Here is a 144,179-nt window from a genome sequence, read left to right on the forward strand (position 1 = left end):
TCTCTTGACATATTTTTGCTCTCCGATTCACTTAATTTTTGCTGAATATTAAGTTGTGACTTGTCCTTGTTTTCTTGCCACTCCTCTATCTTTTGAAGAAATTGTCCCGCATGCATTTCAGATGTAAAAAATTTGTCTCTCAGTTCTTTATTCTCCTTTTCTAGGCATTCTATAATTTCCTCTGCATCATGAACTCGAATCTCCAGTTCTTCTATTAACTCATCCATTGCTGCCTTTTCTAGAGTGGTTTCCTTCTGGTCCCTTTTAGCTTCACAGCATGCTTGCTCCAAAGCCATTACATCAAGCTTCATACTCTCTATTTCACATTGGGAATCTAGGGTTAAAGAAGAAATAGATTCCTCCAATTTCTCTATGCATAAAACTGATTTTTGCAGCTCTAATTCTTTGCTCTTCAAATCCTGTATCAATAAGAAGCACTCTGTGTCAGACCTCTTCATTTCCCCCTGTAACTGACCAACCTTCACCTGTAAATTATCCATGTCTGCTAATTTCAACTCAAGGTCATGTACATGCTCCCCCAAGCTGTAAACTTCTGCATTCCTTGCATTTAGTTGATCCTGCAGGTAATCTGTGAAACATGTGATGATCAAGTTAATATGCATAAATTATTGAGTAAAAATTCTGATTCAATCTGTTCAACATCCCTATTTGCCTATTACAGGATATAAAGAAGATGGACAACAAATTTTAGGATAGCCTGCTATAAAACTATATTTCCATAGTAATGAATGTCATATGAATGACTTCAGACAAAATGATCTCAATGGTGAAAACACATCTATCCCATTAATGAATCAAATACTAGGTAGCTTCAACTGTGAACTTTGTCATAATATTCTATACAAATGACCTCTAAGATTAAAAAAGTAATTCGTAGGGAATTCCTAATAAGCAAAATTAGTGCATCAATTTTGACATCTTGCTGATAAAAATAAAATGAATTAGAAGCTATGTAACTACTGTGTTAGAACAAAAGCAAGAACAGTACCTATCTCTTGAGTGCAGTTCAATAACTCTTTTTCCAATTTCTGAATGTGCTTTCTGTCTTCAGCACGAGCTTTTGATAATGATTTCACATGTAGTTCCAACATCTGCATCAAAAAAAGTCTCACAATTAGATGATTCTATTAATATTTCATTCTTTTTGTAATGCCAATTCTTTTTTCTCTCTCATAAAATAACTACAATATCTTCATATAAAGGAAAGTAGCGGGAGGATCAAGCTGCAACTTCCTTTTTTTTTTCTTTTATATTTAATTATTTTGACCTTCAACCAACTAGAAATGAACACAGACTTCTATAAAAACACCTCAATGTAAATATGTGGAAACCAGAAAGTTTTCGTCTTCCTTTTTTCTTCTTTAAGGCGAAAATGAATTTTTTTATTAAAGATTGTAAAAAAAAATTAAATACGAGACCTACCTTTTACTATAAAAAAAATGATAACTTAGAACTCAGCATTGTTCTACTAGCAACTCAGCTATCTTTGGTGTTGGACATGATCTACCAATTACTACATATTAACAACCGGCATTGAAAAGGCAATCACTGACTAATTGCAAACTGAACCACCAATCTTGCTGTGGTTCCCAATCAAGCCAGTGATCCACAATCTGGATCATGACAACACCAGCTTTTCATGTTATGGTCATTTAGAACTTCTAAACTAGTCTAAAATCTTTATCCAACTGGAAAGACCAACAGTTAAATTTTAGCGATTTCTTAAGTTATATAAAATATTTCTACAATTTGAGAGGCCCATATATGATTATTTCACGAGTTCCTAAACTATCCTTTATATATAGAGTTGCCACAGTACACAAATATCACAATCTAGTGTCGAAGGATGGGTCATGGATGATGTTAGTAAACTAAGACATTTTAAATTAATTGTGAATACATTAAATGTTTTGGATATTGATGTGGATTTGGTGTCTAACAGAGGTGAAAGGCAAAAAAGAATCCATGTAGTCGACCCTAACTAGTTTGGGATTAAGGCGAGCCTAGTTGTTGTTGTTATTATTGTTGTCTGAATGCATTAAATGATGTCTTCTTAAAAGAAAAGTGGAGTTCCCAAAGATAGACAAAAGATTTGGGCCAGAGGGCTCATAAGCTATGTGATTCTAAAAGAACATTTCCATTAAGGAAGCAGTGTAGTATTAACTTCTCCTATCAAGAAGAAAGAAATTTATTGAGCAGCCTTTTTCTCAAAGGAAAATAATAAATAATTCACTAAGAATTAACAAAAGATTAAATTGAGAGGAAAACAGGAAACTGCAATAGCATAAGAGAAAAGAAAAAGTAATGTTCTACCCTTGCTCAATTCATCTGAATTATGGTTTAGCCTTTAGGAATCCATGTGAATGGCAACTAATTTCTTACATCTCAAATTGTTTAGTTGAAAGGAATACCAATCTCAAATGAAAATATTACCTGGATTAGTTCAAAGCTATGTGATTGAGATTTACTCAACAAGTATTTTTCTTTCTGTAGCTGCAGACAGAAAATAAATAAATGATCAAATAGTTAACTGAAATGAAACTTTAGAAAGAACCAAAGAGACCCTTTGATCCATGAAAATATAATAATCACTTAATAACAAATTGTTCATTTAAGCATTTTTGAAAAAATAAAATCTAATTACTGATAAACTCATTAACAAGATTTGACCAGTAACTCTAAACCAGGCTTCTTTATTAGAAAACAATATGTTGCTCAGGCTGTACTAGTAATTATGTAAGGTTGTTCACATCTAAGTTAATAAATACAACAACTGCCAGGTACTCAAAATGCATGCTGAAATTAATTTTCAATCAAAAGTTTGGTATATAAGACTGTAGAGGACTCATGACACTGAGCTGGACATTTTTAATCAAATACAGAATGATGCCTTTATTTTCTAGCAGAAAGTAAAAGGACATAAAACATACCTCTCTGCATCTTGTCCCAATCTGCAAAAGTTCCTCTACGTCAAAAGTGCTGTCACTGGAGCTACTTGACATTAAGAGAGAAAGCCTCACAACAGAAACTAAAAAGATGTCTATATTGCTAAGTAAAGGATATGGACCTATCAAAGAAAATGAAGGAAGTTTAGAATGTAAAATGCGGTACCAAAGTGACAAACAATTATTACAATATTGGAAGGCTGGACACAAAACCAGAAAAAATAAAAATTGAAAAGAAGATGAAATTGTTCATATCTATCATTTCCTCAAGAATTGAAATAACCCCTTTCCATTTCTCTTTCTACATAACATTGGAAAGTAGCACAAATTATGACTATGATTTGACTGCATTAAAGGCTAATATGGGCAATGTTCTCCAACACAAATATCCATTAAAGAAAAGGTAATGCATATAATATGACTATTCCTCTTGCTCAGTTGGTTCTAATATGTGAAAAATTATCAAACATACAACTCAAATAACCTCATCAGTCTCAGTAGAACTATTGAATTAGAAACAATAAACAAAAAAAGAAAGGGAAGATTTTATTCATTACATCAAACAGAGAGAACCGGTAACTGAACAGGTGTAAATAATTGGACAAGACCCAAATTTCCCAAATTAACAAAAAAGACAAATTTGATAGGATATGGAGCAAAAAGCAATGAAATTGGAGGGAGAAAAAAGAAGGGGAGGGGGGAAGGCAAATAGGCAACTTTATGAAACAGTACAACTGTATCAAAACGATTCTACATTTAAAACAATTCAAGCTAAGGATCTTCTATTTCCACAGGAAAATCAGTTAATTTTATTCGAGCATACTGTCCAATAACCCAAGCAAAAAGATACCCACGTAACCATAAGCTTCTATACAAAAGTAAAGAGATTTATTACCGGAAAACGAAGTAACAGAATCTGAAAGGTTTAAGTCGAGAGATTTGGGAACTGGAGAATAAGATATGCGAGCTGTGAGTTAGGTAGGCTGTGCCGCAGTGGCTAGTTCATTGAAGCATTGGAGTAGTCAAGCTGAAGAGATTAATCCAACGTTTCTTTATGTCCATTTCGAGGCCACCTCTGTTCTGCAATTTGAACGCAAGAGAGATGTTAGCTGGCAACGGATTCGGACATGGCCCAAAGTGTAATGGGCTTTCTTAGACTAATCTAATCTTGGCCCAGCTCAAACATAACCTGGACCTGTACTCTTATATTATATCATTTGGACTTTGGACTAATAAAAAGGATATTTGTATTACAAGAATTACTCTACCATAGAATGAAGCAACGTATTACTTCCTATCTCTATTTCTGGAGGCGAGTGTTGGAGTTGTTTCCCTCGGCAACATGTAAATGTGCTTGTGGCATGCGTTCTTCATCCTAGCTTGTAAGATTTTTTTAAATTGGGAGAGTGAAAATTCGAACTTGACTATGTTAGATGAGTGATATAGTTTTAATCACTACACTAAACTACGCTAAACATCAAGGATAGGATTGGTATGGTGTTGTACACCACTTGCCATTTTATCTCCTCAAGCCCATCATGTGGCTTAGGGCTAAAACAACCAATCCAATAAATTAGAAGTTAAAGCACTATTAACTCTGAAAATTATAGTACAGCAACCAAGAATAAAGTAATTAATTATCCAAAATATTTGGCTGTCGCCCTCTCATTCAACTGAAACCCTAAGTAAACTAAACCACTCAAGTGGATTAGATAATTAGGTCAATGCTGGGTGGTTTGCAATCAACTTTAATACACCTACTTAATTGTTATCTGTCAGTTGTGAATTAAAAGTAATACCTAAAAAAAGAGTATAATAAAATGCTTGAAGGGGAATTAGCTTTCCCTTTGGTCCACCAAATTAAGTTATCTTTAGGGTTTGTTGGGGTGTGGTCTTGTGTATGAGAAAGTCAAACTCTTAATGTTCAGTTATGTCAATTCTTAATTATACATTTACATCACTTCCTCAACCTTAATTGGGGTAGGCATTTTTCTGGAAAATTTAAAAAAAAAAAATTCCAGACTTAGGCTATGAAAAAAAATAGATTTTTGCTCATTTATTTTACAGAAATATTTTTTACATTTTCTAGCATTTGAAGTATTTAAAATAATTAGTTAATAAAAAAAATTTTAATAATTAATGAAAAATTAAGTCATTTTAAAAAATAATTTTTTTTAAAGGAAGTTATTTTTAATTTTATTAATTTTGATAACCTTATTTTAAATGCTTATATATATATATAATAAATATATATTATTAATTTAATATTATAATTAAATAATAAAAAATATTTTTTCATATAAAAATTATTTTTTTAAAACAAATCAAACCTTCATCATTATATTATTGTTAAGAAAAAAAAAAACCAATGGACGGTGAGTGCAATAAGGGGGGCATGAATCTAATTCCAGTATTAAATCAGCCCATTGAGCTTTAAAGAAATTGAACCCACTTATTCAATGACCTAGTTGACTTTATATTAAAGTTGACTCAAATGAGGTGGCCAAGGCCTTTGCTTACATCTAAAAATCTCAAAAATAAAAAATTAAAAAAATAAAATAAAATAAACCCAAAATTTGATGAATTAGGGTTAGCATGTACAAGTGTCCAGTCCCAATTCCTTATTGAAATTCTTTCACGAGAATAAAAAAAAGAAAGCATCCATGTTCTTGATCAAATCCCAAGCTTGCTTAAGCATGTGAATCCATAAAGGCTGCCGACAGCAGGCAGTTATTTGTACTAGTTTAGACAACGAAGTACCAACTGCCAGCTTCTAGAGCACAGTAGGTGAAGTTAAACAGTAAGTTCACCAATATTCTATGCTCTAACAAAACTAATTATGCCATAGATTTTGAGTTTTTTGGCCAAATTTTGCACGTAAAGGCAAGCCGCCCATGAGAATTATACTTAAGATGTGCTCACCTTTTTTTGACCAACCTCAATTAAAGATTTAAAAAAAAAACTTTTTAAATAAAAATTAAAGGCTTTTTTAAATATTTTTATAAATAATTATTTAATATATTTAACACACTGAGGTAGTGTTGCAAAATATTTAATATTATTCATTTACTATAATAATTTTATTAATTTAGTATGATAATATTAATAAACTTTTATTTATAAATAATATTTGTTTTTTAAAATTTTTTATATTATATAATTATTAATATTTTTTTATATCACATTACTATTTAGTTAATAATTATACTGTATCAGTGTAAGCGCAGATAAGAGAGTAAAAAAAATATTAAAGTAGTTGAATACTGTTTTAAGTAGCATGTAATTACTTTTTTATTTTTAAATTTTTAATAATTTTTATTACTTTTTAATAGTTGGACGCTAATCATACTAACTTTTTCTTTCTCTCTTTTCTAATTCAGCACATTGCCCCTCTTTAATAAATAAGCAAAGTCATTCTATAGTGATTTTTTTTTTTTTAAATGATGCACCCTCTTGGAAGAAAGCCCAGCTTTTTCTTGGTGAGCTTAGTATCCTCAGCTTGAGCTGAAAAGTCATTAATCATGCTCTTGTTGCAGAACTTGCACACGTGTCTCAGTTCTTGGTCTTCTTGCATGGATTTGAATCACAAAAATTGAAGAAAGAAGAAAACATGATCGGGCAAGTAAATGAAAACTTCAAATCTGATCAAAGAACTCGAAACAATGCTTGAAATACACTCAAACTGCAGGCCAAAATGGTAGTGAAACAAAGGACCCCAGTGAAAAAGACAATATTGGACAAGAACCCGGCCATCTCAGATTTCACAGAATTCTGCAGCAAGAAAAAGATCTAGATGTAGAAAAAGAGGGCAGATAAAACATAAATTTTGCAGAGAAAAAAAAAAGATAAAATAGGAAGTGCTTGTGGGTCTATTGCCTTCTTTGTTAATAATGGCAATGAACAAAGTCAAAGAAGAAAGACTGAGAGAGAGAGACTCTTTTTTCTCTTCACACAAAGTTCACTATGATATTTAGGAGGAGAAATCCATGCATGGAAGCAAAGATAACAAGAGGTAAAAGAAAGAAAGAGAGAGAGAGAGAGAAGTGAGAGCAGCACGTGTACTCAATTCAAGAATCCTACGCCATCCTCAATCCAAGAGCTAATATTTATCTGATTTGATACTGTAGTCGAAAACATATTATTCATTTAAAAGATTTATATTCAAGTTTTCACTTCTTTAATTTATCTAATAAAAAAATACAAGTAAATTTCCATATATCATTCTTTTTTCAATTAATTAATGAGTTTTAAAATATACTTTTCATACTTAATTTGTGTATTTACATCTTAAATGCAAGCCATAATAATTAAATATTATATATTATATTTTCATGAAATAAATCTAATTACTATTTGGAATGACTTAATTTCTATGACATTAATTCTCTAAGTTATAATGTATATATGAAATTTTTTCAAAGAGAAAGATAGGCCATTAATATTAATAATTTGAAGATATTTAGTCGGATGTTTGTCTTGTAAATGCAATAGTTTAGGGGTTAAAATTTTAGATTCCTATATAATTTTTGGATGAATTTAGTTGTGTTACATATCATGATGGTATGTGATAAATTGGTGGAGAGTACTTTGACAGGGTATGCTTGAGTGAGTACTTCTCTTTGCTGATGCATAATGCATAGGATCTTACAACTTACAAGCTTTATAATTCAAGCTTTGTGCTGATGCAAGTGCAACTTTATCTGGCATATTTGTTTCCATCTTGTTGTTTCATTAAAGGCTCTCCATTCTAAGCCATTTGTTTAATTTATGCTGCTTAATATATCAAATAGCATCTTTAGATAAAGAAATCACTATAATTAATCAACTTCTTTGCCTCTAAGCCAAATTGGTCCTACTAAATCTTTTTTTTTTCAATAAGGGATTAAAGGGTGGATATTCAAACTTGACTCTATCAATATGTTTTTAATCACTGAATCAAATCAGACTAGCATTTAAAATTTTTATATTGATTCAATAATTATTATAACATACACTCTTGGATATACCTTTGTTTGAAAAATATAAGGCCATTAATTGAGTGGCCACTTCCTTTTACTGCAATATAGGCAATTTCTATGCCACCATATAAGAGATTATAGTTCAGAGAGATCAGAAATGTTTCTTGTATTTTCATTTCTTTTTATTTAAAAGAAAAAAAAAGGAAAAAATTTAAAGAAACAAGAGGAAGAATTAAGAACCAAGTTACACACATCTTCCTAGAGCTTGTAAAATGCAAGGAAGATTAAGATTAATTAACTAATTAATTATCCCCTATTCTTAGATATGAATTTTCCGTACCTTTCCACCACCCATGGTGAAAATGTTAGGCTTGGATGTTGAAATTTTAACTTTTTGTAAGAAGGAAAAATTATAGATTTGGACGGAGGCAGACTAAACTAGTAATAGATAAGTATTTTTTTTTTTTGTTATTCATGATCAATATAAAGAAATATATTATTTTGAGAAAAATAACTTACTTAAATTTGGTCTATTATAGATCTAAGACATAAATATTTATATTTAGAGTTTTAATTCGAGCGAATGTCTTATTAGGTTTTGAGTCACTTTTTAGATTATAAGGTTTTGAATTTAAATTTTCGGTATATTAAAAAATTATATAACCCACACTGAAATATAAAACAGAAATTAAAGAAAATGAAGAGATTAGCCAGCTAATATGAGTAATTTTATTATTAGAAGAAACAAAGGCAGAGGAGGCTTCAACTGAAAACCAAGCCAAAAAGCACTAACCAAAAGGAGCGGCAACCTAATGTTGAGAGTTGAGCAACAAAGTCAGCATTGCCAAACTGTAGAGAGTGAGAATGCCGGCCTTTGTGTGAAGAGATGAGCATGAAAGAGGGAGAGAGAGAAAGAAAGCAAAGCAATTAGCCGGCTGCTAGCTTTCCTAGCACTAACCGTAGAGTGAATGTCTTATTAGGGCAGCCATTAATTAATCATATCTTCTTTGCAAGAAATCCCTTGCTTTGTGGCCTTCTTGCCGGCACTCTCCTTCATTTTCTAGCTGTAAGTTTTTATTTTATGCACCAGTGAGAAGTTCTTTTCCACAAAAGTTATCATTATAAATAAAATTAAAGCATATTATCTGCTGCTTTTAATTTGTGGATTAAATATTTGTAACCAACATGCTCATGCACATTCATTATTATATGTAGTGTGAGTAGCATTATGTGAGAGCCAACCCAATTATTGATTAACAACTTCAAGTATATATATTATAAAGTAATAAATTAAGATTCTAGTGTCTGAGGCTTGAAAGATCACTGAAGGCAGGTCACTGAACAATGTAGTTTATTATGCTTGTATATGAGGATCATAAAATAATAAAATATTAGGTATTTTAAAGTTAATTTCAATAATAATAAAAGAAATTGAAAATAATAATTTAAAGTTAATTACAAACTTATAGGTACCAGTTGAACAAAACCCAATAAGTACTCTAGAAAGAAATTAAATATTACATATATTATTAATTGCAATTAATATCCAAAAGCTAAATGAAAACAGCATTTGTGCTACTAATTAATTAAATTAGGCACTCCTCTAATTGTTGACTTAAGACATGCCAGCCTGAATTGTTTTTTTGTTGAATAGATTTGTGTATATTAGGGCTAGCAATTAATATTTTTGGCAGCTTGGCAACATTGGCCCTGAAAACCCCTAGAGGGAAAAGGTTGGGTTGAGAAGAGATGTCCAACAACTAGAGTGTGATATGTTGTACCTTAAAGTTACACACAGACAAGCATCCATATATACATATATATTGTTATATTTATGTATTCATATAAAAGAGAGAGAGGTAGTAGTAGTGTAAGCTTAGCTAGCTTCTTTTTTGGCATATTATATATTACTACTGGTAATGCTTAATTGTCCAGAGAAACTTCACTTGAGAGTGAAGAGTGCTGTCCCTCCAAAAGTGATGTTCCAATGGACAACTAGACACCTTACGAGGATGATTAGGCCACTAATCCTAGCCTGCCATGCCCTGTAACATTTATATCAACACACTTGGATAAGATGCCTTGTATATATGCAATGGCTTTATGCTTGGTCAAGCTCTTCTCCTGAATTGGAACCACCCTGGGTTGGACAATTAGTTGGTTTTTCTAGACATTGATATGACCACTGATTCACCACTGCTTATTTGCTCCAATCTTCATGTCACCACCCAACCTTGGGATGTTTATATCGACTTCCAGTTCCAAGCTACCTTTACAAGTGTAAAGCTTTGAGAATTTCTTTCGCATCATTCCACAGACAACAAATTGAAAAATCTTCAAAAGTAGCTTAATTAGGTACATGATGCTATGCCCCTTGAGGTGAAAAATTAATTCAAATATATATCCATTAAAAGTGGACATGAATTTCATGCTTTTAGTTAAAAATGAAAATGGAGATGTTACAATTGAAATTCTTGAACAACATATGATAACAGTTCAGTAAAATATGAAGGTGTGTTGCATATTTTATGAAGCACTAGAATGACTTTTTACCAGTTGCCTGATATATGGTCATTTTTATACAAGTTTATTCATCTCCTCCAAGATATATAATTTAAGTATACTTGCTAGTTTATTATGTTGTCTCTCTCTCTCTCTCTCTCTACAGTATTATATATATATATATATATATAAACTAATCGTATAAATTAATCAAAGCCAAAGTTAAAAAAGATTGTGCCCTTTTAGAGCATGTAATGCGCCCATCAGCTTGGTTGAACAACTAGGGAGAGGGAGTAAAAAGATTAATTAAAATAAATAGATAAATAAATAAAATATTTATGTTGGCTGAAGATGTGAAAAATGTTTATCAACCAATTGAGTGAATTAATTCCTTCGTTAAAATTAAAAAAAAAAAAAATCTTGCTAATTGTATAAGCTGCCTTATTTTGCTTGATGGATCAATTGATGTAGCTGGGGTTTCACCAACATGTACACAAGTGATATAAAATGATTAAAGAGTTGCATCAGTTGTAAGCTAGCATATTTGGCTTTAATCACATCTTGCTTATATAGCAGTCTTGGCAGTTGGGGCATTCTTATTCAGCAGCTTTTTGTAGCCTCACAATAATGAAATGAAAATAATGAAATTTGATGAAGATCATTCATTAGCAGTTGCATAATTAATTACCATATTTTTAGTTTTGCATAATTTTTTACCTTCACAATAAATTTTATTATTTGATAGGTTTTAGGTGAGGATAAATTTTTTATAATAATTTTTATAATAAATTTTTTATTTTTACCTGCATAAAAATCAAAAAGGCAAAAAGTAGTATTATATCCTTCATCATTTCTAAAAAGTAGAAAAGTAAATATAAATAACAAACAATAAAAAGTGAATAAAATTTGTGCAGATTAGGCATGAGATATCTTGAATTCTTGATTTTAATGCATGGAATTTTTTTATATAAATAATTATTTATTTATTCGTGAAGCATCCACATATCCAACACTTTGTTTTATATATATATATGCTCTAATTATAAAGGTGCATGTGTTCCTTCATTCAAGTAATAATGTTGCATGTGTTGATGAGCAAGTTGCACCAGCAATGCTTAGGGAATACTTAAAATGGGTGATATGCAAATAAAAAAAAATAAAAAGAAAAAAATTATAATTATATATATTTTTGAGAAATTAAAATGCTAATTACTATGGAACCCATTTCTTACCTTTTTTTTTTTTTTTAATTTTCTTGGATGGTAGAAGTAGTTTGGAGTTAGCACACCAGCATTATCACTCTTTAACTTTGTTTATTTGTTGCTTTTAGCTAGGATAGCTAGCCATGAGTTGCACATTCCTTATCTAAAGTCAAGTGGGTGTTAGAATCAAAGATTGGTACATGCAAGACATGTATGGTTGCTTTCCACCCCACGTTGATCCCTCATAATAATGAATTTCTATGTCAATTAATGGAGAGGCCAATTTTCTACTAAACCCATATATATTTTTCTTAACCCGAATTATAAACTCCATTATCCTTCTAAATACATCCCAAAACTGGTAGAAGCTCAGTCAAGTTGATTTGTTAATTGACATTAAGTCTTTGCCCACTAACCTAATTTTCTAACAAAAATCACTATTCTGTCAAGTCAGTGCATTTCAAGCCCATTTTCTGTTGAAACCCCATAAAAGCATGATTTTTTTTTTTTTTTGCTAAATGCAACAGTGAACTTTGGGCTCATAGAAAACCCCTCATAATTGAAATTGACTTCCAAGATTGGAAAAAAAAATATCTTGTTTACCTACCTTTGAGTAGGGTTGCTAAAATTTAGGTGTGTAAAAATAAAATAATAAACGTTTCTTTTGAATTTTCAAAAAGAAGAAAAAGAGAATTTCATGAATTAACTCTTTTCTTTATATATATATATATATATATATATATATTTGGAGAGAAGTACTAGTGGGTTTATAAATATATAATCAATATTGTGAGCTACTTTAAGCTATGAAATTTTAATTTTTTTATTTGTCCTCCTTGAAGAAGATTCTTGCAAGCAAAATGAGATGCTATTAAGAATATGTAACACACAATACCTTGCATTAGCATAAAGGAGCCAGTTAGTCAGCCGCCACTCCTTTTGAGAATGAGACTATTAAAAATCTTTTTTAAAGTCAATTTGAGATTTCCTTCCTTCCATGTAGCTTCCACCATTATCAATGACCTTTGGTGGTTGATTTATGAACAATTTGACTCAATATTTCTAAGAAATTAAATGCTTTGGAAACAGAAAGTGTGCCAACAAAAGTGACCGTTAATATGGTAAGCAAAACTATAATCAGCCACTAGACTAGTATTTTGACAATTTGGTAAAGCCCAATTTTGATGAAAATTTAAATCATTCCTAGGCAAAGGAGTGTCCAACATGTTGGGCTTGCTTTAGTCTTGTTTAAAGAGAAGATTAGAAAGCTCTCTACTACTTTTTGGGTAATGCACTGGCTAGATGCTATAGGGATTGCACTATTTTATGTGCAAAACTTAACAAGTGCACTTAATTAAAAATAGTAAAAGCATCTCTCTTTCTCGTAAGTCATAAGCAAGCACAACTGCACAAGAACGCATTGGCTGTTTGCTAAGTATAGCAATAACTTATTGAATATGAGAGAGAGTAGTAAGATGGGTTGTCATGTTTTACGGTAGGTGACTAAACAACCACCTTTTGAGCTCATATGCTATCCTTGTGTGCATTATAAAAATGCATTTATCCTCTCATGACTTCACTCACCCATCCTAAATTTCAACACCTCACTCATTTCTCTTTGATGCCAAGAAAAATTATTAACCAGGAAACAAACAGCTTTTTAATTGAGCGAATACATTTCAAATGTGGTACAGTAAAATGACAATCAATTACAGTTTTGTAGTTTCCAGGCTCAAGAGATTAATGCGCCTGGATTTGTTTGAAACCATGAAAAAGGAAAACATAAAGGAAATGAAGTCATAAAAAAGAGTTTAACATTTGATTTTTGTGGGATTGGAATGTGAAGTAAGCCTAAGGAAAAAGCTACTAAGAGCAATTAGCTAATTTCTAAATCTTAAAAAAAAATGAATGAATCTTTACACTCTTGAACCTTTTTATTGAAAACCATGCTTGGCCTGGATTAGAGAATTCAGTTAGAGATCAAACCTACAAGGGATTCATGCTTGTGGCTGCTTCCAATCCACCATGGATTAAACCCCATAAGCCCGTTGCCTTCTTCTTCAACAGGAGCAGGAAGATTAAGATCAAGCAAGTCTCTAATGGGTGGAATTGGTTCTTGGATTGCATTAATCTGGTTCTTTTTAGTCTCAGTAACCCCCACTAGATGAGACCTCTTGTGACCACCCAATGCTTGTCCTGATGGGAACACCTTAAGACAAATAGGGCACTCATGTCCATTACTCTTCTTTGCCCCATAACTTGTCTCAGCCTTGTTGTCACAATCTATGGCCAAGTGATCAGTAGAAATCTCATTTTTGATGGATTTGATGAGCTTACTATCTGCTGTTAGATCAGGAGGTAGTTCAGTTTCAATGCTGTCAATTCTTGATGCAAAGCAACCTTTGGTCTTTTTGCGGCTAGCTCTATGGCCTCCTAGAGCTTGGTAAGAGTGGAATACCTTATTGCAGGTAGTACACTCAAATCTGCTGTTTCTATCAGAGTTCTTGCAAACTTCAGAATCTGAAGCATTGGTTGTTATCTTCTTCAAGTAATCTGACTTCAATTCAGGATCAAAAGTGTCGCTCAACTTTCTCTTGCTTGAACTATACTTAGGAACCATTCCAGCTTGATCCAAATTAGTTTCCCTGGTCAAATTCTTGCCCAATTTAACTCTAGAATTCTCAGGTCCACGCTCATCATCTAGCTCAGACTTCTTGGCTTTATCACTCTTACCAAACCCTTTTCTTGAATTCCCAGAAGCAAAGAATTCTGAATTTCTGTTTTCAACTTTGAAATCCTCATCATCCTCAAATTTGCCATTCTCCAACTTCTTACCAAGTGTTTTCACTTTCACAGTCTTAGTACCAATGCAAACAGAAGGCTTACCTTCAGTTTTAGAATTAACCAAACTAGTTTCAAGAAACACAGAATTGTTATCAGAGGACTCAGCAACAGAATTCAAGCCACCCCACCGACCAACATCCCTAGAAAGCATCATCAAGCACATGGCAACCTCTTCTTGTTCTTGCTCAATTTCAGAAACAGAGGAGGATGTATTATTAGCAAAAGACAGGGAAGAAGAATTTTCAGCACCCATGTACCTTATTCTCCTTTTTGATCTCTTTCTTCGATTAGGAGCAACAGTTTCGTTGTCAGATTGGCTGTCCATGAGCAGCTTCTGGTTATTAGCACTGGTCCAAGAATCTTGCTGCTCCTCCTGGCTATTATCGTTTGACACTTTTTCTTTCTCTAGTGTGTGACACTTCAGGTGACCGAACAAAGCTTTCCAAGATTGAAATACTTTGCCACACTCTTTGCAGGGTTTGTCAAGGAGTGAAGTATCTTCACTTGAATGATCTGCAAGTCTCCAAGTCTTCTTTGGATTTTCTCTGAGGCCATAACCAATAGTTTCGGTGCAAGTGGTATTGTTATTAGCTCCACTATCGTTGGGGAGAGATGGGAGCTTTTTCTTGGTGAGCTTAGTACCATCAGCTTGAGCTGAAATGTCATTAATCATGTGAGATCTCATGTGACCACCCAAGGATCTACCACATGAGAAGCTCTTGCTGCAGAACTTGCACACATGTCTCAATTCTTGGTCTTCTTCCATGGATTTGAATCACAGAAATTGAAGAAAGAAGAAAACAAGATCGGACAAATTACACTTAAACTGCGGGCCCAAATGGTAATGAAACAGAGGACCCCAGTGAAAAAGACAATAAGACGAGTACCCAGATCAGAAAAAACAAGGTGAAAGTTCAAATCCGGAGAATAAATTGTGTTGGATCATCTTTCTGAGCTGATTGGACAAGTACCCATATCTTAGATTTCACAGAATTCTGCAACAAGAAAAAGATCTAGATGTAAAAAGAGAGATAAAACATAAATTTTGAAGAGGAAAAAAAAAAGATAAAATTGGAAATGCTTGTGGGCCTATTGCTTTTGTTGTTGGAACAGAGAAAATACGACTAATATTTTAGCAAATATTTTATTGACAATTTAACAGCAAAACTTAAGACTAATCAAATAAGTTATGCAATGGACTAATTACCTAGTTGGGACATCCAGAAGATCAAAAGCAATCCATTTTTCCTAGAAACCATTGATTGCAAAAATTTGTGAAATTATAAGGAGCACCTCTCTCTCTCTCTTTCCCTCTCTCTCTCTCTCTATGTGCATAAAGCATCTTCTAGCAAAATCTTTCAGCTTAAAACAAAGGATGGGTTCCAGAATAAAGTATCGACTGACCAAGAAGAATGACCCTCCATGAAGAATATTGATGCATCAGACATAAATTGTGAAGTAAAATTTTGTATTGTAAATATATATTTGAATTCATGTTCATAGTATTAAAATAATTGGTTATTTTAAATTTAAAATATAAAAAAAATTCATATTTTATTAGAAAACAAATAAAAAAGTGTATAAAAAAATACTCTAACATGAATGAGTAAATAATCTAGAAGGCTTTTAGCAAATCAAAATGGCAATTCTTTTTAGAACAACTTTTGACGATATTTATAAAATGAGATTATATACTCTTTATAGAAAAAAAAAAAATTGGGGAAAGCTTTACCTATAAATTTCTGAACGGTTTGCTCTTCAATTTTGTTGCAGCTTGTAGGGATTCCTGAGCTATTTCTAGCACCTCCTCAACTGAAGATGCTTTCTGAAGCTTGGATTTATCAACACTAGGCTGGCTCCTCGCAAGTTTCGGAAGGAGTTGAAATTCCTCAGGACTTCCACTTTCAAGTAGAACTCCTTTCAGTTTGCCAGAATCTATCCTGAAAGTTGCAATCTTAGGATCTAAATTCCCAATCTCTATAGTCTCTCCAACATTGCCTTTGTTGTTAATGATAGCAATGAACGAAGCCAAAGAAGAAATACTAAGACAGAGAGAGAGAGAGACAGAGCAAGTGACTCCTTCTTTCTCTCTCCACAACTATAAGTTCACTATACTTAGGAGGAGAAATCTATGCATGAAAGCAAAGATAAAAAAAGGTAAAAGGAAAGAGAGAGACAGAGAGAGAGAGAGAGAGAGAAAGAGAAAAAAGTGAGAGCAGCACGTGTACTCAACTTGAGAATCCTACGCCATCTTCAATCCAAGGGCTAATATTTGTCCACTTGAGCATCCTCTACTGCTCAAGAACCTACTTACAACTGCCCCACCCCTCACTAAGTATTCCTTCCTTTGTCTTGCTATTAACGAATAGCCCTAATCTTCATCACACGCACACTCTCACCAAGCATCAAAAAATTATATAGCCCTACATCCAAATATAAAACAGAAATTAAAGAAAATGAGGAGATTACCTAGCTAATGCTGAGAGTTGAGCAACAATGTCAGCATTAGCATTGCCATACTGTAGAGAATGAGAATGCCGGCCTTTGTGTGATGAAAAGAGCATGAAAGAGAGAGAGAGAGAGAAAGCAAAGCAATTAGCCGGCTGCTGGCTTTCCTTGCACTAACCGTAGAGTGAATGTCTTATTAGGGTATGAATGTCTTATTAGGGCACCCATTAGTCATATCTTCTTTGCAAGAAATCCCTTCCTTTGTGCCCTTCTTGCCGGCACTCTCCTTCATTTTCTGGCTGTAAATTTTTATTTTATGCATCAGAGAGAAAATCATTTCCACTAAAATTATCATTATGAAGAAAATTAGAGCATATTATCTGCTGCTTTTGTGGATTAAATACCTGTAATCAACATGTGCATGCAAATTCATTATATGTGGTGTGTGTGTGTGTGTGGCATTGTGTGGGAGCCAACCCAATTATTGATTAACAACTTCAAGTATACATATATTATAAAGTGATACATTAAGATTCTATTTAACTTGTTTTGAGGTTTGAAAGATCATTGAAGGCAGATCACTGAATAACTTAGCTTATTTTGCGGGTATATGAGGAGCAGATATGAAATGGAATATTAGGCGTTTCAAAGTAAATTTTAATAATAAAAAAGGAAATTGAAAATAATAAATTTAAATTTAATTACAAATTTGTAGATAGTAGTTGAACAAAATCAAATAAGAATTCGAGAAAAAATAAATAAATATTATATTATTAATTGCAAGTAAAATCCAAAAGCTAAATGAAAATAGCATTTGTACTACTAGTTAATTAAATTAGGCACTCCTGTAATTGGTGACTTGAGACATGCCAGCCTGAACTGTTTTTTTGTTGAATAGATTTGTGTATATTAGGGCTAGCAATTAATATTTTTGGCAGGTTGGCAACATTGGCCCTGAAAACCCCTAGAGGGAAAAGATTGGGTTGAGAAGAGACGTCCAACAACCAGAGTGTGATACGTTGTACCTAAAAGTTATACACAGACAAGCATCCACATATACTATAATTTATATATGTAGGCATAGAAAAGAGAGAGAGAGAGAGAGAGAGAGAGAGAGAGAGGTATTAGTAGTAGTGTAAGCTTAGCTAGCTTCTTTATTGGCATATTATATATTACTACTGGCTAATGCTTAATTGTCCACAGAAACTTCACTTGAGAGTGAAGAGTGCTGTCCCTCCAAAAGAGGTGCTCCAATGGACAACTAGACGCCTTACGAGGAAAGATTAGGCCACTACTCCTAACCTGCGATGCCCTTTAACATTAATATCAACACACTTGGATAAGATGCCCTATATATGCTTTGGCTTTATGCTTGGTCAAGCTCTTCTCCTGAATTGGAACCACCATGGGTTGGACAATTAGTTAGTTTATCTAGACTTGACCGCTGATTCACCACTGCTCATTTGATCCAATCTTCCAAAAAAGTTTCCACATTCCTTCCTTTGTCACTACCCAAGGGATTTTTATATTGACTTCCATTTCCAAGCTACCTTTACAAATGTAATGCTTTGGGGAATTTCTTTTGCTTCATTCCACAGACAACAAATTGAAAAATCTTCAAAAGTAGCTTCATTAATTAGTTGATTAATTAGGTACATGATGCTTTACTCTTTAGGTGAAAAATTAATTCAAATATATATATATATATATATATATATATATATATATATATATATATATATATATATATATATATCTAAAAGTGGACATGAATTTCTTTCTTTTAATTAAAAATGAAAATGGAGATGTTAGAATTGAAATTCTTGAACAACATATGATAACAGTCCAGTAAAATATGGGGTGTTGCATATTTTGTGAAGCACTAGAATGACCTTTTACCATTTGCTTGATATATGCTCAATCTTATACATGTTTATTCAACAGGTTCTTAACAAAGATATATAATTTAAATATAATTATTAATACTGTAGAGAGAGAGAGAGAGAGAGAGAGAGAGAGAGAGAGAGAGAGAGAGAGAAAAGACATGATGACTTATGATGTAAATTAATCAAAAGCCAAAGGCAAAGGTTGTGCCCTTTTTAGAGCATATAAATGCGCCCATCAGCTTGGTTGAACAATTAGAGAGAGGGAGTAAAAATAATTAATTAAAATAAATTGATAAATAAAATATTTATGTTGGCTGAAGACCTGAAAAATGTATATCAACCAATTAAGTGAGTTAATTCCTTCATTAAGATTTTAAAATAAAAAATCTTGCTAATTGCATAACATGCTTTTATTTTGCTTGATGGATCAATTGATGTAGCTAGGGTTTCACCAACAGGTACACAAAGTAATATAAAATGACTAAAGAGTTGCATCAGTTATAAGCTAGCATATTTAACTTTAATTACATCTTGCTTATATAGCAGTTTTGGCAGTTGGGGCGTTCTTATTCAGCTGTTTTTTATAGCTTCACAATAATGAAATTTTGTGAAGATTATTCATTAGCAGTTGCATAATAAATTACCATATTGAATTTCATACATTTTTTTTTTAATATTTGTTTTAAAAATCCATGCTTTAAATCTAAAATTATTAAATCAAAATGATGTCATATTTTTAGTTTCGCATAAATTTTTTTTTTTTATCTTCACAATAAATTTCATTATTTAATATGTTTTAGCTTGTAGGTACTGCATAAAAATAAAGAAGACAAAAAGAATTATCTAAAAAGTAAATAAATATAAATAACAAACAATAAAGAGTGAAATAAAATTTATGCAGATTAGGCATGAGGCAATTTATATCAATGCTCTAATCATAAAGGTGCATGTGTTCCTTCATTCAAGTAATAATGTTGCATGTGTTGATGAGCAAGTTTGCACCAGCAATGCTTAGGGAATACTCAAAAAGGGTGGATATATGCAAATCATAAAATATAAAAAGGAAAAAGAAAAAAAAATTATAATTATATGTATTTTTTGAGACATTAAAATGTTAATTATTATGGGACCCATTTCTTACCTAGTCTTTTTGGATGGTAGAAGTAGTTTGGAGTTAGCACACCAGCACTATCACTCTTAACTTTGTTTATTTGTTGCTTTTAGGAGCCATGAGTTGCATATCATCCAAAGCCATGTGGGTGTTAGAATCAAAGATTGGTTCATGCAATGCATGTATTGTTGCTTTCTACTCCACTTTGAAACCTCATAATAATCAATTTTTATATCAATTAATGGAGAGGCCAATTTTCTACTAAACCCATATATATTTTTTTAATCCTGTATTATAAACTCCATTATCCTTCCAAATACTTACACAAAACTAGTAGAAATCCAGTCAAGTTGATTTGCTAATTGACATTAAGTCTTTGCCCACTAACCTAATTTTCTAACAAAAATCACTGCCTAGTCAAGTCAGTGTATTTCAGGCCCATTTTCTGTTGAAACCCCATAAGCATGAACTACACTTTCTTTTTTGCTAAATGTTAAAGTGGACTTTGGGCTCATAGAAAACCCCTGATACAATGAAATTGACTTCCAAGATTGAAAAAATATCTTGTTTACCTACCTTTGAATAGGTTTATTAAAATTTAGCTGTGTAAAAATAAAATAATAAACATTTCTTTGAAAATAAACATTTCTTTGAACTTTTGAAAAGAAGAAAAAGAGAATTTCATGAATTAAACTCTTAATTTCTTATACTAGAAGACAAATACTAGCGAGTCCATAAATATACAGTTAATATTGTGAGCTACTTTAAGCTATAAATTTTAATTTTTTTTTTTTAATTACAATTAAAAGTTTGTCCCCCTTGAAGATGGTCCTTGCAAGCGAAATGAGATGCTGTCTAGATTAAGAATATGTACCGCGATACCTTGCATTAGCATGAAGGAGCCAGTTAGTCAGCCACCACTCCTTTTGAGAATGAGCACAATATAACATACTTTGAGAGCAAAATTAACAAAAGAAAATAGGCTATTAAAAATATTTTATTGAATTCAATTTAAGATCTCCTTCCTTCCTAGTAGACTCCACCATTATCAATGATCTTTGGTGGTTGATTTATGAACAATTTGCCTTAACATTACTAGGAAATTAAATGCTTTGGAAACAGAAAGTATGTCAACAAAAGTGACTGTTAATATGGTAAGCAACACTATAATCAGCCACCAGACTAAGAGTATTTTGACAATTTGGTACAACACAACTTTGATGAAAATTGAAATCACTTCTTGGTAAAGAAGGGTCAAACATGTTGGGCTTGCTTTAGTCTTGGTTAAAGAGAAGATTAGAAAGCTTTCTGCTATGGAAAGAAAGAATGGCTATAGGCTTTCTGGATGATGCACTGGCTAGATGCTTTAGGGATTGCACTATTTTATGTCCACAACTTGCAAACAAGTGCACTCGATTAAAAATAGTAAAAGCATCTATCTTTCTTATTAAGTCATAAGCAAGCACAACTGCACAAGAACGCATTTGCTAAGAGTGTCTCAATTCCGAATGAGAATGATATCAAGCATGAGTTTTTATTGCTGCAAAGGACATATTCCACGCCACTGTTTCTTCCAGATCAGAAAAGTGTGTAATCCCACTTCAGTGGATATCAATCTTTTTGACTCTAATTTATTTAAAACTACTTTTTAACCAGCACTTTTTTAAGATATTGCTTTAAATCGTTGGTCACTATGAGAGTTTAAAAGAGTGGAAATCAGGGTTAGGATTGAATATTGACCAAAATATCCAGCATTTATAAAATATTCAGGTATATGTCCAAGGAAAAATAAATGAAGACTTAGACATAGGAACACCATGAAACTGCTTAAAAAGGAAAGCTTATTGAAAAATGCAGGAAAACTTCTGAATCAGATATTTATATATTTCAATTTTAATAAAATTTACAGGCTCAAACGTGTTTTAAGTAACATCAAAAAGCCAAAGTGTATCAGAAGGCCATCTTGAAAACAGTACGATCATCATCAGTTTTTTAGTTCAGAATCTAGTTTCAAGATTCATGAAATTTTGTCCTGCTCCCCAAATTCAAAAAAATCCACCTACAATTATGAATTATCTGTGCTCGTCAGAAAAATCATACCAGCAGTCCTCTAACTATAATCCCTCTTTAAGCAACAGAAACAACAACAGCAAATACTGGCTCATTTCAGACTGAATTATTACAGATCTTACTGTTAAGGTAGCTATGATGTAGGCTAAAGTGCAGCTTCTAATTTCTTTGAACACTAAATTAATTTAAGCCATCCAAGTTAGAGAACTATCGAATCAGGACATAATGATGATATGAAATGATTACCGAGTGTGAGGGCAACTTCATGCTGGAATTTCTTGATTACTTCACAAATGAGCATGCTGAAGGAAGAAGAAAAGAAAGTTTATGCAATTACTATTTCTCCATGAATGGAAAATATGACTAAAATTACATAATAGAACCCCATAATGCTACAAGCTGTTTATCTCTTAACAGAGGGATCCCTAAACTTTGACTACTGTAATAAGCACCTGCAAATTGCATACTCTCAATACCAACCAAAGAATACATTAAACCTAAGCGATTAAAATCAATCTTCCAAAACAGCACATTACTTCGTTAGCAATTGGACTCTTCTCGTGCTTCCTACAATAAAAACTTTTTCGTCAATGGCTTCAAGCCAAAGCTGTGAAGAACAAGTCCTTTTCAATCACCTTTAGTTGAAATGCAAGCACTAGCATCGACTTAAAATCAAGTTCATAAAATTTTCCACCTGGAGAATTCTTTGACTTTGTCTACAAACAGATGATCTACTTTGATAAAAAAAAAATCTTCAACATCATTGACGCTCCTATCTACTTACAACTATCAACCGAATGATGAAGAGCTAGCCTCAGAGAAATGTAGAGGTAAATAATCGGAAACAAAAACAACTTGCCTACAATAGCCAGGATAGCTTCAATCTTGGATCAGAATTACCCAAAATCAAAACCAAGAAACTATATTCTAAACCTCTCAAGTTTTGAACCGTTTAAACTCAAACGAAATTTCATAGTGATTAAAAAGCAAACTATCATGCCTATAACTCCCTAAATACTCAAGCCCCAAACTCGTCAGCCTCTTAATACATTCCTTACCTCGCAGTCTTAAACAGAACTTAATATTATGTGACACAAAAGATTCGGCCATCATAAGGTTTCAACTTACTCACCTTTCTAGTCCATCCCAGAAAAGCTTATCAAGCATGTGAAGAAACACAGCACTAGCATACATTAAATCATACCAACTCCTGAACCAAACTTGAAGAACTCCATATCTTCTCCTCGCACAATCAGCGGTTGCCTGCTTAGACAACCCTGAGAAGGAAGCTCATATCTTAATGCAGCCATTGGAGAGAGCTCATCCCTTTCAAGACGATGGTAGTGTTCAAGACTAAGGTACTGAATAAAATGCAATCCAATACGTAGGTTTTAATTTGTAATAGAATTCATATGCACAGAATAAAATAAAAATGCACAAGTTTTCAAGAAGAATCTCACATAAGCAGAACACAAACCATTAACTTCAATGAATTTTAGGTCCACAAGCCACTGATTCAATCACACAAAAATTGAGAGAAATGAGAAAGCTAATCCTTAAAAAAACAAAATTCTATGCACTTGTAGAAAACTGAACAGAAAGATTAGCTCAACTCAAACTATATGCGCATTCTTCTAAAGCTGAGGGAGATTGGCATGTGCGTTACTCTAAAACCACATCTTTTTTGACACCCGGACAAGACCTAATCAACCAAAACACAAGACACAGAGATATACATTTACACCGAAGACAGAGAAAGAGCTCTTACTGAATCAAATCTTCGAGTTGCTGAGCCCTAGTGCTAGGATTAATGCCCTTACGGAGAACGTTCTCTTGCATATGCAATCCATTCACACGGATCTGATCCTTAACCCATACGATATCCTCTTTCGTCGGCAATATTCTCTCCTCAGCTTTCTAAGGTAGAAGCAGCAGCAGGACAATCACAATGCCATGGAGAAGAAAGAAGAAAGAACAACATAATAGAGGCGACCGAGAACTGGAACTATTATCACTATTCCTTTTGTTTTGGTGATGAGGATGATTGGCATTATTTTCTGCTTCTCTAAGGCTGTGCCTCTGTTTTGCGGAAACGTCGTTTTCATCGCTCATTTTGCCCAATACGGAGTGTCGTCGTAAATTCGACTTACATAAAAGGGAAATTTATAATTTGCTCCCCGTATCTTATCTTCTATTACACTTTAGTCCATTAATTTGAAAAATTAATCATTCAATCCCTAAATTTTACACTATTTTATACTTTAATTCTTAAATTTCAAAAAATTAATTATTTAATCCTCAAATTTTACATTATATATATAATAATTTAATCTTTCTATTAATGAATAAATTTATTGTAAACATTAAAATTATAAAAACTAAATTATTCTACATACTAAAACTATAGAAAGATTAAATTTATTGTAAACATTAAAATTTTTAACTACATACTAAAACTAAAGGTACTTGATAATTAATTTCCCAAAACTCAAGAACTAAAGTATAATATAATTCAAAACTCATGAACTAAGTAATTAATTTTCCAAAAACCAAGAAAAACCCTAAGACCAAATTATAAAATCCCCTTCATAAAATAAATTTTTATACATTAATTAACACCAATCTCTATATACATAATTTCCATTTTTTTTTAATAAGGGATTGAGAGAGTGACACTCCAACATGGATCTATCAGGACTAAGCTCAGCCAGGTTACTTTCCATTTCCATAGGCACTAAGGGAAACAAAAAGTTTATATAATGCCAAAAAAATAGTTTTGAGCAGCTCCACCACTTAGAATACAAAAAGCAATCATATGCATATTCTTTAACTAGGGAATCACCACCATATGTGAACCTGCACATGGCAGCCCAGTAAAACCAGAAACATCTATCATTGACATTTACAATAAGAGAAGACCAGTTGAGATTATTATTATTTTTTTTTTTTATTTCAAATATGCCAAGAATTCAAAATGAATACTGATCTGAGGAAGAGCTATTCAGAATCTTCAGCTGCTGAGATCCAACCACCATTCCTTGCATTAAACGTAACCTCAACCAGTCCAACTCTGTAATGCGCTCTGTTCCACAGAAATCTAAGTTAATTTATATCTTCACTATATAAAAGCAACTACAGAATTATATACACCGGGAAGTCTGTTACAGGACAAGTAGATAAAGATGGCATCAAAACGGGACACACAAGCATGAAATTCCGAATGCACATATTAGATAACAAGACCAAGTGTGCATGCTTGTATCTGTCAACTTAACCTTTAATAGGTTGTTCCATATCAATAGAGCTGTAACGAGCTACACTGAACAGAGCTTGAGATGGCTAGCTCAAGCTCAGCTTGTTTAATAATTGAGCTGAGTTCAAACCTGAATTTGAACCAAACTAAAGCCGAGTATCATCTACCTCATATAAGACTCCCAAGCCTAAACAAGCTAAATCAAGCAAATTTTTTTAATAAACTTAAATTATAAATCAAATTATTCATAAATTTTTAAAGAATTAAAATACTTCTTTTAAAATCTTAATATACTCAGTAATATTTGCATGAAAAATTATTAAAAATTTAAATATCAGATTACAAAATAAGAACATATTATTTTTGTATATTTTTAGTTAATAATTTTACACATATTATAAATAAAAATATAACTCAACTCAACTCAACTAAGCCTTTATCCCAAAAATTTGGGGTCGGCTATATGGATTCGCTTTTTCCACTCTGAACGATTTTGAGTTAAATCCTCAGAAATGTGTAATGCTTCTAAGTCATGCTGTACTACTCTCCTCCAAGTCAATTTAGGTCTACCCCTTTTTTTCTTTCTATCCTCTAGCCTAATGTGCTCTACTTGTCTAACTGGAGCCTCCGTATGTCTACGCTTCACATGACCAAACCACCTCAATCTCCCTTCTCTCAACTTATCTTCAATTGGCACCACTCCTACCTTTTCTCTAATACTTTCATTACGGACTTTATCTAGTCTAGTATGGCCACTCATCCACCTTAACATTCTCATCTCTGCAACTCTTATCTTAGATGCATACGACTCTTTCAGTGCCCAACACTCACTACCATATAGCATAGCCGTATGGTCAGACGGTAAAATTTTCCTTTTAATTTATTGGGAATCTTACGATCACATAGAACTCCCGTGGCACGTCTCCACTTCAACCATCCGGCTTTAATCCTATGACTAACATCCTCCTCACATCCCCCATCTACTTGAAGGACTGAGCCTAGATATTTAAAGTGATTGCTTTGGGACAGTGCCACTCCATTCAAACTAACTCCTTCCCTATCACCAGTTTGGCCTTCACTGAACTTGCAATGCATGTATTCTGTCTTTGTTCTACTTAACTTAAAACCCTCTGACTCTAGAGTACTTCTCCAAAGTTCTAGCTTCCTATTGACTCCTTCTCGTGTCTCATCTATCAGAACAATATCATCCGCAAACATTATGCACCAAGGAATACTCTCTTGTATATGTTTCGTCAGTTCATCTAAAACTAATGTAAAAAGGTAAGGGCTTATGGCTGATCCTTAGTGTAATCCAATTGAAATCGGAAAATCTCTTGTGTCCCCTCCCACTGTGCGCACAATAGTAGTTGCTCCTTCATACATATCTTTCAATACTTGTATGTACCTAATAGATACCCTCTTTTGTTCTAACGCATTCCATAAGACCTCTCTTGGAACACTATCATAAGCCTTCTCCAAATCAATAAAAACCATGTGTAGATCTTTCTTCCCATCTCTATATTTCTCCATCAAGCTTCTAATGAGAAAGATCGCTTCCATAGTTGAACGACCAGGCATGAAACCAAATTGATTGAGAGAGATAGAAGTATCATGACGTAGTCGATGCTCCACAACTCTCTCCCACAACTTCATAGTATGGCTCATGAGTTTAATTCCCTATAGTTTGAGCAACTCAGTATGTCTCCTTATTTTTAAAAAGAGGTACTAAAATAGTCTTCCTCCCTTCATCAGGCATTTTCTTTGAGTTTAGAATCTTATTAAATAATTTAGTTAACCATGCCACTCCCATATCTCCTAAATACTTCCACACTTCAATTGGTATTTCATCGGGTCCACAGGCTTTACCTACTTTCATTCTCTTAAGTGCTTCCTTTACTTCTAAAGATCTAATCCTTCTAGTATAATTTACATTCTTTTCTATTGTTCTATAATCTATATTCACGCTATTTCCATTTTGACTATTATTAAAGAGATCATTAAAATAATTTCTCCATCTTTCTTTAATGTCCTCATCTTTCACCAACACTTTTCCTTCTTTATCCTTAATGCACCTAACTTGATTGAGATCTTGACATTTCCTTTCTCTACTCCTTGCTAATCTATAAATATCTTTATCCCCTTCTTTAGTTCCAAGTTTCTCATATAACTTTTCAAAGGCCTATGCTCTTGCTTGGCTAACTGCCTTTTTTGCCTCTTTCTTTGCTATCTTGTACTGTTCATATGTCTCATTATTATCACATTTAGGTAATTTCTTATACCATTCCCTTTTTCTCTTCACTGCCTTTTGTACTTCCTCATTCCACCACCATCTCTCTTTTGAGGGTGGTCCATGTCCTTTAGACTCCCCAAGTACTTTTCTAGCTACTTCTCTAATCTTTGATGTCATCTGTATCCACATATCATTGGCCTCCATATCTAGCTTCCATACTTCGAACTCAAGAAGCTCATTTTTGAACTTCACTTGCTTTACTCCTTTGAACTCCCACCACTTTGTTCGAGCTACACTATTTCTTCTGACCTTACTTGAATTGTTCCTAAACTTGACATCCAAGACCACCAACCTATGTTGACTTGTTAAAGCCTCTCCTGGAATGACCTTGCAATCCTTGCATAGAGCTCTATTTGTCTTCCTGGTTAAGAGGAAGTCGATTTGGCTTCTATGTTGCCCACTTTTGAAAGTCACTAAATGTGACTCTCTTTTTATAAAGTAGGTATTTGCTAGTATTAGGTCGTATGCCATAGCAAAATCCAGGATGCTTTTTCCCTCCTCATTTCGACTGCCAAAACCAAAACCTCCATGAACATTCTCATAACCTTGCCTATCACTTCCTACATGTCCATTCAAATCTCCACCAATGAAAACATTTTCTTCATTCGGTATGCTTTGCATTAAATCATCCATATCTTCCCAAAACCTTTGTTTACTCTCACTGTCTAGTCCTATTTGTAGGGCATAAGCACTAACTATATTTATTATTTCTCCGTCTAGTACTAGCTTTACTAGTATAATTCTATCTCCTACTCTTTTCACAGCTACTACTGCGTCTTTCAATGTCCTGTCTATGATTATACCCACTCCGTTATTGTTTCTCTCCTTTCCGGTAAACCACAATTTGTACCCTGAATTACCCACTTCCTTACTTTCTCTCCTACCCATTTAGTCTCCTGAATGCAAGCAATATTCAATAAAAATATATAGTTTAAATTTAAATTATTAATGAAGTGAGTCAGCTTGCAAGCTAAACGAGCTGAGCATTGATGAACTCAAGCTCAACTCATTAGTTTAGCGTGCTAAGACCAAGTTTGATTTTGAAGCTTGTATGATAAATGAACCAAGCTTGAACGAACTTTTACTGAGTCAGAGTTCTGAGTAGTTCACAAGTGACCCGGCTCATTTACAGATCCACATATCAAGCAATGTCTTTTAGTAAATTAGCCAAGCATATATTAATATATTTATACAACGTCGAGCAAACAATTAAGTGCATTAAAAACAACTGTAATTCAAGGACATGTAGTGGTACAGGATGGAGAACTGGAGAAGGGTCGACGCAACAAAAATGAATGCTAGAGGATCAATCATGAATAAAAGAACCACAGTAATTGCAAGAAAATTTTATGTTCTAAAAAAAGTAAGCTCAATGACTCTTCTGTACTCAAAACCTAAAGGTCACAGAATACTGTCATAGACACCAAGTCAAAATGCAATATTCAAGAACAATTAACTGTAAATCAGAGGTGTTTCAAGAGTTGAGTCGTGCCCTGCTGTGCAGTATCCTGTACTCAGTAACCATGTAAAACTTACTCTGGCAAGGAGTGCCAACACTATCATCATAGATCAACGCCCTCATCAAGCCCTTTGGAACTGATCATCACATTTGAGTCAATTTGTTTGTCAAACTTCCTCTTTCTTCTTGCTTCAAACTCTTGAAATCCTTGCATCTAAAAGCAATATATGGAGCATTTCCATTGAAGCAAAAGATGAAGAACACTTTTTTTCTTTTTGAAAAATTAATAGATATAGAGAATGCACTATATAACAGTAAATTACCTGCTGAAATTGATCCATAGAAATAGGGTTGTCATGCAGGGAAATATTCTGGAGAGCTTTGCAGTCTTTCAACAGATTTGAAGGAATCTATGAACCAAGGAATACAAAATGTCTATTAAGTCTTGTCCAACTAATAAAACCTACTATATATGTTTTGCCAACACAAACAACAATGAAAAGATATATAATTTGAAGGTGTCACAGTGTGGCCAAGACAAATAATCAAGTTTTTAAGTTTTATACATCATCCATCTATAGAAACTGATGCTTTTCACAGATCCTTTTAGATTGCTATTAGAAAATCAAGAAATAATGACCAGCAAAGTGAAATTGCACAGTAAGTAAGTTATTCACAAATAATCAAACACAGATTACCATGAATTTCAATTATTGAACAATATCATACATTGAAGGCTTGAACTGATTGGATACTAAGACTCTTAAACCAATCTTATAATTTGTATGAGGTTGAAGGAAAAACACAGAACAAGAGAAGCACCAGCTAATAATATTTAATGTTCAAATCATTGCATTCAACTAACCTAAACCCATTTGACAATTACTTCCTTGTCTGATAATTGATTTATGCCAATATCCACCAAGTAGGCATCAAATCTTGAGCCATTTCCTGAATGGTTTAGATAAGAGCCTTCTCAAGTTTCAACTAAGTACAAGAGATTTGACATTGATTTATGCCAATATCCACCAAGTAGGCATCAAATCTTGAGCCATTTCCTAAATGCCTTAGATAAGCCTTCTCAAGTTTCAACTAAGTACAAGAGGTTTGACATTGTTTCTCATCAACCCAGCCCCCAAAAAATAAAAAAGGATGTCTTTTGGACATAATCAAAATACAATAGAAAACATACTTTTTGTGTCAAACAACATCCAACATAGTAGTAAACTAGAAATCAAATTACTTGCACATTCCACTATATCTTTACATATAAGCCAGACAATAATTGAACTCAGTAATACCTGGTTCACATTATTGTTGTCCAAGGAAAGTGACTTCAAGTGAACAAGATTGCATACTGATCCAGGAAGGTCTTCAATTAAATTATCTGTAAAGTTGGTAAAGAACACAAAACTTTAGGAAGTAAGGACAGTATTACTCATATCTAGCACCAAAAACATAGAACTTACCAAAAAATACTGAGGAAAAAAAAGGGCAAAAAATTCATGTGCATGATGGAGCAGAATTAGAATATAATAATTCTTACAGCAAATGACCATACAATGACAACTCAATCAACAAAGCATTGAAAACTTGTTAGCATTGATCACTAAATCAGACAAACATTTCCATGGAATCTTGTGATCTTCTTTCTCTAGTATTACCAACCTCATGTATGCATAAGACTGAATCCATTCAATTCTGACACAGATTACTAATCCTTAAGAAATACTTCACTGGTGGCTTTGAATGGCCATGGAAAAAAGTGTGATAAAGGAAAGTCCCAAATTCCCCCTACCATAGAGTTAGATGACTAATGAAGCTTATCAAATTTATACATTAAATTTCACAATCCCCAGCCAACTGAACCATTAACAATTGGCATGACTCACATCTAGGGCCCCTTTCATGTTTGTGACAATTCTGTTGAAAGACATTAACATCATATTCATCAGCTTCCATTATTAACAAACCTTCAACTGATTAGGAGCTGATACCTGCCAGTAATCTTCAAATGGGAAAGGTCAAGAGTATGAACCATGGAAACAAAACAAGAATAGATAAAAAATAAAAAATAAAAAAAAAAAAAAACTCAAGGAAATTAAGGTTTATATGAGAAAAATAAATTTGGCTTTCATCATACACTGAATTACAAGATCCTTCTCATGCAAAAATATCAACAAAACTTCAAACATCCGAAAGTAGACATCTTGCGCAAAGGAAAAAGAAACCTAATACCAAACTAGAGGAAATCCAGTGCAAAAATAATTAGAATTGAATGATATATAATTGAACATACCATTTGCTTGTAATTCTTCCAGAGAGAAGCAACTCCCAATTGATTCTGGAAGAGTCTTTAACTTGTTATTTGAAACATTTAATAATGATAGCTACATCATCAAATAATCCACATTAGATCAAGGAATTTAATGAGATGTGCAAAATGCATCATATATACAATGAAAAATCCAAATGGTAAATATTAACATGCTTTGAAGTTAAATTCTAACAGCCCAAAATGCAAATTACCCATAGGTGGGCTTTCACTCCACATCAATTTCAGGGACTACTTCTATCACCCTATATCCTTATCTCTTTCAGCTGAGATTTCTTTTTTGCTATTTCATAGTATAAATTAGTTAATTTGTTCTTTAAAATTCCAGTATTTATCCATTAAAAAATTCCTTGAATTGGCATCACTTACATTGCGCAAGCTCCCAATTGTCTCAGGCAAGAATGTTAACATATTCCCTTGTATTGACAACCGCTCAAGCCTCACCAGCTGGCCCACTAGGCACAGATAACAAACATTTGTTAGGACTTAGTCAAACAGCCTTACGCAAGAAAAAAGGGTGGCATGAAATCCACAGATGAATCCATGAAGGAAAATCTGCAAACATGAAGGTAAGGGAAACAAATTAGAAAAAAAAAAAAATTATCTTACTTATTTAGAGAAGAATATTACATTCATCAGGCAAAGAAGTAATTTGATTCCCATCGAGCATCATGACTTTTAAAGATTGCAGCTTCCCCAAGTTCATTGGGAGTCGCTCAATAAGATTATCAGCCAAAATCTAGAAAGAACAAGCTATGTCAATGTTAATAAAGTTTTGCCTAACTTGCTTCAGTTAAAAGAAAAAACAACATTCAACTTCAATATACAATAAGATAACCTAAAATGCTAAAGTATCAGCATTTGGCACATAATCACACCACTACGAATATGGATGATGTTATTTCCAAAGCAATATGCAATAGTTGATGAACTTGCATGAATAAATTGATGACAATGTAATCTGGATGGATCAAATTGAATATACGACAAAAAAATTTTAGCACATTTACAGACTTCGATATGAACTTCTAAAAAAATGTGTAGACAAAATGAAAAGACTGCAAATTTGTAACTCTTACGAGGCGCTGCATGTTGACTAATTTGCTAATCTCCATAGGAATGTCAACTGCATTTACATTAAAATAGAAAGTCATCAACTACTGAAGAAAAGACGTCAATAATATTTAGGTTTTAAAGGGAAAATTTTACTGCAGTTGCATCACCACTACAAGACAAAGTCCAGAAAATTTCTTTTGGTTCTCTAATTCATTTTCTTGAACTAAGAAAGGAAAGAAAACATTACCTAATTTATTGTGAGTTAAATCAAGGGTGCGCACGCTTTTGTCTAAATCAAGAACCTCATCGGGAAAAGTCTGCTCATGAAAAGTAGACAATTAAACAAACAAAAAACTACATATGCAAGCCAGATTATGAGAAGCAGAAGCCACGCGAACAGCTGAACTTCTTCATATGGTATCAGTGCATGGCATCTAAACTATCAACACTGAAAACTTTTGCTGCAGTACCACTTACCAATTGGGCACGTGTGTTGTACTATTAAAATTACTCAAGCATGAATGACAAAAGAGGGATTGTTTGAAAGTGATGTGCCTTGCTTATACAAACATATCTCTGAATGGAAACTACTGCAAATGTGCGCATGTGCTATAACAAACGCAATATCATTTCTAACATATCAATCTATTCTAAGATTAAAATTCATAAATATCCAACTAAATACTCTAAACAAGAGAAGAAACCAGCAAAACAGAACTTTATATTTAAATTCCCTTTTAAGGCAGTTACATTATAGCCCTGAATCACCTACCAGGACGCATGCGTATCCTTGCACACACCTATACATGCTTTTACCTAGCAAAATTATGGACAGAGACACAAGCATACAAACAAATAGGATGAAACAATAATAACAATACATGATCAAAATTCAGAAAAACGAAAAAGAGCGTAAAAAGATCATAATCTGCAAAGTAACAAACAATCAAGCCCGGTCGAGGAAAACCCATGGTGTTTATGAAACCCAATAATGTAAATTAAGGAAGCTTTGAAAAGGGAAAATCGAGAGAGAGAAATGGAATCGCCTTCAATTTAGCGTCACGCAGAGCAACAATGCCCGTGGATCGCCAACGGGAGATCCTGCTGGCTTTGGAGTCGACGTTTTGGCTGGCACAGCAACCCATCTTCGTTAAACCTCTCTTGTGAACGAAATTTTGCCACAAAAACCAATAGAAGTAAAGAGAAACGAGAATCAAAAACTGGGGTCTTGGTTTTGTTGCCTCCAGTAATGAAAGAGAGGAGGTTTAAGGTGGGGGTCAAGGTGCTAGAGTCGTCACTGTTGTTATCAGAAAGGACACCTCGGCTCCCCCAACCAAAGGAGAAATTTGTTGGATTTTCCAACTCCAGTAGAATTTTCCTTGCGACTCTGCTTTCTTTAATTCCAATCAGCGCCGCGGAGACTTATTAGTGCCATGTTTGGCTCCTCTTACCCAAGAAAATTTAATTTCTCTAGACACCCTTAATTCCATGTAATTAACTCAAAATATTTTACTTTAAAATAGTGATAAATTTTTTTCTATTTTCCTTTCTTAATTTATCTTCATCTCCCCTTCATAATTAAGATTCAAACAAAGGGTTACAGTCATCTCCCCATAATCTTTTTTTTTTCGTTGGCAATGATAATTATTTATTATTTTTAATAAATTTATTTATTTTGAAAATTACTGTAATTGCAAATATTAAATCATAACAATTTAAGATATTATTTTTAATGCACTTTCTATATTCAATATTTTTTTCCCAAATAAGTATTATGTAATTTGTTTTTACATAAAGGAAAAACTGCATACTTTTTTTTTTTAATTAAAGTATACTTGATTTCCTTTTAGTGGTGCTATACAATATAATTAATTTAAATAAAATATTTCATGAGTAAATTGAATAAGAGGAAAGTTAGGATTTTAACCTAGGAGGATAAATGATTATAATTAAATAAAATTTCTTTAAAATATTTATCCGTATTTTGAATTTAAAATTTTATAAGAATTTAATTTAATAATTTTCTTTTATCAATTGTTATATTTAGAGTTTAAGAATTCAATTTTTTTAACTTATAAAAATTTATTTTTTAAAAAATAAAAATTAAGTAAAATTGTATAAAAATTTAATTAAATTCTTCTGATATGCCAACAAGGTATAGGTATTTAAATTGAATTAAAGATTGGTTTTAACATATTATTATTATTATTATTATTATTATTATTATTATTATTATTATTATTATTATTATTATTATTATTATTATTATTATTATACAGTAAGGATATCCTCCATACTAGATGCATAAACACTCAGTGGGTCTTACTTGAAATCCAATATGCAGGACCATAGCCATGAACTCACAAGTAAAATGAAGGATAAACAAAGCTAATAATCCAAGTATGATTCGATGAACAATGCCCAAACTAGAGTTTCTTTAAAGTTGAGATTCTGCTTTATTAATCATGGTAGCAAATAAACATTATAGATTTCCACTAAGATAATGACTATCTCTGTATATATTATTCAATGATTATGATATTTAAGTCATGATGACCAGTAAAATGAAAGAAACAAGAACAGAATAAAAGAATCAAAATGCAGCTCCCAGATTGCTCAGTTCTAGCTTCAAATCCCATGAGAAGAAACTCATGCCACAGCAGGCATGTCTTGTAGCCATGGATCCAGTGGTTTCCCAATGGAGTAAACAATGAAACCAATCTCCCTCAACTTGTCAACATTCACAACATTTCTTCCATCAAACACAAATGCAGGCTTCTGCATATTGTCAAAAATCCTCTGGTAATCAAGGGTTTTGAATTCGTCCCACTCGGTAAGAATGCAGATCCCATGAGCATCCTTGGTGGCCTCATAAGCATCCCATACCACACTCACTTGCTTCACAGCACTAGGGCTCATTGGTTGAAGGTGAACTGGATGATCCCAATCAAACTTGTTCAATGACAGATCCCTCTGGATCTGATCCTCAGTCACTTGTGGATCGTATATGCTCAAGCGTGCCTTATCACCTAGCAAGCCTTTGCACACATCAATTGCTGGTGTTTCCCTTGTGTCACCAGTATCTTTCTTGAATGCAAAACCAAGGATGGCAATTTTTTTACCTGAAACTGTATTGAACATTGAGGAGACTAACCTATTGACGAATCGGTTCTTCTGATAGTCATTAATCTTAATAACTTGTTTCCAATAGTTAGCAACTTCAGGTAGGCCATTGCACTCACAAATGTAGACCAAGTTGAGGATGTCCTTCTGAAAGCAAGATCCTCCAAAACCAACACTTGCTTGTAGGAACTTAGGACCAATTCTGGTGTCCTTGCCAACAGCGTGGGAAACTTGTGAAACATCTGCCCCAGTTGCTTCACAGAGAGCTGACATTGCATTCACAGAAGAAATCCTCTGTGCCAGAAAGGCATTTGCGGCTAGCTTTGAGAGCTCTGCTGACCAGAGATTGGTTGAAATGATTCTATCTTCAGGAACCCATTGAGCATATACATCTTTAAGAGCCTGAATGGCCTTTTGGCCTTCTGGGGTTTCCCTCCCTCCAATGAGAACCCTGTCAGGGTTAAAGAGGTCCTGAATTGCGGTCCCCTCTGCAAGAAATTCTGGGTTGGAAAGAATCTGGTATTTGATTCCTCTACTATTATGGGTCAGGATTTTTTCAATTGCCTCAGCAGTTTTCACAGGAACAGTAGATTTCTCAACAACAATCTTGTTGGATTTTGATACATCGGCAATCATTCGGGCCGCACTCTCCCAATAAGTCAAGTCAGCAGCTTTGCCTGCTCCAAGGCCCCGAGTTTTTGTCGGGGTGTTAACAGAAACAAAGATTATGTCTGCTTCAAAGACATGTTTTTCAATGTCTGTGCTGAAGAAAAGGTTGTTTCCTCTGCACTGCTTCACCACCTCGTCAAGGCCTGGCTCATAAATGGGAAGTTGATCACCATTCCATGCTGCAATTCTAGAAACTGAGATGTCAACAACAGCTACTTCAATTGAGGGGCACTTCAATGCAATAACTGCCATGGTAGGACCCCCAACATAACCAGCACCAATGCAACAGATCTTCACCATTTCTTCTGGTTATCTAAAATCTGAAACAAAGAAATTTATTTGCCATTTAAATGAGACTCAAAGACTAATTATGCAGATGATAATTTCAACAAACAGCTGTGAATCAAGAAAAGGAAGTCTTGCATTGGCCCAAAAAAGCCGCCAAATTCAATACAGAAAGAATATAACCACAAACGAAACTGAACATAAGCAGATGCAAATTGGGATATAGGAATAATAACTGCCAATAATCATCTGGGAAAAAAAATCATAATTTTGAAACTTGCAGATCAATAGGAACAGGTGAAATGGCTTTAAATGCGCATATAGCCATGTGGCAGGAACTCAAATATTGAACTAAAGATTCCAAAGAGGAAGAACTTTAATCATTGAAAACTAGAAGAACATTAAGCAAGAGCTCAATACAACAAGAAGCAAACTTAAGCCTCTGCAAACAGAGGCGAGGTGATGGTTAAATAAAAAGAACCAGAAAATACAAACAACATAGAAACCATAAACTAAATTACCTGATGTATATCTATATGTTCTTCACAAAACTTTAGAAGGATGGAAGGGTGAGGAGGAAGGGGCTGGCTTAACGTAGGAGACACCAAAACCTACTAGTCTATGCAATTAAAGAGATACAAAAGCTAGTCTTATGGGAAAGCAAGTGACCAAGATCTCCTTAAATACGCAAAAACCCATCTAAGATCCACTACCTCCTCCCAATGGCCATGTACCTTTCACATGCCTAAGCAAAGTCAGATTGCTGTACAGGGACGTTCAACGCGTTTCCAAAGTGCACCTTTCGGTAGCAAACAAGGGATTTTTTTTTTTTTTACTTTTTTCCCTAAAAAAGAACTTTTTTTTAAATAGTAATAATAATAATTCCCCTGTTGAGTATTAAAAAAAAAAAAGAAAAAAAAAAGAACTGAAACGAAAACCCAACTAAACTCCAGATTTTGAAAACCCAACACTGAATTATATGGAAAATTCATCAGTTTTGCATAGGAACAAAGTCATGAAAATGAATTTTGGACAAAACCCATGTCCCATAATCAAACAAGAGGCTATACAGCTAGTAAAATTCTTATACGGCACTTGTTGATATTGTATTATATTAACATATGGAGTATTCAAATATAGGGCAGGGAAATTTTCTTTTTTTTTTCTTGATAATACAAAATCTAAACTCTAAACTTGGTACCTTTCATGTGGTAAAGAGGGGACTAACTAAATTCCATAATAGTTTACTGCATGCAGCGAAAAGGGGAAGCTTAAGAGACCAGGAAGGAAGTGCTTGGTGGGTTGAGAGAGGTGCATTGGAGTGAGATCGAAGCGAATTATTAAAAGAGAGAGCTTTACCCGAAAGGAACTAGAAATGAAAGATTAACGTGCTGATACCTTATATAATGCCCAGAAATCAGCACCAAAAAGTTAATGGGCAGCCGCAGCCGTTAACTTGGTATTTATTAATAGATATTGCTCATAAAAAACACAAAGAAGACAGAGAGTTAACAGTGAGAACCAAATTTTGGAGGGAGGGTTCTTTCCTCAATCCTTGTGTGTTTGGGTTGGACTGTGTATGTATGTATCAATGAAATGGTGGTGATTAGTATTAATTAATTAGGATCAAAGTAGTAATTAACCTTCTTACTAAAAAAACCAAAGCTTTAATTATATTTAGTTTTCATCTAAATTAAAGAAAAAAAATTGGCCAGTCAAAAAACGTTGGCCTAGTGGATCCTCTACCATGGAAACCAACAGGCAACTAACCATGGTCATCTGGTGGAAAAAAGCCTAACACTCATCAAAATGTCCCCAAATCTTGTCCTGGAAAGTCAGTAATTAGCTATATGAGATTCACAGGATCAACATATTTATTATTTCAATTATATATATATATATATATATATATATTAATATTTGTAGACAAATGATATAATAAATATTTAATTTAAAAATTATTAAAATTATTTTGACATAAAAAAAAATTATAATAATACATCTTAACATTTAGCCAAGCTTAATCAAATGGATGAATGCATATAACTCACCTATAAAACCTTTATGGAATCCCCATTCTCTACTTAAGATTTTTCTTCGGGGTACTAATGGCATGGCCAAGTGGAAATGCTGACGACAAATTAAGCAAGAAGAGGGTCTAAATTTGAACACGAATAAGAATTTAGTTGGTTGTTGATAGTTGAAACAGAGGGGGAAAATCCCCTGTCTACACAACACCAACTCGAAACTCAATCAGCGGAGCAACTTTTGGTCAAATTTCACTCTTCTTAATGTCACTGTCCTTCACATCTACTCCAGAAATTTTCTAGTGAAAACAAACTTGGAACTTCTTGTTGTCCCATTTAAGTCATCTTCTGGTTTGACCCTTTTCCTTTACTCACCATTCTCTGTGGAAACATTTGGTTGAAAATCTAACCTCTTGATTTAGATGAAAATTGTACTTCTGGAAAAATCATGTGAGATCAGATGACATCAAAATTGTTCCTTTTTTGATATTGCTAATGGCGATCTAACAAATCCCATTTTACATGCTAGTATATATATAAAAGGCAAAGATTATCAGGATTTGAATATTCAAGGTCTTGCACTACAAGATCATTGATTGAATCCATTAATTCATATCTACATCAATCTCAGTTGATCCACTAAGTGTGTGTTATTATTATTAATATAGTTTTTAACTGATAAGGAATTAGGGTTTGGGGTGTTTTTTCTTGGTTCCAACTAAAACAACATGGATTCTATCAGGATTGTACTCCCAATTCCAAGTAAGGACATGCTAAAGAAGTAGAAAACAAAGCAAATTTCTTTGTTAAGGATGAAGGGAGTGCATGCCACTTGCTAATTGTTATGACTCTCCCACGAAAAACTTATATATCTGCGTATAAATATATACAATAAAGCTTAATTCTAAAATATATTCTTGTCATATTGCCATATGACTTTTTATATTAACATCACTTGGTATAATAGAAAAGTGGCATCAAAAGTTAAACAATAATATGTTTTCCTTTCTGAAAAAAAATCCCTTAAATCACTTAATGGTTATAACATATTATATAAAATTAAGTACTTTCAGATACAAACCCACTACCCACCTTTTCATTGTCCATTATAATTATAAAATAATGTACTTAATTCCTTATAATAAAAAAAATTATTACAATAATTATAATTTAATTGATACTAAAAAAATTAAGAGTTATATTTATAAATTAAACTATATAAATCAAATTTATCTTTTCGTTGTTCACTATAATTATAAAATCGTTTACTTAATTTTTTATAATAAATGTAATTTATGGTAAAAGTTACAATTTAATTAATATTAGAAAAACTAAAAATTATAATAATAAATTATATAAATCAATATCACACATCAAAAATTAAATTAGCCATCTCCTAATGCAAATAAAAGATAAAATGTCCAATCAATATTTCCTCTCAATCTTAATAAATGGTATTTTCATAATCAGAAAATTAAAAGTAGATGAAAAATAATTTGCGCAAATATCAATAAGAAATCTTTATCTTTTAAGAATTTATTTATATATTTTACCGATATCTTATTCTTTTTTTAAATTATATTTATTATTTGTATATATATATTTTTTTTATATTTTTACAATTTCTTTTATAAATATTTGTTTAGAATATTTTAAATAAATTAAATATATAAAAGAAAAATTATATATTTATATCTTTATTCAATTTAATAATATACGATAACAACTAGATGTTCGCAACACGTGGACAAAAACCTAAGTTGATTAATATACCCGTATTAAGTCAATTAAAGCCAAAAGAACCATTACCAAACACCAAGTCTCAAAGATGGGAGAGGCTTTGAAGCAAAGAAACTTGCCTCAATAGGTGGACATCCCACGAGGAGGAGAAGCCGAAGGCCCCCTCCTACCCATTTCCCCAAACCCAGTCTCAGGCTGAGCCCCTGGCATAATCACAGCACCACCAACCATCTAAACAAGGCCATGCAATGCTTGAATGCTCATCGCCTACTTCGATATTCTACAATCCCACTTGAAATCCCCCTTCTACAGCCATCATTGGGATAGCTTTTACAAAGAAGATGCTAAAACGCCAAAGAAAATTATGCGTTCCAGGTTCACTCGAAGGTCTCTTGACAATAGGTCAAGCAAGGCAGGCACAGGGGCAGCCCGTGGGGGATCAGTGAGCAAGCTGTGGAAGAAGAAGGTTAAACTCGGTACACGAAGTTAATCAACTTGTTCACTGAACAACCACAGCAGATGATCCAATGAAGCGTTGCAGAACCTGTTGTCCTACATAAGAATAGGATGTTAAAACCTTGTCTTATATGGCGTGAATCATCTAAAATTTTTTCATACGCAATGCAGTAAGCTACGCACACCAGAACTCTCATATATCACAGAACGTTACCATTTACCACCTTAATCTAGTCCAATCAGGAATATACATCTCACCTGTGACATACAATGTGGTACATTCGATTGCATATGCGTTTTGTGTGTGTGACAAAGAGCCAGAGAGAGAGACAGAGAAAGATAGTTGAATGGCACTAAACTCTCAAAACCAGGCTACTTATGGAATCGAGTGGAAGGTACAAAAGCAAGGGATACTAATCAACTTTTTCCTGTCATATTTCTACATTTCTTTCACAACAAATCCAAAATTTCCCCTTTCCGCCAATTTTCAACATGGGGAAAACTATTAGTTGTAAACTGAATTTACAGACTCGCCTCAGCTAAAACACCAAAACACCTGACAATTGTATGAAGAGATACAAGCAACAATGTAAAACGAGCAATATTTTCATGAGGCAGCGATGATCAAAACCACAATATCTATCAAGGTGGCCAGTGATGACCTCTAGGTCAGCCTAAGTGCCATTTCTTGAAGAAGTGCTTTCTTCTGTGAAGCATTAATTACATGGTTAGTTTCAGCATTCTCAAGTACATCAGTAATTATGGCAGCTGCATGACCAAGAGGTTCCTCAGCTGCCCTCTTTAACATGAAAGCCTGTCAAGCAAAAAGGAAGGAGTTTGTGAGTTTGCTTCTGTTAATTATAAATATTTTTTAGCATACACTTTGTACGTGTGTGAGAGAAAGAGGGAGAGGGAAAGCAAAGGATGGCCCTCGGATGCCAAAAAGGGAAAGCACTGTGTGAAAGCATCAAGAGGCCAAAATGCATATTCACATAATTTTAAAGTTTAAGCACAAAATCCCCCTTCATGCAGTCCAATCCCACATGAGGGATATGTACTGGAAAAGAAGCATGATATTAATAATTAGAAACTGTCCAGAAAAGATACTATAAAGATCCACTTGAGGCATTTGCAGCACTAAGTTGATCAAATAAAATGTAGTCAATTAAGTTGAGACACTTACTAAAATAACAGACAGCTTAAAAGTGATTGCATAAGCATCACAGGATTGTGCTAAAAATAAAACTGCCTCAAGCATGGTGGATGCTGATGCATTGATGTACAACTGGCAAAGCTAAAACAAATCAAGAGAACATTTTATCTTCAATAACATCATAAAAAAAAATGTTCCCGGGTACTGTAATACAAAATAATATTTGAGGAGAAAAAAAAAACACACACACACAATGCTGCTTCATCAACGGCTGAAACCAAACCTTATCTAAAACTAGTAAACATTATTGCAGTACTTCTGTTTCTACATTTGAGAATTGGGGAGCATTTGGATATATGTACACAACTAAAATGAGATAATGCCAGAATCTAATGCATCCAACTTGCCACTATTTAAAACAATGAGAGAAAGAGAGAGAGAAAGAAAGAACCTGTCCATGATGGGATACAACCAAAGTACATGGCTGCTGAAACCAAGGTTCTCCATCAATCTGTACAGGCAATGCAGCAAGAAGCTGTATCTTTATTGACTGGCCCTGTGCTAGCCTTCGAGCACGAGAAAGACCCACCTACCCACACAAACAACAGCTCAAAATCAGGACATAAAACTAAACATATTTTGGTTGTAAAGAATTCTGAGCCAGTGTGAACCAAAGTTATGTTCTCTGCTCTGATGAAATCAACACGGCTATTTGGAAAACTAATATAGTAATTGAATTCAAAGAGGGCACTGACAAAATTTCTACTTTTGAGTGTTTAACTGAGAGCTGGGTTCTGCTTCCAGGCATTAATATTATAAAACAAGGTGATCTATATATGGGTTTACATAGACCTAAAAGTTTATTCTCATGAGCCAAGCCTTAATGGAAATTCACAAATAAATTTCACCGGAAGAAGTATCATCTGAGTTGCAAGAAAAACCTGCAAATTTCATTATTCTGGAAAAGACACGACAGTTCAGTTAGAAAAAAAATCCACATGCAACCAATGAGCTCATCCTTAGAATTGTGTGGTCTCGAGTTCAAGTCCTAGTTAGAGTCAACTGAACTGAAGAAACAAAAAAGGAAAAGAAATCCAAATGCACACAAGTTTTTTCAAGTATTTTACCTGAAGCTTTCCAAGGTGCCATGTTCCAGATATGCTCACAACCTCTAGTATCTTATCATGCATGGATTGCGGATCAAAATTATCATAGGATTCATCCTCATTTTGCCAAAGGTCTACACCACCCATATAGCTTCCAATGTTTGCAACAAGTACACCCTCAGCATCCTGAATGATATAGAAAAAAATCAATTATTTCTAACAGATGTCTTAGTGACTAGTGAGTAAAATTTTCAATTGTAAAACACCCAAAGGTTTTGCATAAATAACCACTGAATCCTAGCTTTTCATAATTATGCATTTCAATCCCTCAGAATTTGTTAACAGATCTTTGGACATGGACATGGGTGAAATGGTGAAGAATATGCAGTGCCTCACTGATTTAGTCTTCACAAATTAGAACTTTACATTACAGTAAAAATAATAGACAGAGAAATGCAGCATATGAACATGAAAAGATATGAAGCGCATACTTGACCATTATGTCATATAAAGAAAAGAATCCATTAAAATTAACAAACAGGATCAGGATAGGAAATACTAGTAAAGTTTGCCACTGGAAAAAGGCCCAAAATTAGAATTTAAATTCAATTCCAAAACACAAGTAGAGACAGAGAACTTTAGGAATCATGCTGTAAACTACTTTTTCAGAAAAATGCCATTGATGCTTCTGCATAAAGTGGATAGAAACTGCTTTTGCACATGTTCTGAAATTTTTGAGACCAAACATGACAAAATGCACTTGAAAAACAAATCTTAATTACTTTAATTACAATATTCAAGATGATGATTTTCTCAACAAAAAATGCAAAAATAATGTCAAATAAAAACTACAATAGATTAATGTGCACAAGTTATCAGCAAAAGCTCAAAGTATTTTTACTACCCAAGTAATCGAGATAAGTGGGGTACTAACCTCAGGGACCTCTATGTCGACACCATCCACTTCCACTCTAACTTGCCATGGAAAGTCTGCAAATGTCCTATCCATTATACTCCTAGCACCTTCTCTTGCATAGAGAACTTTGTTCATAAACTGCAGTTGTACTAAAATAATTTCAGCCAACTGAAATGAAAGGATGGTTCTCAGATAAAAGTGTAACTCAAAAACAAGGAAAAAACACATACTCCAACTGGCAAGAAAACCTCTTCCATGTTGAAATTTATGCATGTATGTTTACAGTACACCAAAATGAAACATACAATTGAGAAAGAAAATAAAATCTATAGTAGTTACGGTTATACACCCAACTGGCACCTTAGGATATTGGTACACCCACAATAATCAAGAAGTTATCATGCAAGAACCATCATATTCTCCACATATACACCCATAAAACTTGAAAAATCCCATTTCACTCTGCTGATTTCTTGTGCAAATTTTCTCCCTATGCCTGCAAATTTTAAGTTTTTATTTAATAAGCAATTTCAGCACTCCATATTTCAATTAATTAATAACAAAGTAAAACAACGCATCGTCTTCTCTTGGCGTATATTCACTAAAAATATTTCTACACATAAAGTTCCATTACTATTTCATTAATATTCATGTTCTCCAGCTGCGAAGGTTAAAATTCAACTTTGGTAACAAAATTATCTAATTTGATGGGCAGTCTGTTGTCTAACACAGGAAAGTCAAAGCTCTTCCTCGGTGGTGGTGATGTCCTGTTAAATATTTTGAAGACCAGTTTCCATTTCATCCTAACCAAAATTTGCAGTACCTGGTTATAAAATTTCTCTGGATTTTCCTCCCTCAGATTGTGGATATCCAGTGCAACTTTTGCATCACACCCAACTCCTGTAAACAGAACTTGCCACAATGAGTAATCATACTGCACAAGAATATTTATGACAGAAGAAACAAAGAAAAATAAAGTTCAAGAAATACTAATCTTAGGAGCAGCCAAATGAAAATCCAGCCAACCCTACAATATGATATTTCAAACACATAAAGTTGATAATTAAAGCCAGATTGTGAGTTGAGATCTTATGATCCAATAAGGTTTAGTCCGACTTGTGATCTATTTTATCACTCCACAGCAGTCACACATCCATTTAAAGACCAAACATGTCATCTAAATAGCGTGCAGCATCCATTAAATAATTCAGCCACATAATTTTATAATATAAGCGTTTACCCACCAAGATAGTTGTTCATAAATTTAGGCGACTGAAGTTGCTTTCCGTGATTTACAATAGCCACCTTCCACCGATCAAGAATAGTTACCGCAGCATGCTCTATATGGTGTAATAACGTGCAAAGACCTCCTTGTCTCTCAACTGAGCCCAGACCACCTCCCCAGCATAGTACCCTAGCCAGGTCATTTCCAGTTCCAGCAGGAAGAATAGCTAAAGGTGGAGGAGAAATGAAATTTTGCTTGTCTATGGCATTCAAAACCCAACCAACAGTACCATCTCCACCACATACAAGAACTCTGAAGTGAGGCACCTTCCTGAAAAAATAAAGGCCTACTTCTGGCCCCTCTGTTGAGCTCAATTCAAATACCTGTAAGAAAAACTGGTGTAAACAATCCTCACAAGCATCACATTTAAAACTATGTTAAAAACAAGAAAAGATAGATAAAGTAAAATAAAATAAAATAAAAATCAAACAAAGAAGGTCCACATGGTCCAAGTTGATAGGTGGTCAACAGTCATAATTTGATCCTAAAGTTATGTTCTTTTATTTAAGAACAGAGTTTTCAAGAACTTTTGCAATGGCTCCCATAGATGGGAGTAAATGTCAATAAAAACACCCAGAAAAACACAACCTAAGTTGATGAAGTAAACTCAGTCAAAATGGTTAGAAACTTAGAATCTTAGGAAAACTTCACTTTAGAGAGGTTCAAACCTGAACAGGATTCAAAAGAAAGTTCAATCGCTGCCTGAGGGAATCTCCACGCTGAGCCCCACTCTTCTTGTTGATGAAGACTAACAATGGTCTTGCATCAGGAGGCAAATCAATTATTTCATATCTCTGTTTCATTCCTAATATCTGATACTCATCCTTCTGATTAAGCGAGCCACTTCTTTTAAAACTATGTTTTGAGTCCATCCTATCTACACTACCACCATGGCGAGGACTCCCCACATTCAAGCTACCATTACAGCTTTCCCCCACACCATGAAAACCATTTACTGTAGGATGAGCATCAGCTGTGCTTTCTGTGGATGGGTCACAAGTGCTACCACTATTACCTGTGTCAACAGAGGATTCATTACCATGCTTGTATTTCTTGCTCTGACTCCTAATACTTGCACGCACTGAAGAAGCAATCTCATTTGCTCCATGTGTGATAGAACTCAAAAATCCGCCTGATGAATTCAATTCCTTAACATGAAGCGGTGATAAAATCAGCCTTCTAAATGGACCTAAATCACAAATATCACCGGTTTCATTAGATGTGCTACTGTGACAATCAACATGTAGAAGTCGTTGACACCACAAGCAACACCATATAGGGGATCCACTAAGAAAAGACCCACTACATGGCTCTTCACAAGAACTACAAAAGGAAGTTTCATCAGGTTGGTCTGTCATCTCTGTCCATCGAAGAGCCCATTGGTGCATCACATTCTCAAGTCCAACCATAGACACACACTTGCAATCCTTGTGTGCACTTGAAGAACAACTTAGGTGTGCTGCTACACCACAAGTGCTACAATGGTGAATAAAACTGTCTGATGCCACCATAGGACCAAGAGTTTGAGGAGTCATGGAGTTTAAGCAGACACAGCAATTTAGATTCTTTCCACGAGATATAGATTCAAGAACCCAATTATGAAGAGCTACAGGAACCTTGTGCCTTGCCTTTGGGTTTTTCTTTGACCTGGCTATCGCTTTCATCCAATTTAGATTAATGTTTCTTCTCCATTGGAAAGCCGTGTAAGCTATTGTCAAAATACCAACTAAAGCAGCAATAAAGCAAGATAAAATAAAAATGCGAGACTCAGTTGGATTGTTCCAACCAGGAAGCAACATCCCAATTTCTCTATCATCATCCATCTTTCAAATTGTATTCTTTCTCATTCCATCAACTCTAACATGATCAAAAGATACCACCAAATCGCACAAAAACTATATTTCTATTCATCCTCCAAGCTACCTCAACCTTGAAGCATAAATAAGTGAATACGATAAAATTGCTTGAAACTTATAATCCTTTTCGCTTACACTCACTTCCAAAAACCATATTCACATCACAGTGATTAAAATAAACCCATGAATTCAAGTAAGCCGCTCAATAACAGTTCTCGATCCTACTCTGAAAGAAAGATGAAATCTCCAAGATGATAAGAAAACCAGAGATAACATGGACGATAACTGTCAAAAAGAAAAGACAGAGAATTAAGTTCAGATGTAAAATGCTAATAACAAATATTACTGATTACCATAAAATTGGATTACTTCATCTTTCTTCTCAAACTATAGCAAATATTGTTTACAGGTAACACTCGGATTGCTTAGCCAAGCAACGCAGCTGAACTCCATTATCAATTCAAACGCCTTTGCCAATCAAAAGAGAAAAGAGATTTCAACCCCTCCCCCCCAACACACACACACACACACAAAAAGAAAGGGCATCCGATCTCTTGCAACAACACCAAACAGAACAATCCCAAAATTCCATTATCCTAGAAACGAACAAGAACACAGCAATTTCATATCTAGAAAAGGAGAAAAAGAAATTAAAATGGAATTTATTTCCTGCCAATCTAAACAAAAATATTTATAAGAAAAGAAGAAGCATACAGTAACAACAGTACGCGACGACGAGACGATAAACGAAGGTGAAGCCCTGAGCCTGAGATCGATCTAGAAAGAAAAAGTGAAATCCAGAGAAGGAAAATCTGTTTTCGAATTTAGGAAATTTGAGCATCCAAGCAAAAACTCCTGCACTGGAGCCAAATACAAGATGTATTTTATCGATTTTCGAAATCGAGAAAAAAATAAAGGTGTGGGCTTACGTGTGTTTTTTTTTTTTTTCTTTTTCTCTAAAAATTAAAAATAAAACAAAAATTATTTTCAAAACAAAAGCGACGTCTGGAGATTCTCTATTTTGGGACGGACGTTTACACAGAGACGGAAGGGGCCTAGATTCTGAATCTGGAGCCAATGCCTGCGACGTGGAGCGAGTGGAAGTTATGTGGCAATTTTGGGTCCCACTACACTGTTACGGTGGCGCATTAAACTGTTGACAGGTAATTGATCTAAGTTTCACAAGGATACACGTGTAAGATTGTTATTTTGGGGAACAATATTGTAGATGGAGGCAAGCCCAAACGACAAAACGTTTTCAAATCAAACGGAAGTTCAGAAAAATGAAAAAAGCTTATAATGGTTGAAATCTGTTCAGCTCTATTATCAGTTTTTGGCCGATCAACCTCATGGGAGACAATGTAACTAACAGAATAATCAACTCATAATTATTTATGAAATAATTTTAATTTAATAATATTAAAATTGCTTCATAAGATAATAACATATTTAATTAAAAATAATGAATGTAATATTATAATTATTTTAAAACTATAAATTATAAGGCTAATGATTTTATAAATTAATATATTAAATTGAATAAGTAGGGATAATTTTTTTTTGATAAAAAAAAATGGTCTCAATTTCTATATTCATTACAATTATAATATAATTTTTTTTATTAGTATATTTTTTTTCTTTTTAAAAATAATATAGTGATCGGGGTAAATAAAATCATTTAATAGTTAAAACAATTAAAATGAGAAAAAATTATAAAATTAGAGATTAAAAAAAAATCAAAGACGCAAATGGGGAGGATTCAACTAATTGAAATAAGTCAGATAAAAAAAAATCAATTGAAATAAAAAAAAAAGGAAAAAAATATTCAATAAAAATTTTATAATATTATTATTGAAATAATAACTCAAAATTGAATTTTAATATGTGTGAGTGAAATTAATGTTATAATACTGTAATATATTATTTTTTTAATAATAATAATATAGATTTTTTTGGTTTATTGCCGATTAAGAAATTATATTTTATAAAATTATGCTGTTAAAGTATTTAATTATGAAAAAAAATTCATTCAATTTATAATTTAATTACATTTTATTTAAAATTTATAAAAAAAAATATTTAAGTAATGTTATTTTAAGGGAATAAAACCTTTTTTTCTACTATTATTTTGCACAGATTCAGTGGATGGCTTCAAATTGAATTGCATGGAATTAAAAAGGCAAAAAAAAAAATTAAAGTAAAAAGAAAGATAAAATAGCAGTGAAGTTTTTTTTCATGTACGAGTTCTTTTTCTTAATATTGGGATCATTTATCTTATAGAAAATATTTTTTTATATTTTTTATCATTTAATAACACTTAAAATATTAATTAATAAAAAATATTTTTTATAAAAAAATTTATTTTTTAAAAGAGAAAATTATATTTTATTTTTTAAACTTTAAAAGTTTTATTAAAATATAAACATATTTATATATACATAAAATAAATAAATATTATTAATTTAATATTATAATTAAATAATAAAAAATATTTTCATAAAAAATATCTTCCTTGCTTTCCTTAAAATAGAAGGAGCATTAGATTCATAAAGATTTATGAGTAATAATGTAACATGATTTAAAAGGATTATTCTACCCCCAAGTCACACTGTTACTGTCACTTGGGATTTAGAGTGTGTGTATATATATTATATATATACACTCTAAATAATATTGATAGAATCAAACCAGAGCTTAAATAGAGATTATTTAGGGATTATTGTAAAAATGGTTGGTAATCTGAAACTAGATGGCTGTTTTAGGAAAGAAACCTGAAATAAAATTGACAGCCCAAGTAAAAATTCTTGCACAATATTAACAGTTGTTAAAGGTAATTAATTAACTGTTGTTAAGAGGCCCATATCCCACATCTAAAAGACACATTAAGGCTAATCCTTGTTTGGACCATAATTTTTCATTTAAAATACACATTAAGGTTAATTAATGTTTGAATCATGATTTTTCATAGCTTCATAATATATGGTATGATTCTTTTCTTTATTTAAGAAGTTATTATTAAAAATTAATTATTTTAAATTATAATCATCATTTTACACATATTTCAAACCATCAATTTGTTAAGTTGAAATAATTTAAAAATTTTATATTTTCATTTTATCTTTATGCAATTTATAAAATTCTAATTATATCGTATTATTTTATCTTCAGAAATCCTTCTTTAACCCATCATCTTTAATATAACATATTTTAGTAATTTTTTATTTATTTTACTATATCATATATGACATCTAAACTATTCTATATCATACGATCTTTTCAAATATGTTAGTAATAAAAACTATACTATACAATATGATATAATACAATAATAAACTATATTGCACTCAATCCTAATAAGATGTAAGGATTTAGGAGTCAAAGGCCAATGAACTAATCAATTAGCTTTAATGGTTGCTCAAAACCCAAGTAAGACTAAAGAAATATGAATTCTTCCCTCTAAGGCACTCATTCACCTCCACTTTTCAATTCAAAATTGTAATAAAACTAATAAGAGTACTCTATACTCTCTATGTGTCTGTTTCGTATTGAGTTTGAAAGATTTAAGCTATTTTTCTAAATAAAAGTATCAATTTAAATGTAGTTAAAAAAAATAATTTAAAAAAAAATTACTTTATTATTTTAGTGTTATTACGACTAAAGCTCATCAAATTTAAATTTAAATTATTTTCTAATACTTTCTAACTAATATATTTAAAAAGGTAATTTTTTTCAATAGCAATTTTAATAATAAAGCCAAACAGGACCTGTATCTTCATCAATTTTATGAGCAAATGGCTCAGTGAGCAACTGCAATCCGTCCAACAACTTGGTCAAGACCCTCTAGCCACTAGATGTAATTCCTCCTTCACTGTTAACCAAAACAAAAGTTGTCAGCACAGCGTTTGGCAGAGCATGAGATTGAAGAACACACACACAAAGACAGATAAGGAAGGGGGGCACTCTTGAATCTTTCTGCCCATTAGGGAGGACATATTATAAAATGTTTTAAGATTGTTATGAAGAGCACGACTCCATCCACAGAGATACTTAAAATTCCAATCGCCCATGGTTAAATAACCTGGAAAAAAAAATTACTGATAATCCAGCTGCCAATTATAAATCATGGATCTAGAATTATATAAAAAGAGATTAACCCTTTAGTATTAAGGTCAATGATGTTCGTGTTCTGCAATTGCTGAAGAATGTGACGGGCAATAGACCCACTGCTCTTGCAAAGTAAAGATAATTCCTTATCACTATAATTTTTTTTTTCATTTATGGTCAAATATTTTAATTAAAATTTGTTTTGTGAATTTCAGTAATTTTTTTAAAAAATATTACTATGAATTGGTTTTAGAATAATTATTGTTATTAAAAATTTATATTGTAATGATAAAAAAAAACTATAATATATTTTTGGTATTTGCCAAAACGATAATCTAAAATTTTCTTATTTGAGTTATTAAAATATTCTAAATTTTATTTTTCTATTAACTTGATTAATAATGTATAGATTTTAACAAAATAGAATTGAAAGCTTTTAGATATAAATTATTTTTTGAACAATCATTTATAAGTTCTACTTTTTAGACATATGAGTAATTATTTGATAAAAATCATGAAAATTAAAATAGAATTTATGGCTTATGTAGTATTACTTTTATTAATCAAAATATATAATTAAAAAATTAATTTTACTTAGAAATTAATTAGTGATATACTAAAATAATTGATTGAGATTTGTAAATATAGGTTACGTGTTAATATATTTCCACTATCTTTAACTTTTTGATAAAAATTTTATTATATTCAATTATTTTATTATCAATATTTATATTTTTTTCCAGTTAATTTGTTAATTTTTTATGATATAAATTTATAAAAAGTAATAATTATGAATAATCAAATTCACAAATTTTATATTGTAAATACCTAGTTAACTTATTATGTATAAATGATATATTTATTTTATTCAACTATATATTAAAAGAAACCTACTAAAACAAATTAATTAATAAAATATTAAAGAAAATTAATTATTATCTATAGCAACTGTAATACATATAAAAGTGAAAAAGAAAATAATGTGATTATGAAAAATACCCTTACTTTTTAGTATTATTTATAATTATATTGTTTATTATTTAAAAAATATATTTTAAATAAAATAAGGATTAGAAATTATTAATTATAAAATTTTTATTGTCCTAGATCTCAAAATTAACTATCATAACTTTTATTAAAAATAATTTCAAAATATAAACTAAACCAGAAGGGATATTACTGTTGAAAGTTAAGTAAATCAATTAAATAATTCAAGAAATTAATTTTTCGGATATTTCTTTTCTCATTTTTTTGCTATGTGCACATTTATTTTTGTTTAATTTTCTAAATTTATTTATATAATTTTATTCATTTGTTAGATATTTAATTAAAAACGCATAGAAAGATTTTATATTTTCTTACTTTCTTTATAGTATTTTATTTATATTATTTTAATTGACTAATTTAATATTTCTTATTAATTTTATTTTCTTACAATTTTTTGAGTTAACATTAATTATATATAAAATATAGTAATGATAATTTAATATTATAACAATAAAGAATTAAAGATATTCAAAATAATTAAATTATGATAATATAATAGTATATAAAAAAGTTATATATTAGAAATTTAAATCATAAGTATGTAGCACGGATACAAATAACATGCAATGCATTGAACGTTATAAAAAAATAATTATTTTAAAATTTTAAATGATAAATTATAATTTTTTTTTCTATTTTCTCACTTTCATTAATAAAAAAAATTTTACTTTTTAATAGTAATATTATATTGTAGATAAATTTAAAATTGAGCTAGTAATTTTAATGATTTAAAATAAAGATATTTAATTATAATTTTGTCAAATTTCAAATTAAATTATAATTTATGCTAAAACTTTATTGAAATAAATTTGTTTTAGGTTCTATATTGGCCCGACCTAAGCGCAATTAAAAATAAAATATTTAAAAATTTTTATTTTTAATTTTATTATTTTAAATCATGCATTTTTTGGAAAACTTTTGTTTAATTTTATTATGATAAATTTTATTAATCATAATAAATTTATAACTTGTAAATTAAACTTTTGTTTAATTTTATTATTTTAAATCATGCATTTTTTGAAAAACTTTTGTTTACATGTGTAAAACTTTTGTTTAAATCATGCATTTTATTATTTTATTATTTTACATGCATTATTTTTAATTTTACATGCATTTTTAATTTTATTATTTTAAATCATCCATTTTTTTTAGAGACAGAATTATTTACAAGTTATAAATTTTTTAATACATGTGTAAAACACTTGCTTTAAAGACTATATATATCTAAAAAAAAATAAAATTTAATCATAATAAATTTTAAAATATTGCATAGATAAATTAGATTTTGTTTTAATATATTCAATGATAATTTAAAAAATTAATTATATAAAAAAATAAAATAATCATAAAAATAAAAAATAAAATCAAATAAAAAAAAGAAATTATATATCTACATAAATCGTTTACGGGATTTTCATTCTTCTACTTCTACGCATACAGTGTTACACCATATCAGGCACGACACTGAATTTTCACTTTATATGTGCTTGTGATTCTCAAGTTGGAGACAACATCTAAAAGGGCCAGGCAATTTGCATCATATTGGAGTAATTATATCCAGTTGTACTCCTGATCGAAGGAATTGCCCATTTAAGTGAGAGGTCTCTCTCTAGAATTTCTAGAGAGCGAATTCTCTCTCAAGTTAGGAGAGTTTCCCCTTTAGTTTTTCTTCTTGTGCCTCAGTTGTAAGGGTTTCTCTGCCCTTTTGGGTAGGGAGACAACTTCCTGATTCTAAGTTGATTATTGGGTTTTCACTCTCCCCTTAGTCAATTTCAGTATAGATACTTTTAGGTTGGTTGTTTTTTGTAGATCAAGTATAAAATGAGAGAGTGTTATCCTTGGAGATCTGCAAAATGGGTTAGCTATGGAAGTTCTATTTTTGAGCTTCTTTTAGTGGCTTAGCGGGAACTTTCCCTTGATATTGGTGGTGGCACCTCCGGATCTTTGTGTCGACTTAGATTCCGACGTCAGATCTATCAGCTATACGAGATTGAGAAGCTGTGGAGCTCTACCATCCCCCTTCCTCTTTTGGCCTAGACTGACCTTTCAAGGTTCCTTTCCATGACTATTAGATTATTTGTTATTGGGTCATTTGCTTGACTGCATCTTGAAAGTTTTGCATGAATTGTGGATGGGTCCCTACTAGCTATAGAAGGTGCAAGAAGGCTGCTGTTAAAGTTTTAGCTCTCTGGGTTGGGTTGATACCCAATCTAACTTAGGGTTCCTTGTTTGGGTTCTTGGGCTTGTATAATTAAGTTGGTTGGTAGGTTTGCAAATGGACCTTTTTAATAGGTCATAATCTGAAACTTTTCTCTTGTACCTAGTTTATTAGCCCTGTGAGCTTTGTAATGAAATACCATCTTTTGTTAAAAAAAAAAAAAGTTGTACTCCTGATCCTTCTTTAATCAAATTTAATTATTTTTAGAACAGTTACGTACCTTTATAATTTAGTATTATTACAATTATCCTGTGATTGAACTCTTGACTTTTAACATCTTTATTGATCTCAATTAATCAAGATGGAGACTTGTGTTATATTCGGTTAATGCACATATGCAAAGGCATTTGAAACTAAAATCATCTTACTGAAACCCCTTGTTAGTTCTTCCCAAATTGGAATAATTAATGATGTCCATTTGCCCATATCTATAGTCGGATTGGATGTACCCTATGGAAAGGAAACGAAAATATAATTGTGTTTTTGGTGAGTTCACAATTGTGTTCTTGCCATGTTCTTCTCGCAGATGAGATCCAAAAGTTGGGTTCAATTAGGGTACATAAATCGATTCAAAGCTATCATTCTGTCTTTTGCAAAATAGGTACTCTCAATGAACTAAAAATTCCCCTTGTGGATGGAAAATATGAAGGAAACTTTTCACTCATTGAGGGAATCTTTTTTGTTCATAAACGTCAGATATAATTTTCATAAGCTGGTAGAAATCCTTACTGTACATACAATGCCAAAAGAATCCCTGTTAAATATTCTCTTTCGACTTCAATAAGTAACATATGACATAAAATTAAGGCCACCCCCTTCCTGGTAAATACCATGTGATTTGCGAGTACTATTAATAAGGGTTTGAGATTTTTTTTTTTCACTTAATAGTTTATATTATTACGTCATTGGTATTTAAAGACAAAATTACTCAACAGCGACAATGTATACTGATGTAGCAAGTTTTCTTATACTCGAGTTTAAGCTAACGTGGTAAGTCTTCTTGTACTCTTAAATTAGGGTGACAAGTGGCCCTATCTATTTGATTGTATATATAAGTATGTCTACTAGTTTTCTCACACTGGGGGTAAATGTAAGCATACTTTGTTTTCTCTTATTCTTCCTAACTTGGCACTAGATAAACGATATAATTATATATAGTCAACTATATGAGGGTCACTTATCACACTAGCTTAAAAGCATAAGAAGACTTGCTATGTCAATATATATTAACGCCGTTTAGTAAATTTATCTTTAAATATTAATGATATAATAACACAAGACTTAAGTGAAAAAAGAAAATAATTTCAAGCTCCTATTAATGAGAAGCACAAATAACAGAATACTACAGGACATTAAAGTGTGCTTTTTTTTAGGAAATAGAGAATATTCATTCGTTAGAAAAAAGGGCTAAAGCCCATATACAAAGTTTCAAACAAGCCCGATGAAACAGGCATTACAGTAGCAGGTTAAGCCCACACTAAAAACCCACCCAAAGATCTAAAAGAGATAAGCCCAGCCCATATCTAACCCAGGCTTGGGCAAGAACAACCAAAAGGAAAATACATCTTCTCTGTGCCTCCGCCACCGCCGTTGCTCCAATACTGTCGCTGGGAAACTTGAGCACTAGGGGAAGAACAGAGCTCTACAGACCAAAACCGGATAGAAAGACCCACACAAACGTCCTCGGTGATATACATAGGCAAAACTAAGATCCAAAACAACCAGTAGAAACATAAACCCATGGGTGGCCGAAGGCCAAGAGGACGAAGAGCCAGAGGTCGCGGAAACCTAGGATACTTCATTGCATTACCATTGCATGAAGCCAGAGCTCTACATTACCATTGCATTACCATTGGTTTATATTGCTTCTAACAACACACATTACCATTGCATGACAACAGTTATTTAACCTAAAGTTTATTAATTGGTTATCGCTTTTGTGGGTTACCTCAGTTATGAACTTCATTACTGTGGCAGGCTGATCAATCTGGAACAGTAGTTGAAATATAGTTGAAGATGGCAAACCAGTTAGCCTGAAAACTGTAACTCTCTCTCTTCCTTTTTCTGTTTGTGCATGTGTTTTTTAAATGGTAAATACCTAAGCTTATCGGAAAAAAAATTGTTGCCTCTTCCCTTGTTTTGTTGCTGCCCTTGCTTGTCATATATTGAACCTTGAAAATGAGTTGTAATCATCTACTATGATAGTTAATCTGCCAATTTCAAGACTCGATCAATCAAGTGTTGCCTTGGTCAGGGAGCCATGAACATTTAATTCAATGCTTTCCGCCAACTAGTGGTGGTGGTGGGTGAAATATGTTGCTTCTTTTGGGATGTATTAGGAGTTGATATTTTGCAAATATGTATTTAGTTACCTAGAATATAATGCAAGCACAGAAAGCTTTGAAGATGATCAAACGGACTTTTATATCTGCGATCAAGCGTGCCTATAAAAACCAGCTTAGAAAAATGGGAATGGGTGGTCCAGGTAGTGGCTTCAACTCCTTTGGTGGTGGAGGGCAACGATTCACATTTCAGTTTGAAGGAGGCTTTCATGAGGGCTTTGGCGGATTTGATGGTGGCTTTCCTGGTTGTTTTCAATTCCATTTTTGATATCAGTGAAACATGGGATCATTTATCATGATTGGATCCTAACAACAATTTGACTAACACTAACAGGTACATCTCAGGCATTAAAAGAGGCTTGTTAACAAAGTTTTGCTTCCAGAATGTTTAAAATTCTGGAATTTGTATTTGATTGATTAAGGAAAAATTGATGAGATAATTCATTTATATCAAAAATTACATAGAACATAAAAGAAGAAAATGTTACAAATGCATGAAAAATGTAATCCCATTTTCAGGCACATGCACCTATCTTAATTACTTGGCTTACCTGTTGTTTTTCTTTGATCACCTTACCTATCTTATTCACAAAGATATTGTTGCTTGATCACCTTTTGTTTTTCTTTGGTCGATTGGGCTTGATTACCAGCTGCATATAGCATGCCAAGAACTTGAGATTTGAAACCTTGCTAGTCCTTAGAGAGCAAATGAGTAAAGGGTCTCATTGGATTTATTTTCTCGAAACTTTCCTTTGCTGGAGATAAATACACATTCAAAATCTGGATATTATCCATTAAGAATGATCAAAGCTTCAACACAATTTTCAAAAGAGAGGAGGAGCCCAAATCATAAGAGAAAACAAATTTCTTGAGCCCCTTTCAGACAATGAAAACCTTATTTTAATGAAACAATTAGCCCTTAGAAGACTGATTATTATTAGTAGTCCGGTTACAGTTAAGCGTGCTAATCTGGCAGTTACTTACACGAGGCTAAGATGGGTAACGTAAAAATGACCATTTCTCACCCACAGACACCAACACACCCAAGAATCCCATTCAACAACAAAGTCAAATACAACTACTAGATTACCTCAGGAAATTCCAAGCGTTTGTCTTGCTCAATCCTGTTAGTTCAAATCCATAGGCTTCAAATAAAAAAGTATGAAATGGTCTAAAGAAATCATCCATTTTGTTTTCCAAAATGTCTTGCGTATCCAAGTATTACTAGGATTCCACTCCACTTTCAAATGCGCTATCATCGTGTGATTGGTTTACATATATAAAAAAGACATGAAATGTTGAACGATCTCACTCACCATTCCTTGGCAATTGGCACTTTCAAATGCGTAGTTATATATAGTAGCAAGCCTATTTTGGATTTTCAATTGAGATATCATATGGATGGCCAGAGTGAAATTCTCACAGAACTCCCAGTTGGGTACAGATTCTTGCCCACTGATGAAGAATTGGTTACTCATTATTTGATGAACAAGGTGTTATATAAGCCTCTTCCTGCCCATGTTGCTCAGGACATTAATGCCAGTCAATTTTACAGCAAGCCTCCTAATAACATTGGTATTTTTTTTTTCCCATTCTCTATTTATATCATAATTTCTTGGAGTTCTTGCTTATGAAAAAAGAAAACAAAAAATCTTGGAGTTCTTTCTATTTAATATACACAACATTTTTTTTCTTTGTCCTTTCTTTGTTTTTTTATTTTTTCTCGACTCTTTTAATTTTAGATTGATCATCGAAAAAATATAAAGAAAGAACTGAAAGAAATGAAGAAGGGGGAATCCAAAGCAAGAAGGACAACACCATAGATGCAGCCAGAGCAATTCAAATATGTGACAATAAATACTCTGTATAAGGCCAAGAAAGATGAGATGACAGGAGACATAATCTTATATGGGAAATATGAAGCAGAAAAGAAAGAAAGAAAGGAAATTTTAATACAAAGATCTAATCCTTTTTGGAAAATCTCTTAGGCATATCAATCAATGCCAAGCACTAATTTGCTTAATTATTCTCTTAATTAAGCAAAATTTATGGAAAGAAAAACTCTAAAAACATATTAGAAAGATGGTGTGATTATTCCTGACCAATGCAAAGGAATATATAATATTATTACGAAACAAATAGTTGGCATGCTTTGCAATGATTATTATTATTATTATTTTTTATCTCTAACAATAATAATAGTAATAATAATAGTTAAATGCAGCTTACCATAATTTTTTTTTTGTAACAGTGACTTTCTCAAGCGGAGAAAGGGAGTGGTATTTTTTCATTTATTTAGATGCAGATTTTCTTGGAGAAAATAAAGCAATTAGAAATGTGGGAGATGGAATAGGGTTTTGGAAATCAAGCGGGCAAGAAAAACCCATTTGCAACTCAGATGGAAATGTTTTTGCCCTCAGGTTTCATTTTACCTACTTCTCAGGAACCCTTTCAAATGCCAAGAAAACACATTGGAAGATGGATGAATACCGATTGCCCACTCAATGTGACACTGATCACAACTTCAAGGTAATTGAAATTGTATAGCAAACTAATGCTATTTTTCTTACCAATCTTTTTTCTTTCATGACAGGAGGATTTCATTACTTGTTTCAAAGCATGAGACTTAAATTTCAACAATCTCTAATCTAAATCTCTTCAGTTTAAGAATTTATAATTTATTAATTGAATCGGCCATTTGATTTGACATAATTTTTAAAACTAAAATTAGACTATGAATTCAATTGCTAACACTTTTAATTTCAATATTTGTTGCAGGGAGAGGGATGGGTACTAGGAAGACTGAGAAGAGGAATGGAGTACAATAGTTGTTTCTAGTTTCACACAAATATTTCTCATTTATTTATTCATTTCTTATAATGCTACGAATAAAGTGTTGATTCATTCTTAGCATATTTGCATATAAGTTTTAATTTATTGATTTTCTCTGTATATATATATATATATATATAAAAGAAAAACTATACAATATACATATGATGAATTCATTTTTGTTACCGTTGAAATTTAAATTGATTTATTTATTTATTGTTAATTACCATTTCCCTTGTTGATTTTATTTGGTAAAAAATGTTGTTTTTCATGTTTTATCTCTTTTGTCTTTGTAAAATCTTGTGGGGTGGGAGGAGCTACATGTATATTTATATATTTATATAATATATATACTGCTATTTAGTGTTTTAATCTCATAAACAAGTATATTTCTATAAATATATCATGGATTCCGCTAAGCTATAGAAGTGAAGTTGATAAAAGAATATGGCATTATATATAAAGGATGGCAAGTTTGCAACTATCCAGTCCAGTACCAAGTGAAAGTGAAATTGATGAACCTCCAAGAATTTAAAAAAAATATATATATATATATAGATAATGGATTTTGCAACGAATTGAAATTTGATAGAAATTATTTAAAAAATGGATAAAATTTTTAATGAATCAATTATGTAATAAATTTAAAGAAAAATTAGCATGTTCAACATTTTGGATGAATAAATAATAAATTTTTTGAAAACATTTAATCCGTGGAAAAAATTCATTTTAAAACTTAAATCTCTAATTTCAATGTTTGCTTTCTGAGTTAACAAAATCTCTCAAAGCCTCCTTCTCATATAATTTAATTTCATCCCACTCCTTGATTCATTTCATTGTTATCGTTGCAGCCGCAATGCGTAGATGGCAAGTTATTCTCCTGTCACGGGTGCCTAGCTATCACCCGTAGCCACTGGCTACCCTGTGGCATCGGGAACGCCATAGCTTTACTTCAAGCTAGTTTACCTGATCCTGCCCATTTCAAGTTCCATTTAATGAAGCAGCCAGAAAGTGTGTTTGGGATACAGGTTCATGTCTCGGTGAACTCAGCTGTGATTGTTGTATCTGGAGCATCCCTTCACTTTTTTGACCGTACTTTCAGGGAATTAATTCTGTAAAGAAACTGGAATTCTCAATCTTCCTTTTTCTTTTTTCTATTTTCAATTAGGTGCATATGGTTGATGAATATGCATTTCTTTTTGGGAAGTTAAATATTATTTCACAGCTACGGATGGAGAAAATGATGAGATGGGATGCATTCTCTCCTGCAATGACCATCGAAGAAGTTGTTTCTTGAAGTCCATATCTGAATATTATACATCTATTCTATGTATTGAATGCGCCAAAAGAAAAACACAGAAAAGAAAATTAATGCTATAAATTGTTAAAGTTTATGATCTTATAATGCATTACAATTTCAATTATGCTTCAATTAAATTTTTGTTTCTCTTGCTAAGTGGAGCATTGAAGTCATAATTATATATACATGTAGAAACATGCTACTGCTTTATCTGTTCAATAAAGCTTAAGAAATTCTTGGAAGAAGATCCACCTTCACTGATGCTGTTTCCAGCCATCTCCTTGAGTTTCAGTGAGTTGGCCTTGATATCTGTGTCGGAGAGCAGTTTCTCTACCTTTCCTTTGATTTCATGCCTAGTTACAATCCCGTTTTCATCTGGGATTAGCTTTAGACCAACCTTCCAAGTTTCACATATGTAAGTGCTGTTGCTGAATTGATCTACATAGAAAGGCCAACATAGAAAAGGTACTCCCATGCATACTCCCTCCATTGTTGAGTTCCATCCACAATGAGACAAGAAACATGCTACAGAAGGGTGAGCCAACACCTTCTCTTGAGGAGCCCATTCCAGTATCTTCCCATAGTTGGCTACTCTCTCTAGGTATCCATCAGGGAATTCTGCAAGCAATCCGCTGGTAAAATTTGATCTTACAACCCATAAAAATGGCTTGCCTAGGATCTCAAGGCCATGTGCCAATTCATTAAATTGTTGCTGGTTGCAGACTGCCGAGCTGCCAAATGCAGCATAGATGACTGAGCCTGCAGGTTGCTCATCGAGCCAGCTCAAGCAAATTGAACCCTCAGGCCAAAAATTTCCCGGAAAAGGTCCCAAATGATTGCTTGCAAACAATGGGCCGATAGGTAAGGCGTCAGGAATAAAATCGCAGGCTAATGGCTCGAGTTCATAAAATGAATTGGCCAGAAGCCAATCGGAAATTTTGATGTGTTCTACAAGGTTACGAATAAAATGTGCAAATATGAGTTTCTGCACCTCTGGTACACCTGGGAAGCTCCATGAGAGCTCTTTCATATTCCAGCCAGGAACTGCCTTTGACAGACAGGTAAGCTCATCTTTTGTTAGAATTCCTGCGCAGAGCAGGTTCAAGTTCTTCTATCAAGATGAATTACCAAAATTTCCTCTCTGAACACTGATAATTAAAGGCTAACATAAATTTATGAACATATTTCAGTGTGAAAGATTCTTACCATCAGCATCTATGACTCCAGCTTCAATAAGCTTTGGAGCCTGTAGTTGTGAGACCAAGTTTCCTAGTCCATAAGGTGAAACTGCAGCACACTTAATGCCCATTTTCTTTGCTACTTCCAAAGCCCACCCAGCTGATACATCCGCAATGATGCAAGATATTTGCTCATCATTGTTCAACCCGTTAATGTCTTCAATCAACTTCTGCAAATTGACTGGCATAAAACTTGATATACTCTTTAGTATTTCCAATTGATTTTTTGGTTCACGATTGGACTCCGATCCATCAGAAATAGAAACTAAGATTATTGGGATTTTCTCCTTCAGTTTCTCTGGCACTGCAGCCATGATTTTTCCATGCATGGAGTCGGAGTTGACAAATGTGACCTTGATCCCATGGTCAGCCAGTTTGTATGCCAGCTTCATGAGAGGCATAACATGACCTTGTACTGGGTATGGTATAACCATCACATGAGGTTTCCTGTCCATGGTAGAGAGAAGTTAGTTTTTCAACATAGGCAATAACATGAAAAAACACAGCAGAGCAAATTTGTGAATAATGGAGTTCATAAAGTGGAACTTCTACATTCTGATGGTTACAAGAAAAGCTTATATATAAAACTTTTAGCTAACTAGTCGAACCATAAGAGCATTCTTATAATGTGATTATCCATATCATTTCATAATTACAAGAGATCACAAAAGCTAAAGCTAGCATTTATGGAGCTAATTACGTAATCCCACAAAATGACGATTTTATTGGTCTCCAAGGACAATCTCGGCATCAACAAGAGGTATAAACATAACACAGGCTTCTGGCTTGATCCCAAATGTATCGTCCATTCGGCTTTCTTGTTCTCTAGTGCTTACACATTAACTGTTGGTGAAAGCTTTGCCTACGCTAAATATTGACATTTTGTTCTTAAGTATCTGCACTTATTCCCTGCAGAATCTAACGATCAGCGTCTTTCTTAATGTTTTATTATTCCTTTTCACCCTGTATTATCAGAACAAATAAGTACTTACACCTATAACTTAATAAATTTATAATTTGATATTTTTATTAAACAAATCTTGCATTTGTCAGTGGTGATAAAGAGAGAAAGTTCAGAAAATAGTTTACAATGGATATCTTGTTCTCATGATCAATCCATCAGCCAATTCCATTAACGACGTCTAATCTAACAACCCATAGAAATGGTTGGCCAAAAGATAATTGTTTTGCGAAATCAATGCCTATCCTACATGCTGACATTTTGTTCTTAAGTGCCTAATCATAATTGCCTGCAGAATCTAATGGCCAGCTTCTCTCTTACAGAATTTTTTTTTTCTCCCTCTTAATTATCATTTTTTGTCTGTTGACGACAAAATCCTTATACAGTAGCACCCACAACTTAAATTTACCATTTAATGTTCTTAGCTCCGTTGGGTCGATTACTATATTACATTAAACAAATCTTTACTTGTCAGTGGAGATGAAGAATGGTCAGATAATACATTAGAATGGTTATCTTGATTGCTAGGAACAAGATAAAGATAGAAGTTATTTAGTTGCCTGCTCATATGTATTTGAGAAAATGTAAATTATGGATACAATTGAGACGTTTATGCTTTGCAATTTGCACAGAAGCTGAAATGGAATACAGAATAATGTTCACAATTTTATCAAACTTAGAAACACTTACCAGGAACTTCCTAATTCTTCAATAAAGACTCGAAAATTCTTGAAAGAAGATCCACCTGCAGCGACACTCTTTCTTGCCATTTCCTTCAGATTAAGGGCATTTGCTTTTACAACATCATCAGAAAGCAGTGCTTTTATAACATCATCAGATAAACCCATCCGGAAATTCTGCACACGTTCCATTCATAATGTGCCATTTCATGTATTTGTTGCTTGCAGAATAGTGTTATACTGCCAAATGCAAAATAAATGACTGAACCTGTAGGTTGCTTATCCTATTTTATATGCTAACAATTAAAAAATATATAATTTTTTAAGTATTCTATTTAATTAAAACAATCATTTTTGTTTCTTATATTATTTCTTTCTTTTTCAAATGTTATATACTCTTTTTTACATATCTTTTATTAACGTCTATAACTCCCGCCAAGTTTCCAAGTCCAGCAGGCAAAAATGCAGCTCTCTTGATGCCCATATTCTTGGCTACTTCCAGTGCCCACCCATGCAGTCTTGAGCCATGCAACGAAGTCTTCCAAATTTTTGGATGAAGATTCTCCTTGCTTTTTTTTAAGTATTCATGGTGAACCAATTTTACAGTCTTTTTAATTAACTTTTATTTTAACTTGTTTTACTTTTTAATTATTTTAAATAACAGAATGTAAATGATATTTTATCATTTTAAAATTTATTTTACAAGAACGCAACTGGTGGTCGCATCCCATAGACAACGAAGAGTTCTATCCTGTAAAAATGATTTGTAAACAATAATCGCAAACCAATCAAAATTAACTATACAAATGATTGTACATTCTACAAATATGAAATGGGTTTAAAAAGAAAAATTACTGGTCAGTTTTATTTTTAATTAAGTAATTTTATCTATGTGTTAATTTTAGTGGCTTGTTATTTCATGTATATGTCTTACATGAAATTATGGAGCCACTATAAAATTTCTCATAAACAGCAGAATCTTCAGCAGTGACGTAACCATGTACACAATAAGTTTTATGCAATTCTTAATTTAAGTTTAAGAGGCGAAAGAGACAATTTGTATTTTATTTTTATTTTAACTTGTTTTACTTTTTAATTATTTTAAATAACAGAATGTAAATGATATTTTATCATTTTAAAATTTATTTTACAAGAACGCAACTGGTGGTCGCATCCCATAGACAACGAAGAGTTCTATCCTGTAAAAATGATTTTTAAACAATAATCGCAAACCAATCAAAAATAACTATACAAATGATTGTACATTCTACAAATATGAAATGGGTTTAAAAAGAAAAATTACTGGTCAGTTTTATTTTTAATTAAGTAATTTTATCTATGTGTTAATTTTAGTGGCTTGTTATTTCATGTATTTGTCTTACATGAAATTATGGAGCCACTGTAAAATTTCTCATAAACAACAGAATCTTCAGCAGTGACGTAACCATGTACAGAATAAGTTTTATGCAATTCTTAATTTAAGAGTATATAATAATATAATATCTAAATTTTAATTTATAATATAAAACTCTTAATCTTTAATTTAAATATTATAAAATTTTAACAATCAATTTTTTAATTATTTTGTACTAATATAACACTTGTCAAACTAAAATATTTTTCACTGTTAATTTTATATTTATTAAAAAAATTAGTTTTTATTCTCTATCTACCTACAACATAACTTTTAACATAAATTTTTAATTTAAAAATATTATGTGAACATAAATAACTTAAAATTATATCACAACGGGCTTAAATTAATGATAAAAAATTTTATATTATAAAATCAAACTTAAATATCTTTCTGTCACATACCGCTAATTAAAGTATCATCTGTATAAAAACAAAAGCCAAAAAAGCCACCAAAGCACCTAGTTTTGCGGTTAAGACACGGAATAGCTATCAAACTAGCTATTCTTTAAACATTTAGAATTCTATTCCATCAAGTTCATGAATTCATATTCCTTAATAAGGATTCCTGGATAAAATCTTGAACCAAATTCCTTTTCCTATTCTGTTAATAGTCATGGCCATACATATTTTTGAATCAAACCACTGTAAATACGGGTAGGGTTTATGATATATTTCTTCGACCCAAAAAAAAAATCCTCACATGCTGCCTATTTATTAAATAATGGGTTAAAAACAAGGATCCCTCAAAATTCAACTCCTACTAAATATTGTTAGAAGCTGATGCCGCATTCCTTTGATGAAAAAAAAAAAAATCATAAGAGTTGCTAAAACAGAGGATATTCAAGAAAATCTTGTCAAAACAGACCAAACTAGAGAAATTACGAAACATGAGAAAATATATGGAATAGGTCCACAGTTCCCTTCAAATTTGTCACTTCAGCACTCGCTACAACCTTCAGAACCAATAATCATCATCGAATGAAAAGGATCTTAATTTTCAATATTTCTCTTTTAAAGCTTTCGTGCAAGGAATCTCACTTCTGTTGTGATTGTGGACTGGGTCGAGAAGGCCCCAAGTAGTTTGTCACCAACCCCATGATTGCAAACCTGGTAGTGGTGTCCAAACATAAAGTTTAAAATTAATAGCCAAAATAATAATGTAACACAAATCCAAGACCGTTAAAATCTATCACATTGCTGCATCTTTGTTGCAGGGACCTAAAAGTTACCGAATCCATAAATTAAATTAAATTCACAAAGGGCACGTTCTTTGTTTATAAAATCTCACTTATGCATCATTTTACAAAAATTTAAAAGCCAAGCTCTGCTCAGGTAAATCAATCATGTCAATCAGTAGCCTTCTCCTTTTAGTGGCCCAAATACTTTATGTTAAGAATCTTTATTCAAATCACAAAGTTAACAAATCAGCATTTATGACCAGCTTAGTTGACCTCTGTTGTCCTACATTTTGCTCTCCAGTCTCTACAAGCATTTCACTCACTTTAGAAAAAGCAGAAAGAAATGCAAGACCTTTAATCTGTGTGCTACTTATTACAGGAATAAACAATCATGGTTTATAAATCAAAATAAAACATTATGTATTATATATCTACTACTAATCACAGTACTCTGTCCCAAGGATCATATTCATACCATAAAGCAACACTACCTATAAGGTACTCAACAATATAATGCATCTGTTCCACGTACTTTATATGTCAAATCATTCTCTTGAACCTTAACCATTTCAATGATGGACAAACACTCATAAATTAACTTGCATTCAATTTTTGTCCCTTGCTTGCATATGTTCCCAGCACTTTTTAACATATTTAAACATATCTACGTTGGTTATCCAATCCATGAAATCACATGTTACATCAGAGAATGAAGGTTCTAAGAATAACACATCTTCAAACATTGTACCATACCATAAAACTTGCAATGAATACAAGCATACAACCAAAACGGTAGAGATAAAACCAAACTTACATGGAGGCCATGGAAACCTGTTTCAGGTCATTCTCAATATTTCTCATGTTGGCAAGTGATTGGGCACAAAATATGATAGCAAGCCATGAGCAAAGCTTGTACTGCCAAAACACACAAGATTACATATTAATGAAAATTCAAGAGAAAAATGACAGTGCGCACCAGCAACAATAATCAAATCCATCAAAACAACTTGAACTCAATAACAGTATAAACTTAATCAAGCAAGAACTGTCATATAAAAACAAGTAAAGTCATGAAGAATTTGAAAGAACAAGGGGAAAAAATAACCCAGATCCATGACAAGAACTGCATGACAAGAACTTCGAGATCCCAAAAGTTTCATCAACAGATTTACTTATGACTTAATTTCACCCATCATTAAACTTATTCCTAATTGTAGCAAGTAACTTAATTTCAATTCATATCTAAACTTGTTTCAATAAATCACTATTACTAAATATTGGTACAATTTAAGCCAAATATATTATAAGAAAATCAAGTAAAAAAATTTCCAATGAAGTTCAATAACTGTAAAGCCCATAAGACTGCCTCAAAATTTTGCTAAGTCTTTACAGAAGTTTACAATAGTGATGACACATCGCGTGGATAAAACAATAAACATATCATAAAATAAAAAGAAATCCGCATGAGAACAAAATTGTTAGTACAAAAAAAAAAAAGAGCTCAATTACACAGTGAAGATCATGGAAAAAACAGGAAGAGATGGGTGCGAACCCTGAACATGACGCCAGCAACACCGAAAACAACGGCGATGAAACCAGCGTAATCGACGGGAAGATCTTGAGGCAAAACCATCGGCGGCACGTAAGGCTTCGCCGCCGATGGCTGGCGTGGATCGTTCGGCGAAGATGATGAATTGTTGTGTGATGACATGCCGGTCCCTCTATTTGGGTCGTTATCACAATCCCCAACTGAAGGAGGATACAAGAGACTTGATCGGAGAATCCAACTGATTAAGTTGGACGTGGCTGGCAAAATTTAGCCACCTCATACAAGTTGATGACGTGGACTACATAGGCCCAATTTTACTTTATTTTTACAAAAGACTCATTTTAAATTTAATCCAGAAGGATTAATATATTAACAGAGGTAAACATTAAAGACTTAATTGCAATATAGAAATTAGTTTATTAATAATTCTAATATTTAAAGACTTAATTGTAATTTTTTTTTATTAATAAGACTTAATTGTAATTCACTCTGACAAATTATATAAACGGTACATAATTTAAAAATATATAACAGTAAATTTCATATTATAACTCAACTTTTTATCTTTAGTTTAAATAACATAATACCTCTTATAATTTTTTATAACAAATTTATAAATTATTTATACTAATTAATATTTTTAAATTAAAATTTTATATTTTCATAGATTAGTAATTTTAAATAAATAGACTATGAATGACTAAAGTGTCTATATATACAATTTAAATCATTGGGGTTGTGAATAGGGGTGTGCAGTTTTCAGTTTTAACCGAAAAATCAAATCGAACCGATTAATTCGATTCAATCGGTTCGATTTTAAAATTTAATCGGTTCGATTCGATTTATAATTTTGATAATTTCGATTAATCGGTTCGGTTCGGTTATTTTCATAAAAAAATCAAAAAAATCGAACCGAACCGAAATTATTAATATATATAGAAAATCAAAAAAATCGAATTAAATTGAATCAAACCGAATCGAATCGAACCGAAATCAAAGAAAACCGAACCGAACCTTAAGATTTTTTAGTTTTGATTTCTAATTTTTTCTGTTTTTATGTTTTTATTATTTAGATTTAATGTTAAAAAAATGAAATTTTATAAATTTCGATTTGATCGGTTTAAAATCGAACCGATATTTATCGGTTCGATTCAGTTTAATTTTCTCTTATCAATCGGTTCGGTTCGGTTTTAAAAATTTTTGATTTTCGGTTTTCGGTTTTATCTGTTCGGTTCAAAACCGAACCGACCGATTGCACACCCCTAGTTGTGAATAGATAAATAATAAAATTAAAAATTTTTCTAATAAGTGTTATGTCAGTAAAAATGACTTATAAACTTATTGCTAAACGTCACTATAAGATTTTATATTATTTAAAGATTAAGAAATTTTATATTATAAATTAAAATTTAAATACTATATTATTATATATTTTTAATTTGAGATATTGTGTATATAATTTACTTTAATTGCAATGAAGCGTGAATTCACATACGAGGTACTTAAATAGAGATTTTAATCAAATATATGACTAATAAGTACTTAATAATTTTAGTAAATTACATCAACTGAAATAACCTATCTCTGATAAGAGAATGAAATGACTTTCACTAATTAACTATTGTTTTATAAAAGAGAAAAATTGACTTTTACTGAAATTTTATCTATTATAAATTTAAAATATAAATATATAACTTAATTATTTTACACATAAATTTTATTTATTTTATATATAAATCTTATTATACTGTGTTTTTAATTTATAATAAATTAAATTTAATGAAAAATTTTCCTTTCGATAAATGACTTCCTTAACACATGCACTCCACACTACAATATTTTTAACAATCTTTCTAATATTGACTTCATTTACAGATAATGGTCGAACTAATGAGTGTACAGTATGGTTATTAAATTAAATTTATATCAATAAAATTATTATTTATTATTTATTTTAATAAAGTCTCATGCCAACTATCTTAGTGAAATTTGACCAAAGTCAAACAATAACAACATAATTAAATAAAAACTAAAATTTATTGATTAGCTGATTATAAAATTTAATAACCATAATGAATGGTAAGTTGAATAAATAGAAAGTTCAATAAAGCCTTCTCGAGTTGAAAAGAAAATGTTTTGACAATTGACTCTTCGTTTGCAAGAACCGGTTAAAATCTCTGTTGCATTGGACCCATATGAATGGAATGCGAGGCCAGAAATGAAAGTTGAGCTTAAAAAAAGGATAGAAAATATATACAACAAAATAGAACCCCTCGCAATAGCGTTCATCACTGACCCAACTTCGAGTACACAGCTATTTTCTAATTGAAACCTGAGAGAAAGGCGAATTATTCTAATCTTAAATGTGCAAAAAGATGTGAGCTGTTGAATGTAGTAAATAGTCCAATTTGTCGGCTGAGAACTCATGCACAGGCAAAAAGAGAACATCTTAATCCTACTACTAAAACTTACCCAGATTTCACCTATTTAATAGGTTAGTCTCACCATAGGCAATAAAAATTCAAGTCTTTTAAAGTTTAATAATAAATATGGAAATTAAAAGTGATCGTTCAGTATACTACATGCCCATTTGGCAATAATTTTGCTAATAACTTGTTAAGATATTTTCCTAAAAAAAAAAAACTTTCAGAACTAGAAAGAGAGAACTTGCTCAAATTACTACCAAGAACCAATCCGTCCCAAGTAAAACTAAGCACGAATTTTTGCACCAAGTGAGCTAAAACATGGCAAATCAAGATGAAAGAATCAATGAATAATGTCCATACCAGGCATCCATGAACTAAGAAATTTAGAAGTTCTCGCTGCGAAAATGTGATTTGAGAAATAAACAGAGCTAAGATGTGCAGGAGTCTTGAGGTCAAACTATTGAAAATATTACAGCAAGTCTTTACCCAAACCAGGTTTGGTCCTCGTACTAAAAAATGATCAGACTAAATGGTGTCATCCCTCTCTAAATATGATCAACCACTTCTCTACTTGTTGCAGCACATGAGAACCTCAGTAATCTTGTATTTTCTTATTTGCTCGTCAACACCCCCTTTATTAGTTCAGAGTCGTTCATGAGATCTAAGATTCAATCCTGTTTGCTCTAGCAATGGGTTTAAGAAAGATGAGAGAACTACCCTATCATGCAGCTCATCCATACATTTTTTTTTTAAATGTAGCTTCAACTCCATCTACCATTTTAGAATCACATTACTTAACATAGTGAGAAATAATGATGCCAATATAGGTAACAGAAGCAGACATAATAAACAGCCAAAAAGGGGTAGAAACTTGCCTAAATATACTTAAAAGAACATCAGAGTTGAGTCAAATTTGGACCATGTTTCACATCAATTAGCAATCAAAACATGCTACATTAACTCAGAGGAAATCGAAACAAAGAGAATAAGGGAAACTGCAATAAATTTTAATAACTGAATTTACAAAAAGGGCTTCAGATACATAATTTTTTTTTTTATAAAAGTGAAAAGCATAATAAAAACACAGGAACACAACAAAAATTAAATAAATTTTCATATTAACATATTAATTACGTAGAAATAGTCCGTATAAAGTATCCCAGGGTTTTCCAAGAGCAGCTCTGAAGTTTCATGTTCTGTTATTTTACATATTAGGCAGGTGTAAAAAAGAAAATTTTGGTTATTTTCCCATCCCAGGAAGTCCTACAAGTATCATGAACAAGGTAATTTCTGAGTAACCATAAAGCACACAGGCACCTTTTGCCTTGTGAATGCACCAAAAAGAAAAATACTAATAAAGCTGTAATTCCAAGTTTGAGCTCATATCTGAATTCATAATTAAATGGGAATAAGTCAAAAGTAAGCAAACCTAAAATGAAGTTAGATCCATAAAAGAAGAGGATGATGCAGAGGAAGAGAAAAAAAGATAAAGAGTGACAGAGTAAGCTGTTGGGAAACCAATTATGGAAACTTCTCCAGTATTTTGGCAACTTCAGAATCTTTACATTTTTCTCAATTTCTTCAATAAGAAATCCCCCAAATAATTGTGAAAGTTCAACCAATTTGTACAAAATAATAGACGGGCTAAATTTAAAATAACATCATTATTGCACTACAGCTGGTAATTCAAGACTTTGGACTTCAAAATTTGCTGCCCCCCTCCTAATCAACCCCCTCCCCACCAAACATCCATCCCTCTTCCTTTTTTTTTTTTTTTTTGTTTTTTTTCCCTTTTCTTTTCTTCTTCCAGAAAGAAGAGGGAAAAATGTAAACCCTTATATCACACAGAAATCTATGATCAGAAGCCTTGCAAGCAAAGAAACACACTTAATAAATTTTTAGCTATGTGTGAATATCATTGCTGAGCCAGACTGCCATCTGTTGTCCCCCATTTACTGAAAAAACATTTCAGGGAACCCAATTTCCTCTAATGATTCAATGAAGTATACAAGACCAGGTTAATCTCTCAAGAATGAATAGGATATCAATGGCCTAGATTAAAAAGATCTAACAGCCTCCATTGCTTTTAAGGAGACAATCTGGCATCCAAACTTCCTATGTTCCCATCTGTGTGGTTCTATGGTGAGCAAGGGCCAGTATACAAGTTGGTAGAATATGAATCAGGGAAGAATGATGGATGTGGAGATATTTGGCCAAGAAAGAGATAAAAATCAATCAATTAATGATCAAAGTGAAAAACATTGTACCCTGTCAGGGAGATTTCTAGGCATTGGAAGTGCAGTAACATATCTCTGGAGGCAGGATTTCAGAGGTGCGTCAGAGGATGATGAGGTCTCGGCCCCATCAGCTTGGCCCCGGCCATGGAACTTGGCAAAACGGTTGATAACAGAAAACTTCTCTAGCTCTTGGCATTCCACTCTCAAGTCTAGAACAGATGCCCTCTTATCCAATCTGAATTATCAATAAGTAGCACAGGAACTATGAGATTGGTACAGAGAATACATTATTTTTATAAATATTATGTTGAGAATGACACAAACGAAAAGAAGTTCCAGCACCAACAGGAGGGAAGAGAGAATGAGAGGATGAAAATATGGCACTGTTTTATGCTCATGCAAAATACTGATAATATGCTAGCCAGCCCAATTGGAAAAACATTAATCCCTCCCAATTTCAAATAGTTTCAAACTAGATCAACATTTATCAATTGGAAGAAAATTCAATTTGTTATCACAAACTTTTCTTTTAATGTGTACGCATCACCTTCTAGACCAATTTTCGTAGTCTTCCCAATCATCCATCTCAGTTATGAACATACACAACTCAGTTCTATCCATTTCATAAACCAAACAAAATTTGAAGAAGATAAGGTCCCCACCCACCCCACCCCCCAAACAGCACACACACAAACACAAAACCAAACACACTCAACAAGCTTCCGTAAAATTTTTTCACTACCATTCAGATATGCAACTCAATATTGGAACAGAAGACACCAAAGTGTTACCTCAAGAGATCATTTTCTAGCTTCCTTGCTCTACTGATCAGGTCTTCCACAACTTTTGAGAAGTATTGTTTGCTGATTCTCTCAGATGTTTTGAACTTCTCAGGCAGGCTGAGGAAAGACAAAAAAACTTGTTATTAGCATGGATGGTATCATATGTCCTCAGCACAAAAGCAATAAATGTTGCAACAATTAAAAAGCATGCTAGAGAAACTTCAATGTGATTAAGCGCAGCCCTACAGATTTCCGCTGCCAGAAGGCACAGAAGTATCGCTTCCAACACAACAGAGTGTGCTGCAAGCATCTCCCAGGGTTGATCGAGCAAGAAAGGGTACAACACTCTCATAATGTGACATAGCATCTGCAGACAGAACTGAGGCCAGAGGAGGGTGAAACAGCAGCTGCATAAGCTGTGTTGTAAATATAAGCCTCCTCTTTGATCTAAACCCTGGTGGTCCATCCTCTACCATTTCAGTTTCATCTTCCAACTGTCATTGAATGAAGCAATTATAACACAGATAAATATCAAAGACCTAAGAAGGAAAACAGTAACAGCTTAATAAATTAGGAAAGCCTGCTTTGGTTATGAACAAACCTTCTCAGTCAATCTGTTTGTTGCACAAGCCCAGTCCACTTCAGCCGAACTACAAACAATAAATTCAGCATGTGTTAAAAATGTTGGAGAATGGATATTATACAATACACAAGAATATATAGGAAATGCACTTTTCCTGCATTAGCCGATTAAGATATTTAAAAAAAAAATAATGAATAATGCATCAGTTTCATCAATAGAGACAAGGCACTCATCAACATGAAATTTATGTAGATCACCTGATGGTCGGAAGCCATTGAAGGCCATGCACCACTAGTTTATGCCATGGTACAAGTTCTGATGTAGCACTTTTACGCTTCTTTGGTCTCACAGCAGCCAAGCTCACATCAGCAGTATCAGGATACATTAACTGAGGGAGCGGTGAGGTGATTGAACCCTTTTGCAGAAGACCATGCTGACTAGCATCCGCAGCAATCACATTTTCTTGCTTCATTGGACCATAAGCATGTAAACTATTGGAAGGCCTTCCAACAGCAAAAGGAAGTTCCATAGTTTTCATGGAGACAGTTTTTTGTGCATCTTGCAATGGTAATATCTGCCCATTTTTAAAGGTGCCATACTGATCAAACCATGATGGGGCCATCTGGTGACTGATCTGAGACTGTTCAGTTCTCACAGGTACTGCACTACAATTAGCAAAATTCTGAGTATCATTGTGACCAAGTCCAAGCATGCCCTGAGAAGGCATATTTGCATCCGGAACATCCGTCAGTCTTGCCGGAAAGCTTAGCATCTTAGAATCTCTTGTGGGAATCGAATCACAATTTGTTGATGCATCCCTGACCATATTGTGACCATAGAACTGCTGTCCTCCTGGGGGCCCTAGCTGCTGAGCATCCATGGCACCATCAGGAACTTTAAATCTCTTCAAACTGCTATTGTCTGGATCTACCTCTTCATTTTTCAAGCCCTGCACTTGACGCGACAACGAGTAATTTTGATGTAAATTACTATTTGGCCTTAAAGATCGGCCAAATGCTTCAATCTCTCTTTGGGTACTGGCAGGCTTCATAAGAGAAGTGCCAGTAAGAGGATTTGCAACAGATTCTTTCCCTTCTGAGACAGACATTGTCTTGTACGCATGGTCATTATCAGGTGAAACTTGCTGGCATGGATCTCCTTTTGCTGCTTGTTCTTTCCCAACAAAACCATGAAAATTCACAGAACATGCACCAGATTCAGATGGACCATTCCCTACCATTTGTACTCCTTGACCTTCTAACTGCTGTGGTATAGAGGAAGTTGTTTCTGAGTCTTTATTTGAATGAAAATTGGACTTAAACATATTGGTTGACGCCTTAAAAGCCTGCGCATCAAATGAACGTTGCTGCATTGAAATACTGGTCCAATCAGTAACTGACATTCTTGCAGAAGCATTCTCCTGTGATGTGCCAGATATATTAGAACCCTGAGGAGCTGGCACAACTTCCAAAACAGGAAATTGCCGGGCTGAATCTTTTTTGCAATTTTGCTTGTTATTACTCAGCTGATGCATCTCACCGGAGGAAGTAACATCATTATGTGAAGTAACTCTAGACCTGTCTGGCACTATTGCCAGTGCTGACTGGCCACTATGAGCTCTCTGAAAAGACTCGGTCATCTGTTTCGACTGAGATGCAAACCTATCAAAATATGCATTGACAGGTTGAGTGGTCGCTGCACATGTGCCCATATCATACATGTGCGGATTATGGATATGACTTCTTGAATAAGGAAATCCAGGGGAAAGAGCAGCAGAAAATTTTCCCTGGGCATTCTTGCCAGTTTGTCCTGAGGTACCAGAAATATTATTCCTCAATTCTCCTTGAGACGTTTCACAAGGCAAGCCCTGAACAGAAGATGTGGAAGCCAGCCATCTATGACCTTTCTCCCCTATTTCAGAAGTGACATGAGTTGAACTGGGGCCGATATTTGTCTGTGAGGGGCTCTGAGAAGATAGGGCATGGTCTTGACTAGGCAAGGGTTGAGATGGGGGAGCAAGTTGTAAACCAAAACCTTGAGAAGCAGAAGCCTGGTTTTTTTGGAGGTGAACAGATTCATCAGAATTTTGGACATCATGCATCTCAGAAGACTGATTGCAGTCAGAAGAAATGAAATGTGTTGCATTTCCACGCTCCCTTGATTGGTCCACCTTATGAAGAAGCTCAAGCATATTTTGACTGCAATGAATTTGAACATAGAATGCATGACTCATGAAACTGACAACAGAAAAAGTTAAGTAGGAAAAAGGAGGAAGAGAGGGGGACTGAGTGCCACCATGGAAAGCAAACTATACAAACAGTCAGTTAATAGGAAGTAATAGAAATGCTGGATGAAATCATTATTATCACCTGAAATAACTATAGCAAAATAAATAAACTACCTCGAGGGTGTTGTCTTGCTTGTTGCGTGAGCACTAGGCGCAGAACGTGGAAGAATATTTTTTGCAGATATCTCATCTAAGCCTTTTGTTTCTCCTTGACTCAGAAAACAAAGCTGTGAATAAGTATTAAAAGAGATATTGTCAACAAATCTTTTGAAGACTTGTTTCTGGTTTGCATGCAACACCAGAAAAGGGGCTTAGCATGATTCTAAAATTCAGAAAATGAGGAAAAAGAAATGGAAAACCTAATAGAGCAAAACCAATAATTACCTTGTCAATATCCACAGAATTTCTAGCTATCTGAATAGGAAATTTTGATTGCCCAATACCCCCATGATCATGACCTTTTAACCCTGGAGAAACCTGCATTTGGGTGGACTGTGGATGTGTAACATGTTTTGTTCCATAAGAAGCTTCAACATCAGCATCCAGATCCCCCATAGGATGATACTGAAATTTACGAACTCCCGAAGGCTTTCGACCAACATGGCCAGATGATTTTAGTTTTGCCCCAGACAAAGTCTGTGAATCATTTGCATCTTGCCAAGCATTTTCTCTGACGTCACTAGTAGACATATGATTAGATACATTGTGAAAGCTATCAGTTTTCCTTTCTTTTGTATCAAGGTAATCATGAGTTTCAACTGCTCCATTGCCCAAGTTATTATTTCCAGATGACTCAAAAGTGTGATGACTCTTATCCATATGAGGTTGGTATTTTCCTGGAAACTCACGTTCTTTAGGTTTGACTGAAGAACCAACATGTTTCCAGATGTCAATGTTATTACCATTGGGAAGCTGTTGGCTGCTTTCCTCGTTAGCCCTTACAGCACTTGAACCAGGCAATGCAGCAACATCATTCAGGTTAGAATCTTCTCTATTCAACTGTGGGCTTCCAGTGGTGGATTTCTCCAATTCAGCAATTGAATTAGAAACAGAATCAGTCTTCCATGTAACAGTACCATAACCCATTACCTCAAACATGGGACTCTTCCGCTCAGTATTCTGAGAAGATTGCAATGTGTTTTCATTACCCTGGTTCTTCAAAACAGTACCTCTGCCACCAGGCGCAGAATCAACAAACTTCCAACCATTTGGTTTAGCGCCTGGTTGGCTACCAGTATTATAAGAGGATATGCCCTGTTGATTTGCCCAAGAACCTGAAATGTTCTTTGCATTTGATTCTGCATCTGAGGCCTGAACACCTTCATAACTATGGCTGCCTTCAGAAACTGGCTTTCGTAAAGGATTGCAATCCAACCATTTGGTTCCCTCTCCAGAAAATGGCTGAACAAATCTTTGAGAAGAACCAGTATGCAACCTCTCTCGCCATTCATGTGATATATTCGCTCCAGATTGCTTAACCCCAGGCATATTGTTATAGTTGATACTTGAGTTCACGCCATCACACATATTATAGGGTATAGGATTTGGCATGGAGGCAACCTGCAATCTGTTAGTGTTGTCAACTCCAGTGGATTGCTGTTTCCCACTATCACTCATAGTTGGGGTCTGTTGATTCTCAGCTGGGGGTTCACTACACTGGAAAGTCAGACCTGTCCACTCTTCTTGCAGTCCTGTATCAGCACTTGACGTTTCTGCTACAGCCGACTGCATAAGAGCACTCCAACTCCCACTTTGCACAGAAGGAAATGCACCAAGAAAATCTATGCCATCCAACATATTAAAACCTCCAGCTCCATTGTTGGTACCTCTGTCAAAAGCTTTCCACAGATTATCATCTGCACCAAACAAAATCCTTTCTTCAGTTGGGTCTAGGGTAGCCACATTCTGTGAAGGGGCAACCCGCATTGCTGTCTTCTCCAGTGATGTTTCTGATGGACCACCTAGATCTTGCCTCCCATGAAAATCCAGCCCAGGCCCATTGCTTTGATGGGGATCTACTTGCTGCAAGTTTTCCAAATCAAATCCACCATCTAGGCCTTGGCTATCAGCAGTCCCTAACATATTTTTTCCCTGATATCCCTGCCTGGAAGAAAAAGTACCATCCTGCATGCTAGCTGGGTCTGGAAACCCAGCATATTGATTACCTGAAAAGGGATTACTGCTGCCTGATATCTGCTGTATTGTGGACTTATCCATTTGGACAGGAGAGTATTGGCTTGGACCAACTCTTGATCCAGAGATAGGAACACCATAAAGCGATTGATCAACCTGCTGAGGAATCATTCCTGCCAAGGGCGGTGCCCGGCCATGCTCAGGGGAAAACATTAACCCACTAGAGGATCCTTGCATAGCTGGAGACATACCACGCTGTAGCCAGTTTGTATTAGCGGCCATAAGATCAGGCTGCCATGAATAATTAGATGCATCATGCATATGAATCCCATTGACCAAAGTTGATGGATGACTACCCGCAGCCTGTTTTGCGAAAGAGGAAACCTGATTTACAGAATTCAGTTGCCTTACTCCTTGTTGCTGCAATTGGTGTTTCTGATGCTGTTGCTGCCTCTGAATTTCTTGCATTTGCTTGAGCATGACCTGTTGCTGTAGTGGCTGCATATCTCTAATCCCTGACTGCAGTCTTGGTAAAGATTGCAACATGCCAGGATGCTGGCTGCTCATTTTCTGTTGACCTCCCAAAAAATCAAAATTAACAGGAGATTCATTAAAATCCATCGTTGCTGAATTGTTCTTGTGAAGTGCAGGACCACTTCCTAACTGTGCATCAAGAATTGAAAAGCCTCTTGATGTTAAATTACATCGATCAGGTTCCGTATCCACTCCCAAAAAGTTTGCATCACTCTGCCTTGTCTGGAAAGCCTGATTCCCATGCGTATAGCCATTCAAAGTTGGTTGTTGGTTTTGAGATTGACTTCTAACAACCTCAGGCCTCAGAATTGATTGAGAAAAATTCACACCATGCTGCGCACTTGATGACTGTTCCCCATGTCCTCTCTCAGAATCAGCTAATGTAAAAATAAAAAATTGAAAGGACATTTAGTAACAGAAAAGCCTTCAAACCATACCACACAAATAAACTTCAAATCATCGAGTCCTTAGTCTGGTCTTGAGACAAAAAGGAGAAAGAGAAGGAAAAAAAATCCCGTTTTTAATAATATACTATATAGAAAACAATACTGATCATCAAAACCGACTAATTCAATGTTCATGAGTGGTACCTGATTGCTGTAGAGAGTGATTCTTCAAATTAGAAAAAGGTGTGCCAATTTGTCTCTGACCACCAGCCCACGGATTGTTACCTAGCACAGGCCAGGTCCCATCAACAACCTCTGAGTGGTGCTGGCCAGGAGAGCCATGAGACAAGTTCCCCTGGCCAAAGAAATTATGGATCCTATCTCCAACTTCGTTGCCAGGCATAGAATCCAACACACAAATTGTCAGCAGCTAAAATTTTGTGGCAGGAATATCAATACCTACAATGAAAATAAAAAATTTCAAGTCCTTACAACTTGACATTCTATTGATGAGAATAAAATAGCATGAAAATTTTTCAAGCACAAGCAAGTTCAAACCTCCTTTCTGCTCATTTACGTGTCACTCCAACCGCCATGTTCAAGTCATTCAGAATCTCATTCTGCACACAATGAGACTTAGGGCATCAAGACAAAAGTAATGGTAATGAGTTCTTATATGCAATGCAAACAGAAATACCATATTATTTGCAAGTAGTACACAAAAAAAGGATAGTCCAAAACAAGAAATTCAACTAATCCTGAAACCAAAGGAAATGAATATGTCCATATAAATGGCTTTGCGAAGTTCCAGTGGGAATTGGGAAATAAGCACAAGAAAATTAGTCTTATTTGGTGAAAAAGAACATTACAAACCTCCTTATGACAGTAAGTGCATAAAACTTGTACATTTTTGTAAAAGCAACAACAAGAAGATGCATACCACAAAAGCAAAATGTCATACCAAATACTGATCTTGGACCCATCCACCAAACATTGTATAGTGTGATTTGGATAAACTCCAATTTTCATAACCTAGATAACCTGCATCAGATGGTTACACAAAACCACCAACTAAGCTTGAGAATGAAAGCAAGATTGATCTCTATGCACCAAACTGCCCTCTAAAGAAAAAGAAATCCACCTCAATAGGGTCAGTAGTTTCTAAAATATCATTCAGTACATCAAATAAAAATCATTGTGCTGCATCCCACCAATACCTAGTAGCCGCTAACCATAGTTTCTAATCAACTGATAAAGCATTAAAATTCAGAATAGGCTGCAAATACAACTATATCCCAATGTGATCTCCAGTACAAAATTTTAACCAACATTTCTTCAAACAGTGTATGACTTCAAATATTCCCTTCATCAAAACCAAAAGGGTCTCTCATTTCATTGCTCAACTAACTTAAAAAGACATGGCCAGCATACATTAGTAAGCTCCATTACTTTCCAGGCAATACCAGATCCCCCAAAAGGATAGTTTCCAACAGCAAACACTTAAATTTGACAAATTTAATAAATGATGAATTGCTAATTCAAACACAAGCCCCAAAGACCTCTTAAATTCCATTCGCAGTAGGCATATAAAATATAGGACTTAAATGTCCTCCCTCCATCTGGCCACACCACAGGCATTTAGATTCACCTTACTGGTCATCTTTGTAGGGCTCATCACAGTTCATTCATCATATATACTAAATAAGAAAAGACTGAGAAAAGGACTTCTCCTGCACCCCTCTCTAACAGTCAAAGTTCAGAGATAAAAGGAAAGTAAAAGGATGAGGAAAATAAATGACTAAAAGGAAAGTATAGTTACCAAACAATTCAAAGGAATGGCAGCTATTTTTCCTTTCTCAATCCTTTCCTTCATTATTACTCATTTCTTTGTTTTCAATTTCCTCCCCTCCAACCAAACAGATTGCAAATGATCCACAACCTTCCCATGGATTCAACTTCTCCTGGATGACAACCTCTTAGATAGAACTACTCTGGTTGATATTTCATGTAAATACAGCTAATATGAAACAAACATGACAGATTGAACCTACAAACCAATTGCAAATCCTTAAAAAAAATCCCATGGTAACTGAAACTCCCAACTGACTACACCACCACAGAAAAAGAGCCCCTTCAAAATACATGAGTACAACACAAAATAGGAATGGAATATCAAGGTGTCACTCTACAGCAAAGTTACACCCTCCCCTTTTGCGAGGACCATTAAAAACTGCACAGAACCATTCAAATTTGATTTTCCAGTTCAGCTTTTGGGTCTACACTGTTCAATTTGATTTGTTGTTTTAGGAAAATTTAGTTATTCTGTTCGGTTATTAAGGTTAAAAAACCAAAATAACCGAACCTATATATGTCATGCTATGTCGTTTTACTGCCTATATATTAATAACCCTTCACCTAGTTTCTCTTTCTCATTCCCAACAGATCTCCAACCCACTGCCCACACTCCACTGACCGATTTCTCTACCTCTCACCTCTATCCCTCCCTCTCTCAAGGCATCACATGTTGCCATCAGCCATCCTCCTCAAAGTCACCTCAACTCGACGCTGTCGCTCCCTTTCACCTCAACTTGAAGGTTTCATCCAACCATTTTGCTCCATTCCTGCTCATTCTTCTTACCACAAAAGGTCCTTCTGTCCTCCATCCTCTGTTCTTGTTGACAGTGAAATTAATGAGAAATTTGGGGTTTTTCTTTGGGATTTTGCTGGATATTTAAGATTGAAATTGGTGGGTTATTGGTTGTTTGTGATTAAAGGGAAGTTCAGATGTGTGATTGTTAATTTTTTTGTTTTCAATTGAATTGCTAGTTTAATTGGAATTTTGATTTTTCTTTATGAGCTTTGGTTGTTGGTTGTTGATTTGTGATTTATTGGAATCATTGGTTTGTGATTGTTGAGTAGTTTGTTGCAGAAATTTTTGAGAAGATGACTGATGAGCAAGTGGGCATGAATTTTGTTTTTTGCCTTGTATTTGTTGACGGGGAGAGTAGCCAAAACCGAATTACCGAACCTAATTAATCAATTTGGCTCTCATAGTTTAGCCATACAGTTATTCAGTTTATTGGTTCAGTTCAAAACCAAATCAACCGTTTGCACATCCCTACAGTTTCCTTGCCCCAAGAAAGAGAAATATCAACACTAACCAATAAATTAATAATACAAATACTTAGGAGACACCAAACATTTTAGTTTTTGACTTGTAAGAATACATCAATCATAGCAAAACCATTAATCTATAGTGAATTTTACACTATAAAAGTTCACATGTCCAAGTAATTTATCCAAAAAACAGAATAAACAAACTCATACTACGCCCTTCTCTTACACATTTGTGTTTGGACATTCATAAATTTCTACCAAAAGAGAGTAGGAAAATACAAAAGAAAGGATTGGTGGAAAACTCTAAAACATGGAAGAACTTGCAAGATATTTAAACCTCATCAACTTTAACTGATAATAAGAAATTTAATTAATAATGTTGAATAAGACTATAGAATCAATCAATCTTCCACCATGGTTAAAAATTTCACAGACTAAATGCGATATTGATATCAATAGTAAGACCCGTCACAATATTTGAGACCTTGATACCAACAAGCACTTTTCAACCCAACTAAAGAAGGAAAATATGCAGTGGCACATGTCCTAAAATACAGAGTACCTATACTCCCACATTTAAACACACTATATATGTTGGGTCATTGCCAACGGTAACAACCAGAAGAGGAACTAAGCCTTAATCCCAAAGGCTCCATAAAAATACTAGAACAGCTGCATCTATATTTATTATACCACCTTTTTTTGGTCAGATACAAGTCCACAAACTCCACTTGGCATACTTAAGAACAACAAAACTTGCTCTTCTGTGGACTCTTTGGTCATTAACTAATGAGTAGAAAATCTGCTACATACACAACATGCTTGATAAGATATAACTCCGTGGCCTAATGCAAATTTTTTCCTTTTCACAAGCAATGTACACATGTTACAAAAAGATTCTCTGGTTACAAGCCAGGTAAGAGTCCAGACAAGATAATAGCATGGAGTAAATCAAGCAAGTGAAAAATCCACAAGAGGGAATTCAGTGCATAGAGCTGAGAAAGCTCCAGCCAAGTGGAAATGAAAAACCCTCTCTCTAGCAAAAAGAGACTTGAGGGCAACAAATGCCACCACTGTTAACTTAACTCTAAGCACTACAAATATTGAACGACCCAGAAACAGAAGAATAAGAATACACTAATAACAATATATAAAGCAGTTGAAATCTCATTTAAAAAAAAAAAAACCTAAACCTTTTTAATCTTTTTAGGTTACAGAGTAAATGTGTGCAAGAAAAAGAAAAAAAATAATAATAATAACAATGTAAGATAAAATTTGAACACTAAATACTCCATATCTAGGAACATTTCTAAAGGCAGCCCGAGAAATAGTGCTTCGCAGAATAACCAACTACAGTTTCTTATCAAATTTATTAAAAAAAAAAAAAAAACTGAAATGAACCAGAGAAAAAAAAAAAAAAAAAAAAAACAAGCAAACACAATGCCCAGAATCCTCATTTCCTTTCCTTCCCTACCTTTCCTCAGCAAGCAAGCAAAGCCTAAACCTATAAATTAGCCTAAAATCTCACATTTGTCGCCAAATTCACATAAGATCAAGAGCAACACACCAAAATTCAAATCCAATACAAAAACTTCTTTATCACAAATACAATTGTAAAAACACAAGAAAAGCTGAAATGCAGCTGCCCGCCCCTAAAGCACCAAATCCCTGGCGCAGATTCGGTTTTCAAGACAAATTAGCTTCTAGAGAGTAGAAGTTAGGGTTTCCAGAAGGAGAAAGCGACTCACGGTTTCGCCCTGACGCCTCCGTTTAAACTCGAAACAGATCTTCTAAAACTGTGAATTTGTTAAATAACTTAGGGTTTGAATCAAGAGATGCAGAAAGAAATAGAGTAATGAGCCGTCTCTAACCTCAGAAGAGATAGAGAGAGAGAGAGAGGGAGAGAGATAAAGCGATCGAAATAGTGTGCAAAATTTTCAACGAACAGAGGAACAAAGCTGAGGTTCGGGTCCTAGGCTGAAGGTTTGGATCCCAAGCTGAGGGTGAAGAAAAGCGTATTTTTTAGGGAGAGATTAAATTTTTTTTAAAAAAATTAATAATAAAAAGGGACATGTGGAGTGGTTGAAGGTGGACAGAGATTTAGGTGATCGTGCAATTGAAATCCGCCACGTGGCAGAAAACTTGTGGAACCCACCGAGTAATATTAAAATTTACCAGTTTAGGGTGGTGGATAGTATGATGGGGTTCGCTGTTGATGTTGATTTGCATATGATTTAGATTAATGGATTATGTTTTTGCTTATTTTTCCTAATATATTAAATTCCATTTCGGGAAATTATATTAATTTCTAAAAACATAAAATTTGAAATATTTAATTTTTTTTTTTTTATCAGAAATATTTACTTTGAAGAACACACATTTTGATCGATAAATATCATGCTACATTCCTTTTTTTTTCCGATGATTGCATGTTTCATGTTTTTATTTTTATAACAAATATATTTTTATTTTATAAAAGTGACGATATCAATATATTAAGTAAAAAATTAAAGTTAAATGCACAATTTTATCTTTACATTTTTAACAAAAAAAATCAAGATATAAATTCTAATTTAAAAAAAAAAAAAGCTGAAATTAAAGGGAAAAAAAAAAGAAAGAGGCCCAGCAACTAACTTGAGAACAAGAGCCCATCAGCCGAATAACAAATAAACCCAAGCATCTCTATCGAGCTGGGGAAGAACGCCACAGCCTCTGCTGCTCCATCTCCATTCTCTAGCATTGAAAGGAAGCTGTTGTTGTCACGACACCACCAAAGTATAACCGTTTGAAATGTACAGGGTTTCTTCGGGTGAGCAGAGAAAATTAAAAAAGGTCTCGATTCTTTCCAGGGCAAATCAATCGATAACCTGCGAGAAGGTTGAACAGTTGAGCTACGCAACAATCTCATTCTCTTATGGCCATTATAAAGCTGTACAGTCATACGAGTGAAGTGAATACATATATATATATATATATATATATATATATATATATATATATATATATATATATATATATATATATATATACTTGACATTTTAAAATAAATAAATGATATATTAAAATAATATCTCTTACATTTTATCATTTCGCTTTCCGCTTTTTCTTATTCTCATTGTTAATCCCCTGCATATTCCTCCTTTCTATTTTAGTTCCTTTTATTCTCTCTCAATTTTTAATTCTCATTTCCATAGATGGTAAAATTGAACAATAACATAGAGTGAGTTTTAGAGAATTTAGAACTAATATTGGTATTGAAAACTCAATTTAAAAATTTCAAGCTTAAACAAAAATTATAAAAAACAAATCACAATAACAAATTATTGGAAGCATGAGTAAGAGCTTTTAGCAAAATAAGCAAACTACGTGAGTAAGAGCTTGATAAAATGAATTGAACTCCAAGCCACGGAGCTTTCTCTCTCTCTCTATAATGTGTTTAGAGAGAGAATTTTCTCTCAAAGTTTAGCTCGCTTTAGGGTTTTTTGTTTTTTTTTCTTAACTATCCGGAGCCGGCTCCTGCCCTCCAGGGAGGGGAAGGTTTCCTTCTCCTTCCTAGGGTATGAGCTTCCCTCCTCATCTCTAGGTGAGGCTGTACATGTCACGTGTAACACCCTCCCGGTAGCAATTCCGTAGATTCTATTGTTCCGGTGACCAGTGTCGGTCCGGACAGCTAGAACGTCCGGAAAAATATTTAAACTAAAGAGAGCAACCATAATTAACTCAAATATTAATCATAAAAATTTAGGAAAAATTTTAGAAATAAAATACAACCAAGTTAAATGAGCCGGTGCCCTAGCGATGGGTAACCTAGTGAGAAGTTGCGATTCTCGCAACTAGGAGCCCTAAACCCAGTGGAAAAATTATAAAATAATTTTTGGGACTCCAGAGAAGGGTCATTGAGGTTTTTATGGCATTAGAATGCCAAGAAAATACTTATAAAATTTTTTTAATTGGTACAGACAATTTTAGCCCGGTAAGCTAAATGGAGGGCATTTTGGTCATTTCGTCTTCATAGATGATTTTTGACCAACTTGTCCATTTATGCAAGTGAATTATATGACATAAAATATGAACAAATATTAATGAAAATTTATTTAAAAAAATGAATAAGCAATGAAAGAAAAGTAAATGGAAATAATGGGATTTATTACCTCATGCTTATGTAAGCATGAGGTAATTAAAAATGCTATGGCCAATCACATTAAAGCAAGACAATTAAAATTCAATAAGAAGGGATAAATGAGGCAGAACTCTAGAAAATTTCAGCAGCCCTTTCTCTCTTCAAAAACGTCACCCATGCTCTCCCATTGTCCACCATAGCCAAGCTTTACCAAGCTTGCTTTTCTTGGTTTTTACCCAAATAAAGCCTAAGTTCCCAACACAAATTCTTGTTCTTTCCTCCTAGTAAAGCTTTTGGGAGCAAAAAGAAATCAAAAGGAAGAGTTCGTACAAGCTTGAGATTAGCTCCATTAAAGGTTAGTGACAATTAATTCTTTAAACTTATATATGCATCATTAGGAGTGTGAATTGATCCATTGATTTTATGTGTTTGAAAAGTTGGAATGGTAGAGCTAGGGTTTGGACCCAAAATTGAGATGTTGATCATGTAATGGTGAAATTAAATTTTAATGGTCAATTAGTGACCATTTGGTTTGGTTTGAATAGAAAATAAAGTGAATTGGGTTGTGGGATTTGAGGTTGGAGTGGCTGCCTTGTGTGACCTGCAGGTTTGGATGTGAGTCTAGCCTGTTTGGACAGCCATAACTTAAATTGTAGAGGTTCATTTGATGTTTGGCCAATTGGAAATAAAACTACACAAAATGGCACAACTTTGGTGAAGAAACCATGCCCATAAGACCAAACTAAGTGGACCAAAACCTTGCTCCAATTCGGGTGACCTACAATCTGCCTGGGCAAAATGACCAAATGAACAGTATTTGGTCATTTGGCCATAACTCAATCTAGCAATTGACCTGAAATCTTACCAGCAATAAGGTGACATATAGACCAACAACTTTCATGAAGAAACTTGACCCAAATTATGACCATAACTTAGTCAAATTGCCAACCAAACTTAGGTCACCAAATGCGAGAACCGTTTTACCTGCATTTTTGGAATCGCTTAATCTGCCGATTATGGTTTTTAGGCCATAACTTAAGCTACAAAACTCCAAATGGAGTTATTCAAAAAAGGAAATTCAACTAGACAAAATGAGGAACAACTTTCATGTTTACCATTTTTCCAAATTCCCACTGTAACAGTAACTAATGGAACAGTAAACCCAAGGCTTAAAAATTGAAAATTCTGTCCAATTCACATTAAGCTTAGAGATGGTATTGGCAACCAATACCAACAAGTTTAAAATGCAAAATGTGGTATGTTGATGATATTTAAACTAAATTACCTATTGTCAATGTAAAAGTCAACATTTTAGTTGACTAATGAAATGAATAGTGGTCATAAAAATTTCAATTTCAAAGAATTACACAAATTAAAAGTGTTAAATGCCCTAGTAGGCCTAATGTGATTGGTTTGGATAGGTTGGCATGCCAATAGGGTTCTGTTAGCAGTACTGCATATGACTTTATGCCATTCTGTATTTCATGGCTTCCCATGCCATTCTGTGACATAATAGCCTTTGGCTATGATAATGAGTTATTATACTCGGGTTTAATCCCCGATAATTATCACAGCTTATTAGCTGTTCTGTTGCACACCGGGAGACACAATGTGACCGATGGTGTGATGGTCCGAGGTACTTAGTACTCGATGCAGTTTACCCATTTATCGATCCGATCCAACTAGTGTAGGTTACTCGGGCAGTATTAATAAATTTTACCAAACTTTAATCGAATAATATTGCAATAAATATTTGAAATTTAGTCCACCCTAAAAATGTAAATATTCATTTTGCACACATGTCTTATTTTATTTTATTTTATTTTATTCTATTTTATATTGTCACCACTAAGCAGAATTGCTTAGCGCGTCGCTTTTGCCACGCGCAAGTACTGGAGACATAGCTGGGGAGTCTAGCAGACCTCACACAGGGTGAGCCTTTATATCTGCACTCAGAGTTCAGAGTCACCTCACATTACAGTGCATTTGGTAGGACATTAGGCCATTTTGATATTTTGTATTTTGTAACCTTCTGTAATGTATATTATAAATTCATGTAATTATGCTTTTGATGTAAATATCTATGAAATATGTTCAGTAATAAATTGAGCATTTTTTTTTATTGAGTTGACTGTGGTTTAAATTTAATTGAATTTTGAGATATTAAAGTGAATTGAGAAATTGTTGAGAATATATTGGAGATTGATTGAGAATAAGGTGATGATATTATTGGGAGTGTTTTTAACAGGTTCAGAAGAACTGTTTTTCCAATTTATAGCCGGCACTCTGCCGGATTTTCTATAAAATTTGCGGAAAAATTTAGATTTATCAAAAATTATAAATAAATGAATTAAAAGAGATTAATTGAAATTGAAATATGAATTGGTGTTCCGACACACTGAGTGGCATAATTTGCTCGGCTACACTGTAGACGGGTAAGGGGTGTCACATCACGACCCAACCTATGGGCCGGACCAGCACTAGGACCTGGGCCAGCCTAAAGCCCCCGAGGCCCGTAGTAAGCCTAACTATTCACTAACCCAACTCTAAGGCCCATTTGGCCCAATTTCAAGAAATCAACCAGACAGAGTCCAGCCATAAAATGGACCTACCAACGGGGAGTTTTTGACTCACCCGACCTGTAAACACAGTAAATACTCAATTGGGGAGCTCAGCTCACCCTCCACATACTCATATTATCATAAAAACATATGGGAGCTCAGCTTTCTCATCCAGTCCATCAAACATGCATATCATTATACGTTTACAGGTCCAACATGGTAATAATATTACAAACCAAAATCAAATAAATATTTCTAACACATGCGAAAATTCTAGGAGTAAATAAAATTACAAAAATATTGACAAATAACCTGCGAAGGAGAAAGGCAGGTTAACCACAATAAAATCCTCCTGTAGCCTGAAAAAATATTGAACAGGAGTGAGTGTTCGACTCAGAGAGTAAAATATCAATTTTAACCATAATCTCTATAACTATCTAAAACTAATGCATCCTGTATAGTGAAATGCAACATCAGCAACAAATTCACATCATAACAGCAAAAAGGTAATTTGAAGCACTCACACACCCAGTAATATCAATCATAATATATGGGAGCTGATCCCCTATACAGCTCTCTTAAATCCAACCTGGTGCCAGTTTAGAACTCAAGCCGGACTTTCGCTTAATAAACCAAATCGGGGTCCCAGCGAAGAACTCAAGCCGTGACTACCCCCGAAGGATCGGGTCCCAGCGAAGATCTCAAGCCGTGACTACCCGTTCTATCCATAGTACACACCACATCACACGCACGCCAACGCACACAAACTGCTCCAAATTACCACAACAACATCCATGGCACTTTAACAGTTATGAATCCAACATAAAACGTGCCTAGAGTTTAACTACATAGATACATACATATAAGTGATGCATGGGTATGCTTAAACATATAATAATATCGAAATTACAATTAAAATTAATATTTTACTCACAGACTTGACAGCGATCACTGTGGCGGCTGGCCGGAGGAAGAAGGTTGTCCCAGCTTACCTGACAATTATATTACAATTATTTAATACAATTGACTCAATACAAATCAATAAAAGACCAAATTCGTCCTAAGTTGTGTCGAAAATCTGGCAGTCTCCCTTACACCTAGGACCTACCCAACCTGCAAAGGGCTCAAAACACACTTCTATATTCACAATCCATATATCCACAACTCAATCACATCACACAGCCCCTCCTGGGCCCATCAAATTAGTCATCCATCACAATATGTAAAATTCCAATTTAGTCCTTATAATTGATCATTTTTGCAAAAACTGCCCAAACAAGCTCTAAAAATTCTAAATTTTTGCCCCGCGGTCCTTAGCAATATTACTAGGCTATTGCAAAAAGAATCATAATTTTCTGAACTACCACGAATATTTTATGGATTTTTAATCCTATTTAAGCACTAGAAAATTACGAAAAAGCAAGGTTCGAGTTTACCTTTGCCGATTCCAACTCTAGGGACGCGCTCGGGACGTCTAACAATGGTGAGGTAGCCAAAACCTCGATTCAATTCGGAGACTTTTTCTGGTAGCCGGTCTGTCTGGCCGAAAATTCACAAACCCGGACAACTGTTGAATTTCCGCGAATTGAAGATACCTACACGAAGCCCAAAACACGGGGGTTAGTACATAAATTTTTTGGAATTTTCTAAGCTCATTAAATGCTCGGAAAAACACTGCGAAATTCCGTGGGACCCACCGAAAAACGGTGTCGGAAAAATTTGAAATTTATGTCGCCGCGAAGCTCTCGACGAGTAGAGTGCTCTGGTACTCTCAGTTTTCTTTGGGGTTTCACGGTTTGCGAGAAATCTAGCCCGAAAGTCAAAATGGGCTAAAACTTCCCAGACAAAAATTGAGCAAACCGCTTGATGGATTTAGGTGTTCTTGGTGTCTATGGAAAGCTCTCGACGAGTAGATGAGTTTAGACACAAGACCCGGTCCGATTGGTGGCCGGATCGGCCAGATTTTGGCCGGGAAGACGAGCGATCGCATGGCGTGTCACCCACTTCGCGCTGTTTTCTGCGTTCAGTTGCGACGGTGGGCGCCATGAGTGGCAGGGAGGAGGAGGCGGCAAGGGGAGGAGGGAGGAGAGAGAAAAAGGGAGAGAAGGGGAGGGAGGTCGGGACGGGCGCGGGGAGGAGGAAGAAAAAGAAGAAAACCGGTCCGATTCGACCGGTCCGATCCGATCCGATTCGATCCGGCCGGTTAGATTTATGATACAAAATTTTGAATTTTTGCTCGGCCTTGGGACCGAAAAAGAGGTCCAAAAATTCTGAAAAAATTTCAAAAATCTCAGAAAAATTTGTAGACTCCAAATATATTTTTAGTTTTGCCACATGGTCTTTAAATTAATTTTTTAAAAATCATCAAAATTTATATTTTCGGAAAATCGAACTCGATTTTTTAAAATCCGAAAAATCTCAAATAATTTCTTAAAATTTAAATAAAATTAAAATATCAATAATACTCTTAAAATAATAAAATTTAAAATTTTGGGGTGTTACATTCTTCCCCCCTTACAGAAAATTCGTTCTCGAATTTTACACAAGGTAGAATAAAGTACAAGATTACACATTGAACTGATAAGGGTACTTGCTACGCATGTCCCGTTCTGACTCCCAGGTACACTCTTCCACCGACTGGCTCCTCCACAAAACCTTGACCATAGAGATATGTTTTGATCTTAGCTGTCTCACTTGGTAGTCCACTATGGCTACAGGTTGCTCATCAAATGTCAAATTTTCTTTTAGCTCTATTACATTCGGCTGTAGTACATGGGAAGGATCTGGAATGTGTTTCCTGAGCATGGAGATGTGAAACACAGGATGAACATGAGAAAGGTTGGGTGGTAACTCCAACCGGTAGGCAACTGCTCCAACTCTATCAGTAACCTCAAAAGGTCCGATATACCGAGGTGCCAACTTGCCCTTCTTTCCAAATCTCATGACTCCCTTCATTGGAGAAACCTTCAGGAATACATAGTCGCCTACTGCAAACTCCACATCCCTCCGTCTGGGGTCTGCATAACTCTTCTGCCTACTGAAAGCTATTTTCAATCGTTCCCTGATTAAAGGAACTACCTCTGAAGTGTACTGCACTAGGTCTACATCATGCACCTTCGCTTCTCCCATTTCCGTCCAACACAGAGGAGACCTACACTTTCTTCCATATAGTGCCTCATAGGGTGCCATCCCTATGCTGGAATGGTAACTGTTGTTGTAGGCAAACTCCACCAAAGCTAGCTGATCATCCCATTGACCTCCAAAATCCAAAACACTCATGCGAAGCATGTCTTCCAGTGTTTGGATTGTCCTTTTAGACTGTCCGTCCGTCTGAGGGTGGAAAGCCGTATTAAAGTTCAACTGTGTGCCAAGTGCCTCCTGCAACTTTCTCCAAAACTGAGAAGTGAACTGGGTCCCTCTGTCAGATATTATGGAAGCCGGAACTCCATGCAATCTGACGATTTCTCGAATATAGAGTCGAGCGTACTGTGCAACAGAATATGTAGTCTTCACAGGCAAGAAGTGAGCTAATTTGGTTAGACGGTCTACAATTACCCATATCGAATCATATCCTCGCGTGGTACGAGGCAGCCCAGTCACAAAATCCATAGTGATCATTTCCCACTTCCATTCTGGGATAGGGAGCTCTTGCAGCTTCCCTGACGATCTCTGGTGTGTAAACTTCACCTTCTTACAAATCAAGCACTTGGACACGAAGTCTGCTATGTCTCTCTTCATGCCATTCCACCAATAGCTATCCTTCACATCATGGTACATCTTGGTGGAGCCTGGGTGGACACTGTACAGTGTATAGTGTGCCTCTCGCATGATTTCATCTCTGAGATTGTCCACATCGGGCACACATATCCTAGAACCTTGCACTAGGGCGCCATCATTGGCAAATCCAAACTCACCACCTTTACCTTGCTGTACTCTTTTTATGATCTTCATCAATTGTTGGTCTCTGTGCTGGGAAACTCTAACTCTGTCTCGCAAGTCTGGCCTCACTGAAAAATGAGCCAACAATACCCCCTCATCTGAAAGATCTAGGATTAAACCTTGATCCATCAACTCATGTATTTCCTGAATCAACGGTCTTTTCTCTGCTGAAATGTGCGCCAAACTGCCAGAAGATTTTCTGCTCAGAGCATCTGCTACTACATTGGCGTTCCCAGGGTGGTACTGGATAGTGCAATCATAGTCTTTCAGAAGCTCCATCCATCTCCTCTGTCTCAAGTTTAAATCCCTCTGTTGGAAGATGTACTTCAAACTCTTGTGGTCGGTGTATATCTTGCACACTTCACCATAAAGGTAGTGTCTCCATATTTTTAGTGCAAAGATTACAGCTGCCATTTCCAAATCATGTGTGGGGTAGTTCTGCTCATGCCTCTTCAGCTGTCTTGAAGCATAAGCCACTACTTTTCCATTCTGTATCAAAACACACCCTAGGCCAACTTTGGAGGCGTCACAATACACGGTGTATCCTTCACCACTCATTGGTAGTGTCAACACAGGGGCGGTGGTTAAACACTCCTTAAGTGTCTGGAAACTCTTCTCACAGTCATCTGTCCAAATGAATGGAACATTCTTCTGTGTTAACTTAGTTAGGGGAGCCGCTATCCTGGAAAAATCTTGCACAAATCGCCTATAGTAACCAGCCAGACCCAGAAAACTTCGCACCTCAGTGACTATTGTAGACCTAAGCCAATCAGTTACAGCTTCAATTTTCTTGGGATCCACTTGAATACCTTCACTAGAAACCACGTGTCCCAAGAATGAGATGCTTTCTAGCCAAAATTCACATTTTGAAAATTTGGCGTATAGCTGGTGCTCCCTCAAAGTCTGCAACACCATCCTCAAGTGCCACACGTGTTCTTCCTCGGTCCGAGAGTATACCAAAATGTCATCTATGAATACGATGACAAAACGGTCCAAAAATGGCTTGAACACCCTGTTCATCAAATCCATAAAGGCTGCTGGTGCATTAGTGAGTCCAAAAGACATCACCAAGAACTCATAATAACCATATCTTGTCCTGAATGCCGTTTTGGACACGTCCTCATTCCTGATTCTCAACTGATGGTAGCCTGATCGCAGGTCTATCTTGGAAAAGAATCTAGCCCCTTGGAGCTGATCAAACAAATCGTTGATCCGAGGAAGTGGATACTTGTTCTTCACAGTCACCTTGTTCAGCTGTCTATAGTCAATGCACAACCTCAATGACCCATCCTTCTTTCTCACAAATAGAACAGGAGCACCCCAGGGTGAAGTGCTCGGATGTATAAAACCCTTGTCCAAAAGCTCCTGTAGTTGCTCCTTTAGCTCTTTCAATTCTGCTGGCGTCATCCTGTAAGGCGGCATTGATATGGGGTTTGTACCCGGCACAATATCAATGCAGAACTCTATTTCCCTTTCCAGTGGCAACCCTAGAAGCTCCTCAGGGAAGACATCCATGAATTCTCTGACAACAGAAACATTTTCCATGTTAACACCTTCTACAGATGTATCTCTCACCAATGCCAAATATCCTTGACATCTACGCCTCAACATTTTTCTAGCACTAATTGCTGACACCAAATTATATGGAGCCACGCTCCTGTCACCATCAAAGCTAAACTCTTCCACACCAGGTATGTGGAAATGCACCTTTTTGTTCCTGCAGTCTAAAGTGGCATAATGAGTTGCCAACCAATCCATCCCCAAGATTACATCGAAATCCATCACTGGTAGAGGAACCAAGTCTATTGGAAGGATTTTTCCATCCACTACTACTGGGCTACCCGGAAAAACCATATCTACATCTATATTGTCATTAAGTGGGGTAGCTACAGACAAAGGTTTTTCTAAAGTGGTAGGGTTTCTACCCAATCTCATGGCAAACACAGGGGAGATAAATGAGTGCGTAGCACCCGGATCTATCAAAACACGAGCCTCATAGGAATAGACTAGAAGAATACCTGCCACAACTGCATTGGAAGCCTGAGCATCCTGGTGGGTCAGGGTGAAAACCCGAGCTTGACCTCGCCTCGAGTGGCGTAACTCGACATCGATTTCTACCTCGACCGCCTCCAAATCCACGTCCCCCTTGTCCTTGGCCCTGTTGGCCACTGAACTGACTGCCTGCCATGCTGGAAGCACCCGGATATAACTGACGAGGAACATTTATAACAAAACCCTGTGACCCCATTTGTGGCTCGCTGAACACGGGGCATTCCCTAGCAAAGTGACCTGGTTGGCCACACCTGAAGCATACTCCTGAACCCATCATACAAGGTCCTGAATGTCCTCTTTCACACTGTGCACAAGGTGCCAAGGAGGATCCTGAACTGCACAGTAACCGCTGTACTCGAACCGTGACCACCGCTGGATCCGCACTCAGTCTGAACCCTCGGGATTTGTGTCTAAAACCACTCCTCTTAATCCTGCTTCTTCCTCTATAAGTGGTTTGGCCACCACTATCCGTAGTACCCATGTGGGGAACACCTGAAGAACCCTCTGCTCTGTTTTTCTTTACTCTTCCGCTGTCATCCACAGCATAGCTAATTTCAATCTGTCTGGCTCGGTCAACCACCACATCAAAAGATTGATCCGACATCATGGCCAGGTTTGCATACCTCCTGTCAAGCCCCTTTAGGAATCTCTTCACCTTCATAGTTTCTGTAGCTCTTTGTAGGGGCATACCTGCTAAGTTCAAGAAATTCAGTAGCATACTCATCTACAGACCTGCCATTCTGTCTTAAGGCCTCAAAGGCCCACTGCTTTTGATCCCTGAAGCTTTCTGGCACAAACCGATTGATGAACAGTTCCACAAACTGAGTCCACGACAAACCCTCCATCCGAGGTAATATGTAGTCATTCATCCACTGTCTAGGCATAGGCTCCATGACATGCTGCATACACTCTATAAGTCAACTACAACTCTGTTCCTGCCTGTCTGCAGGAATCCAAAAACCGATATGCATCGTCTGACACATCATAAGTACCAGGCACCAACTTCTTGAAATTTATGATCTGTTTGTAAGGTTCCCCTCTTAGTGCTGTGGACTGCTGCTGCTGTGGAGGGTGGACCATATACTGCGCCATCATATCGATGGTCCTCTGCAAACAAGCTAGAGTAGCTGCCATGGGGTCCATGGGACCCTGTGCCATGAAAGACTGATCCTGAACTGTAGGCAGCTGCTCTTCTACTTGAGTAGCTCTTGGCCTCCTACCCCGCCTCCAAGGGGCAGGCGCCTCATCCTGTGCTGACACCTCGTTAGGCACATCTAGTTCTGGTGTAGTGGCAGCCCTCCTGCTTCTATGCATTTTCCTGAAATTCAGTAGTATTAGCCCACAAAATTCAAAACTGCACATTACATAGCTCTATAGACTCATGTTTACACACAATATATAAAGCAGAAACTAGAAGCAAAGATGACAATGCAAGACGAATGTGGACCCTATTTTCCGTATGTGACTCTTAGTAGACTCTTCCTAACACTTTAGACAAACAATCCCTAAGAATCTGGAGCCTAAGCTCTGATACCACATTTGTCACGACCCAACCTATGGGCCGGACCGGCACTAGAACCTGGGCCAGCCTAAAGCCCCCGAGGCCCGTAGTAAGCCTAACTATTCACTAACCCAACTCTAAGGCCCATTTGGCCCAATTTCAAGAAATCAACCGGACAGAGTCTAGCCATAAAATGGACCTACCAACGGGGAGTTTTTTACTCACCCGACCTGTAAACACAGTAAATACTCAATTGGGGAGCTCAGCTCACCCTCCACATACTCATATTATCATAAAAACATATGGGAGCTCAGCTCCCTCATCCAGTCCATCAAACATGCATATCATTATACGTTTACAGGTCCAACATGGTAATAATATTACAGACCAAAATCAAATAAATATTTCTAACACATGCAGAAATTCTAGGAGTAAATAAAATTACAAAAATATTGACAAACAACCTGCGAAGGAGAAAGGTAGGTTAACCACAATAAAATCCTCCTGTAGCCTGAAAAAATATTGAACAGGAGTGAGCGTTCGACTCAGAGAGTAAAATATCAATTTTAACTATAATCTCTATAACTATCTAAAACTAATGCATCCTGTAGAGTAAAATGCAACATCAGCAACAAATTCACATCATAACAGTAAAAATGTAATTTGGAGCACTTACACACCCAGTAATATCAATCATAATATATGGGAGCTGATCCCCTATACAGCTCTCTTAAATCCAACCTGGTGCCAGCGAAGAACTCAAGCCGGACTTTCGCTTACTAAACCAAATCGGGGTCCCAGCGAAGAACTCAAGCAGTGACTACCCCCGAAGGATCAGGTCCCAGCGAAGATCTCAAGCCGTGACTACCCGTCCTATCCATAGTACACACCACATCACACGCACGCCAACGCACACACACTGCTCCAAATTACTACAACAACATCCATGGCACTTTAACAGTTATGAATGCAACATAAAACGTGCCTAGAGTTTAACTACATAGATACATACATATAAGTGATGCATGGGCATGCTTAAACATATAATAATATCGAAATTACAATTAAAATTAATATTTTACTCACAGACTTGACAATGATCATTTGTGGCCGGGCGGAGGAAGAAGGTCATCGGCTTACCTGACAATTATATTACAATTATTTAATACAATTGACTCAATACAAATCAATAAAAGACCAAATTCGTCCTAAGTTGTGCCGAAAATCTGGCAGAGTCTCTCCTAGACCTAGGACCTACCCAACCTGCAAAAGGGCTCAAAACACACTTCTATATTCACAATCCATATATCCACAACTCAATCACATCACACAGCCCCTCCTGGGCCCATCAAATCAGTCATCCATCACAATATGTAAAATTCTAATTTAGTCCTTATAATTGATCATTTTTGCAAAAACTGCCTAAACAAGCTCTAAAAATTCTAAAACTTTGCCCCGCGGTCCTTAGCAATATTACTAGGCTATTGCAAAAAGAATCATAATTTTCTGAGCTACCACGAATATTTTATGGATTTTTAATCCTATTTAAGCACTAGAAAATTACGAAAAAGCAAGGTTCGAGTTTACCTTTGCCGATTCCAACTCCGGGGACGCGCTCGGGACGTCTAATAATGGTGGGGTAGCCAAAACCTTGATTCAATTCGGAGACTTTTTCTAGTAGCCGGTCTGTCTGGCCGGAAATTCACAGACCCGGACAACTGTTGAATTTTCGCGAATTGAAGATACCTACACGAAGCCCAAAACACGGGGGTTAGTACATAAATTTTTTGGAATTTTCTAAGCTCATAAATGCTCGGAAAAATACTGCAAAATTTCGTGGGACCCACCGAAAAGAGGTGTCGAAAAAATTTGAAATTTATGTCGCCGCGAAGCTCTCGACGAGTGGAGTGCTCTAGTACTCTCGATTTTCTCTGGGGGTTCACGATTTGCGAGAAATCTAGCCCGAAAGTCAAAATGGGCTAAAACTTCCCGAGTAAAAATTGGACAAACCGCTTGATGGATTTCGGTGTTCTTGGTGTCTATGGAAAGCTCTCAACGAGTAGATGAGTTTAGACACAAGACCCGGTCCGATTGGTGGCCGGATCGGCCGGATTTTGGCCGGGAAGACGAATAGTCGAGCGCGCGCAGCGCTCCACTTCGGGCGCCGTTTTCCAGCGTTCCAGGCGGCGGCCGGTGGGCTAGGACGGCTGGGGGTGGGCGCCGGCAAGCTGGGGTGGCAGGGGAGGCGGCAGCGCGGCAAGGGGAGGGAGGAGAGAGAAAAAGGGAGAGAAGGGGAGGGAGGTCGGGACGGGCACGGGGAGGAGGAAGAAAAAGAAGAAGACAGGTCCGATTCGATCCTATCGGTTCGATTTAGGATACAAAATTTTGAATTTTTGCTCTGCCTCGGGACCGAAAACGAGGTCCAAAAATTCCGAAAAAATTTCAGAAATCTCAGAAAAATTTGTAGACTCCAAATATATTTTTAGTTTTGCCACGTGGTCTTTAAATTAATTTTTAAAAACCATCAAAATTTATATTTTCGGAAAATCGAAAATATATTTTTAAATTTAAATTAATCTTTAAATTAATTTATATTTTTAAAAATCATCAAAATTTATATTAGTTTAAGATTAACTAATATTGATAATATAATATTTATTATTTAGTTATAAATATTATATACTTATTATAATACATCAAATAAAATATAATTTGATAATTGGAAAAATTAATTATAGAATCTAGTTATAAAAGAAGACAATAATATAATATAGTTTTAAAAAAAGTAAATTAATTAACCCATTTAAGAAAAGCCTAATACTATTTTTATGTAATAGGGTTTGGTATATAAAAAATAATGTATATGTATAATAATTAAATAATTTAAAACAATTAAAATTTAAATAAAATTTGAAATGAGACATGTAAATTAATATTCATTTTCCTTAAAAATACATGTATACATTAATTTAACTTAATCTATTATAATATAGATTAAAATTTTATGATACATGAAATTTTTATTTACTTTATATTTATATTTTTGGAGTCAAGATAACTTATAAAAAGTAAATTAAAATAATAATTTTAAATTTGAAATAAAAAGCAAATTAAATTAACACATGCAAAATTGAGGGAAAAGAGAGAAAGAGTTTTGTAAATAGAGCAAAAAAAGATGTGAAAGGTAAAAGAAGAAATTCAAGTGGAGGGAGGGTGGGGCTCAGTAGTAACTGTAATACTTAATTTCTTAAACTGCAATAAATATTCAAACTCAAAAGAAAAATAATCCTCAAAATGTAATATGTACATCTAGTGCGCACAGTAGGAGGGGACACAAGAAATTTTTCGATCTCAATTGGATTACACCAAGGATCAGCCATAAGCCCTTACATTTTTACATTAGTTTTAGATAAATTGACGAAACATATACAAGAAAGTATTCCTTGGTGCATTATGTTTGCGAATGATATTGTTTTGATAGATGAGACACGAGAAGGAGTCAATAGAAAGCTAGAACTTTGGAGAAGTACTCTAGAGTCAAAGGGTTTTAAGTTAAGTAGAACGTATACATAATACATGCATTGTAAATTAAGTGAAAGCCAAATTGGTGATAGGGAAGGAGTTAGTTTGAATGGAGTGGTATTGTCCCAAAGTAATCACTTTAAATATCTAGGCTTAGTCCTTCAAGTAGATGGGGGATGTGAGGAGGATGTTAGTCATAGGATTAAAGCCGGATGGTTGAAGTGGAGACGTGCCACGGAATGTGATCGTAAGATCCCCAATAAGTTAAAAGGAAAATTTTACCATACAGCTGTAAGACCGGCTAGGTTATATGGTAGTGAGTGTTGGGCACTGAAAGAGTCGTATGCGTCTAAGATAAGAGTTGCAGAGATGAAAATGTTAAGGTGGATGAGTGGCCATACTATACTAGATAAAGTCCGTAATGAGAGTATTAAAGAAAAGGTAGGAGTGGTGCCAATTGAAGATAAGTTGAGAGAAGGGAGATTGAAGTGGTTTGGTCATGTGAAGCGTAGATATACGGAGGCTCCAGTTAGACAAGTAGAGCACATTAGATTAGAGGATAGAAGAAAAAAAGGGGTAGACCTAAATTGACTTGTAGGAGAATAGTATAACATGACCTATAAATATTACACATTTCTGAGGATTTAACTAAAAATCGTTTAGAGTTGAGAAAGCGAATTCATATAGCCGATCCTAAATTTTTGGGATAAAGGTTTAGTTGAGTTGTAATATGTACATTTAGGAACAATAAAAGTGCTATCTAGGGTGGGGCTCATTAGAATTGCATTTGAATTTTGACTAATTTAAGTAATTATAATAAATTAACACTAATTTTACAATTTTGAGAAATTTAGCTAAATTAAAAATTTAAATAAAATTAAAAAGTGCTTCAAACTTTTTTATTGATTAAATTTATTTTCAAATAAATTTTATTAACTATATCAATAAAATAGTCCAATTTATTGATTTATTAAAAAAATTTTAAAATACTATTCATAAAAATTTGAGCTTTATTTGGATAATTATTTATGTAAAATAAAAATAAAATTTGATTTTATATTAAAATATAATAAAAAATCACAATATCAAATTTAAATACTCATTTATTTCAAAAATTTTTCTATTTAAATAAAATTTATATTATTACTTAATTATCTAAATATATAAATATCTAAGTTATATTAAAAATAAAATTAATATATAATTATAATAATGTATTCTTAAATTACATAATTTAAGATTTCATCAATATATTTATTACATATAATTTTTGTTATAAATAAGAATACGTTTTTTTTACTTACACACACATAACTATAATACAATGAAAGTCTTTTTAAAGATGTTTGTATGGTTTTAATTTAGATTTTTACTTCAAATTTTTTATTTTATTTTGTTGTATTATTACACTTGCTTTGAAAGAAGATTTTTATTAATTTTTAGATTTATTAAATAATTAATTTGAAATTTTTTTTAGAATTACATATAAATAAAATTAAATTCTAAGTAAGTGCAATAAATATAAATATATTTGCAAAATAAATAGAAAATACTAGTTATTTTAAAAACCAAAAAGCTCAAATTAGCCCTTGGAGTATACTAAAATAGTCAATCAAGCCTTTAAAAAAAAGTTTGCGCTCAATTAAGCATTTCACTTATTAATTACAGCCTATTAAACCTAAACATCACAATTTTAATTTAATCAAGTCTAAAATCAGTCATGTGAGCCACGTGACTACTAACTCTAATATTTTACCATTTTTAAAATTGAAATTTTCAAAAATTATCTTCTTCACCAAAGCTCCGTAAAGCTCCACCGCCGAGTCCAAGACCATCGCCGCCGTTCACTTCTTTCCCTGTTAAAGAATGAATCTGGAGGTAGAAAAATGTTCATGGCTGTATTTACTAAGAAACCAGATCACCGATATTTTCCTTTGAAAGCTTAAAGAGATTGTTTATGCCTGCATAAATAATTCGTTTGACTAACCTCCATTCAATCACAACTACAGCATAAGGATTAATATTGTGCATGTTCATGAGATGGATGGTGTTTTTGGATCCAAAGAGGATGTGCCATGTATTCAATAACACCATAAAGGGTGGAATTTGTCAAATCCAACAAAAGGAAGCATAAAGAGCAAAAACAACAAATTCATTTTTCCTGCCTTTGATGTAAATAAGAAAATAAAAATTGTCCTTCTCTTAAAAAGACTTCCCTCTACTATGTTTTGTAACACTGTAAATTTTTAAATAATTATTTTGTGTAGTCACTTAAGTATTGTCTGGTTTGGAGGGACCAAGAGGGGTCGTATGATATTGTTGCTATTGTGAGCTGTAGACCTTGTGTGTTGTATTTTGTTGAATTTTCATACATGGGGTTAAGTCTAGTTATATAGAAAATTCTGTCAAAATTTCAGCAACACTTTAGGATTTATTTTTATTTTTATAGATTAAATTAATTGGTTAATTCTGTAAGTTATTGATAGAGGTCAATGTATATGTATAAGTGAATGGTACCAGCCAATCTTTTTTTATCCAGTTGGACTAACTGCAGCTGGGTCATCCTCTCTGTGAGTAGATATTGATTTTAGTTATAATTTTAATATTATTACATTCAAAGCATGTTCATGCATCACTTATACATATATGTATATAGTAATTATTAAGCACATTTTATATTGCATTTGTTCTTGATGATATTATTGTGATTGTTGTTTTATGGCAATCTGGAACTGTGTGTGTGAGTGGGTGTGTATATGGATATGGGTAGGGGTAGGACGGGTAGATGCGGCTGGAGCTTGACCCGCTGGGACCCGATCTTTTTTATAAATAAGTCGGGGTAGACACGGTTTTAAGTTGATCTCATTGGCCCCCGCATTTGGATATTAAGAGAAAGTCCGACTTTGAGTTGATCTAGCTAGCAAAGGTGATAACTAAGAGAGTTGTATAGGGGATCAGCTCCCATATATATATATGTGTGCGTGTGAGTGTGGACGTGACACACGGGTGTGTGAGTGCTCCAGATTGCTTTCGATGTGATTATGACTTTACCTATTTGAATTGTGTGAAGGTGTTGCATTCATTCTTAGGGATGCAGTAGACTTAGGTAGTTATATAAATTATATGTAAAATTAATATTTTACTCTATGAGTCGAACACTCACTCCTGTTCACCCATTTTTGCAGGATACAAGAGAGTTTATCCTTGTGTTTAACCTGGTTCCTACCTCGCAAGTCTACTAGCTGTTATTTTTGTATTTTGTATTCTTAAATTTGAATTCTAGACCTCCGCATGTGTAGAACTATTTCACTTAGCTTGGGATTGTAAGATTAATTATTTTGGAATTGTAAACTTATTAATCTATGTATGTGAAATGAGTGGATGGATGTTCATGTTGGATGAGGGAGTTGGACTCCCATTTGATCTTATATTGAGTTGTTGATGATTGTGAGGGAGAGCTGAGCTTCCCATATGTATGTATATTGTGATCACAGGTCGGGTGAGCTAAAAACTCCCCGTTTGATGGTCTAGTTTATGGTCGAGCTCTATTTGGTTGATTTCTTGAAAATGAGATTGTATATGGGCTTCAAGGTGGGGCTAATGAATAGTTAGGCTTACTACGGGCTTTGGAGGCCTTACGCTGATCCAAGTCCTAGTGCCGATCTGACTCATAATTTGGGTCGTGACAAAGTTGGTATCGGAGCTCAGGCTCCTGATTCATGGGAAGTGTATGTCTAGGGATTTAAAAAGGGGTCTTGTTAGGAGGTCATGTGCAGAGTATGGGATCCTATTTCCTCTTCCTCTGTAACTCCTTGTTTCTAGCTTCTGCGTTATACCTTGGGTAACATAAGAGTGCTTCAATTAGTATCTTGATTTTCGTGGAGTACACAGAGATAGGAAATAGAGTTAGCAGACATATTGAGGTCTGCCATGGGAATATGTACTCCAAAAACTGTTATGTTTTTGTCAGTAAGGGGCTAATGATGTGCCTATTTAGTGCAAGGTACTAGTATTTAAAGGTAAGTTATGACAGCAAAGCTGCCCTAGATAGGAGTGAGGGTACCACTGCTAGCAGTTATTAGTGGATAGCCCAGTCAGAGTAAGTGTATAATATTAGTGAGTTCAAGAGAGATAAGAGGTTCGGGAAATATGGTATGTGGGATGTATCGTAATAACTATGCAATGTTCTTGATATTTGCGCTGTAAGCTACAGATTACAGTACCGATGTGAGATTATTGTATAGAGTTGTGTGCTTTCTCGTGGTGCACTAGGGTGAGGGTGTTTACAGACTGTCTTTGTTTCGGTATAGTTATGCCAGAACAGAGTTTTATGTCTACAAAAGAGTTTGGAACTCTTAGTTTGCAGTTTTCCTTAAGTTAGAACATCAAAGGTTACAGTTTGGCAGTAACTAGAGTCAATGACTCAATTATCCTAACTTGAGTTAAGAATTATAGCATCAGTGGCACAAGACTAGAGGTGTTTAGTATGATTGCAGTGTAATGATGACACCTACTTAGTGGGATTATCTGGTCTCCGATATGAGATCGTTGGCAGTATTGGTGTTACGGTAGACATATTGCCTAAAGTTTAATGAAGATAGCACCTCATTTGTGTGACAATAGAGTATAAGTATGGCTCTACTCCCTAAAGGAGACTGAAGACTATGAATAATATTCGTAGCCTGCGAAGTGACATTCTAGGAAAGTTTACAATATAAAAAGAGAGCAGATAGTCTTGTATAGTTATGGTAATACGGTAGAGGTAATACCTCTCTTGCAGTCAGTTATGCTACAGAGTATGATAATGTCTTTTCAAGAGAGACAAAAGAGTACCATTAATATAATAATCTATGAAATAATGTCCTAAATATGACTGTAGTGTAATAGAAAATAGTGGCTTAAATACCTCCCTTAGGGAGAGTACAATTTTCGTTATAAGGATCAAAAGAGATCAGATCATGATGGATGCATAGCTTTGGCGTAGTAAGGGAAAAAGGGGATCTTGTAGATTCCCTCCTTGAGGTATTAGAGGGTAGTTTATAGCTAAGCAGAGGAAAGGACAATGACTACAACTCAACGAGAATAAGTCATAGAATGTCAATAGATAAAAAGAATTATAGAAATGAAAATTTAGATAGTTAGTTTCAAATATAATAGGAGAGAAATTCGAATGGTAGTGGAAGTACTAATCAGAGTGGTCAAAAGATCAATTCTGAGTAGTACAAAGGTGAAGATGACCTAGCAGAGACACTGAAAAGTACAGTTATCTAGCATAGCTATTAGCTTAAGAAGAAAAATGGAACTAGGAAATAAAATAATCAAAGTTCTATTTTGGGTAAGATAAAAGAGATGAATTAAAGAATAAACTAAATAGCCAAGAATAAGACAATATTAGAAAGAGTAGAGTTAAGATATAGAGGAGGCAAAGTGTAGTTATAGGAAAGGTAACAAGATAAACAAAATAATAAGGATAGAGAGCTTAGAAAAGGACGATATTAAGGAGGATGTTTGTCACGATATAGGACCTAGAAGTGCAAAGTTCAGAGCAGGTCATAGTTGATACAGTGTTAGGAGCTAGAACATGAAGCCTAGAGTTGAAGGATCTGTAATAGATTTTGTCTATTTTCTGTCCCCAAGGTAGAATAAGAGGCAATGGGACAAGGACCATTTGAGTGTTAATGGTATGAGGGAAGCTAAGTGGGGTAGGTAACCAAAGTAGATAATAACCTGAGGGTGTGCAACGACAACCTGAACAGTCTTAGCAGACCAAGAAGTGAAGTTAGTAGGTAGTAAGTTGAATAAAACTCAGCTTAATGGATTCGAATATGCCTCATGGGAGAAAGAAATGAGGGATAATGGCATAGAGGTTTAACGTTAGAATTCAGGATTGTGAGACCTAGAGTCTGTAATTGGAGTTAGACAAATATTTTCGATGTGATGAACAGGATAATTATGTAAGAAAATATGAATAATGGTATGATAATATGTAGCAGAATGCTAGTAAAAATCAAGATAGGACAAGATGGTCAGATGGCAGTTTACAGTTATTAATTGGGAATGAAGTTCTTGATATATCTGTGCAAGATGATCGGCATGACCAAACACATCTTTTTATTAGACACAACAAGGTGAAATCCCATATCTGACATGTTGCATATGTCATTCGAGCACATGATATCCAACTATTTTACTTTTCTTTTTCTTCTCTTCTCTCTATTTATTTTGTGATGGCGGCTAAGAGTCTGTTTTGTTGTCAGGCTCATTCTGACCTTTAACGGCCTATCAAGATGCTTAACTTCTCTTTTTTGTTTTCTTCATTTGTTGACATCTACCTTTTCATGTCATTGATTTCCTTCAGGTGTGTTTGGAAATTCTAAAGATGAATTGAGTTCTATTTGACCAATTCTCATGTTTTAAGAGTTTAAAATTAATAGAATTCAATTCTTGTATTTAGAAAATAAGTCATTTTGTTAGAAATGAATTTATGACAAAAGTGGCATGATTTTGCAAGAATTTAGTTCATTTAATGAAGCGTTTTATTAGAAAACCAAAGAAACCCTCCTTTAAGTTATATTTGTTTCTTTTTAAATGAGGGCATAATAGGAAAACAAGGACATTCATTTCATTTGTCAGTTATTCCAAACAATAGAATTCAAATGAGTTTATCATTTTAAAAATTTATTTCAAACACATGAAGTTTTTTACAAAATCATTTGAATTGAATTGGATTTTAGCAGTAAAATTATTCCAAACAGCGCCTTAGTCTAATTGAGTTTTTAAAGCTTTTAAATTTTCTCATAAATAATTTAGGTTGATTTCTTACTTCTCTGACATAATTTTATGTGTCCATTGACCCATGAATTTGGTGTCTGGATTATTTTTTCTAGTGTAATTTTAGTATATACGCACTATGCAATGGTTAAAAGGGATAGGAAATGGCTGCAAGTTAAAGAACTTGAGTTTGGAACCTATATTCTGTGGAATTTCTGTATGCATTGTGATTGAGAAATGTGTTTTGTTGACATTAATGTGTACATGTTGCCTAGGGATTTGAAATTAGTTTCTCAGCATGCTTTAGCCTTTGCTATTCTGGAATTGCAATGATCATCTTCCAAACTAGGGTTTTCTTGAGCTTAGAATCTCTTATTTATTGGTTGGGAAACTGGACTTTGAAAATGCCATGAAGGTCTAATGTAACACTCTTGTATTTATGTTCCAAACTCAGATAAGTGCTGTTGGATTTGGGTCTGCTCCTATGAACAGATGTTGAGCCAGAAAGCTTTTGGACACCACAGTTTCGAAACTTTATGACCTACAAAGTACTTGATCCCTTGCCATATTAAGAAATCAGATGGATCTCTTTGTTTTTCTACTGTAATACAAATTCCAACTTCTTTGTGACAGCCTATATGCATATGCAGAAAACAATAGTCCTTACTTTTGTTTATCCTGCTCTGACATTTTCAGTGTTATTGATTCCATTCTTTTATTTCTTTTTGCCTCTTCTTTCTTACCTTCAAAATCTTTTATGCTTGGTCATACCAACATGGGAATCTAGCTTCCCTCCCTTTGAAGTGCATCTATTAGATCAGCTCCCTAAGTCTTGTCCTTCAGGGGTCAATTTAATTCTTTATTTGTTGGTAAACAACGTAGTCAATTTAATTCTTTATTTGTTGGTAAACAATGTACAAATCTTTGCTTCTGCTTGCAGTCACTTCTTCAATCGCAAGGAAGAATACGGAGGAAGATGAGGTTTATGCCATCCTCATTGACATCAAACTCTCACAGGCTTTTGACGGCTCTTGTTGACTCACGGCATAAAAAGGTTTATAAAGTTAAGAACTGCATCACCGACATTGATCCTGAGAGAGAAAAGGAGGAAAAAGAAAGGGTAACAGATTGCTTAAAGCTATTGTGTCATGTATTTGCTCTGGTGTGTTCATAGATTTTCAATATTTGTTGCCCTGTTGGTTTTCTAGGCTGAGAGTCAAACAATTAGAGCAAATGTACTTCTTAATCGGAAGAGGGAAAAAGTTAGCCGGAAATATACCCAAACTGTGGAGCGGAGGCGTCAGCTTTCGCCTGGGTTCTTGGAGGCTGCTCTTGATGAGGTTTGCAATTGCCAAATACATCACTTATATTGCTTCTACATAATTTGCTCTTTTTTTTTTTTTTTTTTCTCATCCTTAATGTGTGTGTGTGATTTATGTTTCTTATATTATGCTCAAATAATGTAGCTGCTGGCATGTGGCAACCCCTTGACTCCATTTTAATTTATTCTCTTCCCAATTGTATATGTGCATGTGTATGTGTCTGATAGACTTTTCTTAAGATGCTTTTGAGCATAAGGTGCATCTTCTTGATATGTTTGGAACAACATCAGTTTTCTTTCTACACAAATCTAATTGAATCTTCTGCAAATCCTGTCTAATCATTTTGATTCTCTTTTTTCAATTAGGATGATGAACCAGATTATTTCGACTCTCGTCGTTCTCGCCGCCGATTTGAAGAAGATCTGGAAGTGGAAGCTCGAGCAGAGAAACGCATAATGAATGCTAAGAAGGTCTTCTAACCTGAAGTCATTGTGTAATTACCTTTTATTCGGGTGAAAATTTACCCATTTTAATATTTTCACTAATAATAACAGGGACACACAGATATTCTACGCAAGTCATCTTTGCCCACTGTGAAATCATCAAAGCGCCCTGTGAATTTCTCTGACAGTGAGAGAGAAGTGTCTGAGTATGAAAGTGATGGGGAGAAATTTGAAAGGTCTCCTCCCTGGAAAAGGGTTGAGGAGCCAGAGCAGGAATATGAAGAAGAGGAAGAAGAAGAAGAAGAAGAGCGCTATTAAGAAGCAGAAGTGGATGGAGCCTCAGAAGAGGAAGAGGACGCTGAGGTATGCATAGCTTGTTATAAATGTACTCTACTGTTTATTTCTGTACGTTTGCATGTAATGCTCTGGAAAAGTGACATTTGTGCAGTGTTGAAAGGTTTTTTTACCAATGTGATTAGGTGCACAAGGACATTGATACCTTGATAGTATTACTATTTCATAATTTAAACTTTTTCTCACTTTGCTTGTATTTTTGGACCTGGCAACTTTAAATTGCCTATTATTTGTGTTCCATAGCTGAGTTTTTTTGGGTCCTTGAAACCTTGATAACAATTTCCTAAATTTCTGGGATCTTGTTGTGTTATGATGCCAGAAATTATTTTTATATTTATTTAGGTCTGTTGCACTGCTTCTACTGGGAGTAAATAAATTTACTTCATAATTATTAGGAAAATTTTGCAATGCATTTTATTAGATAAAAATGATTGCGGTGTTTCTTTTCTTGTTGAATGCTGCTTAGTGAATGTGAGATGGCGACAATATGTTCCTAGGAGTTGACGTCCATAGTTCCCTGGTCCATTCTGTGTCTATAACATAATTACTAGAATGTTCTTTTAACCTTGATTGGAAATAAAGTAAAAGCTTATTATTAATTTGGAAGCCCATTTTCCTATTTTGTTATAATGGAAGATGTGAGGGAGGGATGCTACTTTTAATGTGTTATCATGATTTTACCCCTCATTATTTTGCTAGTTTTATTGTTATGGTGTCAAGTAATTTTCAATTTTATGTTTTGGTTATTTCCCAGGAGCCAAAGCAAAAGACCAAGGAGTTTGGAGGCAGTCTCAAGCGAGCGGGGATTGAATCAGAAGAGGAATCCCCTCCAAGAAAGATCCCAACCCACCGACGAATGGCAGTTGTTTATGATAGTGATGAGGAATGAATACTTCCTGGGGTTGATTATGGTATAATTTTTTATTTCATCCATTATTGTTCATAATGTTTGATACATTTTTTTTTATATATATATATTTTTTCAATGATAGTTCATGGCTTATGTGAAATAGAAAGCTTGGTTAACTGTATAATTTGCAGAAGATATTCAGGCATTTGTTTCAGTATGTGAAATAGAAAGCTTGGCTTGGTTAACTATATAATCTCCTTACAAATTTTAAAGATCCTTAACTGAAAGGTCAAAACATGTACGGGAAATCCCCACTGGTTTGAGCATTTATGTGTTGAAAAGGTCCTCGGAACATCCTTGTTAGATGTGTGGTTTTCTTGTTGGAAAATTGCAGAAATTCATCTCCTTATGAATAACACACTTACTTGTTTTTAAAACTAAAATTTGAAAACATGTTAGGTTAATGATAATGCAATGTGATGTTTTTTTTGCTTGTCAGGTTGTCTTTATTTAAGTACCTTTCAATTTTTATTTTAATTTAAATTTAATATATTTTAATAATAAGAACTTCAAAATAATAAAATTACTTTTTTCAAACTATTTTTCTAGACAACATCGGAACCTAATCTTTGAACTTTTTAAATAAATTCTCGATTTGATTCAATTAACTTTTTGTGATTTGTAATTCTATGTTTCTGTTACATGCTCTGTATGGAACGGATTGAAAATGGGGAGACATGAATATATTTTTACTTTCTGATTAGGTGGATGTAAAATTGATAATTCATACATCTTCCTGTAATAAGATTCGTGAATTTAAGGTGGGTTTATAAATATAAATAAAAATTTTATTTGAATGAAGTGTTTTTTTTATTGTTTTTGTTGAATAAATATGATTAGGGACGAACACTTAAGACGCCAAACTTGCAAGTCGGTTGAACTACTCTGTTATGTTTTAACTTAAGTTAGTTATATATTTTTTTTTTTTTTTTTTTATATTTATTTTAAAAAAAAAATATATATATATATATAAATTTAAATATATATTAAAAAATTTCTCTGAAATTCAAAATTATGTAGTTTTTGTATTTAATCCATATTATATTCGTTTATTTATTGTTATTTTATAATTTATATGAATATATTTGTAGTTTATTATAAGTATTTGATGTTATTTTATATTTTTATGTGAAAATTATTAGTTTAATTTTAGTTTTTCTCTTTAATAAATTATTATATTTATGTTATTTTATTGATATTAGTATTATTATTTTAATTAATATTTTTAGTAGAAATATATAATTGTTATTATTTTTTTAAAAATAATATAATAATACAACAATTTTGAGTGTATGAATGGAATCGAAATCAGAATCAAAATTCCAATTGAATCAGAACTGAAAATACTTAAAATCAAACTAAAATTAAATTGAAATTTAACTCATATTTTAATTTTAAAAATGGAAAAATCAAAATTTAATTCTAGTTTCTGTTCTTACAAAAATTCAAATCAAAACCAAAATGGCATGCCCATCCGCACTCTTAGCTATAGAATATAGTTTTATATCATTCATATATTGCTTGTCCGCTTAAATTCTTGAATATTTTTAAAGTTTTTAAAATGAATTTTTAGATATAAGAATAATGTTATTGCATTTTCAGTTTTTTAGAAATTTGATGAATGAATATATTTTTTTTTTTAATTGCATTTTCTTTTTAAACAGATTGTGAACCAAAAGTTAAGAAAACCTCGGCATCTTTGTAAGTACCTCATCTAAAAATTTCACTTTGTAAATGTCAATCAGGTGAAGTCATAAATAATTAGGTAATGTGTTAACCTTTATTTAAATGATTTGATAATAAGTTATATTAGCTTATATATCATTCATTTAGCAGTTTTAAATTAGCTTCTCTACTCTCTTAATTTTCTTACTTTAAAAAAATCTCAAATTATATTCAAATTTCTACTTCTAAATCCTTTTATTCAAGCATAATTTTAAAGAACCTAAAATTAATAATAGATTTATACAGAATTTTATATTTTAAATTACATATGAAATTTTTAATATACCATATATCATTTCAAAATTCAAATATATATTATTAAAAATTTTAAATTATAAAAATTATTTCTTCCATGGAGAATTTGCAAAGTAGTATGCTAAGGGATTAAAGCTTGTTCGGCATTATTAATTATTTTATTAATTATTTTAGTAGCTGTTAGTAATTTTAATAGTTTAATAATTTTAGTAGTTGTCAATTATTTTAATAGTTATTAGTTATTAAATATTAATTATTAGTAACAAATTATTTATTAGTAACTTAAATTAAAATCTAAGAGGATTCATTTTTATGAATAACTTTCTTAATTTCTAAATATTATTATAAATACTATGTTATCGAATAGTATAATTAATAATGATAATATTTTGATTAGCATCAAAATATTAAATACTACATTAAAAATTATTAAATAGGATTTAAGATTTGAGTCTTGAATAGTAATTGAAATTCAAATATTAATAAGCAGTTATTAGAGATTATTTATTTCTATTACTTTAAAATTTTTTACTGTAAATTATTTATATTTAATTATAATTTATGTTTATTATATAAAATTTGTCACGATCCAACCTATGAGCCGGACCGGCACTAGGACCTGGGCCAGTCTAAAGCCCCCGAGACCCGTAGTAAGCCTAACTATTCCTTAACCCAACTCTAAGGCCCATTTGGGCCCAATTTCAAGAATTCAACCGGACAGAGTCCGGCCATAAAATGGACCTTTCAACGGGGAGTTTTTGACTCACCCGACCTGTAAACACAATATATATCAAGTGGGGAGCTCAGCTCACCCTCCACATACTCATAACAACATAAAAATAAATGAGAGCTCAGCTCCCTCGTCCAGTCCATCAATATGCATAAAATAATAAGTTTACAGGTCCAAAAAAACAATTTATATTATAGACCCAATTCAATAAATTCTTCTAACACATGCGAAAATTCTAGAAGTTTATAGAATTACACAAACATAAATAGACGACCTGCGAGGGAGAAAAGCAGGTTAACCTCAAAAATATCCTCATGTGGCCTAAAAAAATATTGAACAGGAGTGAGCGTTCGATACCACTAAATGTGACACCCCTTACTCGACTACAGTGTAGCCGAGCAAGTTATGCCACTCAGTGTGCCGGAGCACTCTATTTTATCTTAATTCATTTTTATCATAGTTTTGAAAATAACTTGTGAAATATAATTCATTTATTGAAATTGTAATGTATTTGAGGTTCCGAAAATTTTATAGAAAATCCGTGAGTACTGCTAAAAATGGAGAAAGCAGTTCTTGAACTGTGAAAAACACTTCCTATGTTCATATTCAATCAATCCCAACTCCAATTATCAACAAAGTCTCAGAATAATTTCATCAATTTCATTTATTTCTCATTCATTCATCTCATGGTACTCATATACAATTCACATTTTGTATCACATCAAGTTACAGCAATTTCTTAACGATTCCTCTATTTGTCATTTCACATCATCCTTAGACTCAAATCATAAATAAATTCTCACATGTGATTTATAATCACAAATTACAAGTACTTACATTAATACAAAATTATATTACATTTGTTCAAATACATATGATAAAATAAGAGTTTAATTACCAAATTTACAAAAATCTCAAAATACAAAATGGGACCTAGTGTCCTACCAATGCAATCAGTAGTCCGTGAGGTGACACGGACGCTATGCAGAATCGTGAATGGCCTTACCCAACTGTGGTCTACCGGCCCTCTGTCCAAATCTTCGCACTACGCGTTGCAAAAGCGACGCGCTAAGCATAAAGCTTAGTGGTGCCAATAATACAAGAAAATATAATATGCAAATAAAAATAATAATTTCCTTGCTATTGTGTTCATAAGAATTGACTAATTACTAACTTATTGTTTAGTCGAGGGCTAATCATGTTTTATGATATTAACTTCTTCATGCATTTCATTAATTATTTTCTTCATGATCTTGAGCTTCTTTGTATTTTTGTAATAATTCCTGATACTTAATTTCCGTATTTTCTTTAATAATCAATGCAACCACAGTTATACTTTTTCCATGCCCAAGTAACCTATACTGGACGAATGGACTGGATAACGGGTCGTTGGCACTGGACACCGCGGTGCCTCGGGCCGTCATACCATGGGACGCAGAACGTCAACCACGTATGCAGTCAGTATGGCTAAAAAACCATGATATCACATAATCGGGCATAAAAGCCATGAATACAGGCATAAAAGCCATGGATACGGGCATAAAAGCCATGAATACGCAGTACAGCTAAAACAATACCCTATTGGCATGCCAAACTATCCAAACCAATCTTGTTAGGTATACTAGGGCATTTAATACTTTAAAATTCTTCAATCTTTGAATTTTAACTTTTGGTGTCACTATTCATTTCATTGGTCAACAAGAAAGTTGACTTTTGCATAGAAAGTAGGTACATTGACTTTGGTACTTCAAACATACCACATTTTTCGTTTAAAACTTGTTGGAAGTGATCACCATTACCATTTCTAGGCTTAAACCAAGGAAAACAAAATTTTCAGTTTTTGAAGCTTAACTTTACTATTCCATTAAGCACTGTTACAGTGGGAATTTGAGGAAATGGTAAACATGAAAGTTGTTCCTTATTTTGTCTAGTTGAATTTCCTTTTTTGAATCACTCCATTTGGAGTTTTGTAGCTCAAGTTATGGCCAAAATAAGTTTACTGTTCACGTGTACTGTTCATGCAGAAATTTTGGGTTTTGGCAGATTTTGGTCCAACTTTGGTCAGTAATTTGACCAAGTTAAGTTCATAATTTGGTCTAACTTTCTTCATATGAAATGTTCTAATATACCTTAGGTTTCCATCGGTTCAAGAATCGCCTAAATCCGAGTTTTCTAGAGGGAGTTATAGCCATCCAAACATTACTGCTCAAATGAAAATCTGCAGAGTTGCAGGTTTGATAACTTAACTTTGCTCAATATTTTGAATGGGTTAATGGCATAATTTGGGGTGATGTTCTTCATGAAAGTTGTTTGTCTATATCATATCTTGTTACTGTAAAAATTTCAGGTCAATTTGACCATTCTACAGTGAGTTATGGCTTACTGTTCATTTGGTCATTCTGCAGGGGCTGTTTGCAGGGTATCCGGATTGGGGCCAACTTTTGGTCCTCTTGCTTTGGTCTTTTGGGCATGGTTTCTTCAGCAAAAATGTGCCATTATAAGCCTAGTTTCATGTCCAATTGGACAAACACCAATTGGACCAACACAGCCAAAGATATGGCAGTCCAAGTGGACTGAAATCTCAGCCTCCCTACTGGTTACCCTAGGCAGCCTACCAATTCAGTTTGCATCACTCTAATTCTCTTCAAATTATGGTGAACTTACCTAAAATGGTCACTAATTGACCCTTATAATGTTCACTTACCACTTCATAAGCCAAAACCAAATTTCACTCTCCAAAACCCTAGTTCAAATTCATGATTTATACAATTTACCTTAGTTAGCTACTATTTCATTATTCTTATGTTTATAAACTTCAAACATGATTTCTAGTTCACTCCAAGCTCATCAAAAACATTCATTCCTATTCCTTCAATAGGGCAGCCGAAATCCATGGTATGTATACACATGAATTTAGTCCATTTAGTTTACAAATTCCTACTAAATTCAAATCCCTAACATGGAAATAAAGAAGTATTTGCATAAGTAAGCACTAACCTCACTTTAACCTCTTCTTGCACTTGTAGAAACTTTGGAATTTCCTCACTTTTTAATAATCAAAATATTCCTCTTGATGTGGGGATAAATTTTAGTAAAGGGGCTTAGGGATTTTAGTGGATAGATAAGGAGAAAATGCAAGCTTAAAGCTTGAAAATTTGATGAAGAAAATGGCCATGGAGATTCGGGGAAGAAGGAGAAGGTGAGCAGATTGCTTTTTCCTATTTTGACTTCTTTTCTCTTATTTAATGTCTTATAAATTTAAGTTTTGATTGGCTAAGGGGTTTTAATTACATCAAGCTTATGTCATTAATGCCTTTTTATTTGATTTTTCTTTCTTCTTTCTTTAACTCATTTCTAATTAAATTTTTACTAATATTTATTCATATTTTAGATCATAATAATTATTTACTTAACTGGACAAGTCGGTCAAAAATCGTCTCTGAAGGCGAAATGACCAAAATGCCCTCCGTTTGGCTTAACGGGTCAAAATTGTCTGTACCGATTGAAAAATTTTTCTAAATATTTTCTTGGCATTATAATGCCATAGGAACCTCAATGACCCTTCTCTGGAGTCCCACAAATTATTTTATGAATTTTTTCCCGGGTCTAGGGCTCCTCGTTGCGAGAACCGCAACTTACCTCTGGTTACCCATCGCTTGGGCACCGGCTCATTTGACTTAGTTGCATTTTATTTCTAAAATTTTTACTAAATTTTTCTTATTAATATTTGAGTTAATTATGGTTCCTGACTTTAGTTTAAATATTTTTCCGGACATTCTAGCCCGACCGACCGTCACCGAATAAAGAGAATGTACGGAGTTGCTACCGGGAGGGTGTTACACGGTCTCTGGTGTTCAAACTTCACCTTCTGACAAGTCAAGCACTTGGACACAAAGTCTGTTATGTCTCTCTTCATGCCATTCCACCAATAACTATCTTTCACATTATGGTACATCTTGGTGGAGCCTGGGTGGATATTGTACAGTGTATAGTGTGCCTCTTGCATGATTTCATTTCTGAGATTGTCTACATCGGGCACACATACTCTAGAACCTTGCATAAGGGCGCCATCATTGGAAAATCCAAACTCTCCACCTTCACCTTGCTGTACTCTTTCTATGATCTTCATCAATTGTTGGTCTCTGTACTGGGAAACTCTAACTCTGTCTCGCAAGTCTGGCCTTACTGAAAAATAAGTCAACAATACCCCCTCATTTGAAAGATCTAGGATTAAACCTTAATCCATCAACTCATATACTTCCTGAATTAACGGTATCTTCTCTGTTGAAATGTGTGCCAAGCTACCAGAAGATTTTCTGCTCAAAGCATCTGCTACTACATTGACCTTCCCAGGGTGGTACTGGATGGTGCAATCATAGTCCTTTAGAAGCTCCATCCATCTCCTCTGTCTCAAGTTTAAGTCCCTCTGTTGGAAGATATACTTCAAACTCTTGTGGTCGGTGTATATCTCGCACACTTCACCATACAGGTAGTGTCTCCAGATTTTTAGTGCAAAGACTACAGCCGCCATTTTCAAATCATGGGTGGGGTAGTTCTGCTCATGCCTCTTCAACTGCCTTGAAGCATAAGCCACTACTTTTCCATTCTGCATCAAAACACACCCTAAGCCAACTCTGGAGGTATCACAGTACACGGTATATCCTTCGCTACTCATCGGTAATGTCAACACCGGAGCGGTGGTTAGACACTCCTTAAGCTTCTAGAAACTCTCCTCACAGTCATCTGTCTAAATGAATGGAACATTCTTCCGAGTTAACTTAGTTAGGGGAGCCGCTATCCTGGAAAAATCTTGCACAAAATGCCTATAGTAGCTAGCTAGACCCAGAAAACTTCACACCTCAGTGACTGTTGCAGGCCTAAGCCAATCAGTTACAGCTTCAATTTTCTTGGCATCCACTTGAATACCTTCACTAGAAACCACGTGTCCCAAGAATGAGATACTTTCTAGCCAAAATTCACATTTTGAAAATTTGGCATACAGCTGGTGCTCCCTCAAAGTCTGCAACACCATCCTCAAGTGCCACACGTGTTCTTCCTCGGTCTAAGAGTATACCAAAATGTCATCTATGAATACGATGACAAAACGGTCCAAGAATGGCCTGATCACCCTGTTCATCAAGTCCATGAAGGCTGCTGGTGCATTAGTGGGTCCAAAAGACATCACCAAGAACTCATAATGACCATATCTTGTCCTGAATGTTTTTTTGGACACATTCTCATTTCTGATTCTCAACTGATGGTAGCCTAATCGCAGGTCTATCTTGCAAAAGAATCTAGCCCCTTGGAGCTGATCAAACAGATCATCGATCCGAAGAAATGGATACTTGTTCTTTACAGTCACCTTGTTCAACTGTCTATAGTCAATACACAACCTCAATGACCCATCTTTCTTTCTTACAAATAGAACAGGAGCACCCCAAGATGAAGTGCTCGGACGTATGAAACCCTTGTCCAGAAGCTCCTGTAGTTGCTCCTTTAACTCTTTCAATTCTGTTGGTGCCATCCTGTAAGGTGGCATTGATATGGGGTTTGTACCCGGCACAACATAAATACAAAACTCTATTTCCCTTCCTGGTGGCAACCCTGGAAGCTCCTCAGGGAAGACATCCATGAATTCTTTAACAACAGGAACATTTTCCATATTGACACCTTCTACAGATGTATCTCTTACCAATGCCAAATACCCTTGACATCCACGCCTCAACATTTTTCTAACACTAATTGCTGACACCAAATTGTATGGAGCCATGCTCCTGTCACCATCAAAGCTAAACTCTTCCTCACCAGGTATGTAGAAATACACCTTTTTGTTCCTGCAGTCTAAAGTGGCATAATGAGTTGCCAACCAATCCATTCCCAAGATTACATCGAAATCCATTACTGGTAGAGGAACCAAGTCTGCTGGGAGGATCTTTCCGTCCACTACTACTGGGCTACCCGGAAAAACCATATCTACATCTATGTTGTCACTAAGCGGGGTAGCTACAGACAAAGGGTATTCTAAAATGGTAGGGTTTCTACCCAATATCATGGCAAACACAGGGGAGACAAATGAGTGTGTAGCACCCGGATCTATTAAAACACGAGTCTTATAGGAACAGACCAGAAGAATACCTGCCACAACTGCATTGGAAGCCTGAGCATCCTGGTGGGTCAAGGTGAAAACCCGAGCTTGACCCCTACCCTGAGAAGCAAAACCCTGATACTGACTTCTACCTCCTGATCTGCCTCCAAATCCACGTCCCCCTTGTCCTCGGCCCTGTTGGCCACTGAACTGACTGCCTGCCATGCTGGAAGCACCAGGATACAATTGACGAGGAACATTTTCAATAGAACCCTGTGACTCCATCTGTGACTCACTGAACACGGGGCATTCCCTAGCAAAGTGACTTGGTTGGCCACACCTGAAGCATACTCCTGAACCCATCATACAAGGTCCTGAATGTCCTCTTCCACATTGTGCACAAGGTGCCAAGGAAGATCGACCTGCACTGCACCCAATCGTTGTACCGAATCGTGACCACTGCTGGATCCATACCCTGGTCTGAGCCCTCGGGATTTGTGTCTAAAACCACTCTTCTTGTTCCTACTTCTTCCTCTGTAATTACTCTGGCCACCACTATCCGGAGCACCCATATGGGGAACACCTGAAGAACCCTCAGCTCTGTTTTTCTTTGCCCTTCCGCTGTCATCCACAGCATAGCTAATCTCAATCTGTCTGGCTTGATCAACTACCACATCAAAAGACTGATCAGACATCAGAGCCAGGTTTGCATAACTCCTGTCCAGCCCCTTTAGGAATCTCTTCACCTTCATAGTTTCTGTAGCTACTACTGTAGGGGCATACCTGCTCAATTCTAGAAATTCTGTAGCATATTCATCTACAGACCTGCCATTCTGTCTTAAGGCCTCAAAGGCCCACTGCTTTTGATCTCTGAAACTTTTTGGTACAAACCGGTTGATGAACAGTTCCACAAACTGAGTCCACGACAAACCCTCCATCCGAGGTAATATGTAGTCATTCATCCATTGTCTTGGCATAGGCCCCATGACATGCTGCATACACTCTATAAGTCTTCTATCACCAATCGCAACTCGCTTTCTCGCTTTACAGAATCCAAAACCGATATGCATCGTCTAACACATCATAAGTACCAGGCACCAACTTCTTGAAATTGATTATCTGTTTGTAAGGTTCCCCTCTTGGTGTGGTGGACTGCTGCTGCTGTGGAGGGTGGACCATATACTGCGCCATCATGTCGATGGTTCTCTGCAACCCAGCTAGAATAGCTGCCATTGGGTCCATGGGACCCTGTGCCATAAAAAACTGATCCTGGACTGGTGGCAGCTGCTCTTCTACTTGAGCAGCTCTTGGCCTCCTACCCCACCTCCTCGGGGTAGGCACCTCATCCTTTGCTGACACCTCATCAGCAATGGATCGCAGGTGCCTAAGCCAATCGATTCTGACTTCAATTTTCTTGGCATCCACTTGAATACCTTCACTAGAAACCACGTGTCCCAAGAATGAGATACTTTCTAGCCAAAATTCACATTTTGAAAATTTGGCATACAGCTGGTGCTCCCTCAAAGTCTGCAACACCATCCTCAAGTGCCACACGTGTTCTTCCTCGGTCTAAGAGTATACCAAAATGTCATCTATGAATACGATGACAAAACGGTCCAAGAATGGCCTGATCACCCTGTTCATCAAGTCCATGAAGGCTGCTGGTGCATTAGTGGGTCCAAAAGACATCACCAAGAACTCATAATGACCATATCTTGTCCTGAATGTTTTTTTGGACACATTCTCATTTCTGATTCTCAACTGATGGTAGCCTAATCGCAGGTCTATCTTGCAAAAGAATCTAGCCCTTGAGTGATCAAACAGATCATCGATCCTAAGAAATGTATTCTTGTTCTTTACAGTCACCTTGTTCAAATGTATATAGTCATTACACAACCTCTATGACACATCTTTCTTTCTTACAAATAGAACAGTAGCACCCCAAGATGAAGAGCTCGGACGTATGAAACCCTTGTCCAGAAGCTCCTGTAGTTGCTCCTTTAAATCTTTCAATTCTGTTGGTGCCATACTGTAAGGTTGCATTGATATGGGGTTTGTACAGACAACATAAATACAAAACTCTATTTCCCTTCCCGTGGCAACCCCGAAGCTCCTCAGGGAAGACATCCCTGAATTCTTTAACAACAGGAACATTTTCCATATTGACACCTTCTACAGATGTATCTCTTACCAATGCCAAATACCCTTGACATCCACGCCTCAACATTTTTCTAACACTAATTGCTGACACCAAATTGTATGGAGCCATGCTCCTGTCACCATCAAAGCTAAATTCTTCCTCACCAGGTATGTGGAAATACACTTTTTTGTTCCTGCAATCTAAAGTGGCATAATGAGTTGCCAACTAATCCATTCCCAAGATTACATCGAAATCTATTACTGGTAGAGGAACCAAGTCTACTGGGAGGATCTTTCCGTCCACTCCTACTGGGCTACCCGGAAAAACCATATCTCCATCTATGTTGTCACTAAGCGGGGTAGCTACAGACAAAGGGTATTCTAAAATGGTAGGGTTTCTACCCAATATCATGGCAAACACAGGGGAGACAAATGAGTGTGTAGCACCCGGATCTATTAAAACACGAGTCTTATAGGAACAGACCAGAAGAATACCTGCCACAACTGCATTGGAAGCCTGAGCATCCTGGTGGGTCAAGGTGAAAACCCGAGCTTGACCCCTACCCTGAGAAGCAAAACTCGAGCATCGACTTCTACCTCCGACCGCCTCCAAATCCACGCCCCTTGTCCTCGCCTGGCCATCGAATCGATCGTCGCCATGCTGGAAGCACCAGGATACAATTGACGAGGAACATTTTCAATAGAACCCTGTGACTCCATCTGTGACTCACTGAACACGGGGCATTCCCTAGCAAAGTGACTTGGTTGGCCACACCTGAAGCATACTCCTGAACCCATCATACAAGGTCCTGAATGTCCTCTTCCACATTGTGCACAAGGTGCCAAGGAAGATCCTGACCCAGACCCAGACCCAGAACTGTTGTACCCCGAACTGTGACCACTGCTGGATCCATACCCTGGTCTGAGCCCTCGGGATTTGTGTCTAAAACCACTCATCTTGTTCCTACTTCTTCCTCTGTAATTACTCTGGCCACCACTATCCGGAGCACCCATATGGGGAACACCTGAAGAACCCTCAGCTCTGTTTTTCTTTGCCCTTCCGCTGTCATCCACAGCATAGCTAATCTCAATCTGTCTGGCTTGATCAACTACCACATCAAAAGATCGATCGACATCGAGCTGTTTGCATAACTCTGCCCACCCTTTAGGAATCTCTTCACCTTCATAGTTTCGTAGCTACTCGTAGGGGCATACCTGCTCAATTCTAGAAATTCTGTAGCATATTCATCTACAGACCTGCCATTCTGTCTTAAGGCCTCAAAGGCCCACTGCTTTTGATCTCTGAAACTTTTTGGTACAAACCGGTTGATGAACAGTTCCACAAACTGAGTCCACGACAAACCCTCCATCCGAGGTAATATGTAGTCATTCATCCATTGTCTTGGCATAGGCCCCATGACATGCTGCATACACTCTATAAGTCTTCTATCACCAATCGCAACTCGCTTTACTGCTCAGAATCCAAAAACCGATATGCATCGTCTAACACATCATAAGTACCAGGCACCAACTTCTTGAAATTGATTATCTGTTTGTAAGGTTCCCCTCTTGGTGTGGTGGACTGCTGCTGCTGTGGAGGGTGGACCATATACTGCGCCATCATGTCGATGGTTCTCTGCAACCCAGCTAGAATAGCTGCCATTGGGTCCATGGGACCCTGTGCCATAAAAAACTGATCCTGGACTGGTGGCAGCTGCTCTTCTACTTGAGCAGCTCTTGGCCTCCTACCCCACCTCCTCGGGGTAGGCACCTCATCCTTTGCTGACACCTCATCAGGCACATCTGGTTCTGATGCAGTGGCAGCTCTCCTGCTTCTACGCATTTTCTTGAAATTCAGCAGCATTAGCCCACAACATTCAAAATAGCATGTTACACAGCTCTATAGACTCATATTACACACAATTATATGAAGCAGAAACTAGAAGCAAATATGACAATGCAAGATGAGTGTGGACCCTATTTTTCCGCATGTGACTCCTAGTAGACTCTTCCCAACACTTTAGACAATTATTCCCTATGAATCTAGAGCCTAAGCTCTGATACCACATTTGTCACGACCCAACCAATGGGCTGGACCGGCACTAGGACCTGGGCTAACCTAAAGCCCCCGAGGCCCATAGTAAGCCTAACTACTCCTTAACCCAACTCTAAGGCCCATTTGGGCCCAATTTCAAGAATTCAACTGGACAGAGTCCGGCCATAAAATGGACCTTTCAATGGGGAGTTTTTGACTCACCCGACCTGTAAACACAATCTATATCAAGTGGGGAGCTCAGCTCACCCTCCACATACTCATAACAACATAAAAATAAATGGGAGCTCAACTCCCTCATCCAGTCCATCAACATGCATAAAATAATAAGTTTACAGGTCAAAAATAACAATTTATATTACAGACCCAATTCAATAAATTCTTCTAACACATGCGGAAGAAGTTTATAGAATTACACAAACATGAATAGACGACCTGCGAGGGAGAAAAACAGGTTAACCTCAAAAATATCCTCCTGTGGCCTGAAAAAATATTGAACAGGAGTGAGCGTTTGACTCAGAGAGTAAAATATCAATTTTAACCATAATCTCTATAACTATCTAAAACTAATGCACCCTTTAGAGTGAAATGCAACATCAGCAATAATTTCACATCACAACATCAAAAAGGTAATTTGGAGCACTCACACACCCATTAATATAAATCATAATATATGGGAGCTGATCCCCTATACAGCTCTTTTAAATCCAACCTGTGCCAGCGAAGAACTCAAGCCGGACTTTTGCTTAATAAACCAAATCGAGGTCCCAGCAAAGAACTCAAGCCGTGTCTACCCCGAAGGACCGGTCCCAGTGAAGATCTCAAGCCGTGTCTACCCGTCCTATCCATAGTCAACACCACATCACACGCACACCAACTGCTCCAAATTACCACAACAACATCCATGGTACTTTAACAGTTATGAATGCAATATAAAACGTGCCTAGAGTTTAACTACATAGATACATACATATAAGTGATGCATGGGCATGCTTGAACATATAATAATAGTGAAATTACAATTAAAATTAATATTTTACTCACAGACTTGACAGCGGTCACTGTGGCGGCTGAGCGGAGGAAGAAGGCTGTCCCGGCTCACCTGATAATTTTATTACAATTATTTAATAAATTTGACTCAATACAAACTTAAGAAAAGACCAAACACGTCCTAAGTCGTGACGAAAATCCAGCAGAGTCTCCCCTATACCTAGGACTTACCCAACCTGCAAAAGGGCTCAAAACGCACTTCTATATTCACAATCCATATATCCACAACTCAATCACATCACATAGCCCCTCCTGGGCCCATCCAAACAGTCATCCATCACAATATGTAAAATTTCAATTTAGTCCTTGTAATTGACTCTTTTTGCAAAAACTACCCAAATGAACTCTAAAAATTCTACAACTTTTGCCCCGCGGTCCTTAGCAATATTACTAGGCTAATGCAAAAAGAATCATAATTTTCTGAGCTACCACGAATATTTTACGGATTTTTAATCTCATTTAAGCACTAGAAAATTACGAAAAAAGTAAGGTTCGGATTTACCTATGCCGATTCCGACTTCGGGGACGCGCTCGGGACATCTGACAATGGTGGGGTAGCCAAAACCTCGATCCAATTCGGAGACTTTTCCGGTAATCGGTCTGTCTGGCCGGAAATTCACAGATCCGGACAACTGTCGAATTTCCGCAAATTAAAGATACCTACACGAAGCTCACAACACGAGGGTTAATACATAAATTTTACGGAATTTTCTAAGCTCATTTAATGCTCAGAAAAACACTATAAAGTTTCGTGAGACCCACAAAAAAATGGTGTCGAAAAAATTTGAAATTTGTACCGCGAAGCTCTCGACGAGTGGAGCGCTCTGGTACTCTCGATTTTCTCGTGGGGTTCTCGGTTTGCGAGAAATCTAGCACAAAAGTCAAAATGGGCTAAAATTTCCCGGGTAAAAATTGGACAAACCGCTCGATGGATTTCGGTGTTATTGGTGTCTATGAAAAGCTATCGACGAGTAGATGGATTTAGACACAAGACCAGATGCAATTGGTGGCCGGATCGGCAGAATTTTGGCCGGGAAGAAGTCACGTCGCGTCGCTTCGTGCGACTTTTGTCGCTGCCTGTGCGCGGGCGCAGGGAGGTGATCGGAGAGGCGCGCTACCGGCCGGGAGGCGGTGCGGCAAGGGGAGGAGGGAGGAGAGAGAAAATGGGAGAGAAAGAGAGAGGGGTCGGGACGCGCACAGAGAGGAAGAAAAAGGAAGAAGTCGGTCCGATTCGATCGGTCCGATCCGGTCTGGTTCGATTTGGCCGGTTCGATTCAAAATATAAAATTTTATATTTTTACTCTGCTTTGGGACCGAAAACGAGGTCCAAAAATTTCGAAAAAATTCTAGAAAATTCAGAAAAAATGCGTAGACTCCAAATATATTTTTAATTTTGCCATGTGGTCTTTAAATTAATTTTAAAAATCATCAAAGTTTATATTTTCGAAAAATCATACCCGATTTCTAAAATCCGAAAAATTTCAAATAATTTCTTAAAATTCAAATAAAATAAAATATCAATATTTACCTAAAAATAATAAATTTAAAAATTAGGGGTGTTACAAAATTTTATTACGATGAGTATAATTTTATAATAATAAAATAATTAACTTTTATTATGATAAAAATTTGTCATGATTTTATAAATGATAAAAATAGTTAGACTTAAAATTGTTTAACTGATTTTTAATATACTCTCAGGCCAAAAAACACAAATAATTAATGAAGGCACAAATAAAAGCAAAGTCTGACGATACTGCACCACAAGTGTACGTGTGAGAACTAGAATAAGGCTCTATTCCAGTGTTGAGATTAGGGGGGGAAATTTTTTCTTTTTTAAATATTATTTAAAAATTATTTAATTTTTTAATAACATAAAAAACGTAATTTTCATTAAATGAAAATAAATTATAAATATGAAGCTACAATAATTTTGTATAAAAAAATTAAGATAAATAACTTATATAAAATATAATAGTAATTATTTTAATTTGAAAGACTTAAACATGTTGATATAAGTATTCGATTTTACTATTTAATATGATGCACGCTTTATTAAATAGTATTCTATCACTATTTAACTAAGTGTCTTTCTTCAAATTCAATATAAAAACTATAAAAATTTAATATCATCGTTAAAGAAAATAAGCACTTATTATTATTATTTTATTATTGTACTCCAATACAAATAATAAAACAAAATGCTTAAAAACTTCATGATAAAAAAAAAAGAATCTTATAATGAAGGAGACAGCAAATATTCATAAATGAGGAAATACAACTTGTTTACTTGTGAAAAACTAAAGTTGTTTTCCAAAAAAAAAATTATAAAAAAATTGGGAACAGAGTTTTCTGTTTACATTTGATAGCTTTGTAAATGAAGAAGTAAAAAAACAATTAATTCTTTAATTTTTTAAAATTTAATTAGAATTCAGAAAATATATTTAAATTATTTTCCTTTATAACTAAAATTTTATTTTACAACTATTCTCCAAATTATAACTTTTTTATAATTAAAATGAAATTAATAAATGAATACATTTATTAATAAATTTTAAAAATAAAGGAAGCATTCAAATATATTTTATATAAGGCTGAGCAGAATTCAATTCAAATTGAAAAATTGAATCGAATTGAGTCAATTCGGTTCAATCGGTTTGATTTTAAAATTCAATTGGTTCGGTTCGGTTTTACATTATAAAAATTTCAGTTATTTCGGTTCGGTTCGGTTTTGAAGAGAAAAAAATTCGGTTAAACCAAATTGAACCGAATAGTAATTTATATAGTCAAATCAAATTAAATCGAACCTAATCGATTTTTAAATTGATTTATTTTTATGAAAAATTTATGAATTATATTTAATTTTATATATATTAATTGTTTAATTTCATTGATTAATGGTTATTATATTAAAATCAAAGTTAAAATTAGATCAAATAACTTGAAAATCAAGTCTAAATTAAAAAATCAAACCGATCGGTTTAAACCAAACCAAATCGAAATAGAGCGATTCGGTTCAATTTCTAAAATTTACGATTCGATTTTTATAATTTAATTCAGTTCGGTTTGATTTGAACCGAATGCTCACCCCTAATTTTATATATATATTGTTATAAATTGACTGCCTTTAAATTTAAATATTGAACTTTCTTTTTAATGAGATATATATTTTTATAATAATAAATTAATTAATTTAAAACACAGCAAAAAAAATTACAAACATATCTCTATTTATCCAACGAATCGCAACACACACCAAAAATAAATCTTAGTTACTGGAATTGCCTAACTCAGCTTAAATTCAAGTAAAGGGTAACATTAAATACCTGGAGTACAAAAATTAGTCTTAGGGAAAATATTCTGAATGCCAAAATTAATAAAAACAAATATTAAAATTACTTAATGAGTTGACAATCTCATCCTAATCAGGACAATAACATTAACTCCAAAAGTTGAATTAAGTTCAAAATTACTAATTTATTGATTCCAAGTTAGCAACTAAAAAAATTAAGAATGGATTAGTGACTTCACATTAGAGTCTCTTGGAAAACCGAACTGAATAAAAAATTTGTATTGAACTGATGAAAATTATATCGAACTAAAATTTTGTTGATACTTTGACTTAATTTTAATTTTTCATTAGAAATCGAACTACAATTGTATTAAAATTGAATTGAAAATTAAATTTATGCATATATTTTTTTTATGTTATATATATATATAGAGACACACACTAAATATGATATAATATTTTATTTTATTTTTTTATATTTTTTAAAAAATTTTAGTTATAAATACATTAATTAATTTATAAATTTTAATTATAAATATAATATTATATTAAATATATATTAATTCTTAATTATATTTATATGTTTTATCTAAATATTATGTAATAATAAATAATTAAAACATATATTACATGATATATTATTATATTATATCGTATATTTAATCATAAATTATATATGTATCTCATACTTAAAAGTTACATAATTTAGAAATGATTAAAAAATATATTATATAATATATTATGTATTAATAATATAATTTAAAATTTAAATATAATTTTTTTTTAAAAATAATTACATAAAATTATTTTAAGAGCACTGAACTGAAATCATATCAAATTAAGCAAGAGTTGAAACTATATTAAATTAGAATTGAAATAATAAAAAATCGAATCGAAATCATACTAAAATTTTAATTTAATTTCAATTTTTAAATAAATCATAAACTAAACCGAAATCATATACCCGTGCTTCATGTACAGCCGCCAGCGATGATAGTAAGAAAGTCTAAAATGAAAAATAGAGTGATAAGTGTTGGAAGTTTTGATTGAACCTGAAATGAATGAAATAACGGGATGGGAAGACGATTTTGGGTATTATATAATTGAATTTGTTTGAATATGGAAGTGATTACTTATGAGTGAAGGCGGGTTTCAAGTTTTTGTGAAGTAAATGCAATTTCTAAGAATTTTGACTATTGGGAGCACGAGGTGTAAATGGCAGTCAAGAAAATGAGACTTTGGCTGCTAGCATCAATTGGCAAGTCAACATTGTTCCAAATTGTCTAATCCAATAATGATAAAAATTGGAAAAGAAATTCTAAAAAAGGAATTCAAATCAAATCAAATCTTTTCTTCTGTCTGCAAAAAAATCAAAGAAAGCAATTCAAATCTTTATCAAAGAGAGCAATTCAAATCTTTATCAAAGAGAGCAATTCAAATCTCTCTCTCTCAGAACACTTCTGTCTACACTTGGCAACTTACGCGCGCTATTGAAGCATTGTCTTTATGCAATCACTTTCTTTTCAAGTTAGTCTACTTTTGCTACAGAGGTGAGGTTAGATTCTCTTCAATCTTTCCCGTTTGGGTTCATGTTGTGTGGTGATTCATGTTTCTTTCTTGTCTTGTGCTTGTGAATCTTTTTTTTTTTTTTCTTTTTTATTGGTTGCGTAATCTTGGTTGCTTTCATCTGCAACATGCGTCGTTCTTGACCTCTTGAAAGTATGTATTCTGTTTATCTTTTAATCCCATTTTGGGAGATGGGTTCATACTCAAATAGAGTAGTACGTAGAGTAACTATTTTCTACCATAGATTGTTGATTTTGAATCTTGTCTATTTTATTAATTGTGCACTGCATTTCACAATACTTGCAATTAAGTTATGCTTTATTAGGCACCATTAGGAAAAGGAAGGAAAAAAAAAATTGTGCAGGGGAAATAAAAAGAAATAACAAGAATATGAATTTCTATTTGATTTTCGGAAATCTGGGTGCTTAAGAAATGTAAGGGAAGTGATATTTTGTACAATTATACCCAAAAAGATTTCTATCTATATTGTTTAGAGGTCATATTATCTATGGAAGCTCAATAAAGCATAAGTTAGAAAGTTGTATTTCCTTCCAAAAATGTCAAGTGGGGTAATTTTCCGTTATTTCCTTTCTTTTCTTTTTTTTTTTCCCCCTTTCTCATCGGAGTGCCTAAACAAAGGAAAATTTTTCGAAAATGTGGTGTCTCACTGATGGTTTCTTTAACAGATTTTATTAGGTAGTGGAAACACCAAGAAATGGCTCCTGGAAAATTTACCCACAAGACAAATGAGGCTTTTGTTTCGGCTCATGAACAGGCAATAAGTGCTGGTCATGCCCAGATAACACCTCTGCATCTTGCTGTTGCTTTGATTTCAGACCCTTGTGGAATCTTTAGCCAGGCAATCTCTAACGCTGGTGGTGAATCTGCTTCCCAAGCTGCACAAAGAGTTTTCAATAATGCCATGAAAAAGCTCCCATCTCAATATCCACATCCAGATGAAGTTCAATCAAATACTAGTCTTATTAACGTGATAAGGGGTGCCCAAGCATTACAAAAATCAAGAGGTGACAGCCATTTAGCTGTTGATCAGCTCATATTAGGTCTTCTTGAGGATTCCCAAATAGGGGACCTGTTGAAAGAAGCGGGAATTGCTGCTACAGAAGTAAAATCTGAGGTTGAGAAACTTCGAGGAAAGGAAGGGAAAAAGTTGGAGAGTGCTTCTGGAGATACGACTTTTCAAGCATTGAAGACTTATGGGAGAGATCTTGTGGAGCAAGCAGGAAAGCTTGACCCTGTCATTGGAAGAGATGAAGAGATTAGGAGAGTTGTAAGAATTTTATCACGGAGAACCAAGAACAACCCAGTTCTTATTGGTGAGCCTGGAGTCGGTAAGACTGCTGTGGTAGAAGGTTTGGCCCAAAGGATTGTGAGAGGAGATATGCCAACTAACCTTGCTGATGTGAGGCTTATTGCGTTGGATATGGGTGCCTTAGTAGCTGGAGCAAAATATAGAGGAGAATTTGAGGAGCGGTTGAAGGCTGTCTTGAAGGAAGTGGAAGAGGCAGAAGGAAAGGTAATACTATTTATTGATGAAATCCATCTTGTTCTTGGAGCTGGTCGAACAGAGGGTTCTATGGATGCTGCTAACCTTTTCAAGCCCATGCTTGCTAGAGGTCAGCTTAAGTGCATTGGTGCAACAACACTGGAAGAGTACAGGAAGTATGTAGAAAAAGATGCTGCATTTGAGAGAAGGTTCCAGCAAGTTTACGTTACAGAACCTAGTGTTACTGACGCAATTAACATTCTTCGAGGTTTGAAAGAGAAGTATGAGGGTCACCATGGTGTTCGAATTCTAGATCGAGCTCTTGTAGTTGCAGCACAGTTATCCAGTCGATACATTGCAGGTATTTGTTTACCGCAACTTGAAAGTTTTGTTCCATAGGGCAATGATGAGATATGGATTGTTTTCTTTTTATTTTTTATTCTTTTATATTGTTATATGTCAGTGAGTGTTGGACATAAAGGAGTTCTATATTTGGATAAATGAGAATGTTAAGGTGGATGAGTGGACATGTTAGACTAGATAAAGTGTCCTTAACGAGAGTAGATAAAAGGTAGAAGTGTTAACAATTGAGGATAAGTTGAGAGAAGGGAGATTGAGGTGGTTTGGTCACGTGAAGCTTAGATATATGGAGTCTCCAATTAGACAAGTAAAGCACATTAGGTTAGGTTAGGTTAGAGGATAGAAAGAAAAAAAGGGGTAGACCTAAATTGACTTGGAGTAGAGTAGTACAACATGACATTATCACAAATTTTTTGAGGATTTAACCCAAAATCGTTTAGAGTGAAGAAAGCGAATCCATATAGCAGACCCTAAATTTTTTGGATAAAGGCTTAGTTGAGTTGAGTTTGATTCTTTTATATACTAGTTTGAATTATTTATCTAGTAAAAAGCTTGATAGTAATATGAATGTGTGTTTCTCTCATTTTTTCAGGCCGTCGTCTGCCTGATAAGGCAATTGATTTAGTTGATGAAGCCTGCGCAAATGTAAGAGTCCAACTTGATAGTCAGCCTGAAGAAATTGATAGCCTGGAGAGAAAGAAAATCCAACTAGAAGTGGAACTCCATGCGCTGGAGAAGGAGAAGGACAAAGCCAGCAAAGCTCGACTTGCTGAAGTAAGCTAGTTGCTTGTCTTCAAAGAATCTTTGGAACATAGTTTTTTGTGTTTTGGTGTCTTCTTTACTTATCTTAGTCATTGCATGCTCTCTATTCCTTTTTCAGTAATTCCATCTTTTTGTATGATATATTTCAGGTTGTAAAAGAACTTGATGACTTGAGATACAAGCTTCAACCTCTGATGATGAAATACAAAAAAGAGAAGGAGAGGATTGATGAAATTAGGCGCCTCAAGCAGAAGAAAGAGGAGATACAGTTTACAATTCAAGAGGCAGAAAGAAGATATGATTTAGCTAGAGTTGCTGATTTGCGTTATGGGGCATTGGAAGAAGTTGATGCTGCCATAGCTCGGCTTGAAGGAAGTACAGATGAGAACTTAACATTGACGGAAACTGTTAAACCAGAACATATTGCAGAAGTTGTAAGCCGATCGACTGGCATTCCCATTACAAGGCTTGGCCAAAATGAGAAAGAGAAGTTAATTGGGCTTGCAGAGAGGTTGCATGAGAGAGTGGTGGGACAAGACCAAGCAGTTGATGCTGTTGCAGAGGCTGTGCTTAGGTCAAGGGCTGGCTTAGGAAGGCCACAACAGCCAACTGGTTCATTCCTTTTCTTGGGTCCAACTGGTGTCGGTAAAACGGAGCTTGCTAAGGCTCTGGCTGAGCAGCTCTTTGATGATGAGAATCAATTGGTGAGAATAGATATGTCTGAGTATATGGAGCAACACTCTGTTGCAAGACTAATTGGTGCTCCTCCAGGGTGAGTGTTATGTGCTTTCATGCAATTGTCATAGTTTTAGAAGGCTTACGTGAATAGCGTCTCACCTGTGTGTACATTTTCCAGGTATGTGGGACATGAGGAAGGTGGGCAGCTTACAGAGGCTGTGAGGCGAAGGCCTTACAGTGTTGTCCTGTTTGATGAAGTGGAGAAAGCACATCATTCTGTGTTTAATACTCTCCTACAAGTTCTGGATGATGGACGGTTGACTGATGGCCAAGGCCGCACCGTAGACTATAGCAATACAGTCATTATAATGACTTCCAACCTTGGAGCAGAACATCTGCTATCAGGATTAATGGACAAATGTTCAATGCAAGTTGCTCGAGATCGTGTTATGCAAGAGGTAAGCTAAGTTACTTGGTCTCTGTGTATTTATTAATTATTTTTAGTTGTTTTCCATTTCCTTCTGAATTTTGAATGGCCAACATATTTATGTATCATATCTAAATGTTATTTTGACAGGTGAGGAAGCATTTTAGGCCTGAATTGCTAAATAGGCTTGATGAGATTGTGGTGTTTGACCCACTTTCTCGTGACCAATTGAGGAAAGTTGCTAGATTACAAATGAAGGATGTTGCTGTCCGTCTCGCTGAGAGGGGTACTGCATTGGCCGTGACTGATGCTGCATTGAATTATATATTAGCAGAGAGTTATGATCCTGTAAGTGTATTAATTACATCATCTTTGTCTGCTGTCTATGTTATTTGCTTGGATAAAACAAACCAACGGCATTTCCTTCTGTTGCAGGTTTATGGTGCCCGACCAATTAGAAGATGGCTTGAAAAGAAGGTGGTTACGGAGCTGTCAAGAATGCTCATAAGAGAGGAGATTGATGAAAATTCAACTGTCTACATAGATGCGGGGCCGAAGGGAGGTGACTTGGCATATCGAGTGGAGAAGAATGGTGGACTTGTTAATGCAACCACAGGACAGAAGGCTGAAGTATTAATTCAGATACCCAGTGTCCCCAGGGCTGATGCAGAACAGGCTGTGAAGAGGATGAAGATTGCAGAAATCGTTGATGACGATAAAGAGATGATCGAGTAAATTGCCTGGGTTGAAGGAAAGGGGCATGCTGCTCTCCAGAGTTGAAAGTTGGTTATTAATTACACTCGGGGGTATGCAGTAATTAGCCCTTCCGCTCCAGTCTAACAGCAAGTGTTAACGAATGCAGGTTTTGTCCAGATTTTGAATTTACTAGGTGCTCCAGAGCACATGTGATGGGATGGAATAATTGAAATCTTTTGAGTATAGGGTGTAATAAAAATTAGTACACTAGAAGCATATTATAATTTTCCTAGGATGTAAATGTAAAATTAACTTTTCCCTCTGTTTTTAAATATTTTTTTCCTCTTTTTACATAGAGAGTGTTTGGCCTACTTTTAATCATAGCTAGCAGAATATTCATGGTATATTAAAATAATTTAATAATAATTATTATTAAATCATTTTAAAATAATAAAAATAAAATAATATCAAAATAAATTAAAATTTATTAAATATATAAAAGGGAAAAAATTTTTAAGTATTGATTTTTCTTAAAAAAAATCTTGATTTTATTGTTATTAACTTTTTAAAATTAAAAATTAGAAATATATTAATGTGTAATAATTATATTTAATAATTATATATTACATTGTTTAAAAAATACAAAAAAAAATTTAATATTAACTTTTTCTTTTAAAAAAAATTTAAAATTAATGAATAGATGTTACTTTTAATAATTATACATATTTAAAAGAAAATTTAATAATTATCTCTCAAAAAATTCAAATACACTTTGTTATAATTTGGAGATATTTTAAAAGACATTAAACTTTCATTTATTGCAAAAACTTTTTTATAAATATTTCATAATAGAAATAATTAATATATATATATATATATATATATATATATATATTATAAGTTACCTTATAATTATAAGGTTATTTGTAGAATAACTATAAAATAATTTATTTTAAATTAAAAATTAGAAATCTCATAATAAATGATAATTATATTTAGTGACGAATACTTTTTCATTATTTAAATTTAAAAAATTAAATTAAATTATAATTATATATTACAATTATTTAGCAAATACAGAAAAGTTATCATGAATAAATTCAATTAAAAATTATTACTTGATATAAATGTAATAGATTTAAAATCTTGTCTCCTCTTGAATTTATTTTATAAAAATCTAAACTAACTCTTTATGAAATGAAAATGAAACATATATAAAATTAGTATATGTATTTACTAGATATAATTAATAAATTAATTTAATTAACTCTTAATTTTTCTTATCTCTAATTAAATTGAGTTTTTAAGTATTTGTAATAATTAAATAATAATAAAATAATAATAATAATTACTTATTATAGTATTAAAGTATAATAATTAAATAATTTATATATATATAATTTAAAAATTTTTAAATGATAATAAAACAATTTAACATGATTAATAATAACCAAATAATAATATTAATTATGCAAAAAAATATAAAAAAAATGAAAATTAAATATTATTATAAATTTCTTATTTACTATGACTATGAAAATAAAATTTTATTTTATTTTTTATAATTCATTATATATATAATATTCAATATATAATTGAAAATATATTTTATTAAATACGTATTAAAATAAAATAAATAAAAATAAAATAATATTAAAGTAAATTAAAATTTATTAAATATATAAAAAAGAGAACAAAGTATTACAAATTTAAGAATCATTAAATGTTAAATTTATAAAATTATTAAAATATGTTTAATATTTTTAATTAGTTAGCCATAAAAATTATTATAGTAATAGTAAGACTATGAAAATAAAATTTTATTTTATTTTTTCATAATTCATTATATATATATATATCATTCAATATATAATTAAAAATATATTTTATAAAATACGTATAAAAATAAAATAATATTAAAGTAAATTAAAATTTATTAAATATATAAAAAAGAGAGGGGGAAAAGTATTAAAAATTTAAGAATCGTTAAATAATAAATTTATAAAATTATTGAAATATATTTAATATTTTTAATTAATTAGCTATAAAAATTATGATAATAATGGTAATAATAAGATATTTAAAAGGAAATGAAAAAGAATTAAATATTTAGCATAAAAGATAATAATTACTTACATTAATTACTTAACTCAACTCAATTCAATTAAACTTTTATCCTAAAAATTTATTGGAGTCGGCTATATGGATTCTTTTTATCCACTCTAAATGAGTTTAGATTAAGTTTTCGAAAATGTGTAATGTTTTTCAGTCATGTTGTACTACTCTCCTCCAAGTCAGTTTAAGTCTACCATTTTTTTTCTTTCTATACTCTAACCAAATGTGCTCTACTTGTCTAATTGGAGTCTCCGTATGACTACGCTTCACATGACCAAACCACCTCAATCCCCCTTCTCTCAATTTATCCTCAATTGGCACAACTCCTACCTTTTCTGTAATACTCTCATTATGAACTTTATCTAGTTTAGTATGGTCACTCATCCATTTTAACATTCTCATCTCTACAACTCTTATCTTAGATACATACGACTCCTTCATTGCCTAACACTCACTACCATAAAAATATGGCCGGTAGTATGGCTGTACAGTAAAATTTTTCTTTCAATTTATTGGGAATCTTGCAATCACATAAAACTCCCGTAGCACATCTCCACTTCAAATATCTGGTTTTAATCTTATGACTAACATCCTCCTCACATTCCCCATCTACTTGAAGGATTGAATCGAAATATTTAAAGTGATTACTATAATTTTTATATGGTAAGTGTCACATGGCAGCACTAAAATTTAGAATCCCACGTGACAACAGTAAGGAAAAACCTTCCTGCTTTGTAATTTCACGTGACAGCATCAAAATTTAGAATATCACATGATAGTAGCAAGGAAAAATCTAGTTGCTGTCACGACCCAACCTATGGGCCAGACCGGCACTAGGACCTGGGCCAGCCTAAAGCCTCCGAGGCCCGTAGTAAGCCTAACTATTCCTCAACCCAACTCTAAGGCCTATTTGGGCCCAATTTCAAGAATTCAACCGGACAGAGTCCGGCCATAATATGGACCATTTAACGGGGAGTTTTTGGCTCACCTGACCTGTAAACACAATATATAATAAACTGGGGAGCTCAGCTCACCTTCCACATAATCAAATGTCATAAAAATAAATGGGAGCTCAGCTCCCTCATCCAATCCAACCATACATGCATTAAATAAGTTTACAGGTCCAACATGACAATTATGTTACAGACCCAATCAAATAAATATTTCTTACACATGCGGAACTCTAGGAGTTAACAGAATTATACAAACATTAATAGATGACCTGCGAAGAAGAAAAGCAGGTTAACCACAACAATAATCCTCCTGTAGCTTGAAAAAATAAATAAACAGGAGTGAGCGTTCGACTCAGAGAGTAAAATATCAATTTTAACCATAATCTCTATAGCTATCTAAAGCTAACGCACCCTGTGGAGTGAAATGTAACATAATCATAAATTTCATATAAATCACATCAAAAAGGCAATTTGGAGCACTCACACACCCGATAATGTCAAACAATACATATACAGGAGTTGATCTCCTATACAGCCCTCTTAATCCAACCTCTGCCAACGGAGATCTAAAGCCGGACTTTCGCTTAATAAACCAAAAACGGGGTCCCAGCGAAGATCTCAAGCCGTGTTTACCTCAAAGGACCGGGTCCCAGCGAAGATCTCAAGCCATGTCTACCCGTCCTATCCATATCCAATACCATACCACACGCACGCCACGCAGACACACTGCTCCAAATTACCACAAACAGCACCCATGGCACTTTAACAATTATAAATGCAATATAAAACGTGCTTAGTCTTTAACTACATAGATACATATTTATAAGTGATGCATGGGCATGCTTGAATATATAATAATATCGAAATTACAATTAAAATTAATATTTTACTCATAGACTTAACCGCAGTCACTGTGGCAGCTGGGCAGAGGAGGAAGGCTGTCCCAGTTCACCTGAAAATTTTTATTATAATTATTTAATACATTTTACTCAATACAAACTGAGAAAAGACTAAAGATGTTCTAAATCATTCCGAAAATCCGGCAGAGTCTCCCCTATACCTAGTACCTACCCAACCTGCAAAAGGGCTTAAAACGCACTTCTATATCCACAAACCATACACCCACAACTCAATCACATCACACAGTCCCTCCTAGGCCCATCCAAACAGTCATCAATCACAATATGTAAAATTACAGTTTAGTCCTTATAATTTAACCCTTTTGCAAAAACTCCCCAAATGACTTTTAAAAATTCTAAAATTTTGCTCCGCGGTCCTTAGCATTATTACTAAGCTAATAAAAAAGAAATTATAATTTTCTAAGCTATCATGAATATTTTATGGATTTTTAATCCCATTTAAGTACTAGATAATTAAGAAAAAGTAAGGTTCAGGTTTACTTTTGCCGATTCTGACCTCGAGAACGAGCTCGGTACGTCTGACAACAGTGGGGTAGCTAAAATCTCGACTTAATTTCAAGACTTTTCACGTAGCCTATCTGTCTGGCCCAAAATTTACAGACCCAGGCAACCGTTGAATTTTCGTGAATTGAAGGTACCTATATGAAGCCTACAACACTGGGGTTAGTATATAATTTTTACGAAATTTTCTAAGGTCATTTAGTACTCGAAAAAATACTACGAAGTTTCGTGGGACCCACCGAAAAATAGTGTCAGAAAGTTTTGAAATTTATATTGCTGCAAAGCTCTCGATGAGTGGAGCGTCCCGGTACTCTCGGTTTTCTTGTTGGGTTCACGGTTTGCGAGAAATCTAGCCCAAAAATCGAAATGGGCTAAAACTTTTCGGACAAAAATTGGGCAACCCGCTCGATTGATTTTGGTGTTCTTAGTGTCTATGGAAAGTTTTTGAGGTATAGAAAGGTTTTGACACAAGACCCGGCCTAAACGGTAGCCGGATCGACCAGATTTTGGCTGGGAAGTTGAAACAGCGCCCGTGCAGGGGGAGCTTCGCGCATCGTTTCTGGCCTCCTGGAGCTTCGACCGATGGCGGGGAAGAGGCCTGGAGGTGCGCCGGTGAGCTAGGGAGGGCTGGGTGACGACTGGCCTACGAGGGGAGGAGGGAGGAAAGAGAAAACGAGAGGGAGAGGAAAAGCGACAGGGCGGGCGGAAGAGGAAAGAAAAAGAAAATGGGCCGGTCCGATTGGATCGGTCCAATTCGATTTGGCCAGTCCGATTCAGGATACAAAATTTTAAATTTTTACTATACCTTGGGACCAAAAACGAGGCTCAAAAATTTCGAAAAAATTCTAGAAAAATCAGAAAAATTCGTAGAGTCTAAATATATTTTTAGTTTTACCACGTGGTCTTTAAATTAATTTTTAAAAATATCAAAGTTTTATATTTTCAAAAAATCGAACCCGATTTCTAAAATCTGAAAAATTTCAAATAATTTCCTAAAATTTAAATAAAATAAAATATTAATATTTACCCACCAAAATAATAAATTTAAAAATTAGGGGTGTTACATTCTTTTCCCCTTACAGAAAATTCATTCTCGAATTTTACACAAAGCAGAATAAAGTATAGAATTACACATTGAATAGATAAGGGTACTTGCTACGCATGTTCTGCTCCGACTCCCAGGTGCACTCTTCCACTGACTGGCTCCTCCATAAAACCTTAACCATAGAGATCTGTTTTGATCTTAGCTGCCTCACTTGGTAGTCCACTATGGCTATAGGTTGCTCCTCAAACGTCAAGTTCTCTTTCAGCTCTGCTACATCCGGCTGTAGCACATGAGAAGGATCAAGTATGTATTTCCTGAGCATGGAGATGTGGAACACAGGATGAACATGAGAAATGTTGGGTGGTAACTCCAACAGATAGGCAACTACTCCAACTCTATTAGTAACCTCAAAAGGTCCAATAAACCGAGTGCCAACTTGCCCTTCTTCCCAAATCTCATGACCCCCTTCATCGGAGAAACCTTTAGGAATACGTAATCGCCTACTGCAAACTATACATCCCTCCGTCTGGGATCTGCATAACTCTTCTGCCTATTGAAAGCGGTTTTCAATCGTTCCCTGAGTAAAGGAACCATCTCTGAAGTGTACTGCACTAGGTTTATATCATGCACCTTCACTTCTCCCATTTCCGTCAAACACAGAGGAGACCTACACTTTCTACCATATAGTGGCTTATAGGGTGTCATCCCTATGCTGGAGTGATAATTGTTGTTATAAGCAAACTCCACTAAGGGTAGCTGATCATCCCATTGACCTCCAAAATCCAAAATACACATGCGAAGCATGTCTTCCAGTGTTTGGATTATCCTTTCAGACTGCCCGTTTGTCTGAGGGTGAAAAGCAGTACTAAAGTTTAACTATGTGCCAAGTGCCTCCTGCAACTTCCTCTAAAATCAAGAAGTGAACTGGGGCCCTCTGTCAGATATTATGAAAGTAGAAACTCTATGCAATTTGACTATTTCTCGAATATAGAGTCGGGTGTACTGTGCAATAGAATATGTGGTCTTCACAGGCAAGAAATAAGCTAATTTAGTCAGACGATCTATAATTACCCATATCAAATCATATCCTCACATGGTACAAGGCAATCCAGTCACAAAATCCATAGTAATCATTTCCCACTTCCATTATGAGATAGGGAGCTCTTGTAGCTTCCCTGACGGCCTCTGATGTTCAAATTTCACCTTCTGACAAGTCAAGCACTTGGACAGAAAGTCTACTATGTCTCTCTTCATGCCATTCCACCAATAGCTATCTTTCACATCATGGTACATCTTGGTGGAGCCTGGTTGGGCATTGTACAGTATATAGTGTGCCTCTCGCATGATTTCATTTCTGAGATTGTCCACATCGGGCACACATATCCTGGAACCTTGCATAAGGGCGCCATCATAGGTAAATCCAAACTCACCACCTTTACCCTGCTGTACTCTTTCTATGATGTTTATCAATTGTTGGTCTCTGTGTTGAGAAACTCTGACTCTATCTCACAGGTCTGGTCTCACTGAAAAATGGGCCAACAATACCCCCTCATCTGGAAGATCTAAGATCAGACCTTGATCCATCAGCTCATGTACTTTCTAAATCAACGGTCTCTTCTCTGCTGATATGTGCGCTAAACTGCCAAAAGATTTTCTGCTCAAAGCATTTGCTACTACATTGGCCTTCCTAGGGTGGTACTGGATGGTACAATCATAGTCCTTCAGAAGCTCCATCCATCTCCTCTGTCTCAAATTTAAATCCCTCCGTTGGAAGATGTACTTCAAACTCTTGTGGTCGGTGTATATCTCGCACACTTCACCACACAGGTAATGTCTCCAAATCTTTAGTGCAAAGACTATAGCCGCCATTTTCAAATCATGGGTGGGGTAGTTCTGCTCATGCCTCTTTAGCTGCCTTGAAGCATAAGCCACTACTTTTCCATTCTGCATCAAAACACACCCTACGCCAACTCTAGAGGCATCACAGGACACGATATATCCTTCACCACTCATCGGTACTATCAACATAGGAGTGGTGGTTAGACACTCCTTAAGCTTCTGGAAACTCTCTTCACAATCATCTGTCCAAATGAATGGAACATTCTTCTAAGTTAACTTAGTTAGGGGAGTTGCTATCCTGGAAAATCCTGCACAAAATGCCTATTGTAGCCAGCTAGGCCCAGAAAACTTCACACCTCAATGACTGTTGTAGGCCTAAGCCAATCAGTTACAGCCTCAATTTTCTTGGGATCCACTTGAATGCCTTCACTAGAAACCAAGTGTCCCAAGAATGAGATGCTTTCTAGCTAAAATTCACATTTTGAAAATTTGGCATATAGTTGGTGCTCACTCTGAGTCTGCAACACCATTCTCAAATGCCACACGTGTTCTTCCTCGGTCCGAGAGTATACCAAGTACGATGACAAAACGGTCTAGGAATGGCCTGAACACCCTGTTCATCAAGTCCATGAAGGCTGCTGGTGCATTAGTGAGTCCAAAAGACATCATCAAGAACTCATAATGACCATATCTTGTCCTGAATGTTGTTTTGGACACATCCTCATTCCTGATTCTCAACTGATGGTAGCCTGATCGTAGGTCTATCTTGGAAAAGAATCTAGCGCCTTGGAGCTGATCAAATAGCTCATCGATATGAGGAAGTGGATACTTATTCTTCATAGTCACCTTGTTCAGCTGTCTATAATCAATACACAACCTCAAGGACCCATCTTTCTTTCTCACGATTAGAACAGTAGCACCCCAAGGTGAAGTGCTCGGACGTATGAAACCCTTGTCCAAAATCTTCTGTAGTTGCTCCTTTAACTCTTTCAATTCTGCTGGTGCTATCCTGTAAGGCGGCATTGATATGGGGTTTGTACCAGGTACAACATCAATGCAGAACTCTATTTCCCTTCCTAGTGGCAACCTTGGAAGCTCCTCAGGGAAGACATCCATTCTTTGATAACATAAACATTTTTCATTTTGACACCTTCTATAGATGTATCTCTCACTAATGCCAAATACCTTTGACATCCACGCCTCAACATTTTTCTAGCACTAATTGCTGACACCAAATTATATGGAGCCACACTCCTATCACCATCAAAGCTAAACTCTTCCACAACATGTATGTGGAAATACAACTTTTTGTTCCTGCAGTCTAAAGTGGCATAATGAGTTGCTAAACAATCCATTCCTAAAATTACATCGAAATCCATTACTGGTAGAGGAACCAAGTATGCTGGGAGGATTCTTCCATCCACTACTACTGGGCTACCCAGAAAAACCATATCTACATCTATGTTGTCACTAAGCGGGGTAGCTACAGACAAAGGGCATTCTAAAGTTGTAGGGTTCCTATCCAATCTCATGGCAAACACTGGGGAGACAAATGAGTGCGTAGCACCCGAATCTATCAAAACACGAGCCTCATAGGAACAGACTAGAAGAATGCCTGCCACAACTGCATTAGAAGCCTAAGCATCCTGGTGGGTCAGGGTGAAAACCCGAGCTTGACCCCTACCTTGGGTTGTAGAACCCTGATATTGACTCCTACCTCTTGATCTGCCTCCAAATCCACATCCTCCTTGTCCTCGGCCTTGTTGGCCACTGAGCTGACTGCCTACCATGCTGGAAGCACCAGGATACAACTGACGAGAAACATTTACAACAGAATACTATGACCCCATCTGTGGCTCACTGAACATTGGACATTCTCTAGCAAAGTAACCCTACTGGCCACATCGGAAACATACTCCTAAACCTATCATACAAGGTTCTGAATGTCCTCTTCCACACTGCGTGCAAGGTGCAAGGGAGGATCCTGAACCAGACCCAGAACTGCTGTATCCCGAACTGTGACCACTGCTGGATCTGTACCCTGGTCTGAATCCTCGAGACTTATGTCTAAAACCACTCTTCTTGTTCCTATTTCTTCCTCTGTAATGACTTTGATTACCACTATCCGTGATACCCGTGTAGGGAACACCCGAAGAACCTTTTGCTCTATTCTTCTTTGCTCTTCCACTGTCATCTCCTGCATAGATAATCTCAATCTATCGAGCTCGATCAACTACCATATCAAAAGACTGATCCAACATCATGGCCAGGTTTCATACTTCCTGTCCAGCCTCTTCCGAAACCTTTTTACCTTCATACTTTTCGTAGCTACTGCTGTAGAGGCATACCTACTCAGTTCCAGAAATTCTGTAGCATATTCATCTACAGATCTGCCATTCTATCTTAAGGCCTCAAAGGCCCACTGTTTTTAATCTCTGAAACTTTCTGGCACAAACCTGTTGATAAACAGTTCCACAAACTGGGTCCAAGATAATCCCTCAATACAAGGTAGTACATAGTCTGTCATCCACTGTCTTAGCACTGGCCCCATTACATGCTGTACACACTCTACAAGCCTCCTGTCAGTCAACTATAACTCCATCCCTGCCTGTTTGCGGGAATCCAAAAACTGATAGGCATCGTCTGACACATCATAAGTACCAAGCACCAACTTCTTGAAATTAATTATTTGTTTATAAGGTTCCCCTCTTGGTGTGGTAGACTGCTACTGTTGGGGAGGGTGGACCATATACTGTGCCATCATATCGATGATTCTCTGTAATCCGGCTAAGGTAGTGTTATTAGTATGCCCTAGAGTATATCATTTAATATGTATCTTGTACATGTTTTATTAATAAAAGGCATTTCCACTTTTTTGTTTACATAATATATTTATGTGTAATAGAAAAGGTTCATTGATATTTTATTAGAAATTCTATTCTTAAGTTGTTAAGAATATGAGTGACAGTCTTTCTAGCACAAAGTATCATAAATAGGTTCACAATCGAGGATACTTCATAATAAGGACATGACTTATCCAGAAAGATTGTATTCATATTTGTTCTCGAGTTATTTATATGAGATATAAATAAGATGGAATGGTGAGTCTCATGCCATATAACAAACATGATAGGCACTTATACATGATAAGTAGGCCGAACCAGTGACGCTTATGACAAGCACATGGAGTTTACTTTTGTCAATGCATTGTCATAAATCATATCAGTGCATATAATCTTTAGACCTGAGATAGTACAATTATCTTGTATATAGGTGATTTGAGTTTGATACTGCTTTCATACTTATACTGTGTATGGGTATATGGGCATGTGTTGGCTCCTACTAGTTATATATGGAGGTAGGTGTTGATCAAGATGGAATCTGTTCCTCTAAGTAAAAAGAGATAAAATTCTACGTTCATTTAATTGTTCTTGATGTTTCAAGTTCCTGGCCAGGATAGATAGATTTATTCAGAAAGAGTTTCTGATGAGAAAATCTTTTTAATCAAGAACTGGAATTAAAAGAGAACATAATATTCATAGCAAATGGAGTTTGACATAAACCATGACTCCAGCTTGAGTTGGGATTTTGTAACAGAGAGATTCTAGTGCATGATAACATATGATTATAGGTTCATTAAAGG

At 34.6% G+C, this 144,179-nt stretch overlaps 10 protein-coding genes and 1 pseudogene across 24 annotated transcripts in view; 3 read left to right on the forward strand and 8 right to left on the reverse strand.

Annotated features, from left to right (window-relative positions):
• The window catches only part of LOC110656935 (protein NETWORKED 1A), a 7,664-nt gene extending 3,632 nt beyond the window's left edge, over window positions 1-4,032 (reverse strand). For 3 of the 4 annotated variants that reach the window (XR_009145563.1, XR_009145562.1, XM_021813937.2), the window contains exons 1-5: window positions 3,862-4,031; window positions 2,952-3,088; window positions 2,455-2,514; window positions 1,010-1,112; window positions 1-589 (exon numbers count right to left, since the gene is read on the reverse strand). The exon at window positions 1-589 is cut by the window's left edge and continues 6 nt beyond it. Coding sequence is in view for 2 of the 4 variants with exons in the window: in XM_021813937.2 (XP_021669629.2) it covers window positions 1-589; window positions 1,010-1,112; window positions 2,455-2,514; window positions 2,952-3,023 (824 nt within the window). In the remaining 2 variants the exon portion in view is untranslated. Of the gene's footprint in view, window positions 590-1,009; window positions 1,113-2,454; window positions 2,515-2,951; window positions 3,089-3,861 lie in introns of all 4 variants that reach the window. The other variant, XM_058139552.1, reaches the window with a different exon arrangement.
• A 9,285-nt stretch (window positions 4,033-13,317) lies between these two features.
• LOC110656938 (uncharacterized) lies at window positions 13,318-24,393 on the reverse strand. 7 transcript variants are annotated; one of them, XR_002495250.2, is made up of 4 exons: window positions 23,448-24,362; window positions 23,120-23,348; window positions 22,234-22,289; window positions 21,742-21,976 (listed from the first exon to the last, which is right to left on the reverse strand). XR_002495250.2 is itself a non-coding variant. In XM_058139747.1 (3 exons), exon 3 carries the CDS (start codon window positions 15,236-15,238, stop codon window positions 13,598-13,600), a length of 1,641 nt encoding a protein of 546 aa, XP_057995730.1. In that variant the 5' UTR covers window positions 15,239-15,467; window positions 16,205-17,219; window positions 23,756-24,377; the 3' UTR covers window positions 13,318-13,597. The 7 variants fall into 7 exon arrangements, 1 of the variants encoding a protein (XP_057995730.1); XM_058139747.1 differs by lacking the exons at window positions 21,742-21,976; window positions 22,234-22,289; window positions 23,120-23,348 and adding exons at window positions 13,318-15,467; window positions 16,205-17,219 and having other exon boundaries at window positions 23,756-24,377; XR_009145632.1 differs by lacking the exon at window positions 23,120-23,348 and having other exon boundaries at window positions 23,756-24,370.
• A 329-nt stretch (window positions 24,394-24,722) lies between these two features.
• Window positions 24,723-33,898, reverse strand: LOC110656939 (plant intracellular Ras-group-related LRR protein 7). Its single transcript, XM_021813940.2, has 10 exons — window positions 33,427-33,898; window positions 32,628-32,697; window positions 32,404-32,450; window positions 31,955-32,063; window positions 31,694-31,779; window positions 31,289-31,379; window positions 30,291-30,376; window positions 29,313-29,399; window positions 29,067-29,203; window positions 24,723-25,069 (listed from the first exon to the last, which is right to left on the reverse strand). Exons 1-9 carry the CDS (start codon window positions 33,523-33,525, stop codon window positions 29,093-29,095), a joined length of 786 nt encoding a protein of 261 aa, XP_021669632.1. The 5' UTR covers window positions 33,526-33,898; the 3' UTR covers window positions 24,723-25,069; window positions 29,067-29,092.
• A 914-nt stretch (window positions 33,899-34,812) lies between these two features.
• LOC110656940 (UDP-glucose 6-dehydrogenase 1) lies at window positions 34,813-37,216 on the reverse strand. Its single transcript, XM_021813941.2, has 2 exons — window positions 36,979-37,216; window positions 34,813-36,492 (listed from the first exon to the last, which is right to left on the reverse strand). Exon 2 carries the CDS (start codon window positions 36,470-36,472, stop codon window positions 35,030-35,032), a length of 1,443 nt encoding a protein of 480 aa, XP_021669633.1. The 5' UTR covers window positions 36,473-36,492; window positions 36,979-37,216; the 3' UTR covers window positions 34,813-35,029.
• Window positions 37,217-41,028: 3,812 nt separating this feature from the next.
• LOC110656941 (diacylglycerol kinase 1-like) lies at window positions 41,029-47,892 on the reverse strand. 2 transcript variants are annotated; one of them, XM_058139114.1, is made up of 8 exons: window positions 47,711-47,890; window positions 45,809-47,281; window positions 45,100-45,463; window positions 44,679-44,755; window positions 43,874-43,993; window positions 42,961-43,125; window positions 42,285-42,422; window positions 41,029-41,494 (listed from the first exon to the last, which is right to left on the reverse strand). In XM_058139114.1, the coding sequence occupies exons 2-8, from the start codon at window positions 46,961-46,963 to the stop codon at window positions 41,345-41,347; spliced, it is 2,169 nt and encodes a 722-aa protein (XP_057995097.1). In that variant the 5' UTR covers window positions 46,964-47,281; window positions 47,711-47,890; the 3' UTR covers window positions 41,029-41,344. The 2 variants fall into 2 exon arrangements, with proteins under 2 accessions (XP_057995097.1, XP_057995098.1); XM_058139115.1 differs by lacking the exon at window positions 41,029-41,494 and adding an exon at window positions 41,518-41,974 and having other exon boundaries at window positions 47,711-47,892.
• Window positions 47,893-58,034: 10,142 nt separating this feature from the next.
• LOC110656899 (NAC domain-containing protein 101-like) lies at window positions 58,035-59,593 on the forward strand. Its single transcript, XM_021813875.2, has 3 exons — window positions 58,035-58,282; window positions 58,959-59,236; window positions 59,486-59,593. Exons 1-3 carry the CDS (start codon window positions 58,105-58,107, stop codon window positions 59,543-59,545), a joined length of 516 nt encoding a protein of 171 aa, XP_021669567.2. The 5' UTR covers window positions 58,035-58,104; the 3' UTR covers window positions 59,546-59,593.
• Window positions 59,594-60,897: 1,304 nt separating this feature from the next.
• LOC110656888 (UDP-glycosyltransferase 83A1-like) lies at window positions 60,898-63,821 on the reverse strand. Its single transcript, XM_021813869.2, has 3 exons — window positions 63,729-63,821; window positions 62,046-62,524; window positions 60,898-61,925 (listed from the first exon to the last, which is right to left on the reverse strand). The coding sequence occupies exons 1-3, from the start codon at window positions 63,806-63,808 to the stop codon at window positions 61,039-61,041; spliced, it is 1,446 nt and encodes a 481-aa protein (XP_021669561.2). The 5' UTR covers window positions 63,809-63,821; the 3' UTR covers window positions 60,898-61,038.
• A 2,080-nt stretch (window positions 63,822-65,901) lies between these two features.
• Window positions 65,902-68,136, reverse strand: LOC110656943 (protein Asterix). Of its 2 annotated transcripts, none has more exons than XM_021813948.2 (3): window positions 67,865-68,121; window positions 67,127-67,227; window positions 65,902-66,241 (listed from the first exon to the last, which is right to left on the reverse strand). In XM_021813948.2, the coding sequence occupies exons 1-3, from the start codon at window positions 68,021-68,023 to the stop codon at window positions 66,169-66,171; spliced, it is 333 nt and encodes a 110-aa protein (XP_021669640.1). In that variant the 5' UTR covers window positions 68,024-68,121; the 3' UTR covers window positions 65,902-66,168. The 2 variants fall into 2 exon arrangements, with proteins under 2 accessions (XP_021669640.1, XP_057995565.1); XM_058139582.1 differs by lacking the exon at window positions 65,902-66,241 and adding an exon at window positions 66,376-66,616 and having other exon boundaries at window positions 67,865-68,136.
• A 2,495-nt stretch (window positions 68,137-70,631) lies between these two features.
• LOC110656942 (uncharacterized) lies at window positions 70,632-84,330 on the reverse strand. 2 transcript variants are annotated; one of them, XM_021813947.2, is made up of 11 exons: window positions 84,095-84,329; window positions 79,788-79,849; window positions 79,434-79,688; window positions 76,561-79,220; window positions 76,291-76,403; window positions 74,147-76,087; window positions 73,908-73,956; window positions 73,553-73,800; window positions 73,316-73,423; window positions 72,555-72,759; window positions 70,632-70,961 (listed from the first exon to the last, which is right to left on the reverse strand). In XM_021813947.2, the coding sequence occupies exons 3-11, from the start codon at window positions 79,630-79,632 to the stop codon at window positions 70,956-70,958; spliced, it is 5,529 nt and encodes a 1,842-aa protein (XP_021669639.2). In that variant the 5' UTR covers window positions 79,633-79,688; window positions 79,788-79,849; window positions 84,095-84,329; the 3' UTR covers window positions 70,632-70,955. The 2 variants fall into 2 exon arrangements, with proteins under 2 accessions (XP_021669639.2, XP_021669638.2); XM_021813946.2 differs by lacking the exon at window positions 70,632-70,961 and adding an exon at window positions 71,274-71,550 and having other exon boundaries at window positions 84,095-84,330.
• A 20,676-nt stretch (window positions 84,331-105,006) lies between these two features.
• Window positions 105,007-110,026, forward strand: LOC110656944 (protein LEO1 homolog; annotated as a pseudogene).
• Window positions 110,027-128,573: 18,547 nt separating this feature from the next.
• On the forward strand, window positions 128,574-133,532 carry LOC131175541 (chaperone protein ClpB1-like). Of its 3 annotated transcripts, none has more exons than XM_058140098.1 (7): window positions 128,574-128,720; window positions 129,423-130,601; window positions 131,193-131,374; window positions 131,512-132,134; window positions 132,219-132,498; window positions 132,618-132,815; window positions 132,903-133,532. In XM_058140098.1, the coding sequence occupies exons 2-7, from the start codon at window positions 129,452-129,454 to the stop codon at window positions 133,200-133,202; spliced, it is 2,733 nt and encodes a 910-aa protein (XP_057996081.1). In that variant the 5' UTR covers window positions 128,574-128,720; window positions 129,423-129,451; the 3' UTR covers window positions 133,203-133,532. The 3 variants fall into 3 exon arrangements, with proteins under 3 accessions (XP_057996081.1, XP_057996083.1, XP_057996082.1); XM_058140100.1 differs by having other exon boundaries at window positions 128,575-128,725; XM_058140099.1 differs by lacking the exon at window positions 128,574-128,720 and having other exon boundaries at window positions 128,855-130,601.
• Window positions 133,533-144,179: the final 10,647 nt, after the last annotated feature.

This window comes from Hevea brasiliensis, chromosome 17, assembly GCF_030052815.1.
Source record: "Hevea brasiliensis isolate MT/VB/25A 57/8 chromosome 17, ASM3005281v1, whole genome shotgun sequence".
Lineage (NCBI taxonomy): Eukaryota > Viridiplantae > Streptophyta > Magnoliopsida > Malpighiales > Euphorbiaceae > Hevea > Hevea brasiliensis.

Coding starts and splice junctions, on each gene's coding strand:
- LOC110656938 (XM_058139747.1), bottom strand. CDS start 15,238: ATGGAAGAAGACCAAGAATTGAGACATGTGTGCAAGTTCTGCAGCAAG.
- LOC110656939 (XM_021813940.2), bottom strand. CDS start 33,525: ATGGGTTGCTGTGCCAGCCAAAACGTCGACTCCAAAGCCAGCAGGATC. Junction 32,451..32,627: donor TTTAACTCACAATAAATTAG/GTAATGTTTTCT, acceptor ATGTAAATGCAG/TTGACATTCCTATGGAGATT. Junction 31,780..31,954: donor TACTTCTTTGCCTGATGAAT/GTAATATTCTTC, acceptor ATCTGTGCCTAG/TGGGCCAGCTGGTGAGGCTT.
- LOC110656940 (XM_021813941.2), bottom strand. CDS start 36,472: ATGGTGAAGATCTGTTGCATTGGTGCTGGTTATGTTGGGGGTCCTACC.
- LOC110656941 (XM_058139114.1), bottom strand. CDS start 46,963: ATGGATGATGATAGAGAAATTGGGATGTTGCTTCCTGGTTGGAACAAT. Junction 44,756..45,099: donor ATTTATGAACAACTATCTTG/GTGGGTAAACGC, acceptor TTCTGTTTACAG/GAGTTGGGTGTGATGCAAAA. Junction 43,994..44,678: donor CAGAGAAATTTTATAACCAG/GTACTGCAAATT, acceptor GTACAACTGCAG/TTTATGAACAAAGTTCTCTA.
- LOC110656899 (XM_021813875.2), top strand. CDS start 58,105: ATGGATGGCCAGAGTGAAATTCTCACAGAACTCCCAGTTGGGTACAGA. Junction 58,283..58,958: donor CAAGCCTCCTAATAACATTG/GTATTTTTTTTT, acceptor TTTTTGTAACAG/TGACTTTCTCAAGCGGAGAA. Junction 59,237..59,485: donor ACACTGATCACAACTTCAAG/GTAATTGAAATT, acceptor TATTTGTTGCAG/GGAGAGGGATGGGTACTAGG.
- LOC110656888 (XM_021813869.2), bottom strand. CDS start 63,808: ATGGCAAGAAAGAGTGTCGCTGCAGGTGGATCTTCTTTCAAGAATTTT. Junction 62,525..63,728: donor GAAGAATTAGGAAGTTCCTG/GTAAGTGTTTCT, acceptor TACCATGGACAG/GAAACCTCATGTGATGGTTA. Junction 61,926..62,045: donor TGGAGTCATAGATGCTGATG/GTAAGAATCTTT, acceptor TGCTCTGCGCAG/GAATTCTAACAAAAGATGAG.
- LOC110656943 (XM_021813948.2), bottom strand. CDS start 68,023: ATGTCATCACACAACAATTCATCATCTTCGCCGAACGATCCACGCCAG. Junction 67,228..67,864: donor TTGCTGGCGTCATGTTCAGG/GTTCGCACCCAT, acceptor GTGTTTTGGCAG/TACAAGCTTTGCTCATGGCT. Junction 66,242..67,126: donor CAGGTTTCCATGGCCTCCAT/GTAAGTTTGGTT, acceptor CACCACTACCAG/GTTTGCAATCATGGGGTTGG.
- LOC110656942 (XM_021813946.2), bottom strand. CDS start 79,632: ATGCCTGGCAACGAAGTTGGAGATAGGATCCATAATTTCTTTGGCCAG. Junction 76,088..76,290: donor AGCAAGACAACACCCTCGAG/GTAGTTTATTTA, acceptor AATTCATTGCAG/TCAAAATATGCTTGAGCTTC. Junction 72,760..73,315: donor CTAGAAAATGATCTCTTGAG/GTAACACTTTGG, acceptor TTGATAATTCAG/ATTGGATAAGAGGGCATCTG.
- LOC131175541 (XM_058140098.1), top strand. CDS start 129,452: ATGGCTCCTGGAAAATTTACCCACAAGACAAATGAGGCTTTTGTTTCG. Junction 130,602..131,192: donor ATCCAGTCGATACATTGCAG/GTATTTGTTTAC, acceptor TCATTTTTTCAG/GCCGTCGTCTGCCTGATAAG. Junction 131,375..131,511: donor GCAAAGCTCGACTTGCTGAA/GTAAGCTAGTTG, acceptor GATATATTTCAG/GTTGTAAAAGAACTTGATGA.